This window comes from Lissotriton vulgaris, chromosome 1_1, assembly GCF_964263255.1.
Source record: "Lissotriton vulgaris chromosome 1_1, aLisVul1.2, whole genome shotgun sequence".
NCBI classification, from domain to species: Eukaryota; Metazoa; Chordata; class Amphibia; order Caudata; family Salamandridae; genus Lissotriton; species Lissotriton vulgaris.
The window spans coordinates 1,045,098,028-1,045,242,206 of NC_141685.1; positions in this window are offsets into that span (position 1 = coordinate 1,045,098,028).

Here is a 144,179-nt window from a genome sequence, read left to right on the forward strand (position 1 = left end):
TGTGATAGCATACGCTGCACTCGTCTCACCATTCGGAAGCTTAAAACACGAACTATCTACCCACAGCGTACCATCAACATCCGTAAGGGGAGTATCCCTTAGGTCAACTCTAGCTTTCATTTCTTCCTCTGTACGAAGAAAACAATCATGCTGTTCCTGAAGATCCGTCTCTGTAGAGATCGGTAAAAATGTAGCTGGATTCAGCACATTATATCTTTTAATGTGAACATGGCTAGCCAAAAGGGTCAACTCGTAACCTGACAAATGAGCACTAGTAAGGTGCTGTGTCTTGGTCCTATTCAATAAGGTATCCACTGCATGTGGGACCATCACAATCAATGTATTATCCAATACCAAACCGGCAGACTGTCGGATAGAAACAGCAGCGGCTGCTGTAGCTCTCAGACAACTTGGCAACGCTCTAGCTACCGGATCTAACGTCGATGAAAAATACGCACATGGACGCTGCTTATCACCAAATGGTTGTCTCAACACTGACAACGCACGACCTTCTATCTCGTGTACGTACAACGTGAAAGGCTTATTATAGTCTGGGGTACTCCACACAGGAGCCGAACACAGTGCATTGCGTAGTTCAGAAAAACTTTTCTGACATTCGTCAGACCAAGGAAGAGGATGCGGAGTATCTTTCAGAGTCAATGCTAACAAAGGTTTCGCCAACAGTGAAAAATTGGGAATCCACTGTCTACAATACGATGTAATACCTAAAAAGGCACGCACTTCTCTCTGTGTGGATGGCACACTCATTTGCGCAATCGCTTGAATTCGTTCTGGGGTCAATCTCCTTCCCTCCTTCGACAAGAGATGACCTAAGTAGGTCACTTCTTGGCGACAATATTGCAACTTTGAAGGTGACACTTTATGATGAAGGTCAGACAAATACCGCAACAAAGAAAGAGTAGCCTCTTTACAAATCTTTTCATTATCAGCAGTAATCAACAAATCATCGACGCACTGGATAAGAGTAGCACCTACAGGTAACACAAAACCGTCAAGCTGAGTTTTCAATGCTTGACTATAGATTGAGGGACTTTCACAATAACCTTGGGGAGCTCTCTTAAACCGGAAGCTTCGGCCTCCTAATGAGAAGCCAAAAATATCCCTGCTCTCCTCAGCAATAGGAATACTGAAGAAAGCATTCTTCAAATCGATGACAGAAAACCAAACTGCCGAAGCAGGAATCAGAGTCAACAAAGCAGTGATATCAGGTAACACAGGAAACTGTGGCACGACAATCTTGTTGACCTCTCGAAGGTCAATCACAAACCGGTACACAGGTGGTTGAGAAGCATCAGTACGTTTAAGGACAGGCAAAACAGGACTGTTACACACATTACCTCTCGTTTCCTCAACTACACCCTTCTCAACCAGATCATAGACAATCGCTAAAAGAGCTCTCTCACCATCGCTCGAGATCTTGTATTGTGGAATACGGGGCAGCCTAGCAGCAAGGTTGCATACAATCTTGTCAGCAAGTCCAAACCCAACAGATTCTCACCACAACCAGTCGTTAGAATAAGCGGAGCTTCCAATTCACAAGGGCCAATGGAAAGGGACAAAGGACTAGAAACCGGATTACGAACTGGGGCGCCTGAAAATCCTACTGAAACATTGGTCAAGCCAGACAAAGGTGCGCCAGGAAGTTTAAAGTGCATAATAGAACTCTTCGTTGCACCAGTATCCAAAAGAAAAGGTTCTACCACACCTGATGTAATTACTTCAACATAAGGTCCACTCTGGTGTACTGGAACTGACACTACTCCCTCACTTTGTCCTTGGCTGTCCTAGTTATCATTATAACCAGAACTCTCCCCTTCGACATAGTAATCCTCAACATAATACTGGGCAGACTGACCACTCTGAACATTCTGTCTGTCAAAATAATTCGCAGAATTCTGTAGGGAAGAGGAACGCTCATTTTGGGGGATCACACCACGTCCCCTACCCCTAGGAGCTTGCTGAAAACTACCACGACTTCTCTGACCAGGTGCACCATTCGCACGCTGTAGCAAAGCCGGGCAACTATTCTTGTAATGACCTTCCTCCCTGCAATAAGCATGCTGATTAGGGCCAGGAAAGAATCGCGGAGCATAGGGCTCAGGCTTCTGTAACAATCTCTGAAATTGTGGAGGTTGCTGAAACTGAGGCTGATTCTGACGAGGTGGATAAGCTTGCTGCAAAAGAACTTTCGTCTTTAGATCCTTCGTTTTCTTCTCTACTTTATCCTTCTCATCTTTATCCCTATTCTTGTAATATTGCGCAGTAGCCAATATCTGGGCCGACGAAGAAACAGCCCATGAACTCTCGGAGTCCTTTAACTTATTAGAAAGTTCGGGAAGCAAATTAAAGACAAATTTATCCACAAACAACCTTTGGCCACCTTCCGTACTCATATCCTGACCACTATGATCAATAAAAGTCTCTTCAAACCTAGTGAAGAAATCAGATACACTCTCGTCTTTCTTCTGCTTACATGCTGCTAACTTATCCCAATTCACTCGGTAAGCGGGCATCATCGTTCTCATCAAATTAATAATTCTACCTGAAAATTCTGAAACTAAAGGTTCAGGTTTAGCACCTCCCTCCTGTCTACCATCTGCAGCAACAATATTCGCCCAGGTATCACCTAATTCAGCAGCATGATTCTCATGACGAATCTTCGCCCATAAAGGTTGAGGGACTGCATTACCCATCAACATATCGATGTCCGCTAAATTCATAATACACACTTCAACTGTCTGGGACATCTCCTTGTAATAACCAGCCGGATTCTTACGAGGGTCAGGCAAGGTCTGCTTAAGAGCCAAGACCTCTGCTCTCTTCCAAGGGACATGTACCCATACTCTCTGAAAATGAGCCGGGCGGCAGCAATACCCTGATTTACATTAGCCTGAACTGCTTCTTTCCATACAGGAGGAACTTCTCTCATAGGGTACTGTTTCACTTTCCTCCTAACAGAGGAATCAGGTTCATACAATGTCTGAGGCGAAAGCCTAGATCTGAAAGCAAGTATCGTCTCTACGGCATCTGTAACATCAGATTCCACTATCATCCCTTTAGCAAACTCTGACTGAACATCGAGCACATCCTGCGGAATCGGACCCAACTCATTATCTTCCCATTCCTGACGCAGAAAAGTACACATTACATCAAAAACATACCTTTGCTTAGGCGGTTCCCACTGAAAGAAAACATCCATATCCGCTGGCAAATCATACCTCGGAGCATTTAAAATTCACTTACGAGCCAACAAATCCAACACTGTCCATTCCTCAGAACTAGGAAGCTGACTACGACTCTGTTTGCGTTCTGAAATAGGGGTCATATTCAGTGTCCCAAACAATGGTGACAACAGATTAACAACAGTCTCGTCATTCGTTTTCGAGCAGAAGGAGAAGAAGTAGACATAAGAACAGGAGAATAAGTATTCTGAGGCAAAGAAGGTGTAGGGACAAGAACAGTAGAAGTCAAAGATGCAGAAACAGAAGGCAAAGGAGTTTGAGGCAAAGCTGGTATCAAAGCTGGCGACCCTAGAATGGGTTGCGCAGGAGGAGGCAAAACCATCTGTGGAGCACCGGTTGGCTGAACAACAGCAGGAGGTTGAACAACAAAGGGTGGAACAACCGGGGTAATGGAGGTGCAGTAGCACCCTGCACATAGGGGGGGGGGGGTGGCAATCTCTGTAAATGAGAGCTCAAAGGATCTTTTTCAAGGTCTTCATTCACTTTTGGAGGAGAAGACGGCAAGGCCGGATAACATTTATTGATAGCCATGCAACGCTGTCTATCTAAGACTTCACTCACACGTTCTTCTCCATCTTCCTTAAACTGCCTAGCAGCTTGTAATACTGACATATTTGTATCTTTCCTATCTCTTTTTGCTTGTTTAATTTCTCTCTGTTTGGCTTCCTTTCGCCAAAGGCGGAAAGAGTCAAACATTGCCGGCCGGGCTTTCTTCTTGAACAGCACAACTTCTAGGTTATCTAAAATATTTGATTAGAAACTACCATGTTGGGGCCATCGTAAGACACCATCTTTCCTAGTATAGCGGATCCATACCTCATTATCGGTTATAGGACCCACTCCGTGTTTTGAATACAGCTCATAAGTTGGTGTTCCAACCGGAGGTATCGGACACGAGTCCTCCAATCGGGAATCCTTGTTGCAACCACAACTAAACCATTTCCTAATTTTGCTAAGACCAGGCATCTTATAGCTCACTAATCTAGCTTCAAACTATCCATACTCTCGCAAATATACGAGCCCCTCTGCTTCGATTACTGCAGTAGCCGAATCAAACCAAACCGAGAATCAAACCAAGAACCAAACAAAGAACCAAACAAAGTCGCGGGAGCGAGCCACTTATACTTAACCAAAATATCTGTCACGCTACCAGAAGACCGTCTATCGTCTCGCTCTACAAAGCATCTATCGAGGGTCCAAGACAGGGCGACAGTCAGGGCAGCAGTCCTTCGTTGCAGTCGGAAAGCGGGAAGCCTCGCAGAAAATACCTTCGGTCCACGTCGACATGCAGGGGTCGATGAAGTGGCGGCCTTCCTCCAGAATTTCCTCACGTGGCTCCTCACGATCCTCGGGCTTGGACCGGTACCGCTGAAGTCGCCCACGTTGGAAGGGCCAACTGTTGAACCGGGTTTTTAGAACCCAGCGGCGCCAGGGACACACCCAAAGTCTTCGGGTTCTCCTGTCTTGGCAAACAAAGACACTGAATACTTTTAGGTGGCGTCAGAGATCAAATTGATTAGCTGCAGCTAGTAGCAGTAATCCCAGCAACACAACACAGTGTACAACTCAAGAAACTGCTCAATTTTGTAGAGCAAGACATCAGTATTTATACACAATATTCACATTACAAATGGACACCCACTGCAGCAAATTCTGACCAATAGAAACACATTTCTGTACATTATCACATTCCAAAAAGGCTCACTTTACATTGTACCAACCCCACAAGTTAATTATTAGGATGTCCCAAATTCAATTTCCACAAGCCAGACAAACCCGTAATTGAAAGCACAATGCATGTATCGAAGGAACATAAAAAGGAAACAATGATAGATAACGAGCAAGATAAGGCATGTATAGAAAAGCTAAAAGTTGACGATGTACTGAACTTTGACTTGCAATCTCAGATAGCAATCAACCATGGAAATTGGCCTTGCAAAGGGTCAGTTTCAGATAAAGAGGTTAGTTCCTTACAATGCACCTTAGAGTCAAGAAAAGGCTTAGTTAATAAGTGCATGAACAACGAAGCCCATGCTACTTCGTTCGTCTAGGTACCTCCATGGGCCTACGTGATGGCAACACCAAAATGGAGGCACGAACAAAATGGAACCCATATTCGAGACAAAGTCTCTGAATACGTAATGAACTCGCTAGTTAACATGACGAATTCACTCCATATTAGCCGTACTTGCTAAATACGGTACAACATCACCAAAATCGTGACGGAACCATAACAAAACAGAACAAGGCAGATTTTACAGAACCTCAGGTATGCCCTTTGTGCCAGAGGGTACATGAAGCTTCAAGTGTTATTTCATTAAGCATGTGGAGGCATTTTATATTGATAACGCTTTTCCTGACGCTTCTGCTGCGATGTTTGAGTGGTTACTGGTATAATGTTAACAGATTAGGTCAATATTGTACAGTGATAACATTTGATAGTAGCTCAGGATGATTTTACTTGAGGACTAGCTCTTGTTATGAAAAGTTGGGAGACCCCTGCATTTCAAGGCTCCAGGAATTATTCTCTTGAGTAGACTGAGTGTAGCTGAGACCCAGAACTTATAGCTAGCCCTCCAGAAAGCAAAGGTAAAGGAAGAGGATAAGGCCCAGGGTTTAAGAGGGAAACGTTGAGATTAGCTCACCGGAGATGAGAGTAAAGGAGGTAGGCGAGACAGAAGTAGGGGGATCAAGATGAACTAAGAAGTTAAAGGGAGAAAAGAGAGAGGGAATTAAAGAGAGAGGATTTCTTTAGATAAGGAAACCCTCAGAATGGCAGCAGACCCAGCTACATCCGGTAGAAATGATCGTATCTCCAACCCTACAGGAGCGCCTGCTAAAGTTCCAAAAGAGCTGCTGCACATAAATGTGGAATGCAAGGGTATTTTAAAATAGTTTGAGAGTTTTGAGATCAATGGAAAAGTGTGGGCTTTGAATGCTGTGCCCAAAGTATCCTTTTCAATTAATTGCTTGCCCATAGAACATAAGATTGTTATTGGGAAAATGTCAGGGACTGGTCAAATCAACTATGAGTGGATGAAGGGCGCTCTGAACAGACAATTTGGACTTACGCCACCTAAGTACACTCAGAGGCTCAAGAGCAGCAAGTGAATTGATGGTGTTCTGATTGAGACCTGGATTTATGGTGGGTTGCATGTTTGGAATTGAGTGGGTGAGAGGAATGGATGTGAAGGATTTTAATGCCATTAACCATTTGATGTGACAGAATGACTCAAGGAGATGTTCTCTACCCACTTAATGCAATACCTACAGACTTGACAGAGAAGTATCCAGAGAAGATTGCTGTGTTGGCTAACAAGTGGTTAGCCTACTGGTTTAACTGGGGGCTGCAGTAGCATTGCTTTAAGGTAGAGAGGAATACTCAACAGACTGGTTTCAAACCAGAGGGTGTGGCAGGACAATTCACTGGTTCCATGTTAGAAACTCGAGGAGAAGGGGAGACAAGAATGTTCTTCCAAGCCCAAGTTGATTTCTTATTATAAGTGTCACTGAGAGAGGAGGGCACAACAAAAGAGACGGTCAGGTGAAAGGAAGTGTACCCGCTGCATCCATCATAGCAAGTGTGTTGGCTGTGGGTGTAGTAAAGCAAGAGTGCCTGTAGCACCCAACCTGGTGGCAGCAGATATATGGGAAAGGTACTTGAATGTCCTTAATCGCTACCATACAATACATTGGAGTTTATGTTGGAAGCTAGTATCCATGCCAGAGACGTACCTGCCCTGGGGAATACTGGTGTTTGCAGGACTATAGTTGAGAGGAAGTGTCTCAAACTTTCTCGTGGTACCAATTGCGCAGGCTTGATAGCTATTGCAGATTACATGGAGTACTTGATTGCCGAGCTGAGGTAGAAATCAATGGCAAGTTGGCCATGGTCAATGAGGGGCATGGCTAAGATGGCCACCAAGATGGATGTGTCTCGGTGAGGCTCTGTGACTGGGCTTTCACCTCACCTAGTCCCATGGAGTCTAGGTGGTGCTGGCCCATATCCAGCGGTTCCTGACAGCATCAGGCATCCAGTGCCAACGTCCACACCGCAGACTCGGCCTTGTAGGGGCTGAAATATGGATTTTGCAGCGAGGAAGTGGCGCCGAGCATAAGATGGCGCCCGCCTGACCAGTGGCTTCCCACCTCGACAGTTGACTCTCCATGGGCTTGAAGGTCCCCTGCTGTGCCATATCGGGCTCCTGATACCATAAAGAAGATGTGAATAGAGACAGCGCATCGGAAGAAATAATATCAGCCCTCCGACACTGAGGGCGCTGCTTTACTCCCTCCCGGGAGCGGCGGGAGCCCCAGCGGGGCTGCTCATAAACGCCAGCGCCCTACGTCTGACGCGTCCAACGAGCAGCAGAGGCCTCCCCCTGCCTGGGGCCCATCGTGGAGAAGTAGCAGCCCGCATGCAACAGCGGAAATCGGGAGGCGCGCGTTGCCAAGGAGCACCACCTGCACCAACCACGAGGGGCTCGTCTGCTGCTGGACTGAGGGGCCGAGCGGCGTGCCTTCGGTGACCTCGGACTGTCGCCGACCGCACCAGCCACGCGGGGCCCGTCTGCCACTGACCTGGGGAGCTGTGTGGCATGCCTTCAGGGACCCCGGACTGCCGCTGAAGCCCAGGTGAGCCCACGCAACGGTGACCTGGTGTGAGGCTTTGCACGCCTCGCAACTATAGCCCAAGGTCCCGGCCATAACGTGGCCTGCCTGACCCTAAAATGGCGGCCTATGGCGCCCCTGCCTAACAGCCTGCATTAACACACGGCGAGCCCTAGGGACTGCGCAGACCATCGCTGGGGGCCGGAGGCTCTGCCCTAATACAAGACCTTAAAACAGAGGCTCGCTCAGTCTCTCTGTGGGCTGGAGGGGGGTCGCGGTAGACAAACGGTGCGCCGACCCTGAAACCACCCCTCACTGCCGAGCACTGGAACGGGGCGGTCCCTGGGCCAAGATACTGCCAATCTGGGCAGAAGGACACAACGGGCCCCCTGGGAATGAGATAGTGGTGGGGCCCCCAACTTCAGGAGAGGCCGATTGTGCACCTGCGGCTGCAAGGCACCAGAAACCGCAATGCCAGATAAGCCACACAGTTTGCCGCAGTGGGTGCTTGGCTGATGGGTGTCTGCGCCACCTCAGCCCACGCGCGCAAATAGTATCACCTGCTGGGCGAAGAGATACCATCAACCCGAGGAACCTCCCCCACCACCTATTACCAGCAGCAGGCAGTGTCCAGGTAACGTGGTGACTAGCTAAGGGGCACTGCACACGCGCCAACCGATCAGGACAAGGAAGACCGTAGACTGACGCCAATTCCAGAAAGTTGTGTTGGGTGGGTCCGCGAGATTCCATCCCTTTCCGGTGGCCTGCGGCGAAGGTACCCCAACTGCCCAACGGACAACACTCACCTTCTGGGGCACTCGAAACCCACAATCAAATCTAAGTTCTGCCTCCCTCCGGAGCCATTTCCATTTGCATGGACCACTGCGTAACAGCTAGACACAACGCTAGGAGAACCGCCATCGGCTAAGACAGCACCTTACCCATGAAATAATACCCTCCACGCTCGCGCGGTCCCCAACAGACATGGATGGCAAACAACCTCCTGAAGGTTAACGCAGATAAAACTGTGGTGCTTGTTATCAGTACAAAAGACAGCCCTGGTGTGAGCTCTTCTGGCCCCCCAAATTAGGGTGTGCCAACTCTGGGAACAGTAGTGAAAAGCCTAGGACTAAAAATTGATGCAGATCTGTCCATGGCCCCCCAAGTTTCCGCGGTGATAGGCTCTTGTATAGGCCTACTTAGGCAACTCCGGAAACTTGTACCCATTCTGTCGGTTCCAACGCTGCAATCCATTGTGTCCGCTGCAGTCATCTTGCGGTTGGACTATGGTAATGCTCTTTATTTGGGTCTTCTGCGGAAGCTCCTTAGGAAACTACAGGTAGTGCAGAATGATGCGGCCAGGTTGATCTTCTCCCTACCGAGGAGAACTCCAGCGACGCCCCTTCTACGGAAGCTGCACTGGCTGCCCATTGAACATCGAGTGCAATTCAAGTGTCTTTGCATTGCCCATAAAGTCATCTATGGAGAAGCCCCCAAATACATTAAAGATCGTCTGAGAAAGTATATCCCGGGCAGAGCCTTGCGCTCCTCCGAAGCATGCAAACTAACTCCACCGAGATTTAATCTTAAATCAAAGGGTGGCAGAGCTTTGTCGGTCCTCCTTCCGCAAATCTGGAACGAGCTACCGGCAACCTTGCAAGGTGAGCCAGTGCTACTGTCCTTTAGAAAAGCGTTAAAGACCCACCTGTTTAAAAAGATTACATCTATACTTTAAACCGTTCTGTGGTCGCGGGCGGTCCATCGGTGGCAGTGTGTTGTGTTTCTTTCTTTGATAAGCGCTTAGAGACCAGTGGTGATTTGCGCTATACAAAACTATAGTAACATAACATAACAGACAACATGGGCAAGCCCAGAGCAATGGCACCGGCTCCAGGGGCTGCATCAGAAGCTTCTACCAATCATTCCAGTGGCACCCCCCAAAGCCATCAGCAGACAGCTCCCTATCGGCCAAGCTGGACAAGGTACTTGTGGCAATAGAGCAGTCCAGGCTCTCCATGGAACAATTGAGCACCCTCACAACGGATATTAGCCTCCTCCGTGATGACCACCGAAAATTATCAGACAAGGTCTCAGACAACGCGAGAGCAGTCACTGACAACCAACCCATGGTGTAGACACACCATGACTCGATATGAACTCTGATGGGCAGCGTGTCCACCATGGAAGAACGCAACGATGATCTGGAAGGGCAATCGCGGTGCTGCAATATCTGCGTTCTTGGCCTGCCGGAGGGAATTGAAGGATCTGACGCAGTGGAGTAAATGGAGACCTGGACCAAATCATTCACCCCCGGTACTGAATGGACAACGTTCTTCTCCATCGAAAGGGTGCACTGTGTTCCGGCGTTTCGTCCCCAGCCGGGAGCCCTGCCACACCCAATGCTGGCAAAATTCCTACACTTCAGAGACCGTGATGCGGTGCTCCGGGCAGCCCGACAGACGGGACCACTCCGAGTCGAGAACAAAACCATCATGATCTTTCCCGACTACTCCTGAGCGGTCCAGCACCAAAGGTCATCCTTTCTGGAAGTGAAGCAGCATCTACGGGCAGAAAAAATACAATACTACCTTCTTTTCCCCACCCGCCTTAGAGTCATACAGGATGGCCCTACTCACTTCTTCGTGACCCCGGAGGAGGCGCATGATTGGGCGGACCAGCACTGTACCACGGGCCATTGGGCAGAACGCATCAAGGAGCAACATGTGAGAGCAGCAGGCCCCAGAAGACAACGCTCACAGCGACTCAACGGACTGGGTGCATCCGCATCGTTAAGGCGCACCCTGGTGTCCCCGGATCTGGAACAAATAGTTCAGGAGAGATGTAAAGCCCTGAAGGCAGTGGCGGGCCTCTGTCCCGCCTCCCCTGCAACAGGCATTGACAGGCTCCCCATATATTTACATCGAAGGAGGAAGGGGACAGTGAAACAACGCAATCCAGAGTGGACTCTATGGCTCTGCCCTCGGTTACCCCGTGAACGGCAGACGACTTGATATGACTGGACCCTTGCAACATGCTGAGGATTTAGGACGAGGGGCGATGCCCTCTGCGTACTGATACAGATAGCCCTTGTAAAACACATGTGCCTTCCCGCCACCCTGAGCTTAATCTGTCCATATAGGCAGACCTGCTGACAGCTATATATTACGCGCATAGACCACATGTCGAGATCCCTCGCGGACACAGGCCGTCACCCCTACAATATGTTGATGTTCTTGCACCAATTGAGAGCTAGTTTGGATGTATCGCCCTTGACGATAGGTCCCCCGCTTTGGGGCGGGTTCCTTTTGCCCATCCTGCCCTATTCACCTTACGCATGCACCGATGGCACACACTGGCAGCATCACCATCCTTACACTGAATGTGCGCAGTATGCACAGGGCGCAAGAGATACTCAATATATGCTTACATCAAACGCCACCATGCACAAATTGCGTTCCTGCAGGAGACGCACCTTACAGCAGGAGAGGTGGCGAAACTGCGTAGGCGGTGGAGGGGTATCATATGTGATACTACATATTCGGCCTTCGCTCGGGGTGCCCTCATATGGGTACGTCCCGGTGTTCCATTTGAACAGCTGTCTCACACCATTGATCCAGCCGGCCGATATGTTCTGTTGCAGGGACGGTCAGGCAGTGCTGCTGGGGAGTATCTATGGACCTAATGTAGACCAAAATAAGTTATTGGACATGCTTTCCACCCCCTTAAGCACATACACACAAATTCCCTGGATCCTAGGTGGGGACAAAAACTGCGTGCAAAATATAACACTGGATAGATCCAATCCTCCCCATCCGGGTCCCCTATTGTAGTGCAGGCAAAACGATTTGTAGCATGGACACAACACTGGTCCCTTGCAGATGCCTGGAGAACCCGGAATCCCACTACCAGACTCTACTCGCTCCATTCGAGGCCTCATGACCTTAGGGTGCGCCTGGACTGTTTCCTCTGCTCCCCCTCTATCCCACCTAGTCTGCATCTGAAATAATATCTAGACAGAACCATATCAGATCACGACGCCCACACAATAATGGTTCGATGGCGCCCGCCGCACCCCCCTGTCCCTACTTGGTGCCTCCCTAGGGACTGTCATGACGATCCGGTTTTTAAACAAACTCAAGCGGACCACATATGCCATTACTTCCAAGAAAACACAAACACAGCCACTACACGCGTGCAGGAGTGGGATGCCTTTAAAGTTGTAATGCGTGGAAACTGCATTAGTCACATTACAGGAGTCCGACGGGTTCTGGAGCGTGATATCCAAAGTACAGAACGAGCGCTGGCCGACCTTACCAAAGAGGTCAACCTGGATAACGCCACTCCAGCCCAGATTGCTAGCGCCCAAACTGCCAATGAGTAGGCGCTGGCAAGTATGCGCTGATACAACTTTGCGGCGTATGCGGCTCGCGTCCATAAAGAGGGAGACAGGGCGGGCAAATTATTGGCATGGCTCGTTAAGCAGGACTTGACCCTTTCACCCATCACGGCCATCCGTAATACTCAAGACACTCTTTAATACTCGCAGGACTTGATCCTACAAGCCTTTCAAGAGCACTACACACTATTATATGCCAGTCCCATCCAGGCACTTGAGGAAACCCTTTCCTATTTTCTAGATCAATTCCAGCTACCCCACATAGACCGCAACGACCGCCAAGACCTCAACAGGCCCATCAAGGCGACGAAAATCAAACACGCAAAGAAGGCATTAGCTACCCGCAAGACCCCTGGTTTAGACGGCCTTCCACTAGAATTTTACCACGCCTTCGCGTCCCAATTGGTCCCCCAGCTGGAGTAGCAATTTTAGGCGGTCCTAGATGAGGGTGCTTTTCCCCAATCCATGTGCGAAGTAGTCATAGTGTCCCTTCTTAAGCCAGATAGGGCCCCCACCGACTGGGCTCCTATCGGCCCATAGCCTTACTGCCTGCGGACTATAAAATTTATGGAAAAATCCTGACGGATAGGTTCGCCACGGTCCTCCCGCTGCTGATCCACCCGGATCAGAATGGATTTGTTCCGGGCACAAATGCCTCGTATAACATGCGGCGGCTGTTTCACATGCAGGATCAGATATGTGATTGATTCCTCCGAGCAGCGTGTCTGCTGTTGATCTCGAAAAAGCTTTCGACACCCTCTCGTGGGCCTACTTATTTCAGGTCCTGCAGCGAATGGGCTTAGGACCCTGTTTACTAGCCTACACTAAGCTCATTTACTCCGCGCCCAGCTCCAGAGTGAGGCTAGTCCACCTTATTCCTGCCTCCTTTCCAGTCCGCCGGGGGACACCAGGCAAGGCTGTCCACTCTCCCCCCTACATTTTCACCATGGCAATGGAGCCCTTGGAAATCCACCTCGTGCCGCGGGCGAAGAGTGGGGCATCCCAATCGCCAATTCCACCCATGCAGTGTCACTATACGCTGATGATGTGCTCATTTATGTCCAGGATATTACAGCAGACCTATCCCCTATACTATGCATTTTCAAAGACTTCGAGGAAGTGGCAGGACTCAAAGTCAACTGGCCCAAATCCACTCTATATCCCATGGTACAGGCCCTGCCCCAATGTCAGTTACGACTGGGTAACGTGGACATCTCATGGAGCCCCCAAGCGGTTAGATACCTAGGAGATAGGCTATATCATACGCCCCAGGACATATATGAGGGCAACTACCGCAAACTGATGGCTGGCATTAGGTCCTCCATCTACTTTTGGAAAGATCTCCCACTGGCAGTCACAGGGAAGATAGCGGTCGCAAAAATTATTCTCGTTCTGCGACTGCTATATTTCTTCTCCAATCTCCCGGTGGTTCCCCCACGATCCCTTTTTCGCAAGCTCGACACCCTGCTGGGGGTTCTCATCTGGGGCTACGGCCGCCGGCGTATTGCCCTTGCAAAGCTGCAACTGCCCCTTGACCAAGGAGGGCTAGCGGCCCCATTCTTTGAGGCGTACTTCTTGGCTGCCCAGTTGCAATGGGTGTGCCGTTGGACGGCGGGCAGGGCGCAAAGGGAACTGATCAACACGACCTGGCACATTCATACCCCTACCATCCACCGCATGCTACTACCAGGGGCTGCGCCACCCTCGACTAAGCCGCTCCAGGTGATGACTGCGCGTGCCTGTCTAACACGCATTCACAGAATGCATCGGGCTGCACCTCCGTACTCTCCGCTTCTGCCACTAGTAGGGTTCCCCAAAGGCCGGGTACACTACACAGAGAGAATGCTACACATATGGATTGACTTTGCCCTGACAGACGTAGGGGCGCTGTATTTTAATGGACACTTACAGACATTCCAGGCGCTTTTGAACGACTTCGAAATCCACAGGGGACAGTTCCTATTGCATAGACAGCTCCTAGAAGACTTCTGCAAGCAGTGGCACACGATTGACGCGGAACCCCCCGACACATCCGGTAATTCATGCGATCCTGCAGATGGGTCCAGAGCGACACTTAGTCACCTGGATATATAAAGCCATACGAATCCTTAAACAACCCACACTTGCACCCCTCAGAGAAAAATGGGAAACCAACTTTCGCAGACCACTGCATGACAGGGAATGGACTAGGGCACTTAAACATACCAAAAAAGTATCCCGCTACTACTGATTCAAAAAAATACAATTGCACATTCTGCATAGGGCTTACCTCACTCCCGAAAAACGACAGAAGTATTTTCTAGGCAGCTCCTTCGCCTGCCCTAGATGCCTGGAGCCTAATGCCTCATTTTTACACATGTTATGGGATTGTCCATCACTTCACAGTTACTGACGCACGATCCACACTTCACTTCGAACGGTCACGGGGCTACGGGATCTAAACACATGGGAGGCTAACGCCCTGGGTATTCTTAAGCGACCCAAGCACATGAAAGTAGAGAGGCGGTTGGCCTCCTTGGTACTTGTTAGATTTGGGGGTCTCTAGTTGGCACAGGTAGGTACTTGTGACAAATAGGGACCCTCTCCTCCAGTTAGGGAAAGGGGATTACATACCTAAAATAACCCCTGCTCATCCTCTAGGTTGCATGGCGCGAGCAGTCAAGGCTTATTTCAGAGGCGTTGTAAGTTAAGCAGTTGTGACCACATACAGTAACCCAGTGACAACACTACAAATGGACACCACACAGGTTTTATATAAAAATAAGTAAACTTTATATAGTTACCACAAGACCATAAAAGACAAAAATACACACTGATTACTTTAAGATAGTAGATTAAGCTTAGTTCAGTTCTTAGATGCGACACTCTGCGTCAATGTACCTTAAGTTGCGTTGCGCTTCCACGACCAGCAATGTCGCAGCGATGAGAAATGCGGCAAAGTCAGGTGCAAAGAAATAAAGACGTGAAGATCTTCCAGATGCGGTACGCTTCTCGGGGATGCGAGAAACTCTCGGTTCGATACGTGGACTGCAGCGGCGACATCCTTACGATGCGCCGGCAACAGATCCAGCGGTGACGCTCTTCTCCATGATGCGTGAAGCTTCCGCTCGATGCGACAACTACAGCGGCGACATCCAAGATGCGACGGCAGCAGCTCCGACGGCGGCGAGCTTCTCGGGGATGCAAGGTGCTCTTGGTCGATACGGTGCAATGCGACAGTTCCAGCGGCGACACCCTCCTTCGGAGTTGCGACGGCAGGCACAGCGACGGTGACACGCTCCGACCTTGTTGCGAGATTCTTCTCCTGATGTGGTGCAGTGCGACGACCACAGTGGCGACACCCTCCTTCTTCGGAGTTGGGACGGCAGCAGCAGCGACGGCGACACGCTTCCTCTTCGTTGCGGCACGCTTCTCTCTGATGTGGTGCAGTGCGACAGTTCCAGCTGCGACACCCAGCTTTCTCTGGAGTTGCGACGGCAGGCCCAGCGACGGCGACACGCTTTTTCTCGTTGAGTCGCGCTTCCAGCTCCTTGTGACACGCAGTTCCTCAGAAGGCCCAAAACAGCAGCAGGCATTTCCAAAAGAACTCTGGGGAGCTGGGGGGTGAAGTCTGTTGTCCCTGAGACTTCAGCAGGAGGCAGCTCCTTTCCAAGCCATTGGAGATCCTTCACAAGTTGAAAGCAAAGTACACAAAGTTCCTTTCTCCTTCCTTTGGCAGTAAGGCAACCCCTGCAGGCCAATCCCCCAAGCAGCACTTCAGCTTGGGAATAGTCTCTCCTCAGTTTCTTCAGGTTCCTCTCCTCAGTAAAGGTTTCTTCTTGTACTCCAAAGTGATCTAATTTCATGGGAGCAGGGTCCCAATATTTATACCCAGAAATCCTTTGTTCTCTGAGGGGAGAGGGGCCCGTGCCTAGTCCAAACCAGTTCCTGAGTACTTTGCTTACCAGACTTCTCCTTCCCTTTCACAGTGCAGGGCAGAAACATCAGACGCCCCACAGGAGGTGGAGCCAGCATTGTGGAAGGCAAGTACAGTCCTGGAGCACTTTGTTGGCAGGACTCCTCTTCTTTCAGTGTGCAGGGCAGAGACATCAGCCGCTCCCCAGGGGGTGGAGCCAGCATTGTGAAAGGCAGGCACAGACCTATTCAAGGTTCAGGTGAACTCCTCCCTCCCATCTGGATGCAGATCTTTCTATTCACCACTTGGTGGCTCAGCCTGTCTCCTGGAATTCCCCAACCCTGTCACTCACAGAAACCAGACATAGGAATACACAAACTAGCAGAGGCAGGTTTGAATGGTTAGACAAGCAAATACCTACTTTCTAAAAGTGGTATTTGCAAACATAGAATATTAAAATAAACTTTACTAAAATATGTATTTTATTATTCTGAGTTCAGGTATATTAAAATCGAATTTCCACCATGTTTTCTGAGCCTGTTAGGATTATAAAATGTAACAATTCTAACAGCCCATTCTGGCCTATGGAGAACAGGTAGCCTTGCAATAGCGAAAAACGAAAATGGCTGTAATTCATTATTAGGACATGCCACACACACCAGGGCTTCTCCTAACTTATACTTACAATGCACCCTGCCCTTGGGCCTACCATAGGGGTGACTGATATGAAGAAAAGGGAAGGTTTAGGGACTGGGAAGTGGGTGCACTTGCCCAGTCAGCATGACAGTACCAGACTGCACGCAGGCTCTGCAATGGCAGACCTTAGACACATTTTACAAGGCTGCTTCTGTGGGTAGAACAACCAGTGCTGCCGGCCCACCAGCAGTATTTGGATTACACGCCCTGGCACACTCAGGGCACTAGACTAGGGTCTGACAAGTAAACCAAAGTAGCCAAACATGGAATCACTAATCCATACATCAATTGCAATAGGGAGGACTTGCACTGTGGCACTGAATAGCAGTGGCACAGTGCCCAAAGCATCTAACACATCAAATACACATGAGGCAACAGCAAAAAATGGAAGCGAGACCCACGCCAATGGTGCCAGGTCTAAATCAAATTCAAATCAAATTTCAAAGCTTTATTCGACATTTGTCATAAAAGCATTTCCACCCTAGTCACTATACAAATAAATACTACATCTAAAATGATCACATTAAAATACATATTAAACAGTTGACAGTCGAATACACTACACAGATAAAAATACTTGCTTAATTCATAAAATTTGTTAAAACGATATAGACATGATAACCGTATTTCCTTATGTTACATTAGCCAATAAAGTGCGAGTGCGAATCACCCATGCCCAGCCAAGAAATTTTGCTACAGCAATCGCAAAGAGTGGAGAACAATCTGATTCTAATATTCTAAGTGCAGTCGATTGACTGCGAGTGCCAATGTTTAGACAAACTGGTCGTAGCTATTTGCGCCGTGGACTAGCATATAAGGGGCAGCAAAACAACAAATGGGAAATATGCTCTGTTTGTTCTTTACAGTAATGACAGTGCTCATCCCGCGGTGGGAACCAATGTTTCTTAAAAGCATTTACTGGGAGTGTTCCAACTCGAAATTGAAAATATAACTTCCTGTCATGCGGGCTTTCAATTATGTCCCAATAAGCTTCACAAGATGGAACCATTTTAATGTCCAGAAAGCGGGCTGACAAATTGGCTATTTGCCCAGTACAATAGATTGTGGAATACACCATCTCCCAGTATATTTCTTTCAATTTTGCTTTTGTCGGAAAGCAAGCCACATCCCTGTTACCCCAAAGATGGTCCAGTTTTAACTTTACTAGTAGACCCCGCAGATCTTTCAGCCATACAATACAATGGAAGCGATCAAACTTAACAACATCTGACAATGCTGCAGCGTAGTGGGCCAACTCAGGGGTCACCATCAGGTGCCTCCAATACAACAATGGCCGCAGTCGAGCTATATCCTTGATGCTTTTTCTACCAAGATCCAGCTTCAATGGGATTATAGGTGTGCTTTGCGGGGCCATTACCAGCCCTCGCAAAAATCTATTTTCCGCTAAACCCAGATCTGCTAAATTTGAAAAACCCCAAAGTTCAGAACCGTACAAGCAGGCGCTCAAGACTTTCATATTGTAAATTTCAAAGGCGCAGTTTATGGGTTTTGTCAGCGAGGCTCTATGTTTGAGTGCAACTGCGCCTGCAAGCTGGCTAAACTTTAATACTGCCGTGTTGATATGTGATTTCCATTTCATATTGCCCTGTAAAATTATTCCTAGATAGGAAAAAGCCTCTACTTTCTCAAGGGGAGGACCCTTATACGTAATTACACCTTTAAATGTGGACTGTCGATTCAGACACATAAATTTTGTCTTGGTTGTGTTCAGCTCAAGGCCCCGGCTATCACAGAATTCGCCAAATGCATTGACAGCCTTTTGGAGACCGCTCGGTGTGCGTGAAAGTATAAGCGTGTCGTCCGCGAACATGAGGACGGGGACATGTGAGCCTGCTATAATTGGGGCATCACTTGGAGATTTTTTCAAATAGTCCACAATGCCATTAATATAGATGGAAAATAGTGTTGGGGCCAGGACACACCCTTGCCGCACCCCCCGCTCCACAGGAAAGTGCTCAGTCACTTCTCCCTGTGCCCCCCCACCTGATTTTGGCATAATTATTTTCATGCAGGCGCACAAGAAGAGTAAGAAGTTCTGGACTTATACCTGCTTCAGCCAGAGTTCTCCACAGCTTTTCTCTTGGCACTAGGTCCAAAGCCGCTTTTAAATCCACAAAGACGGCGTAAAGAGTGCCATTTTTCAATAATACATTTCGCCAGTAAATGGCAATAAAGTAGAAAACCTGGTCTATGGAACTAGTCAAGGGGCGGAACCCCGCTTGGTATGGCGACAAGATGTTATTTTCCTCTATCCATGTTTGCAGCTTATTCTGCACTAGCCGGCCCATCAGTTTCTGTGCTGTATCAATGAGACTGATGGGTCTATAGTTTTTGGGAAGGGATTTGCCGCCTTTTTTAAATACGGGGATAATTTCAGCTCCCTTCCAGGAGGGAGGCACTTCCCCTCCCATGGCCACTGCATTCGCCAGCCAAGAAAAATACATGCACCATGAATTCCGGTCGCTTAGGAACACATCTGCCGGAATGCCGTCCATACCCGGAGCTCTTCCCCCCGTTACACAGCCCAGAGCGATGCTGACATCGTTTTCGTTAAATACTTTGTGTGTGAAGTAAACAGTTGGAGGGGGAGTATCAGTGACTTGCGTTAGGCTACGGGCATATTGTGGCTTGAAGAACTCGATCCATTTATTTTTGGCAACATGGTTTTGTGGTTGGGCAGCTATCCCTCCCCTATCCCATTTTACCGTGGACCAAAATAGCTTGGAATCTGCTGCGCATGCATGTTTCAACTCGCACCAGCGTTCTTCATCCCACCGTCTCTTGGCTTGTTTTTGGGTTAGTCTGTATATATCCCTTGCCTTCCTAACTGCATCAGTGTTACCCCTTTTTAATTCACTACTCAAATTTTGTCGTGCCAATCTGCAGCTTTTGTCGTACCATCCCTGTTTTGGTAGAAGTTTTTTACCCTTGCTTTGGTCTACCGTTTTTAGGAAGAAGCCTTGCAGTCTGCAGAAGAATTTTATGTGGGCATCTGTCATGTGGTCTTGGAAATTTGGCTTCCCAATATGGGGTTTGATGTTATTTATTTCCTCTACCACTGCTCTCTTGAGGTCGTCTAACTTCCCTACGTCTTCTACCAGCCTTCTCCATTTCAGGTGGCGCTGGTTATTTGAGCAGACTGCATCCTGGTTCAGAAAAGGGGGTGGTGATGAACAGAGTGTCTGAATTAAGCAGACCACTCTTACCCAGTCCAAAAATCAGGGCTTGATCCATCACCGTTATTTATCTCACTGCACCATCCCAGCTCAGAACCTGGCTATATGCAAATCAGTCTGTCCCTGGCCCAGTGCATCATGGGAACAGGGCAGACTAAACTACCAAGCCAATTCTTCACCAGAAAGGAGACAAGCTACCGGGGACCGGTTTCTGGCATTTCAGCCTTCTTCGGCCCGGCTTGCTTGAATCCTGATGGTGCAGTGAGAAAGGGACTCATGTCTGAGTATACCCTGCCACACCTATAGTGGCCAAAAACGATTCAGAAAAGGGGGTGGTGATGAACAGAGTGTCTGAATTAAGCAGACCACTCTTACCCAGTCCAAAGATCAGGGCTTGATCCATCACCGTTATTTATCTCACTGCACCATCCCAGCTCAAAACCTGGCTATATGCAAATCAGTCTGTCCCTGGCCCAGTGCATCATGGGAACAGGGCAGACTAAACTACCAAGCCAATTCTTCACCAGAAAGGAGACAAGCTACCGGGGACCGGTTTCTGGCATTTCAGCCTTCTTCGGCCCGGCTTGCTTGAATCCTGATGGTGCAGTGAGAAAGGGACTCATGTCTGAGTATACCCTGCCACACCTATAGTGGCCAAAAACGATTCAGAAAAGGGGGTGGTGATGAACAGAGTGTCTGAATTAAGCAGACCACTCTTACCCAGTCCAAAGATCAGGGCTTGATCCATCACCGTTATTTATCTCACTGCACCATCCCAGCTCAGAACCTGGCTATATGCAAATCAGTCTGTCCCTGGCCCAGTGCATCGTGGGAACAGGGCAGACTAAACTACCAAGCCAATTCTTCACCAGAAAGGAGACAAGCTACCGGGGACCGGTTTCTGGCATTTCAGCCTTCTTCGGCCCGGCTTGCTTGAATCCTGATGGTGCAGTGAGAAAGGGACTCATGTCTGAGTATACCCTGCCACACCTATAGTGGCCAAAAACGATTCAGAAAAGGGGGTGGTGATGAACAGAGTGTCTGAATTAAGCAGACCACTCTTACCCAGTCCAAAGATCAGGGCTTGATCCATCACCGTTATTTATCTCACTGCACCATCCCAGCTCAGAACCTGGCTATATGCAAATCAGTCTGTCCCTGGCCCAGTGCATCATGGGAACAGGGCAGACTAAACTACCAAGCCAATTCTTCACCAGAAAGGAGACAAGCTACCGGGGACCGGTTTCTGGCATTTCAGCCTTCTTCGGCCCGGCTTGCTTGAATCCTGATGGTGCAGTGAGAAAGGGACTCATGTCTGAGTATACCCTGCCACACCTATAGTGGCCAAAAACGATTCAGAAAAGGGGGTGGTGATGAACAGAGTGTCTGAATTAAGCAGACCACTCTTACCCAGTCCAAAGATCAGGGCTTGATCCATCACCGTTATTTATCTCACTGCACCATCCCAGCTCAGAACCTGGCTATATGCAAATCAGTCTGTCCCTGGCCCAGCGCATCATGGGAACAGGGCAGACTAAACTACCAAGCCAATTCTTCACCAGAAAGGAGACAAGCTACCGGGGACCGGTTTCTGGCATTTCAGCCTTCTTCGGCCCGGCTTGCTTGAATCCTGATGGTGCAGTGAGAAAGGGACTCATGTCTGAGTATACCCTGCCACACCTATAGTGGCCAAAAACGATTCAGAAAAGGGTCTGGGTCACCCGCTCAACCTTGGTGCTATGCCCCACAATCCCCTGATATGGATGGAAAGCCATACACAAAGGGTTGTGATCACTTTCCGTTCTTATTTCCACAACCATATCTATCAATTTACTCCAGTCCCTCACATCTACTAAAAAATAGTCTATTCTGCTGGAAGCCCGACCGTTATCAAATGTGCTGTTCCCATTTCGGTCAGAGGACGTGCGCCCATTTGCCGCTCTTAAACCTCTTGCCAGGCAGAGACTCTTCACTTGAATGGCCACAGCACTCCATCTTTTGATGACAGGCACCTCAAGCTGGGGTATTCACCACTTGCCATCCTCCTCCTCAGACAGAATCCTATCCTCCTCACCCAAGGGTTCAAAGGTAGAGTTGGTGTCCCCCCCCCCACCCCACAATGATATGTAATTCCGGGGGTAGCAGCTCTAATTCCTGTTCTAGGGCAGATACTACTTCTGAGGATTTCCCACCCCCAACCCCCCTGGCATATATGTTAAAAAGAGCAAACTCTTGGCCATTGTCCCATCTAATATTAAGTGCTAAGATATCATTAGTTGGTAGGGATCTTTGTGGTATTGTGCAGTTCAGCGACTGACGTATCCATATCAGCAGGCCTCCAGAAGGACGGCCTGTTCGATTTTTTTATTGCTGGAATATGAAAGTTTATATACCCCTGCCGAAAGACTGGGCTTAGTGACCAAGTTTCTTGTAACAGAATGATATCATAGAGATCAATAAAATCGCACCATTCTGGGGTTACCATTTTGTTTGCTATACCCGAAATATTCCATGACATAAAAGTCAGGATAGGTTTACCCAAATTTGACCCTGCCTGGCCCGGCCCTGCATCATTATCTGCAGGCTCGGGTATTGGGGTTATTCTAGCCTCCGGAATTACTGCGGAAGTATCTATTGGGTCAGATAGATCCTGTTTAGTCAACCGACCATCGCGCTCCTTACATGTTCAGGATTAATATATCTATCGTATTAAACATTATCCACCCCCCTTACATTAAAATCTAGGGATTCCCTGCATCTTGCTACCTGTGTGTTAGTTTGTGTGCACTCCATATTGACAGCAGTTAGGTATGTTGGCGTCCCCTGTATGTTACCTGGCACATTTGTTGACCCTTTGAGTCAGTCGCACTCATTTAAATTAGACAGGGCAGAAAATCTATTTTCTATGCTTAACCCCCAGTCACAAGTTGGGCCACCCCTGGCCCTTCTGCTACCCACAACTGACCACTTGGTCCTTAGTACACTTGGGTTTGCTACCAGACCTCTTCTACTGTAGAAGAAGTCCAGCGTGAGTGGAATTATTTCTGCTGTTCTACGTTGGGGGGGTGGGGGGGGGGGGGGGAATAGGTTAGGTAGGATTTCAGGCAGTACTTCAGGGCCTTTGAAATTCAGTACCACACAGTCGCCCACAAATTTCTTAGGGCTATTCCCTATCCACTTCACTCTTCTCGCTGTTAACAGATCCTCTGACAACTTTTGTTTGCCCCAAGGAGAAATGTGCATGTTGTTACTCAACCAGAGCAGTGCTTTAATTAATAAAGATTGGGGAGATCCAATCTGGCCTGTTTTCAGGGGAGGAACATTGGCAAGAACCAGGATCAGAGGGGAGGCTTCTACAATTAGCTCCACCGGGCCTACTTCTAATCCTAAGCCAGATTCATCGATCGTCACTGGTCTTGCTGTGGGATCATCAACTAGAGGGATATTTGTGCGTAGTCCTGATTTTGGTGTGGGGGGATGAATTAGAACTGTTGACTCTACTCCCTCCCCTGGTGGATTTTCCGTAATTTGTTTTTGCTCAATCTTGATTACAACCAGATTGGGTATATCCCCCACATTATCATTGGTGCTTATCAGGAGGCTCTCAAGTTTGTTAACTTTATCAGTGAGGTGGTCAATTTTAGATAACAAAGGCTTGATAATCCGACTTAATTTTGAGTCCAACATACCCATGAGTTTTTTTATATTGGCATCATCCCACACCTTGCTACCATTGTCTACTCTCCCTGTGTCTTCTGTGACGCTTTTACTCGGAGGAGATGCTGGCCTTTTCCTGCTAGAACGCAGCCCTTCTCGTTTGGGTTGAATCTTGTTGGCCCCTCTGGTTACTCTCGGCGCTGGAACAGGCGCTGGTGGGGGGAAATCTTCCTCAACTAATTCTAGGTCTTGGTGTAGGTCATCTAGGTCATCTTCCACTATTATATCAAGGTTTGAGTTGGTAGAAACATTTAGCAGAGGCCTATCAGTGTTGGGTTGGGAAGATACTGTAGCTTCATTTGTTGCATCCAGATCCAATAAATTCACAGTTGAGGTCTCCATTTGAGTGACTATTGGTGAGGGACTAAGTCCCAAAGAGGACCTTCGCTCGTTATTTATTTTAGCCACCACCTGGACTAAATAATTGTCCATGGTGTTGGAAGGAGCGATAGTGATTTTTGCTTAGACATGGCCAAAAGCTAGACACAATAAGAGAGTATATTCAGTGCTAGTGACCCACTTCCAATAGCAGTACAATCTCACTTTTCGCAATGAACAGGCAATAACGAAGCTTGAGAGGTTTCAGCAGTGAATAGATACCTCGCAATGGAAAATTGACAAGGGTCCTGGTCCAGTTCAGTCGTGGCCAGTCTTGGACTGTCTTAGACTGTCCGCCCTTTGTCCGGGCTTCGTCTGGGCGTCCCGCTCGCGTCCCGCGTTGCGGGAGGACCCGGGCTTTTCAAACGCCTCCTGGCGCAAGGTGATGACGCGCAGTGCGTGCGCGGCAGCAGGGCCCCCTGGGGCACCGAGTCCGCTCTGCTGCCGCTGATGACTCAAGGTGCGGCGGCGGCGGTAACTCGGCGTGTGGCGAGCAGGCAGTGAGGGTCTCCAGTCACAGGTCGGGATAACAGCAGGAACACAGTCTGGTCGGGAGGACCCGGGCTTTTCAAACGCCTCCTGGCGCAAGGTGATGACGCGCAGTGCGTGCGCGGAAGCAGGGCCCCCTGGGGCACCGAGTCCGCTCTGCTGCCGCTGATGACTCAAGGTGCGGCGGTAACTCGGCGTGTGGCGAGCAGGCAGTTATGTTATGTTATGTTAAGGTAAGCTTATAAAGCGCTCTGTCACCGTGGGTTTCCTGGCGCTGATCAAGTGCTGGGGGCGGGCAGGGGGGAGTTAGCCAGATTGTGGAAAGAGCCATGTTTTCAGAGATCTACGGAATTGGAAGAGCGAATTGGAGAATTTAAGTGGGGGTGGGAGAGAATTCCAAAATTTAGGGGCCAAATGTGTGAATCTGCGACCTCCGATTCTGCAGAGTTTGAAATAGGGGACAACCAAGAGACGAAGGTGAGAGGATCTGAGGTTGCGTGAGGGACAATAGGGACTGATAAGGGATTTCAGGAAGGCAGGGCATGGTCCAGTTAGAGATTTAAAGGTAAGGCAGCCGATCTTGAAGGCTACCCTCGAAATGACAGGAAGCCAATGCTAGTTGGTAAGAAGAGGTTTAGCGGATTGCCATTTCGGGATCCTGAGGGCCAATCTCGCCGCTTGGTTCTGGACGATCTGTGGTCTAGAAAGGAGGACCTTGGGCAGACCGTGATAGAGAGAGTTCGAGAAATCCAAGCGGGAGAGGACAAGAGCCATGATGACTTGAATCAAAACTTCGGGAGTAAGGAGATAGGCTACCTTCTTAATCCTGCGCAGCTGATACATGCAGGAGGAAACCACCGCCCCTATCTGGGGCTTAAGGGATAGCTCGGAGTCAATAATGACCCCGAGACTCTTCACCGAGGCCACAGGGGTGGGAGGAGGGCCTAGCTCTGCCGGCCAGAAATGCGGGCCCCAGTGGATAGAGCTCTTACCAGGGAGAAGGAGCTCCGTCTTCCCGGGATTCAGTTAGAGTTGATTCTGGCTCATCCACTGAAGAGTGTGGGACATGACCGCCTGAAAGTTAATGATAGCAGAGGAAGAATTGAGAGAAAAGATGAGTTGCAGGTCGTCAGCGTAGTTAAAGACGGTGACGTCCCACTGCCTCAAAGAAAAGAGAAGGGGTCGAAGATACAGATTAAAGAGAAGGGGGGATAAAGAGGAGCCCTGGGGAACCCCGCAGTGAGAACGTTCCTTGGGAGCCCTGAGGGTACCCAGGCTAATTGTCTGAGACCTCCCAATCAAAAAGGATTCGACCCATGCCAACGCCAGGCCCTGGATGCCGGCCTGCTCGACACGATGGAGAAGGATGTTATGGTCCACCGTGTCGAAAGCGGCCGACAGATCTAAAAGAACCAGGGCCTGGGGGGGTACCCCTGTCGGCACCGTCTCTCAGAGCATCCAACAGTGAGGGTCTCCAGTCACAGGTCGGGATAACAGCAGGAACACAGTCTGGTCGGGAGGACCCGGGCTTTTCAAACGCCTCCTGGCGCAAGGTGATGACGCGCAGTGCGTGCGCGGAAGCAGGGCCCCCTGGGGCACCAAGTCCGCTCTGCTGCCGCTGATGACTCAAGGTGCGGCGGCGGTAACTCGGCGTGTGGGGAGCAGGCAGTGAGGGTCTCCAGTCACAGGTCGGGATAACAGCAGGAACACCAGGTCTAACAGTGCTCCTTCTGGCCAAACGGTGCATCACTATGCACTGGAAAGCACCGGAGGGTCCTCCCCTGGCGGCATGGGTGGGTGCGGTCAAAAAGTGGAGTACGGCGGAAGAAAGACTTCTCTGAGCGGAGGAAGTCCAGGGAATCAGCAAACATCCAATTTCCATGCCCTGTGCCATGTTACTTCATTCCTTTGCGCAAGAAACAATAACAGTGGCGGAGCCACGGAGGATCGGTTCCCCCAGGGCCCAGACACCCGACAGGTCGCAATTGCCAGCCACGACTGACTTATCATCACGCCCTCACGCAGGCAGCGATCAGTGATCCCATCTCCCCCCTGCACCGGCGTAGCTCCAGTATGATACGCCGCAATGGTACAGCTCTCTGGCGAATTACCACACATAACTATTGTATGCAACACAGTGCACCCCAGTTTTACATATCCCCAGTTTGTTCAAGGTTGACACCCCATAACCCCTATGATACTGTGCAAGGGGGGGAACAGACACCCCACAGCCCCAGCAAGGCGCGGCGACCACCCTGTAAGCTTGTTAGCTATACTTAGACACAGACCTCTTGGGACTGGCGCCGGCTAAAAGACTGAGTGAGGCCTTCATACTTTAGGACTTTACACTCTAATGTCAACATAGAGCATGATTGTGCGATCTTGCTTGTCAGTCAATATCAACTGCATTATCAGATGTGTTGTATGCACTATTAAATAAATGCCAATAAAAATGTTTTACAAAACAAAAAAGTTGGCCATGGTCGATGTAGGGGTTAGAAAGTGGCAAGGTTCTTGGGCAAGGGGGCGCTAGAGGGCGCACTGCGGAATGGCTAGCTAGTGTGTCAGCTCCGCCGGGCGGGCGCGTTCCTAGCGGCCTTTGACCCTTCGAAACCGCCGCTACTACCCTGGAAAAGCTAACGTCGGCCATCGGAATGCGGGACCGACCTATTCACGGCACCCCTATGTCATTATAGGAGCCATGGACGAACATAACGGCAAAAGTTAAAGCGGCGACAGCACAGACCCAAAATGGCCGCGCCCGTTGACCGGAGCAAGTGAGGAGGACTGCGGATCTGGGAGCGGTGCGGAAGACTTCCATTCTACATACAGGCAGCCTGAGGTGCGGTGAGCTGTGCGTGGATGTGTGGTGGCCGAGGACCGCTGCAGAGAGGGGGAACACGGCGGATCGAGATGCGTTCCAGCCGCCACAAGATGGAGGCGACGCTGGAACGCAAATGATCTGAAAAGGCGGCTGCCCGCGCATCGGATGACCGGAGCGATGAGTGCGGCGAGTTTGCATCAGCGAGGCAGACAGTGGGGACAAGCGACCTGGAGAGCACTGGCAAAGACGCTCGTCATAACGCCAAAACAGAGAGGGTTGGCTTCAGACCCCCGGCGCACTACAACTGTCACGCAGAGCGGCCGCAACGGGAGGCGAGATGCAACTAACGCAAGCCGCGGGGTGCGCCTGAACAGAGAGACAAGCTGATGGGCACGGATAGCCAGGATAGTGCTCAATTCTGTGTGTGCGCCAAGCAGTTCGCTTCAAGGTGGACATCGAGCAACCTATAAGGACTACATAGGAGCACTATGACTCATGTGTGCAGCATGGGGGGCCCCAGATGAACAAGACCGATAAAACAACTGGACACCTTGCAGACAACGCACGGGCCAACCAATACCAGCACACACACAATCCAGCGGATGAGTAGAAGTGCCTCACAGTGGGGAGCCAAAGCACCGGCGCGGCGCACCGCATCTACTACGGACACTCCAACGGCCATAAGCCCGAAGGCATCTGGGCACAGCCCGCCTCTGCAACCCAGAGACATGGGGAAGCCAGAAAAACAGCAGACAAAGCTCCCCTTCGAAACCAGGAAACAGGTCAAAAATAATGCTACCACTTCGGAGGTGGAAGGTGAGCGGGAAATGGCGGAGGGGTCGGGAATGGAGTAGGTACTACGTGCAATCCAGCAAAGTCTGCAGGAGATGAATGGCAAATTAGACAACGTAATGCTGAGGGTAGACAACATGGCGGCGAAGATAGAAAAGCATGACGAGCGGATTGTCGAAGCGGAGCAGCGGATTTCCAAGGTGGAGGATGAATGTCGGCCCACGACGAAAGTCTGCGGCGGCCTGGAAAAAACGGTGGAGAGCCTACGCGCCAAGGTGGAGGACCAGGAAGCCAGGTCTTGACGCAATAATATCCGCATTTCGGGCCTGCCGGAGACCACCAACACGGGCAAAATGGAAACCTACATCGAAACCTTGCTGAGGGAGATCTTTGGCGCTGACAAACTCTCATCGGTGTTCCTGGTGGAACGTGCGCACCGCTCCCTGGCGCCAGTGCCAAAACCCGGGGCTGCCCCGCGCATGATCATTGCCCGCGTCCTCAACTACAAGGATAGAGACACGATCCTCCGGCTTGCCAGGGAAATGGGCAAAATTGCATACCAGGGGAGCACCCTGGAATTCTATCCTGATCACACTATGGCGGTGCAACTAGCGCGAAAAGAATTCGCCCCAGTAAAAAAGAAACTGCGCGAGCTCGGATTGGAGTACGCCATGCTCTACCCGGCGAAACTCAAAATCACTAATGCAGGAAAACCAGTTATCCTACCGACAGTGCAAGCGGAACAGGAATATCTAAAGAAACTGGGGAAGCGGCGAAAGACTCAGGATCGAGAAGAACCGACGAGTGATGTAGACTGAACGGCCAGGTACATGGAAATTCCTGCCTACTGGCAGTCAGCGGGTCAGCGGGAATGAAACCGGCCTGATGTCAAGATGTACTGGCGAAGGAACTGCCGAAGGGTACAAGAACTATGCATGAAATGAACTAACACAAGATGGTGAGATCGAGAACGTAATGTGCACGCTGATATTAATGCTGATCTCTCACTGGATGGTATCTGACGCAGTGAGTAACCAGGGGACATGTTGTAGACAAATGATGCAGGACGGCCAAGGGAATGGGGTGCTGCCTCTAGGCAGACGTATCTGATACACTTGATGGGTCGGAATGTAGGGGGGCAACTGAAGCTGGATTGCCCGGACACGGTAAAGGCCCCTAAAAACTAAATTCTACCTGGACACCGCACATGGGTCAGATGAGTACGAGAAGGGATAATGCATTGCTGAGCTGTATGACTGAGCCGCTGTGGACTTAGATGGATACGTTTCTGGGACATGTCACAAGTGATTCGGGTGGGCGGCGGGGGGAAGGGAAAAGGATTATTATTGCAATGTTTATGATAACAGCACATGCGTCCGTCCACGTCCACTATGTGGATGGAGATGTGTGAACCTGGCGACACCCCCAGGTGGGTGCGCCCCAAAACAAGTTCTCTACTGAAGTTGAATGTTGTTGGGGGATGGCTTTGGCAATGTTTGGGTGCTGAAGTGGGTGGTGGGCAGGCAGGGGAACTGGGTTTTTTTGAGTTATTACCTCTGTGTCTGAGAAGCATGGCGATCTCCGCATTCATGTACTACCATGCAACAACTGATTGGTTACATCGCACACTATTGCTATTTACTTGTTTATTACACTGGCATGTAGACCTCTCATACCGGATGCTACAAATGCACCTCGCAAGAACTGACAAACTGAGCACTATCAACCATGTCGCAAGCTAGCCCTCTTAAACTTCTCACGTGGAATATACGAGGCCTAGGCAACCCGAAGAAAATTAGACAGCTGTTCACATACTTGAACAGATTACACATTGACATAGTTTTCCTGCAGGAAACACACCTAGCGAGCGATGGCACGTCCACCTTGGGCACTAAGTGGGCAGAAACTGTTACCAGCTCGAACTACTCGTCTTACTCTAGGTGGGTTAGTATTTTAGTACGGAAGGGGATACACTTTGAAATCACACACACGCACAGGGATACAGAGGGTAGAAGCGTTATTATAACCGGTACGGTGAGACAGCGGCGCATAATGTTGGTAAATACATATGGCCCTAACATTGATGATCCAGGGTTTTTTCGGAAGGTGTGGCAACACATAGCTGACAATCAGGCTGAACACATAATATGGGGTGGCGATTTTAATGTAACGTTGCGTGACAAGCTAGACAGGGCGAAACACACGTCGGAACAACATGATAATGCGAGGGCAATGCTCAGGGATGCCATGGATGACCTGCAGATGGTGGATATGTGAAGGGTTCGTCACCCGGGGGAGGAAGTAGCGACACACATTAATGCCGCAAACAATAGTTGGTCCAGACTGGACTACTGGCTGGGCACGCAGGAAATACTGACCTGGGTTACAAATATCAAACACCTGCCCAGAACGCTGTCCGACCACAATCCGGTGCTGCTGGAGGTTAACAACCCAAACTATGAGCCACCACCTTTCACTTGGCGTTTCAATGCAGCTGCGTTGCGAGACCCATTATATGTGGACACCATCCACAAAGCAATAGTAGATTATTTTGATATGAACGGCCCCACGACTGAAGACCCATGTCTACTTTGGGAGGCCTTTAAAGCCACGATACGGGGGGTATGTATCAGCACGACCGCAGGTATCCTAAAAGATATCAGACACCAGCTACACACAAGAGAGAGGGCCATACATGCACTGGAGCAGGTCTACACGCAGACAGGCGACACTAAGGTATTGGGAGACATTCAGACCCTGTTGGTGGAGCATAGACAGTTTGCCTCTGACGAGCTGAACTATGTAACCAAGCGAACAACTGCTCGGAGATACGGAGAGGGAGGCAGGCCGGGCAGGGCACTGGCCGAAAAAATTTGCTCGGGGAAAGTACCTCAAAATATAACATCCATATGTACTCCAGCAGGAGAAGTGGTTAGAGACATTAAGGGATAACAAAAGAATTCATGGCAACCTATAGCGCACTTTATGCAGCGCGTCCGTCTCCCTCACAGGAAGACCTACTAGCTTATATGGCAGACGTGGAAATTGCATGGCTGGCGGACGGCCACAGGGAATACTTGGCGCGCCCTATTACTGTAGAAGAGGTCAAGGATACAATTAAACGATTACCTAACAGCAAATCGCCGGGGCCTGATGGCTACGTAACGGAATTCTATAACGTGTACGCAGATATACTTGCTCCACACTTAGTGAGCCTGTACGGGGCAGCGCACGAGGCACAGACAATGCCAGGGACTATGAGGGAGGCATTGCTCATTGCGCTATTAAAGCCGGGCAAGGAAGGAGATAAATGTGACTCATATCGCCCCCTTTCATTATTAAATGTAGACACAAAGATAATTGCAAGCTTGCTAGCGGATAGGCTGAAACCGATTATGCCCCTGTTAATACGACCTGATCAATCTGGCTTTATTCCGGATAGGTCCACCACACATAACACGCGCATGCTGTTTGCTTTGGTGCACTATCTGGTTCCTGAAACGAAAGCTGTGGCAGTGTTACTAGATGCTGCCAAGGCATTCGATACCATCGGCTGGTCTTTTATACAAGCGGTTTTGATACGAATGGGATTTCCCCCTATCTTCATGGGATGGATCGCAATGTTGTACACCAACTTAACAGCGCGAATTAGAATAAACAAGTATATCTCAGAGCCCATTCCAATATGCCGAGGCACGAGGCAGGGTTGTCCACTCTCGCCGATGCTCTTTGCATTAATATTAGAACCGCTAGCTTGCAAAATCAGGCAGCACCATCATTACTCAGCCATACAAATGCCCACACGTCCCATACACATCTCACTATATGCGGACGACATGGTACTATATGTTAAGAACCCAGAACAACACTTAAATCCGCTCTTAAGGGAATACATAAAATTTGGTCAACAGTCCGGGTTACAAATCAACTGGGATAAATCCCTTATACTGTAGCTCACAGATAGCACACGCCCGACACCCCTGGACTATCCGCTGGAGTGGCAAGATGAACCGACAAAGTATTTAGGGGTATGGTTTCATAGAGATCCTGAATTGGTCATCCGCACTAATTATGGAAGAGCCATAGCGTCCCTCGAAGAAAAAATTAAAAGATGGAATAAACTACCCCTCTCTCTGGCAGACAGAGCAGCAATAGTGAAAATGGTACTTTTGCCTAAGTTCTTATATTTGTTCAACAACATCCCGATAAAACCCCCAGCTGCAGTATTTAGAAATATCAAAGCATTGGTGCTCAGTTTGCTCTGGGCGGGGAAACAGGCGAGGATGGACCTCCACACCATGACATTGCCATATGCTCAGGGGGGTTTCAAGGTCCCTGACTTCTATCTGTACTACTTATGCGCTCAGGCGCAGTTTGCGCATTACTGGTACCACGAAATACCCTTCTTGACACATGTGGCAGTGGAGGCGGGAGATACTGACCCGATTCCACTGGATAGCATACTACTGCATAAACGCCCTAGGCTACACGAACATGACATCAATCCCGTAAACACTACCACGGAGGCGTGGAGACTGATGGGGAAAGCGGTGGACTGCTTACCACTTTACGCACCTGCACTACCACTAGCTCACCACCCAGCACTTTCGGTCACACAAGAGCAGGTTGGCATGGATATGTTACGGTGGGCGGGAATAGACAGACTAGGAGACCTATATGTAAACGGTGTATTTCAGTCACTGGACAAGCTTAGGTACATTAGCAACCCATCCCTACTTTTCAATTTTAATTACTACAGGCTGCAGAGGGCAATTAGAGAACACTATCCTACATACCCGGCAGAGCCAAAGGCACTTGCACCTTTACAATTGATCCTCACCACACCAACGGCATCTCACCTGGTTTCAAAACTATATACAAGCATACAATGTGCAGTGGGCGGTAACACTGACAAGGCTAAAGACAAATGGAGTGCTGTACTAGAAACACCGCTGACTGATGATGAATGGGCTACTGCTTGTATGATCACTAACATGTTGACGCCGAACGGAAACTTAAGAATCATTCATTATAAGTACTTGCATCAGGTGTATTATACACCTCAGAGGCTATACAAATATGGCCTGAGGGAAGATTCAATGTGCAACAGGTGTAAACAAGAGAATGCAGACTTCATGCATCTGGCATGGCACTGTCGTAAGGTGGCGGGATACTGGGAGCAGGTGGTACAGGTACTAAATGAAATGCTTGGGGCCTCCATGATGTGTGATTCAAAGAGCTGTCTGTTGGGTATTGTCCCGCAACTGAGAGCTCGGAAGCGCAAATTCTGTGTTATTGCACTGTTGTTGGCCAAAAGGAGAGTGTCCCTACATTGGAATAGTAGGAAGGGCCCGGAGGTCAAACACTGGCTAGAAGACCTAACGTATTGTCGAGACACATTGAACACATATGAGGAAGAGTTGCCGGCTAGATCCCGGCCTAGAGACTACTGGCCCTTCTTGTGTAACTATTTGCTGGAACATGGCACAGCAGGACCGGAAGATGATTAATGGTGGGGTCTAAGGATGAATGCACGACATAAAGCACTAAACGGTAAAGTGGTGATGAGGAGGGAGGATGCTGTGACACAGAGTACTTGATGCTAGAGGTTATTTTTTCTTTAAGTTAGCAAATGTATGTTGTGTTATCTTCTGGAACAAAAAATGGAGAAAAAAAAGTAAGATCACCAACATGCATGTCAGCGAATATGGCACTGTTCTACTTTTCTTGAACTACCATCCGCAACGCCGCCGGTCCAATGGATGTCGGCTGATGGGCTGTGTACAACTGAAATGTATTTCGTAACATACAAAACCATGTAGCCGGCCTGTCGAGGTTGTAGGCGAGATAACGTGTACTATTTTCTATGGAAAAGTGCAATAAACTTCTTACACCAAAAAAAAAAAAAAAAAGGTTCTTGGGCAATTATTTGATTTGCCCTTGGTTTAGTATGAGGACCAGAAACCTACATGAGCAGAGTGGAGAGGCTCTGAGAAGGCACAGGCCGTGGCATCTAATGCCTCTCCTCCAGAGGCAAAGATGGATCAAACACTTGCAATGAACCTGGTATGGCAGTCTGGTTCACTGCTTGATCGACAAGAGTTGATAGCTGCTGAAACACCTAACTGGGTAGATTCTGCCAGGCATGAATTGAGTGCGCTATACTTGCAGGACTTTGGAAGGAAGACCATTAATAAGTCAGCAAGGGAGTGGTTGGATGACATTATGTTGTCTGGGAATATGGACTGCTGTATAGTGAGCCTGTGACTCCTGAGCCAGGTGGTAGCAAGAGGCTGGTGGGTCCACTTGTACATAGAAACGTTCAGCGGTCACAGGTCCATGTAGTACCCTGAGCAGGATAGTTGGACATAAGAATGGCCCAGGATAGTCTGGCATCTTTGTACAACTTGCCATAGATATGCAGAGACACAAGAGGTTCTGCAGAACTAATTCTAACTGCCAATTTATTGATGAGACCAAGGCACCACTAGTGTCCCTATCAATGGCAGGTTTTCTATTTGAGAGGGTGAGGATTGACATTCTTGGTATGTTTGACCTTTCCACTTGGCATCAGGCAACAATTATATCTTGGTGTGGTGTACCATTCCACCAGGTATCAGATTGTGTACTTTCGAGAAGCATGACTGCAAAGGTGGTAGTTAGGCTGTTTTTTCATGTGATCTTCAGTCACTCACTGTACCGGTCTTATTGCGGGTTTGAAAATAATTTTAAGCTGTTAGAATACCTATAAAGTTTAGTACAACTATTGTTTATTTAGAGTGGATTTTGGATCAATTGATCACTTGGGTAGACATTGAATGTTTGGTCCGTAGAAGATGGAATATCTGTTCTTTGAGAAATGACTACCAATGTGGGGATACAGAGCATAACGTTTCTTGATGAAAATAAATAGTGTATTAGATTTGAATGGAAGAACTCAATAATTACTAGGGACAGTACAAACCATTTGTTGCCTGGAATCCTTTTGAACACTTATGTGGATGATATGACTGACCATTTTGTAAATTAAATAGTGCTGCTTTTCTGACTAGTTGCCTTGAAAAAGCGATAGGTGTCTAAAACACGAGTTGGTTGTGTTTTTTATTTAATGGTCTATGTACAGTATTGTTTCTTTCTTACTCAAATTAATACATATAATTGTACTTAAAGTATATTAGAACATTGAAATGTTGGGAGCTCCATTGAAAACAATGGAGTGCTCTGGGCTTATAATGGCTGGTATAAGCCTGGAGATCCAACATTCCAATGTTTCTTTGTTCACAGCTCTGGCTGTGAACAAAGGCTTCAGGGAGCCTGAGGGGATTCCATTCCCCTCACCCTCCCAAAAGGCTTTGTTTTTTTTGTTAGAACATTCTGTCCTCTAGTGACAGAATGTTCTAATAGCTTTATAGCCCTTCGTAGATGGGCTATACCGCTATTAAACTCCCTCTCCCTTGTTAAAGGCCCTCGCCTTCGGCTCGGGCCTTTAACGCTGGAGAGGGCCTTTAATAGCCGGTATAGCCCTCTACGGCGGGCTATAAGGCTATAATGATAAATGGCATTCAGCTATCTATTACATGTTGATGATGAGACAAATAACGGTTTGGTAATGGTAGTCAAAAAATAATGATAAATGTGACGCAGATATTATTATACATTGATGATTACAGAAACAGTGGTTTGCTAATAATTAGATTGATATATTGCAACTTCTAAAATTTATTTTGAGAATATGGAATTGCATTCCAGTTTTCTTAGGTGCCTCTTATGGGATATTTATATTGTAGTAGTGAGGAAACTTTTTTTAAAGGGTCGGATTTACTAAGACAGTGTTTTCTGACCAAGAAACAAACGTTATTTCTGTATACCATAGGGAGATAAAAAAGCAAGCTGGGGTGGCCTATTACTTCTCTGCGGCATGCAACCCATAGACCTTAGGGTTGGTAGGAAAGTTTAACAAGTCAGGCAAAGGAAAACCCTCAAGCAAGCCAAGAGTTGATGAAAGAATGGTATGGCCAGAAAACAGTACTACCAAGGGGGGAAAATTGATGTGGGTGTTTCCTGACAAGGAAGATGGCAATAGCATTGTGGAATAACTCAGCTGAGCAATCTTCAGTCCTTTGTGATCCTGCTGACACAGTATCTACAGTGAGTTTAAAATGCAATTCACAGGATGCCCTTGGTGAGAGCGGCTGTAATTTCCTCTATTTGAGCCATGTCTGCAGGGTCGAATTGGGATCACAATTTGGCCCGGGCACTGCCGCAAAAAGTGGCCCACATTCAAGGTGAAGATGGTGTGAGTTCACGACATCACTTCGCCCCAGGGCGGCATTAGAAATGTTGGCGACCTGTGCGACAACCACTGTTGGTGCCCCCTCTACCCACACATTAAACTATGCATTTTTTCTCTTTGGTGCTGTCTGTGCTTTCATAGCTGTGTAGCCGCATAATTTCGATAGAATCACAATTTTACTTGGTCCATATTCTTTTGCCAGAGCTGTCAGCCGTGCAGTAGGCACGTGCTCCATGTGATCTCCCTAACACGGAGGGCAGTAGACATGGGATGGATGATGGAGTGGGGGATAAGGAGGGAACACACAGGAAGTGGGGTAACCACTGGCTCATATGTAACCAATTCTGTCTTTCTCTACTTGCAAAGAGGCAAATGAATAGATGATCATGTCATTTGGATAGTTTTCTGACCCAGTGACAAGCACTGACAAGATTATAAACTGGTTTCAGTCTCAGCTCTACAGCTCTAAATCATGTCCCATCCTCAACACCCATTCACACGTTAAAGTCGCATTTAACACGACTCCTATTACATGAAAACAAAAACTACAGAAACTCATCAGAGAAAAGGAAATACTACCACAGGTTAGGGGAGCATACCACGCAGCATGATCCAAAATGAGTGAAAGATAAAAGAGGACTGCACGGCTGTCTTGAATTACTTTAAGGGTTCTTACAGTCTTTGCCAATAACCAGATAAGAGGTTTTTATTTGCAAAGTTAAAGACTTTAATATAAGACAGCATAGAATGACATTTCAGTGGCAGGCTGTAATTACTTAAGGCGCTTACCACTGGCAGGGCCCTACCCTGCACACAGCACCGTCTGAAATATAAAAGTAAATACTATGGCTCTCCTGGTCATTTCTCTCGAGGCAAAACATACCTCCATGGTGATTGTGGAGGAGCCACAAGGGCCTCCTGCTCCCATGACAGGCCAATGACCTCTTTGGCCCGTTTCCACAGAATTTGACTGCCCTGCTGCACACCAAAAGAAAGACAAGCAAGCCGGTCGTCTTTTGAAATAACAAACTGCGGCTGCTGTCATAATCTTTCTTCTGGTGTGAGGAGTGGCATGAGCACTCCCACACAGCCTCTAAGCTCAAGGACAGCAAGATGGGCGAGCTGGCAAGCACCTTGCTAGCTCCAAACCTTGTTTGCTTTAAGCGCCCCAACCCAGCTTTGTCCCTGCCTGGTCCCCACAGCGAGATCCATTCTTCCTCGCCCACTATGCCCTGAATGAGAAGGGCTGTGGGCGAGGTGTCAAATGCAAACACTGTTTCTGGGCTGCCTAGGCCGTAGGGGGGCCGAGGTGAAAATGGCTCAATGACCTGAGCAACAGCTGGGCCCCAGGGAGGCCGATTCTGGCACACAATCTCCTGCTCCCCAGCCCACCATCAGCTTTAAGGCGTGGCAGGGGTCAAGGAGAGGCCACAGATTATAATTGCTGAACAGCCATAGCACATGGCTGCCCAGCGAGGCTGCTTTACTCTCCCTGTCCAGTGCCCTCTGTAGACTGGGAAAGAAGAAAAAATGTGGGCATTCGGGGCGCAGAAGAACAAGATCCCGGGAGTGGACTTGCAGCATGAGTCAGGCCTTGAGAGGGCCAAGGAGGACCCCATCATTCCTCGACCAACGACCCGACCTCTGGGGCTGTTCACCTGGCTGAGTGAGCGATCAAACAAGGCCTCCAATACATCTGCAGCTTCCTGTTTCGGCACGGAGACCAGGCACTGCCAGGGCCAGACTGGGAACCAATACCGGCCCTGACAAAGTGCTCGGCCGGCCCCCCCACCCGCCCCCCGGGCTCTTTGCCAGGGCCGGTTTTCGGACGATTTTGTTACAGGGCCGATTTTGCAGCTACGCTGCAAAAACGGCCCTATAACAAAACGGCCCCCCAGGGGCACAAAACCGACCCCCACCCATGCGGCGCACCTGGGGATTGCCCGTGCCCGCTATGGCCAGTCCGGCCCTGGGCACTGCTCATCACAGCCTGCGAGAGAAATGCTGCATGAGGCAGCTATCCAGCTACCAGATCTGACCTGTGTGACTTGCCTCTGGGACATGGAGCAGGGTGGAGTCCACAGGAGCTTGAGTGCGTCGGGATATGATGTAACACGTAGAGTACGTTGCTGGATTTCCAGATGGGGTGTAGCACCTTAGGGGAAGAGCAGAGCTGTGTGATTGAGGCAGGCGTAGCCCAGCCCCAGCTCATCGGATGCTGAATGGCTTACCCATTGGGGAAGCCTAAAGCCATCGAGGTGTTAGTGGTGGGGGAGGGGCCGCTGGAGCGCGTGCTGTAAGCGCTGCGGCCACAATAAACACTCAGGGCACCTGTGCTCTGTAACTGCGTAGTCCCCACTGATTGCCTTGGGACACACTCTCTTGATTTATAGCTGGCGCGTGACGACACGCACCAGCGCTAGCGTAACTTCTCCAACGCAGGTAAACTGCACCACTACCTCGCGTAGGAGATCGGAGAACACTACATTCCTTCTAACCTTTATTAAACAACAAACAATGATCAAATATATCTATTACCAGTCAATAGAATTCCAGTCCCAATTCGTCACACCATGAAGTTGGCCAGCCGGGAGGATGGAGCTGGGTTTCTTCGCAGGCCATACCTGGAGTGCTCTCCCGTGATGATGGCAGAGATGGGGTCCCCCCTTGCGAGGCTTGGCTCACCTGGGATCTTCCAGAACACCTCAGCGGACTCGCAACTGGTGTTCCCGGCAGGGAAGGTGCGCCCTGGTCTGACCGGGTCTCGTCTCCCGTGGTGGTTGACTCGTGACCACTGTCTGGGACCTCCTCCTCTGCCTGTTGACGTGGGCTGGTGTCCATGTTTTATGATGCTGGCAGGTCCGGAGTCCCGGCATCCACCTTTTTGAATAACGAGACGTTGCGGGTGACCTCCTATCATGGTGCCGGTCCTGCGGACAACTGTCCAAGGTCTATGTTTGAATGGAATCCGGAACTTGCTTCCTGGGTATCTTTCCTTGACGTAGACTCTGTCTCCCACTTGAATAACAGACATCCGGGCCCGTCGGCTGGCACTGGCCTGGTCATTGGAGCTGGTCCTGTTGGCTAGGGTCATTCCCGCGTCGATCGGAGACGGGGTCCAGCTCGAGTGATGTGTATGGGGTCCCGCACTACTCGGCCCATGCTTGCTGGTCCTGGAGCTGCCTCAGTTGTGAGATGGGGCGTCAGGCGGTATTCCCTCAGGAAGCTGTATATGGCCCTCTCGAGCGGTGATCCATCTGCATGCGCAATGCGTATCACTTTGTTGAGAGTACGCATGAACCTCTCTACTTCCCCATTTGCCTGAGGCCAGCGCGGGGTCACTTTCCAGTTTTGGATTCCCCAGGCCTTGAGATAGTCCGCAAACTCCTGTCCCTGGAAGGGTGGACCGTTGTCTGTCTTCACCACTTCGAATATTCCATGGGCAGGTATGGTCTTCTCAGTCTTAGTGATGACCTCCGTGGCTGTCTGACTTACCATGATCTCGACCTCAGGGTATTTTGTGTAATCGTCAATGATTACTAGAGCATAGCGTCTATCTGGGAGGTGTCCGAAGTCTACACTCACTCGCTCCCAGGGTCGTTGAGGGTTCTCTTCCGTGATGACTGGGTGAGGGCGATCTGGTTGGCCCGCTGCCTGGCACCATGCGCATGCCCTAACTGTTTGTTCAACCAGTGGGTCCATTCCCGGGAACCAACCTTGGCTCTCAGTCGGCTCTTGGTTTTTACCACGCCTTGGTGTCCCCTGTGTGGGAGGTCTACTGTCTATTGAGCCAGACTTGATGGTATCACTAGTCGCGGGCCTCGGAGCAGACACCCCTTTGCTATCGACCGAAAGTTCATCTTTGACTCGCACAATGGATTCCAGAATAGACTTAGCTTGTGGCATCCTTCGGGTCATGGTGGATTGAATGGGGCGCCAGTCATTCAATTGGACTGCGCTTACGGCCAGTTGCAGGCATTCATCACTCTGGGTAGCTTCTACAATGGTCTCGAGACTCATGGGCAGTGGTCGGGATCTTTCCAATACAAAACGAACATATTCTTCAGTGACTTCCGCATCCTCCTCTTCCGCTTTGGTGGCCGCCCTAGGGTGCCTCGAGAGGTAGTCCGCTGGATTGGACGAGCCCGGTTTGTACTCCACACGGTAGTCATATCCCTGCAGTTGAAGTATCCACTTTTCAATCCTCTGCGGAGGTTTGGACGCTGATCCTTGAAACCGGAGAATCAGGGGCTTGTGGTCTGTGGACACTGTGAATGGATGGCCATACAGGTAGACGTGGAAATGCCGACAAGCCCAGTGAATGGGGATTGCTTCTCATTCAATTTGCGAGTATCTCTGTTCTGTGTCCGTCAGGTACCGACTCGCATATGCTATTGGGGCCCACTCTCCGTTCCCTTGTAATTGAGTTACTACCGCTCCAAGCCCATGTGGGCTGGCGTCTACAGCGACGTTGGTGGATCGGGCCGGGTTGAAGTAGGACAGTGTTGTGTCTGCTGACAGAGCTGACTTAGTGTTGTAGTACAAAGCTTTATTTCGATATCTTAAAAGCACATGACAATAGGAATACAATTCATGTTATTAAAAAACACTTAAATAATTAAAAAGACAGTTTAAAACAGTATTAAACCATTTACAGCTTTGAATTTAAAAGAAACAAGGAACAAGGGATTGCCTAAGAAAAGGTTCGTCACATAGCTTTACATCTGATCACCCACGCGGAACTAAGGAATTTGGCTACCCCGCACGCCAATACTGCGTTAGGGTTAGATTGTAAAATTCTTAGTGCTGGGGCATAGCCTCTGGTCTCAAGAAGGCGACAGACTGGTTTTAGCCATTTGGATCTAGGCTTATTGTAGGCACTGCAGACAAAAAAGACATGTGGGATAGTTTCCAATTCAGTGCAGCAGTGCGGACAGGTGGCAAGCGTCTGATAGGGGGGTTTCCATTTAGAAGTGTGTTCACGGACTGGTAGGGATCCCATTCTAAACTGTACATATAATGCCCTATCTTTGGGTTTTCTAATAAAGTCCATGTAGGGCTCAAGTAAGGGTACAGTTTTGTGCAGTCGAAACTCGTCGGTGAGTCTGCCCAAGTTATCCGCTCTAGATTCTTGGGCGTCGACCCACTGCCAGTAAGCCCGCTTGACTTCCAGTTTGGACAATGAAGCACCGGACTCCCACGCCACCCAAAGGCCAATGGCCGTCAAAGGTTCCTTTATTTTAGAGAGCCAGACTATTTTGTGTGACCCCTGCAAGCTCATGATTTCTTTGAGGCCGTCTGCGTAGCTCTCTAGCTCTGGTGTACGCCACAGGCGAGCCCAATAAAGAAGCGGATGCAAAATTATAAGATCTTTAATAGATCTGCATCCAAGATCGTATTGAATGGGCTTGCTAGGGGAGCTCCTGGGGATGGACAACAGCTCCTTATAAAATTGTTTTTCAGCCATTACAAGGGGGTCAACATTATTAAAGCCCCAGAGCTCTGCCCCATACAGTGCACTGCCTACTGCTTTTGCTGAATAGATCTCTAAGGCAGGGGCTATGGGTCTTGAAACTGAGGATCTGTGCTCCCTGCTTATGGCGCCCACGACCCGTTTGTGGTTTAAAGCCATTTTTTCAATGTGGGGTTTCCACTTAAGTTGGTCGGATATCCTGATCCCAAGATAATCGAACGTTTTGACCTGCTCTAGCGGCTCTTCATTGAGAGTGAGCGTACGATTAGCTTTTCTACTGGGATTAAAATAAAGGAGCTTTGTTTTAGAAGTGTTGATAACCAAGCCCCTTAAGTTACAGAAGACACAAAATCGATCCAACAGTTTTTGAAGCCCCATGGGCGTTTTGGAAACTAGTAACATATCATCGGCAAAGAGCATGGCGGGGACCTTCACGCCAGCCAAACTAGGGGCGTCAGCATCAATGTCAGATAGAAAAGAAACCACCCCATTAACAAATAGGGAAAAGAGGGTCGGCGCCAGAACACATCCTTGGCGGACGCCTCAGTTCACCGGAATTTTTTCTGTTATCTGCTCCTTCATGCCCCACCGAATGCGTGCGTACGTTCCATCATGCATGCGGGCCAACAGGTGCAGAATGGGCAGAGGGAGCCCCATCTCATGAAGGACCGCCCACAGCCGCCCTCGGGGGACCAGATCAAACGCGGTCTTCAGATCGATGAAGGCCAGGTACAGACCACCCTTGCTAATCGAGACTGTCTTCCAATGCAGTAGTAACAGCCTGAAAGCCTGGTCTACAGGGCTTGTACAGGCCCTAAACCCCACCTGGAAGGGGGAGATAATATTGTTCTCCTCTGCCCAGGAGAGGATCCTTTCAAGGTGGACTCTGCCAACCACCTTCTGACCAGCATCGATCAAGCTGATCGGACGATAGTTGACAGGGTCACCCCTAGGCCCCTTCTTATATATAGGGATCACTTCTGCTCCCTTCCATGAGTTTGGGACTGGAGACCCAAGGAGGAGGGCATTGGTTAAAAAGGAGAAGAATTTGGACCATTGCTTAGGGCTGGCACGGAACAGATCGGCAGGGATGCCATCCTGACCCGGTGCCTTGCCTTGGACGATTTTACTAATTGCAGACTCTACCTCCCTCTGCCCTATTGGATCAATAGATGGGGGTATATCGTGATGGGGTGGTGTGCATTCAGCTGTCGCTTCGATGTTCTCAGGGACCCCTACCCCTGCATACAGTTTCCTAAAGTGGTCGAACCATTCCCCGTCCGTGATGTGGTTAGGTAGTGGTTCTGTTCCATCATCATTATTATTTCTTACTAGAGCCCAGAATCGTTCCCCGTTCCTATTCTGGCTGGCCAATTTCAACTCTTCCCAGTGGGAATCATCCCAAGCCCTCTTTGCCACTAATAGTGCACGCCTATACACGGCACGAGCTAGGCGAACCTCAATTGGATCTCGGGTTTTGATAGCACAGATCAAATTAGACTTAGCCACTCTGCATTAGTGGTTGTACCACCTGACAGCGGGCTTCCTACGCTTCAGCCGGCTTGTCCCACGTCCGTCAAGGAAGAGAGCGGCCATCCTATCTATTGTCTCCTCATAGACCATGTTGACCTGGGCAGCGCCGGGATCATCGGCACAGAGTGTAGAAAGCTTCTCCGTCTGATCTTTAACAATTTCCCCCAGGGCATTTATCTTTTGCTCATTAATGGCAAATTTGTGCCAGTTGATGAACCTTTTGCATTTCCAGGGTATTTTTTCTCTGGTCGCCATTGTTAATCTATTGCTAGACGGGGGGTTCCCCACATTTATCAGATTGCACAGGCTAAGGGATAGGGGGTTGTGGTCGCTATGGATAGATGGGATAACCACCATATCCAACACATGTTTCCACAGTCTCTTATCTACCAGAATGTAGTCAATTCTACTGGGGCAACTAACTCTATTATAGGTACACGCACCGGAGAAGTCAGACGGCGTGCGTCCGTTCACTGCTACCAGAGCATGTTCCAACACCAAGGCATTTATTTGGATAGTGATAGGTGTCCACTTTTTAATCGGCACAATCGTCAATTGCAGGATTCCCCATCTCGCATCTTCCTCCAATAGACCTGCCGCGCCTTCGGCAGCCAACGGCTCAAATGTGCAGTTGAAGTCGCCAGCAATTAACGGCAGTGTATCAGGGGAACAGTTACAAAGTGAATCTGCAAGTAAAGCTATGGTTGGAGATTTACCACCCCCAGGTATACCTCTAGCATAGATGTTAAAGACTTTCAGAGTCTCTGGGGCTTGGGGAATCCGAATCGTTAACCTCATCATGTCATGGGAGATGTTAGGGGAGTGGGAGATCTTACAGTTTAATTAAATTTTAACCCAGACAAGCAGGCCTCCAGACGGGCGACCCCTTCTAGAGGGAGTTGCAGGGACATGGAAAGTGGAATAGCCAGGCTTGTATACTGGTTCCAAGCACCATGTCTCTTGGAAGATACACAGGTCATACCTTCCTATCAGTTCGTTCAAATCAGGAAGAGCTGTTTTGTTCCCGAGACGGCGACATTCCAAGAAACAACGCTTAAGTCTCTAGTTTTACCATTGATGAATAGTGTGACAGGTTCAATCCCATGACCAACGGTGGAGATCGGAATGTTGGGACTGGCGGAAACTATGAGCTCCTTGATCCCAGCATTACCCATATCCTGCGGTGTAATATAATCTACCTCAATTCTTCTCTCACATAAGGTACGATTGTTGCCCTGTTCTTTGTGGTTATCATCCCCGGTTACCATAAAGGAGGGCATTGGGTTGCCACAATCTAGGTTTAGCCTCTGTGAATTGCTAGTTTGGTTTTCTGCAGTCTCGGTTAAAACTATAGGAGGGCAAGATGATCCAGGAGATTCCATAAGTCAATCGACAGCCTCCAGTGCACTGTACCGGTTGTAACAGGGGATGGGAGGTTGGGTGAACTGGCGGCCATACCATTCGTCGCTACGCATGCTACCTCCGTGGGTAGGCCACCCTCCTCTGCGCTGTGACAAATTCCATCCTTCTGCTACCCCGCCACCTGGGATGACGCTGTTCAAGTCCCTACGCACCTCATACCTCCTACCTCCCCGGGTATGGTTGGTATCCCTCAGCCAGCTCCAGCCATTATCCAGCTGCTCCCCGGGCATATAAAAGTAGGACAGCGGTCTAGCCGCAATCGCAGTACCATTGATTCCGGGTTTCCCCATGCAAATGTGCTCTACAGTGCGAGGGTCCTCAAAAGTCACTGCGACACAATCTCCCTGAAGTACTTTTCTGTTAGGACCCACCCAAGGGGCTCTCTCAACCATCAAGATGTTACTGTGGTTGTTGGGTGGTAGTGGGTGGATGTTTGCTAGCCAGTGGCATACCTTATTTTTAAGCGCCCATAAAGGCTCTAAAGATGTCGGGGCTAGTTCCGGTACACCTGTCAAAACGATTACAAAGCGACAGGCTTCAGGTGGTAAGTTGATATTTCGACGCTTCTGGCTCTTAGCGGGATGAGATGAATCCGATTTTAGAGTGGGGGCAGCGTGATTATTTGTTTTAGTTTGGTTAGTGTGCTCAGCTAATACGTTGGACCGGGCACCCCCTTTTTTGGACTCAGGGTTAGAGCAGGTCGGCAATGGAGTCTTGGGTATGTTATTTTTTGCTACCGCTGGCCATTTGTTGGCTGATTGGGGGTTACTAGCTTGGGCAGTGGCGTTAGTTGCCCTGTTGGCACGGAGTGGAACCTGGGGTCCTAGGTCCTTTTGTAATTCTTGGAGCAATTTTTCTATTCCGAGGAGCCTAGCCTCTAGGGGAGCTAGTAAGGTTTTAATGACATTGGTCAGGGCGTGGGCTAAGGGCTCATCCCCTCCAGCTGAACCTTCCAGTCTATCAGCTCCTGACTCATCAGCTATAGAGCTGTCTTCAAGGATGACAGCCATGGTGTTATCCAGGATGGTGTCATCAAGTATTCTCAATGGTAAGCATAGGGCCTCATTTTGGGGCTCTTCAATCCCCGTATGGTTCCCATTGGATACTCTATCGGGTTCCCTCTCCTCTTCTATGCTGTCTCTCTCGTTATTATAGAAACCAGTACTTCTGAGTTTTGTTCCGCTGGCTTTCTTGGTGTTGGGGATAATGGTCTTGGTCTTGGGTTGCCTACATTTCGGGATAGCCCCCTCCCACTTCCCCCTCTTGCGAATGGTTGGATTATCGTGTTTGGGGTCAGCCAAAATGGCTGATGGGCTAGAATCAGACTGGGTTTGGGACAGGGACTGCGCATCAGGAGGTGTAAGGTCTAATACTGCTGACTGGCTGTTGGTATCATTATGAATCTCAGCGTGAATCAGTACAGGGTTATTAGTGCTTATAGAGGTGTTAGGAGTACGCACAGAACCGATATGGCCCAGGGATGACCTTTTAGCCCCTACTAGTTCTTGGGAAACCCTTCTTTCCATCAATACAATTCCTTGGTCTATTAAAGAGTTGGTGCGGACGATAAAATCGTCGAGAGTTCCAGTAATTTTTTTCCTAGCGCCTGCCGCAGCCATGCTTCTAGTTTCCCGGATTTCCATAGGCTATAACAAATTCTGAAAGTGGTGAGTCTGAAAGCGGAAATATAAAGGAAAAGAGGTCCCACTTTCAAAACCCAACAAGGTATGTACTTAACCCCGATCAGGCCCTAACAGAAGACACCATAGGGGGATAGATATAACAAACGGGGGCTTACAGTTCTGTTGAATGTGGGTCGCTTTTCAGCCAGGGGCTCAGGCCCAGTCCAGTCTCTTCAGGCCTCTGAGGGCTACAAAGGGCCCGCCCTTTGCCCGGCGTCCCGCGAGGCGGGGCTGTCGCTGATATGTGCACCTCCTGGCACCTTTCCAGGTGTCGGCGCCCGCATGGGCTGCTGGGGAGTGTAGCCCCCCCACCACGCGCTCCACTCGGCGGCACCACTCGCGAGCTGGAAACAGCGAGTAGGCGGCGGGAGGCGGGCGGGATGTCCGGCAGCTGAATTCCTCCCAGGCGGTGAGTTCTTTCTCCCCTTTTGGAAATCGGCGTCACTGTGTGTTGTCAGTGCTGTGCTGCGCTAACGTTCGAAGGCTCCCCCCCCTTTGCAGGTGCTGTCGCTGCTTATGTGCGCCTCCTGGCGCCTTTCCAGGTGTCGGCGCCCGCATGGGCTGCTGGGGAGTGTAGTCCCCCCACCACGCGCTCCACTCGGCGGCACCACTCGCAAGCTGGAAACAGCGAGTGGGCGGCGGGAGGCGGGCGGGATGTCCGGCAGCTGAATTCCTCCCAGGCGGTGACTTCTTTCTCCCCTTTTGGAAATCGCCGTCACTGTGTGTTGTCAGTGCTGTGCTGCGCTAACGTTCGAAGGCTCTCCCCCTGACTTAGTGTCTTTAAAGGCTTGCTCCTCCTCGGGCCCCACTGCCATGTGGTAGAGGCTTTGGTCAGTTCCCTGAGGGGTTTTGTGAGATTTGACAAGTCTGGGACAAAACGCCCGCAAAAGTTCACCATGCCCAGGAAGCTTCTTATTTATGAGATGTTAGTTGGCGCCGGAGTTTCTTGTACATCTCGTACCTTGTCAGGGTCTGGGGCCACTCCTTGGTCTGAGAATGTGTAGCCAAAGAAGCTAATCTTGTTCTTTAGGAACTGGCACTTTTCTCGATGTAAAGTCAGTCCGGATTCTTTGATCCTCTGGAGAACCCCACGAAGTCTCCGATGGTGGTCTTCGATCAATGACGCATAGATGAGTTGGTCGTCACTTACGTTTAAGACTCCTGGGAACCCGCTGAGGACTTCGCGGATGGTTTTTTGAAACACCTCCGCAGCGCTCGAGATCCCGAAATTGAGGCGTCTGTATTTCCCGAGACCGACGTGCATAGAGAAGGTGGTGATGTATCGGGAGTCCGGGAGTAGTGGTAGTTGGTGATAGCCGGACCGGAGGTCCATCTTCGAGAACCACCTTGCGCCGTTAAGTTCTCCCAATATGTCATCAATGGTGGGGGTTAGGTGGCGTTCCCTCTTCACCACAGCGTTTGGGAGGCGCATATCCACACAGATGCGGACCTGCCCCGGTTGTTTCGGCTTCTGTGCCACTACGATCGGGGACACCCATGGTGTGGGCCCACTGACCTTTTTTGATAATACCTTGCCTCTCCAGCGCCTCTAGCTCTTCTTCCACCTTCTGTCTCGGGTGGAACGCAATGAGCCTGTGCCTCAGTGCCATCGGTTGGACTGACGGGTTGATATGGAGGGAGACCTCTTTTCCTTTCAGGCATCCAATACCTTTGAAGACGTCTGCTAACTCCTCCATGATGGCTACTAGTTCTTCCTCTTGCACTGCCATGGCAAACGATATTAGCTTTAGTTCTTCTCCTGATTGAACGTTTATCAGCATAACACTTCCTTCTTTGGTCACGTATACCGTGGTGGGGGTCTTGAGGTCCTTGTGTTGCAGTTCAGTCTTGAAACATCCCAGGAGTGGAATGAGTGTCTTCTGGCCGTATGCAAATACTCTGATCCTGGCCTCACGTAATGGCGGGCGTGGACTTAGTTGATTATATACATTGGCAGCCATCAGTTCGATCGATGCCCCTGTGTCAATCGTGGCTCTCACCTCCTGGTGGTGGATCTTAATTCTGCATCTTGGGGGTCGTTGTCTCTTCTTTTGTGGCTGATCAACTGCGAATATGTAGTGAACCGGGTAGTCTCCCTTGTCATCATCCATGTCGCTGTCTCGCTGTTCAGCTACCGCCTGCGCTGCCTCCTTCCTTGATTTCGCCGACCGGCATACTGCCGCGAAGTGGTTCATCCACCCGCATGCACTGTACTTTTTCCCTCTCACTGGGCAGTCTTGCATGCGATGGGGCGCGCCTCCGCAGTAGCCACACTCCCTCTTCCTGTCTTGCTGTCGTCACCCGGGGTTTTGGTGCACTTTGGGCCTCATCACATTCGCCTTTTCCACCACGTTGACTTGTTCCGTCTTGATGGGTCGGTGGAGGGCCGCTTCCATATGGGACTCTCGGGCTTGCGACAACTCTTTTGACTGCCGCAGGGTGAGGATGTCCGCCAGGGGCTTACCATCTTCCTGATGAATGTTCACTCTCAGTTTGGACGAATAGCATCCTTGTATTATCTGACCTCGGATCTCTTCCTGTTCGTTGCGGAATCCGCACGGGCTGGCCAGCTCTTTCAATCGCCAGTGGAACGCATCTAGTGATTCCTCCGCTTCTTGCTTGGCCGGATAAAAAATTAATCTTCCGTAGTCCCTTTTCGCCATCGGCTTGAAGTGCGCATTTAGGGCGTTGAGAAGCGTAACATACGTCTTGGGCGTGCTTCTACCAGGGTTTTGTAGATGCAGTGGATATCTTTGCCTCCAAGGTGGAGGAGCAGGGCCCTGTGCCTTTCCCGGGCTATGCCAGCCCCTTCAGAGTAGATCTGGAGGCGGTCAGTCCCGTCTTTCCATCGCGGGGCAAGGGATGAGGGTGCTCCATCCACCACAAAGGCTCAATGGCGGGAATTGACGCCATCTTGGCGCAGACGCAGTCACACCTCTCGGCACATGCACTGCTTACCTCCGAGGAACACCGGCAGTCGCTCGGCTGAGGGTGATGATGACGCCGTCAGGGTTCTCTCCCGTGGCTAGTATGACCTAGGCCTCACCTAAGTGTCCTCCTCTGTCCAGAGGCTGCGGCACACTCAAGTGAGGTCTTCACCGCGTGTGTAGGGGCCTCTGCCTCAGCGAAGCACATTCAGGAGCTGCAAGGCCTGCCTTGACTGCCACAGCCTCGCCTGAGGGCACACAGCAGACCAGGAACACTCGGGCTGATCACCGTGGGCCCAGGGCCGAGATCAAAGGCCTACTGATTGCCCTTAATCAGTCACTGAAGGTGCTAAATGCTCAGCACTACATGGGGTCGTTTCACGTGCTGTAAGCGCTGTGGCCGCAATAAACACCCGGGGCACCTGTGCTCTGTTACTGCGTACTCCCCACTGATTACCTTGGGACACGCCCCCTTTATTTATAGCTGGCGCGTGAGGACACGCGCCAACGCTAGCCTAACTTTTCCGATGCGGGTAGACTGCACCCCTACCTCACGGCGGAGATCGGAGAACACTACAGTGCTATCAACACAAGTCTAGGAATCCTGTGTGGGTCAGAATGGTACGATAAGCCTGCTTAGGACATCGCAATATTTCCAATACCAAACCCTGCTACATGCACTGTTTGATGGAGTAATTGGTGGGTTGATGATAGGGTACTGAGATATATATCACACATACGGAGGACTCGTTAAATAATGTGACTGTGGTGGTGCATGACTTAAGGAGGTGGTTGGCCATCTTGAGCACAGGATCGAGCATGCCAAGGGCAGATTACAGGAGCAACCTCCGATATGTGGGACAGTGGGAAGGGTCAAATCCAGAACATTTCTTGACTACCAAATGAGACACTGTCCGACAGTTTCGTAATCAAGCAAGCACATTGCTTGCTGGCATCACTACCTCCCCTCGCAACCCGACCCATAATTGCCCAATTCTAGAATTATCCTGACAGAGACACAGTGCTGCGGCATTCCCACTTCTCACATGTAAGCATGTACCCATATTACAGTTACAGGTTCAACAGATGGGGCGACCCTTTCTTGTGGTCAAACAGAAGCTGAAAGTAACGCAGCTAATATAAATCTCGTTTCTCCTGACAAAAAGGAAGATCATTCGCAATGCAAAAATAATGTATTCAATACCCTACAGGCAGGGCTTTAAGTGGGATGAAAAAAACTGGGGGTCTCTTAAAGGGGCGTGTCCTATGTAGTTAAGGGCATGGCTTAAAACACGTAAGCTAAAAATCTGCACTTAGCATAGTGTCCCGCCCAATTAATATTTTGCTGCTTCTGTGATTGAAGCCAGATATATGATACAACAAGTAAGATTACCTAAATCAAGCTAGGGATATTGGCCATGTCAATGGATGTTAGTTGCATACATTAAATAAGCAACAACTATGGCTTTGTTGCATAAAATATTAAAAATGGTTCAGTTCTGAAATGATTCGACTGTAAAAGTACTACAATGAGTCTCTTTGAAGTTACCTCAAAGGCAGTGAAGGGTGGTACTGCTGCAGAGTTAAGATTTGTTTTTGTCACCCTGATGGTGAGGTAAAAAATGGAGAGCCCAAAAGAGACCCAACTCAGCAACTGCTTTGTAGAACCGATGGTGATGAGCACCGGCAGGACCCGGCCCACTTAAAGCCCTGCCTACCGTCAATTTAGTACTGGCTGGAGTTGTGGCAAACTGGTGAGTGATGCCTCCACCACTCCCCTCCTCAGAGAAGACATAGCCCAGCACATGCAGATGTGGGCTTTGGTCTAGGGTCAGGGAGGCCTTGAACTGGGCTTAACGACTATCGAGTCAGGACATGGATGACCGTGGTAGTGAGAGATACTCGACTACTGAATCCACCTCTCAGATTAAATGTCTGGAATATCCTCCATCTGTTTGATTCTAGATATAACCCGGGACGGGAAGGAGAAGCCGGACCCGATGGGGGCCCGGGTCAAACACTGTCCGAAGGCGGGTGCCCCCCCCGCCCCCCATTTACATGCCAGCTAGGCAGGCGGGCCAGCATCGGTCCCCGGAAGCAAGTGCGGGCCCCCCACAATCAGGGGGCAAGTCAAGTAAGGCGGGGGGGGTTTAAACAAGTATTGGCATAGCCAATAGGTCTCGCCTTTGGGAACTTAGAAGTGTTTAGCTATGCAATAGTTGATGTTGTTGCACCAAAGATATTGTGCTGGATAACTAAACACTTATAAGGTCCCAAAGGCGAGACCTATTGGCTATGCCAAAGCTTGTTTTTCTAGAGGTGTTAGCCTAATGGCTTTCATTCAGCCATCATACATCAGTTGGGGGGTACTATGCCTTTGTGCTGCAATGCACCTGTGTTGTCTAAATGAAAAAAATTAAAATTATCCACTCACGCATGCAGGTTGTGAAGGCCATTCTGTAGCTGGCTGCAGTGGACTTCAGAAAACGAGGGATCACAATCCACATTGTGCAGAGAGAGCCATGCTCTGGTTATCGGCGTCCCTGCACCTCCCGGGTAGGCACTGGTGCACTCCAACCTCATGAAGAGCACTTCAAAGTGGGTGCAGTTCCGTCCCTCTGCGAGCCCATTCAGGGAGCAACAGAGGCTTGGGCAGCAGAGTCATGCAGACCCAATCCCTACACCATGCTGCTCAGTAGATGCAGCTTTGAGGCGAGTTCAGTGAGCAGTTCATTACAAACACCACAGCCCCCATCCCCCAGCTGCCACAATTGGAGGGCAGACTCAGGCTTTAAGGTGCATGGGCTTATTGACTCCCTTTAGGCAGTCCGTTGGGGTAAACCATTGTTCTCATGGAGCTCTTGCATGGATGGCAATCTTAGTCAGGTCCAAGCTCCGCCGTCCCCTTCAGGCTTTTTTAATGGTAAGTAAATCAGTGCAATGCTTTGCATTACTTATCATCACCCTTCACAATGAAAGTGCCCATGGAAAACATTAGCAGATCCCTCCTCCTTAGTTTTAAATTCTGTATGTCCACCGCAGCATACAACATGGAAACAATCAGTAAATGGTTAATTTGAATAATCACTCGTGTTCACCACATCCCTCAAATCATGCAGCATTCCACATTGTAACTTTCTATCCAGCCGGAGACCATCCAATGGAAATATTCAGAGTCCGAAGCATCTCTAAGGTCTTTCTTATCACAACGTCATTAACACTAAAATATAATACATTTATGTTGTTAGCCAAGTCCTTAAGTTTCCCATGGCCAGGAGTGAGTAGCTCATCCAGTCCAGGTTTATTCTTTGCATGCCAAGAACTGAGGACCTCAAATAATGTATAAAAGAGGTCTAAAAATCCCATAATGCAAAGGAATAATATGGTCTAGATGAGCTACTCAGGCATGGAGATGGGAATTTTGAGAGCTATGTATGGGTAAGAATAACACTTCACTCCACGTCTCAGTAGACAAAACGTATTTGTTTTCTATTCTCTTTTCCTTTCATTTTGGGGGTGCAGGTGATTGCTCCTCCTAAGCAGTGGGGCTAAATACACTTCCCTTATAGCCGAATAAGGCTTGCGAGTGTTGTTACCCCCTTTATTCTTGGGTATAAGCAGGATCATTAAAGAAAGCACTGGTGTGACCTGACCTCCATGTACTTCCTCTCTTTGAATACCTGTCTACAATCTTTCAACACAATGCATCCTTTGTAGCAAGGTTCATTGTTGGTAGCTTTTGTAGTGTAAATCCTTGGATATGGTCTTAATAACTAAATAATTAAGTTAACATTGGCTCAGGCTCCTTCCACAACCCAGAAAATGATCACACTTCCCCTCTGCTCCCCACTAGATTGCCCCGGGGCACACTGTGAAGATAGGGCATAATTGCAGCTAGCATTGCTTTACAAGTTCCCCACTCAACTGTTGGGCATCCATTGACAGGATGCTGTGTGCAAATTGCTCCATTGGCAGCTGAGTGCCAGGTTGTCATGTTATGAAGCCAGACACAACATTTTTTATGTTTCAGCTGTTTGCAGTCCGGATAAGAGTAATTGCATACCAGTTTTCGTACAGGAGAGCGTGACATAATTATCCCTGGCATCGGGTCCCTTAGCGCCACCGAAAACAGCGGCATTTAGAGAGAAGTAATTGCGCAAAATGTAGCATTTTTACAAAATGCTGTGAGAATAGGGAATGAGTCCCCTGATAAGCAATCTATTCTTGCAGCTAATAAAGAAACCTTCATAAAAGTATCTGCAGGGCCTCCGTTCCAACTCTGCCTGGCTGTAAAATAATTTGTGCCATTAAAGGGTGAGGAAAGCGGCCGCCTCCGTTCCAACTCTGCCTGGCTGTAAAATAATTTGTGCCATTAAAGGGTGAGGAAAGCGGCAGGAGACGTATCCTCGCCTGTCAAATATCCGCCAGGCCGAGGGTGCATCGCTTTGGTTGCACTGTATGACGGGAATTCAGTGACTCATTCACACACACTTGGGACAAATGATCGTCAATCACTAGTACCCACGCCAATAAAGAAAAATGTGTTTCACTCTCGGTGTAGCCCGCGAGTTAACTGACGCTCGGTAAACAAGTGGGAGGGGTGGGGGGAGTGCGACAGAGAGCACACACAGCGTTTCCCTTGCGGGAGCGAGCATGGGCACCATCTGTTTGCAAGATAATTACAAACAGATGTCGCCAAAGCTCGCTCCTGCAAGGGAAACCCCAAACGTGCACGCGTTGCAATTGAAAGCAATGCAAAGCGTGCACGTTTTTGGGCAAAAAAGCTGATCGATTCCAAGAGGTCCCCTCCTATCCAGCGCATGCGCACTGCGTAGGCGAGACCTAAAAAGGGCCAACGGCCGGAGAAAAGCAAAGAAATAAGAAGGATCGTTGCGGAAGAGGCAAGATTGACACACCTTTCGGGAGACTTCCTCATGAGGCCGGAGCTCCTGAAGACTGCAGCCTGAATCAGATCAGGACTGGAGAAGATCGCCTGCAACAGATCCTTTTTTCCAAGGGATTACCCAGACCAGTGCATCTGCCTCGCCAGATTACGGCTGGGACATGGCCGGCAGTGGGAAGACTAACAGCAACGTGAGCGGCAAACTTGCGCCCTTTTTTGTCTTTCGAGACCCGTAGGCACAGAGGGAAGATTGTGCCCGGGAAACGGTACAGAGCCTCCACCGCCCCCATTTGTGACCAGCACTTAACGAGCGGAAGCAGCGGCGGGCTCTAGTCAGCTTTGGCACCCATTCTTGGGTTGCGTGGAAGCGGGACTGAGCCGGCACCAGTGCCCCAGGAAGCAGCACACGGCGAGGATTTAAAGGGATACGCACGTTAAAAAAGCACCCGCTAGAGGAGCGGGCTCAAACCACCCCATACCGCCAAAGGGCCGGTAATTTATTTTGAATCTGAGCGCGGGGTTGAACAAATGCGCGAAAAGCGCGGGAACGTTGTTTTCCTTTCCCAGAGTGGCTGAGAAACAGCGGGAAAAATCCAGAGCCTTCACTGCAGCAAGGCTGCCGGCGACAACACAGAAAACTACAAAGGGGCACTAATACAGGACCATCTTTCACGGAGCCAAATCGGAAGGTGCATGTAAGGCGTGAAGAGCGTGGGAATTATGGTTCATTTTCCCTGAGTGTTGGTGAGAGACCGGGGAAGTCCGGAGCCCGGGAGGACTCACTGGACCTCAGTTCAGGAGAGATCTGAGGCTGTAGCAAAGCAGGAGGGAACGTACACTGCTGCAGGTGAGGCTCAGGGGTAATTTGACAACACTTTGGCAGAAGAACACAGTGCAAAAATTGGCAGGGATGGCCAGCAAATGGAGAGCGACCAGGAGAAAAGCGCAGCCCCAGCTCGCTTCAGGGAGAACTAGGCACGACCGGAGGGCGCAAAGAAAGGACAGAAGATATTGGCAGGAGACACGGGCACAAGCTGAGTGACGACCTGCAAGCCATGCAGGAACAGGCCAGGGCACTGGTAGCCCTAAAGAGTCACATCTGGGTGGACCAGCAAATCAAGGATGGGGCTCAAGGAAAGGAAAAGAGGCCACAGCAGGCATCCCCAAAGTGGTGCCCCCAAAGAAGGCGGGGATAAAGGGGCCTGCAGCCAAAACATCAGCCCCTGCATAAAGAAACAAGGGAAAGAACCCAGCCAAGAGCATGAGAAATGCATCACCAGAGCGGGCGACTAGCTCAGAATCAGAGGAGAGCAGTGATGAGGAGGGGTCTGTAGCCAGCAAGGCGGCCCCTCAGGGAACACGTGGGAGACAAATCGTCGCAGGCATCAGAGAGAGTAGTAAGCATGGCGCGCTAAACAACAAGCAAGGCTGCAGGAGTGGGCAGAGGGCGCAAGGAGGCCTAGGGCAAAATGTTAATATAGACACCCAACTGGGGGTGAGCATTGTAGCAATGCAAGGAGCGTGGCCCGTGCACCACCAGTTTCAAACAGGGTTAGGCCAAGGGCGACAAGAATTCCAAGGGGAGGCCTAGACCGCGGGGCAGCGCAATTGACAGCATGGATGCCATTGTGGCAATGGCCAGGAATGGGAGCTCCATTCCCTGGGAATACCTCATGGGGTGCAGGGGAGCAAGGGGGCAACCTGGCACCAGACCTAAGGGGAGACAAGGGAGGCCACGCAATAGGTGCTACAAACAAAGAAGCGGGCGTAGAGAGCCAGGTGCAGCAAAGCGAAAAGACAAGAACCGAGGAAGCCACGCAAGGGAGTACAGGGGCCTCAGGGGGGATAGCCCAAGTACAACCAAGACAGGAGAGGGGCAAGACATTCACGGGAAGCTAGCAAGCGATTACCTGCGCCGCTCCCCGAGCGACCCTCCCACAACCATCAAGATGATAGGGCTGGCCAACCTCATCCCACTTACAGTGAAGGAGAGGATTTGGAGAAAGGAGTTCATAGACATCTTTTCACTATTGGAAGTGCGCCAGACAGGTTTAGACCTAAAAACACAAGACAAAAAAAGACAAGGACAGGAGAGCCCCCCGGAAACCTAGAGTAGAAAGATCAATAGAAAATTATCTGAAGGCATTCAGAACACTTGCATGCGTGTTCATCGAAAAAGTCCCTCTAAGCGCAGCGGCACAGATCTTAAATGAGCAGAAGGTGCACGAGGCGAAGCAGCAGTATCCGGGTTATGCATGGCTACAATACGACAAGAGTTTTAGAGAGAATGTGCAATTATGGCCAGTAACGGGATGGGGCTGTCAAGACATGGAAGGTTTCCTGAAACACATGGTGGCGGCCAGGGAGGGAGTTGGCGCAAAAGAGAGCAATTTTCGTCCCCACAGGAGTAAGGGCAAGTTCAAGGGTCAAGGGACAGATTTGAAAGGGAAAAATCAGGCTGGTAGCCAATCAAACAAGCCATGTTGGAAATTTGACAAAGATGAATGTAAATGGGGAGCTTCATGCAGGTTTAAACACGCTTGTGGGTGATACGGGGGAAACCATCACACCATACGCTATAGACGGGCCGCAGGGCCAGGGGCCAACGAAGAAAAGACAGGCACAAAGAAGTGAAATACATACCCATCCAGGCAGGAGCAGTGGGGAAAGGAGAGAAGGACAGATGCTACAGACACCCATAAAGACAAGCAGGCTGCTGTATTTGTTAAAAGCGGTACAAAAGGGGGTGGTGATGGACGGAGCATCTAAATCAATCAAACACTCACACCCAGTCAAAAGATCTGGGTTGAATCCATCACCTTTCTTTAGCCCACTCTGCCACCCCAGTTCAGACATGGCTATATGCAAATCAGTCTGACCCTGTGCCTTATGGGAACAGTCCAGCCCGAACTGCCAAGCCATGTCTTCCCTGGACCGGAAACAAGCTTCCGAGGACCGGTTTCTGGCATTCCAGCCGTCTTCAGCCCGGCTTGCTTGAATCCAGTGGCAAAGTGAGCAAGGGACTCACGTCTGAGTATACCCGGCCACACTTATGGCGGCCAAAAGCGGTACAAAAGGGGGTGGTGATGGACCCCCTTTTGTACCGTATTTGTTAAGACTATCACAAAGTAACAGACAGACAGCTTTTAGCAGAAGGTTTCACACAGGGATTCCCAATCCTCTACAAAGGGCCCAAGGGCACCCGGAAAATCCGAAACCTAAAATCCATTAGAGACAACTCTGGGGTGGCAAAACAGAAGGTAGAGAAGGAAATACAACTATGGCAGGTGGCCAGCCCTTTCACTCCCCCGCTGAAAGACATGATGGTATCTCCGCTCGGCGTGGTGCCCAAAAAAGAGCCGGGAAAGTTCCTGCTGATTCATCACCTGTCCCAGCCTGAGGGGGAGTCCATTAATGAATGGTTAGAACAGGGAGCTTGCTCGGTGGCCTACGCATCGGTAGACGATGCAGTGCACTTGATTAGGTAAGAAGGGAAGGGCACCCGGATGGCAAAATCAGACATAGAATCAGCTTTCAGATTATTGCCAGTGCACCCAGACAGCTACTACCTGTTGGGCTTCAAACTAGAAGGACATTACTACTACGACAAATGCTTACCAATGGGGTGCTTGATATCATGTGAACACTTCGAGGCTTTCAGTAGTTTTCTTGAGTGGGAGCTGGGATCACGCATGCCAAAGGGCAGGCGGGTACACTACCTAGATGATTTCCTTTTTATTGGGAGAGCAGACTCAGAGGATTGCGACAACCTCCTAAACAATTTTATAAAGATGGCCTAGGAGTTAGGCATCCCAATGGTACAGGAAAAAACAGAGGGCCCAACCACTAAACTGTCTTTCCTTGGGATAGAGTTGGACTCAGTACCTGGGACATGCAGGTTGCTGCTGGAAAAGGTAGCTGAGCTACGTGACACCATAAGGAGATTGAGGCAGCAAAGAAAGGCGACACTGGGGGAGATACAGCGGCTGCTAGGGAAATTGAATTTTGCCACAAGAGTGATCCCTGCAGGGTGCGCCTTTGCAAGACGCTTAGCATGGTTGACTAGGGGCATGACACAAAAGCACCACACGGTCCGCATCACGCAAGGGATGAGGGAGGAGCCGGGGCAATGGGAGATTTTTCTGGCAGAATTCAATGGCACCCTGATATGGCGAGAGCCTTGGGTACAAGCAGGTGAATTGGAACTCTACACTGACTCTGCAGGGGGGCTTGGTTTTGGGGCAGTTCTAGGGACCGAATGGTCAGCAGGGGCCTGCCTGGCCAGCGGCCTGGCAGAGCGCGGGGCTAACTAGAATCATATCCTTACTGGAGTTGTTGCCCATAGTGGTGGCTTTCCACATTTGTGCCCAGAAGCTGGCGAATAGACAGATAACAATATGGTCCGACAACCACGCAGTGGTGCAGGCGATTAACACATGGTCAGCAAAATGCCCAGCAATGGCATCACTGCTGCAGAAACTGGTTGGCTACCAGTGGAAGGACAACATCTCGCTTAGGGCGAGACACATCCCTGGGATAGACAACTCCGTTGCGGATGCCATTTCTAATTTTTAGTGCAAATAATTCAGAGAGCTTGCCCCAGACAAAGGGATGACCCCAATGCCAGAGGATGCCTAGCTATGGGTGGACCTGGGTTGAAGACATTGCTGAACAATGCACTGGCCCCAAAGATGGACACCCATTACCGAAAGTGCTGGGAGACATTCAAGGCCATAACAGGTCTAGGAAGGGGCCGGTGGGCCATGCAGGAGGAAGTCCTAGAGTTCATCGAGTGGGCATTCATGTCAGGAAAAAAGAAGACCTGGGCCCAGGCACACTCAAACGCTGTGACATATTACACAAAAATGGCAGCGCAGGAGGACCCAACTAGGGCCTTCAGATGCAGAATGGTGATGAAGGGCTGGGGCAGGGTACAGCACACAAAGAAAGATGCAAGACACACCATTCACTTTAGCATGCTGCAAGGGATATTGGGGGCTCTAGCAGGAATATGCTTCTCGAGACATGAGGAAGCACTCTTTGGTGCAGCATTCGCGTTGGCATTCTTTGGGGCCTACAGGGTCAGCGAACTTGTAGCCCCATTTGTTAATTACCCAGGATCAGCATGCATCCACAGAAGGGATGTAGAAATAGGCAAAGGCTACATGGACATACTGCTGCGTCCGGTCCAAGACAGACCAGGCAGGCTGGGGAAAGTGGACCAGGATACACTGCATTAAAGACACAGCCTGTTGCCCGTTATCGCTACTGCAAGAATACCTGGGCCCTGGGGTAGGGAGCAATGGGCCGCTCTTCAAGCACAAGAACGGATCTTTCCTTAGCTGCTTTCAGTTCATAGCAGTAATGAGGAAGACCCTGGAAGCAATGGGTCTCCCTGCATACGAGTATGGCTCCCACTCTTTCAGAATAGGGCTGGCAACTACAGCAGTGGGGCTAGGTTTGGATAGCGAGCTTATCAAGGGGATAGGGCGCTGGGCATCCAGCACATTTAAGCGTTACATACGCCCGACGGTATACTTATTTATTTATTTATTAAAAGTTTTCTATAGCGCGAACAAGACCCTTAGGTATCAGAGCGCTTAACACACCAAGAAATACATAATTTACATATACGTCTTTCCATAAAGAACAGTACGATAGTATACAGTGATCTGAGGTAGGTTGTGGAGTATGTATAGATTACAGTATCAGTATAGGGTTGGTGAGTTCCTGTAAATTTCACAAAGTTAAATAATGTAGTATCATTTTAAGTCAAGAGGTGGATTGCCTTGTCTATAGTAGGAACTTACTCATGAGAAAGATCTTAGATTCTCTCTTGGATGTTGCAGTGTTAGTTATTTTTCTTATGTTCGGCAGGAGAGAGTTCCAGATTCTGGGGGCCGCTCCTGAGAACGCTCTATCGTATGTTTTTTTCTTCTTGAAGATTGGTGGTCTCAGTATCAGATCCTTGGCACTCCTGGAAGGTTTATTTCCTCCCGAAATTTAAATTTTCTGGGCAAGGTATCTAGGTGTGTTGTGATGAATAGCTTTGTGGGTAATACATGCCATTTTTAGTTGTATTCTAGCTTTGTAAGGTAGCCAATTTAACGCTTTCAGGTGGGGGGAGATACGGTCAAATTTCATCGTTCCAGTGATAAGTCTTGCTGCTGCAATAAGGCATGCTTTCAATGGTGCTATTGACATTTTTGGCAGACCTGCTTACGTTGTACACCCGTATTCGATCCTAGAAACGACCAGTGATTGTACTGCTAGTTTTAGATCTGACTCGGTCAAAAATTATTTCATTTTTCTTAAGTAACTCAGATGAAACCGGGCGTTTTTTGCCATTGCTTTGATGTTGGCTTTCATGTTTAGGTTCTCGTCCAGTGTGATTCCAAGTGATTTCGCTGAGTCCACAAGTGTGGGAGTGCAGTTTAACGCTGTGATCATTTTAGACCATTTCTTCACTTCTGCTTGGTTCTTTTGAGGCGATATAAGTAAGAATTCAGTTTTAAGTGCGTTTAGCTTCAGATGATTGATAGATAGCCATTTTAGCGTCATTTTGAGGGCCTCAGTCATTAGGATGATGTCTTCCAAGGACGCGATCTTGATGTATATCTGTGTGTCATCCGCATACATGTGGTAGGATATTTTGGAATTTCGCAGAATTTCTGTGAGGGGTTCGATGTACAAATTAAACAATGATGGAGATAATGTCGATCCTTGAGGTACTCCTATTGCATTTGGACAGGAAGGTGAAAGTGATTGGTTGACCAGGAATCTCTGACTTCTGTTGTGTAGGAAGGATTCGAACCATTTCAGCACTGTACCAGATATTCCCATCCTGTCCTGGACTCTGTTCAGTAATTTTTCATGGTTAACTGTATCAAATGCAGATGATAAGTCTAGGAGGATGAGTAGGCAGGATCTGTTTTGAACTAGTGCTTGTAGTGCATCATCGACAATGTGTAGGATTGCCGTTTCCGTGCTGTGACCGGTATACACCTGTTACAACGCATTTGTTACAACGCACTACTGTTACAACGCGACTTTTACAACGCATACCATTACAACGCATTGCGCTGGGGGGCGCTCTAGGATAGGGAATAAGTATAATTTACTATCCAACACCTTCCCTAGGGTCCACGGGGACTGGAGTTAGAATAGTAAATTATACTTACCACTATCCAGGACCTCAAAGCGCTATGCGTTGTAATGGTATGCGTTGTAATGGTCGCGTTGTAACAGTAGGTAGTTGTAATGGTATGCGTTGTAACATGGTACATCCGCTGTGACCTGTTCTAAATCCCGATTGGCAGTTATCTAATAGTGAGAAATTGTCGATGTGTTCGTTTAGCTGTTTCTGAACACATTTCTCTATTAATTTGGCAAGGAGTGGTATGTTGGTCACTGGGCGATAGTTATTTGGGTCAGCTGGGTCCACTGAAGGTTTTTTGATGATCGGTATTACTTGACCTGCTTTTAGGCATTCTGGAAGGATCCCCTGGGTGAGAGAGGCGTTTACTATTTCCGTCCATATAGGAATCAAGATATGCCTAACTTCTTTCATGTATTTTGATGGTAGTGGGTCGTTATAGTGGTTGTTAGTTTTGATGTCAGGTATGAATAATCTGCAGAAGTAGGTGTGGATCATGGGGCACTCCTACGTGACGCGAGCCCAACAATGGGCTGCGGCCAGACGCGAATTCGGCGGGATATGGCTGCAGGACACAGAAGTAGACTGGTGGGGGCGCTCGGGAATGAAATGGGACCAACTGCTACCCGCAGCGCCGGAAGCACTCAAGCAAGATGGCAAACCGGACACAGTAGTGGTCCACCTGGGAGAAAGTGCCTTGGCAGCATTGGGTAGGTGGGCGCTACTAGAAAAATACAGAAAATCCTCACGGCCTTAGCGTACCTGATCCGCCCTCAGAAGTAATTTTTAAAGAAATCATAATTAAGCCTAGGGGCGGTGGAAAAATCTAAATGGATTCTCAATGTCAACATGGCAAAGGTTTGTAAGACCAATGGATGGGGCGTCGTGAGACACGGTTTCATAAACTTGAGGTCTCTGGGCTATCACCTGAAAGATGGGGTATACCTCACTGGGGTGGGAATGGACATGTTCCTACTAAACATTGTGGGGGGAACAGGAACAAATGGGTTTCAACTAAAAGCGAAAAGGGGAGGCCGGGGGAGGGGGGAGCTACCTCTAATCGAGGAACCGTAGGTAGTGTGGCGGAACAAACACATGAAAGGTAGTAAAAAGAGAGAACTTACTAGAAGGTAGATGGAAGGAGCTCACAGTGTCCTTGGGATGCCTCACGGCAGTGGCACTAAGGGAACCAAGGGGTGGTGTGCCGCCATAGAAAGAGTAGATGTGATGCTCCCGCAGGACCCTTGGGATGTTTCACGGCAGGGGTACCGAGGGAGAAGATGGCAAGGACTCAGCCTCAGGAAAGATAGAGTAGATTCTCAAGTAAGGTTCTTGGGATGCCACACGGCAGGGACTCTTGGGAGAAGGGAGGGCCCACGAAAGGGTTACAGAGCGAGCGGGACGGCACTTGCAACGCGGGCAGGTCCAGACGGACACCCTCCAAGTCCGTAGCAAGTTGAAACCTAGACCTGTGAATCGGAAGCCCAGACAAGGGGCCCCTCCCCTCCCAGGAAAGTGAGGAGGCTGGGTCTATAATGCAAGACAAAGAGATTAATGACAAGAAAATGTAAATGGGTATCATGGACAATAAATGTTGATATGACTGTGAATGTTGGAAAATGTATAAACATGCTGTTGAATAAACTGCAACCTTTTCAGGCACCAAAGCACGTTGTCAGTGGTGATTCAAGGTAAAAGAGCGCAGTCGGGTTAAAACGGTTAAGGAGGGCGGGACAGGGGGACTCGCCGCCTGGAGGGGATTATATCCTTTTGAATGGCATGGTACCTTTGGTTCTAGGGTTTTGTTTCTATGGGAAGTGTATCAGGTATATACACTTCCGACTTCTCAAGCGCCGTCACGCTGAAGCGCTGGAAGTCGGCTCACTGAACAGTTATGACTCGATATTTGTGGATGGTTTGCGGCTCGGCCATTATTCATGCTCTACCGAACATCTCAAGGTGGCCGCCTTCTGAGAGCGCTTTCGCACTTGAGGAACTCTGGGACCGCATCAAATTTTACTTATTTGGATTATCCTCTATCTTCCTGTAACGACCAGATTTTCGGACCAGATGGAATCAGCTCCTAGGAGCCCCTCTAACCCAGTCGGAACGTACTCACCTCCCTCCTTAGAACGTATTTACAATGGGTATATATATATATATGTATGTACATTTCGTACCTAAGGATGGGGAAAATAGCAATAAACATGCATAGGTTTTCTACAATATCCTATTCATACCAACTAGTCTCGCGGCCACTTAGGCCCAGACTAATCTACCCTAGGGCAGGTCTGATTATGTACCATTACACACTGATCGCTCTCAGTGCTCACTCGACACGCAATCCGGCGTGTCTACACACGGGCCTGCAGTCCCAGTGCTCTCTCTCTCATCCGGTCTACAATCTGGCAGACCTATACACCGTATCCTCCCGGTGCTCTCATTTACTTCCAATACGATCCGCAATCCGGCGGATCTACACACCGTGTCCTCCCGGTGCTCTCATTAACGCCGCGTACCAACGACGATCACTTTCCTATGAACACCTATGGAAGAGATCTCTCATTGTCTACTCAGGATAATACTACAATAATAAAAATTAGTATGGTTTTCCGAATTGAAATATGTACCTTCTGCTCTTGGCATCAAACGTTCCCTCTCTCCCTCCTTACTCAGTCACTTCTTACCTGATCGGGATTCGCATCCGTTCATGCAAACAATGTCTGACTAGAAGACCAGGTTACCCTGATTGAACAAGAATACAAGGCACATGTCGGTTCACTAAGAACTGGGGTATTTTTATTACAACAATTATAAACACAATACTATATGATAGCATATATTCTGCAAAGAAAAGTAAAAGGTTAGAACGTGCACTCTATAAGGGAAAGGGCGGAGTTCACCTGGTTAACGTGAAGTCGGGGTTCGGCAGTCATCTAGGTTCCCTTCTCGTCTGTGTCTTGGCTCGTCTCGGAATCACACCTTAGCAGTCACGGGTACACGTCTGCACCGCTATGCTCGATCTCCTCTGCTTCCCTCCAAGTCACTGGAACCTCCCTCGTTATTAGCTGCTGTCTCTCTCTGTCTCTGATCGCTCTGCACTACCTCTCCTTCTCCTTCAGTCTTTCTCAGAGAGTCTCAGTTTCAGGATCTTTCTTGGACTTCAAAATGGCGACTGTCTGCCCGGAAATAATTAATGGCATAGATGCTAACGGCTAGCTGCCGCCTACGGACTGACTGACTCACTGCCTAACACTTTCGCTAATATGGAAGCTTGTCCTTTCATGGAAAGTTACGGCCAGTAACCTGCCGCCCACCAAATTCTTGTACCTCCCCGTACCAAGGACACGTTCCCAGCCGGCCGGCCTGAAGTTGTGTCTTCGGAGTGGAGAAAAATACAGTCTTTCGATAAGGGCCAGCCTGAGCCGGTTCTCTCCAAGCGAGCAACACTTCGAAACTAAAACATTACACTTGACCTAGAAAGCCTCTCAAGCTGCCGGGCAGAAAGCAAGATGGAGTTTCTCCCGTTTGAGGCCTACAAGGCCCGAAATAAGCATAACTCCATAGAAGGTATACTAACACTCTTGCAAAAAGACGGATCATCACTAATACTAATGAATCTATCCCCTAACTTAAGTTTATAAACCCTGATCTAAGGAAAAGGGTACGAAAATGCACTGCTGTGCCTTATGAATAGGTCCTGTTTATAGTTCTAATCCCTGTACTAAAAGGGTAATAGGCTGGAGTCATCTTCCATCAGTCTCCCTCCCAAGAGGGCCGAAAAAGTCGGTCATTACACTTCCCTTCAGCACATCAATAATACCACAGGATATACTTATTTAGATACTGCATGAGTCAGGTTAATTTGAGGCAACTGATGATATATAAATAACTTTATTTAAATAGTATTTTCGAGTTGAGGAGAGAAAGGAGAAAGAATACAGACTATACATTGGATTGCTTTATTATTTTTTGTGGCTTCCTGATGAAGGCTATATGACGCAACGCACGTAGAATGATGAATAATCATGCCACTATTTTGCAAGAATGATGAATAATTAGACATAACCAATGAGATTCTATCAATGTGGGGAGTGAATATTTTTTAGTTTTTTTAGACTGTAAAGACCTGTTTATTGGGGAAGTTAGGAAAACTCTCTTTGCAGGTGGCAAAAGGAGAGCACTATGTGCTTTTAAAATACCCCTCACACACTATGAATCCCATAGTGTCATGCTTCATCATAGGGGTCTTCCCGTCCCTCTACGGGGCGGGGCGTGCTACGACCTACGAACTACGCGGGTGCACTTTGTATGGTGACGATAGGCTATGTGTGGTGTGAGGATGGTGATGGGTGATAGGGGTGTAGGGACCTAGTTAAGTGTAGTGGTGAAAAAATCAAAAAATTAAAAATTCCCTGGCTAGTAGAAAAAATATATTTTATTAACTTCTCTGGCTGGGAACAGTAAAAAGGGGTGATGAAAGTAGAACTGAGTACGTTATCTACTTGGTCGACATGACATGTTTCGTAAGCAGACCCCTCCTGCCTACTCCTCAGGACCTCTGAAGGGTCGCTACTGACAATACTCAATTGTAACTAAATATAGTATGCCTAAAGTCCTAAACTTAGTAGCAAAAATAAGCTACTAAGTCGTGCTTGTGGGCTTGAGTGGGCCCTTGGTGAAGCGTGAGAAAAAGGTTGTCCTATTGTGGTCCAGTCGTTTCATATGTTGCGTGCCCCATGAGCCTGCATCTTGGGGTCTTAATCGGCGGTATAGTGACCGCTTCAAGTATTCAGCAGTAATCCTACCCCTCAGCCCATGGTTTGTGATGTGATTGTTTTCTTGTGGTAATCTTTTCTCCTTAGTTCTCACAGGCCTCTTTTTTCTATGTTTTCAGATGCAGAAGTTTGCAATCCGGAGCCCCACAGAAAAAAAACATTTAAGCACAGGTAAGTGTTCTGAATTGAAAGCATACCTATGATTGTATTTCCTTTTATTTCCCTGTTTCTTAATATCTACTGTCTTTATTATCCTCCTTCCTTTCTTCAGGAACCTTTTCACTATCTGTATTTCGTCCTGGGTTTTGTCCTTTTGAAATTAGTTCATACTGCTCTTGCCTTTCAATGATTGAGTGTTAGATGGATCTTTCCTGTTGAGTTAGTTATTCTATCTCATGCTGGGTAATGAAAAAAAACGAAAATCTCCAACCTTGTCAAAAAGAAACTCTAAAAGAAGTTTCTGGGAGCATTCATCTCATTTTGTTTACCCTTTTTACTTTTAACTCAATTCCTGTATGTGGTTTAAATCTATAAGCATTTCAGATCACACAAGGGGAGAGGTGAAGGTAATCCAACGCGCACCCTCCACGAAAACTCAAAATCAACACAAACAGGTGAAACAATGATTTAATATTGTGGTCTGTGCCAAGGTAATACCCCTATTTGGGTACTGGGGAATTCCCTTGCGAGACACCTGTCTTAATGGAAGAGGAAGCCTCGCCCACTATTTTTGGCATGATTTATCGTAGGCGACCTCTCTTCATCCTGGTTGGACGATACCACCATGGCAGACTCAACCGCAAAATAGAGGGAGATCTTAGATAAAATTCGACTGGACAGAAAGGAATCCAGATAACAAGCATTTGCAATGCAATAGGTCTCACATTAGGAAAGTTTGAGCTATTGGTATTGTAAATTACACATTTTTTATTTGTTTTGTTTTTGAAAATAGTGAAATTAATAGCTTTGTCATTTACAATGCCAATAGTTATAACTTTCGCAAATGTGACACTTATAGCATTTGTAATGCAATATGTGTCATATTTACGTGACTTACATGTATTGATATTACAAATAACAATGGCTTTTAATTTTTTTAATAATTAATACTTAAATAAAAGTTATTGTAATTTATAATGGCAATAGCTTAAACTTTTGTAAATAACTGTTGTGAAGATTATGTCCAGTGTATTTTATTGTTACGAAAATCCAAGAACAGAAGTAAAATATTAACATCTTTTTGTTGCATTTGTAATAAAGCTTGAAACATTGAGAAAACATATTTGAACCAGTTGTTTTTGAATGGTTGCACAGATTGATGCTGTGGTGGCGCTGAGTGATGTTGTGATGGCGAACGAGTGATGCTGTGGCCTTCAGTGATGCTATGGTAGCGCATCGTGATGTTGTGGTGCCCCTGAGTGATGCTGTGGTGGTGCTGGGTGATGCTGTATGCTATGCTATGTTTTGTTTTGCTATCCTATGCTTTGATTTGTTATGCTCTGCAGTTTTATGTTATGCTATGCTATGTTTTGTTATGCTATGTTTTGCTATGCTATGCTTTGTTATGATATGCTATGTTTTGCTATGATATGCTATGTTTTGTTGTGTTTTATTATGCTATGCTTTGTTTTGCTCTGCTATGTTTTGTTATGCTATGCTATGTTTTGTTGTGTTTGGTATGCTGTGCTCTGTTTTGCGATGCTACTATATGTTTTGTTTTTCTATGCTATATTTTGTTGTGTTTTGTTAAGCTATGCTATGTTTTGTTGTGTTTTGCTATGTTTTGTTATGCTATGTGTTGTGTTTTGTTATGCTATGGTTTGTTTTGCTATCCTATGCATTGTTATGCTATGCTATATTTAGTTTTTTTATCCTATGCTTTGTTTTGTTATGCTATGCTTTGTTGTGTATTGTTATGCTGTGCTATGTTTTATGTATTTTGCTATACTATGCTTTGTTATGCTATGCTATGTTTTGTTATCTTATGCTATGTTTTGTTCTGCTATGTTTTGTTTTGTTATGCTATGCTATGTTTTGTTATACTATGCTATGTTTTGTTTTGCTATGCTTTGTTATGCTATGCTTTGGTTTGTTATGCTATATTTTGTTATGGTATTCTATGTTTTGTTATGTTTTGGTATGCAACGCTATGCTTTGTTGTGTTTTGCTATGCTACGTTTTGTTTTGTTATGCTATGTTTTGTTTTGCTATCCTATGCCTTTTTTTGTTATGCTATGCTGTGTTTTGTTATGCTATGCTGTGTTTTGTTATGCTATGCTGTGTTTTGTTATGCTATGCTATGTTTTGTTATGCTATGCTGGTGAGGGTGTGTGAGTGTGAGTGAGGGTTTGTGAGGGTGTGTGAGGATGGGTGAGGGTGGGTGAGGATGGGTGAGGGTGGGTGAGGGTGGGTGAGGGGTGTGAGGGTGAGGGGATGTGAGGGGGAGGGGATGTGAGGGTGAGGGGATGTGAGGGTGAGGGGATGTGAGGGTGAGGGGATGTTAGGGTGAGGGGGTGATGTGAGTGAGGGGGTGTGAGGGTGAGGCGGTGTGAGGTTGAGAGGGTGAGGGGGTTTGAGGGTGTGTGAGGGTGGGGGTGCGTGAGGGTGAGAGGGTGAGTGAGGGTGGGTGAGGGTGAGGGGGGTGAGGGTGAGTGAGGTGAGTTTGGGTGAGAGGGTTGTGAGGGTTGCTCTGAATGTGGGACAGGGGATGTGCACATCCCCTGTCCAACATTCCTGGCAAGTCCACAACAATAGGTCTTTCGCTGGACGCAGCGCTTCGCGCTGCTAACACTAGCGAGACCTAAAAACTACCTAGAGGAAAACCCGGGCTATCACCTTTATTAACGGCAACCTCTGGTACAGTTAAAAACAATATTGGGATGGAGTGGAGGCTTAATGACACAGCCATCCATAATCTGCCAACATGTTTCTGCTCTATTCTTAGACAATACAGGTCATGGACATTCTTTAGGGCCAGGGGATCCCTAACAAACTAACATACCTAACGTCAGTAAGTGCAATACAATATAGTAGTGCCAAGATAAGTCCTAACTTGGCAGTAGAGTATGCTTTCTAAAATAAATGGTAATAAAAAAAGAACAAACATTTATTTATAATCAGTTTGGTTGGAGACACAGGGATGCATAGAGTGGCACTTGTAAACATCAATACATGCAGGAACATCATGCAAATAAGTGTAAAAAGTGACACTGCAAATCAAACATACACACACGCTGAGTGAATGAGTACATGTACATGGAGATATGTAACTAACGCAGGGGATACCAAACTTCCTGGTCTGAGAGGAGACAATACCCTTTGTAGTCACACATTAGTGGTAAAAGAAAGGTTCTGTTAGCTATGACACTCATATGAATCTGGAAGGATCCTTAAGCATCTACAGCTGCCATATGGGTCCTAAGGCACAGAACAGTGGTTAGTAAATTGTATATGTGGGGCTATGGCCACATAGTTACATAAGGAACCCAGAGAGAGTGACAACTTTTCACATTCAGGGATATGGCGCACCTTTGTTGTCTTTGGGCATTGTCAATGGCCCTTTTTAGGTCTCGCCTATTCTATCCCGTAGGGATTGAATAGGCGAGATTATAGTAAGCGGTTCAAAAAGTCTACCTAGCTGCAGATTGAGTAAGCCAGGCGCGTGCACATCATTGCCAGCCATATCACACATCACCATTTGTCTGTGCCTCGGCATCAGACTTCAAAGGCTGCCGCTCCCCCGCATCAGACTTGAAAGGAATGCACGCCCCGCCACAGCAATACCGAGAGCTTTTTTTTTTAGGTCGAGCTAAAACAGTGTAGGTCGAGCTAAAACAGTGTTTCTGCTTTTCCTGCATTCCTTTGTGGCCATCTGCTTTTCCTGCCTCTCACACCTGCCTCTCCCTCTCCCCCACCACAGAGCAGCCTCAGCTCAAAGTACGTTGCTCGCTGTGTTCGTACCCAGCAGACATTTTGTGTATTCCAGATAAACAGACACATGGTTTACTGGGCTGTTTTGCGAGACCCTTCTCCTGGCGACAGATTTCCTACTGGCTTTGTTTTCACCCTCTCACCTACCTTTAATCTATCCCTCTGCCTACGCGCATATTTTTTGATTCCTTGTTTCTCTCTTAAAACGCCACTATATCATTTTCACCCTCCTTTTGAAGCCCTGCTCCAGCGATACTGATTTTCCGTCTCCTTCCACTTTTTCCTCTCTTTCGTTGCCTCTTTTTCTGTCTCTTTTTCGCCCTGTCTCTTTTGTTCCCCTGCTCTCTCTCAGCCTTCTCATATGTGCACATTTTCTGACAGTGACTGCAAGGAGGCTGCATGTTCTTTCTAGTAGCCTGGGTTGTTTGTGCATCAGTAATGTTTGTCCTTTATGGCTCCTCGCTGTGAGAGTCAGTGATGCACATTATATGGGACGTCGTGGGCTCTGCATTGTCAATGCGTGTCCCGCCTGCCTCCATTGCTGTGCCTTGTAGATATGTATTTTCATCAGCCGCCTGAGGGTGGGTAGTATAGAAATGTGTTATTTGTTTCTGGCAGCGTGACCTTTGATGTGTGCGATCATTGGACGCCGGTTAAATCGCACACAGTATATCGGAGACCTATGATCTCCGGCAGCGCAAACTTGCACCAGAGATGGGTGCACTGCGCTGTAACAACAGATGGTGTGCAGTATTTTATTTGTATTCTCTTTAGCATGTCATGTGTACAGATGACACCTGTGCTCTCTACCAGCATCATGCAGGTTTTCTTCTGCCACAGTGGCCGTGTAATTCTCTGTCCATAGGGTCCCAACTCCTTGTGAGATCTGGTGGTGGTCGGGAGATGACATCACTCTTGACTTGAGCACCGCCAGAATATTGTTGTGTACTTCAAGCAGCCGCACATCGATTCTTTTTTACCATGCCGTCCCTGGTGCAGATTGCAGCTCACCCTCACACCCCCTCACCCTCACTCCCCCTCACCCTCACACACCTTCACCCTCACACACCCTCACCTCACACACCCCCTCACCCTCACACACCCCCTCACCCTCACACACCCCCTCACCCTCACACCCCCTCACCCTCACACCCCCTCACCCTCACTCCCCCTCACCCTCACACACCTTCACCCTCACACACCCTCACCTCACACACCCCCTCACCCTCACACACCCCCTCACCCTCACACACCTTCACACACCCTCACCCTCACACACCCCTCACCCTCACCCCCCCTCACCCTCACACCCCCTCACCCTCACACCCCCTCACCCTCACACACCCTCACCCTCACACACCCTCACCCTCACACACCCTCACACACCCTCAGCCTCACACACCCTCTCACACACCCTCTCACCCTTACACGCCCTCTCACCCTCACACACATTCTCACTCTCACACACATTCTCACTCTCACACACCCTCTCAACCTCACACACCCTCGCACACCCTCACACCCTCACCCTCACACCCCCTCACCCTCACACCCCCTCACCCTCACACCCCCTCACCCTCTCACCCTCACACTCTCTCACCCTCACACCCCCTCACCCTCACCCTCACACACCCCCTCACCCTCACCCTCACACACCCTCACCCTCGCACACCCTCAGCCTCACACACCCTCACACACCCTTCTCACCCTCACACACATTCTCACCCTCACACACCCTCTCACCCTCACAAACCCTCACCCTCACACCCCCTCACCCTCACACCCCCTCACCCTCACACCCCCTCATCCTCACACCCCCTCACCCTCACACACCCTGGCCCTCACACACCCTCACACCCTCACCCACCCTCACCCTCACACCCCCTCATCCTCACACCCCTCACCCCACACACTCTCATCCTCATCTCCGTCACCCTCACCCCTGTCTCCCTCACCCTCACACACCCTCACAACCCCTCACCCTCACACCCACTCACCCCTCCTCACCCTCCCACCCCCTCACCCTCACACCCCCTCACCCTCACACCCACTCACCCTCACACCTCCTCACCCTCTCACACCCCTCACCCTCTCACACCCCTCACCATCACACCCCCTCACCATCACACCCCCTCACCATCACACCCCCTCACCCTCACACACCCTCACTCACACACACCCTCACTCACCCTCACTCACCCTCACACACCCTCACTCACCCTCACTCACCCTCACCAGCATAGCATAACAAAACATAGCCTAGCATAACAAAGCACAGCATAGCAAAACACAACAAAACATAGCATAGCATAACAGAACACAACATAGCATTACATAAAAAGCATAGGATAGCAAAACAAAACATAGCATAACAAAACACAACATAGCATAACAAAACAAAGCATAGAATAGCAAAACAAAACATAGCAATACATAACAAAACATAGCATAACATAACAAAACATAGCATAACAAAACATAACAACACATAGCTTAACAAAACATAGCAAAACACAACAAAACATAGCATAGCTTAACAAAACACAACAAAACATAGCATAGCAAAACATAGCAAAACAAAGCATACCAAACACAACAAAACATAGCATAGCATAGCAAAACATAGCATAGCAAAACAAAGCATAGCCTAACAAAACACAACAAAAAATAGCATAACAAAACATAGCATAACATAACAAAACATAACATAGCAAAACATAGCATAGCATAATGAAACATAGCATAGCATAACAGAACATAGCATAGCATACAGCATCACTCAGCACCACCATACAGCATCACTCAGCACCACCATACAGCATCACTCAGCATCACTCAGCACCACCACAGCATCACTCAGGGGCACATAACATCACTATGCGCTACCACAGCATCACTGAACGCCACAGCATCACTCGTTCACCATCACAACATCACTCGTTCGCCATCACAACATCACTCAGCTCCACCACAGCATCAATCTGTGCAACCATTCAACAACACCTGGTTCAACTATGTTCTCTCAATGTTTCAAGCTTTATTACAAATGTAACAAAAAGATGGTAATGTTTCACTTCTGTTCTTGGATTTTCGTCACAATAAAATACACTGAACATAATCTTCACAAAAGTTATTTACAAAACTTTAACCTATTGCCATTATAAATTACAATAACTTTTATTTACGTATTAATTATTTAAAAAAATTAAAAGGCATTGTTTTTGTAATATCAATACATGTAAGTCACGTACATACAACACATATTGCATTACAAATGCTATAGGTGTCACATTTGCGAAAGTTATAACTATTGGCATTGTAAATGACAAAGCTATTAATTTCGCTATTTTCAAAAACAAAACATAAATAAAAAATGTGTCACTTACAAAATCAATAGCTCAAACTTTCCTAATGCGAGACCTATTGCATTGCAAATGCTTGTTCATAGTAGGGGTGTGCCTGTATGAGCCAGACACTCAGTTACATTGTGATATACCATTAACAGTAAATGTGCGTTATTCGAGCTTTACTGCCTGTGGTTATAATTCCGAAAAGGTTGCTATTCATTTTGGAATAGGTTGAAAGCTTTATTCGATATGCAAGGATATCTTACAAGCATAACATACATTAAAAAACGACATTTAGAAAAAAAAATACAAGTATTTGATATTATTAAAGTAGATATAGTGTCCTAAACAAACTCACCAAGGACCGATATGTTGGAATTAAACAAAGATTCTTAAGGTATCCATAAAGTTCCATAGGATCCCCAAGAAAAGAATAACAGTTGGGAATAGAAATATAATTTATGCTGCTTAACCTTCACATATCGCAATCATTGGTGGCAGTGGGTGCCCTCCAGGTTAGAAAAAGGGGTGGCGGCACGTAGAATCCGAACTGGTTACTTCCTGCGTCACAATCGTTGGTGGCCGATTGCGTTCGTGTCAAGCAGAAGACTACATTCTCTATGCCAGAAGGATTATATTAGTTTAGGGCAGGGGTCTCCAAACCGGTCCTGGAGGGCCGGATCCATGCCAGATTTTTAAAATTACTACATGTATCTCAATGGGGATATCCAAAAACTCTGGCATGGATCCGGCCCTCCAGGACCGGTTTGGAGACCCCTGGTTTAGGGTAATGCTATTTGGGCTTAAGAACGCCACTTTGGAGCACCTGGTGTACCACTTTTTCCTTGGGGCTGCAAGAGTTCTGCATGGCCTACCTTGACAATATTACTATCTTTAGCAATTCATGGGCGGGCCGCATGAGACACCTAGAACAGGTGTTGGTCAGGATACGAGTGTGAAACTGACCATCATGAACCAGGCGGGCAGTCCTCCCTAATCTGCCTCTTGCAACAGGTGGGTAATGGGTAGGTCCGCCCTTCCAGTTTGTGTTGCAGTGGGAGGTTAGAACCAAACAAGCATTTACAATGCAATGGTCTCGGCATTATTAACCCCTTCGCTGCTGGCCCATTTCCGCCGCTGTGCGGTAAACAAACGAACAGGGCGGGGCCGTGACGAACCCCAGCCGTCATCAGCACACGAGCGCCGTGGAGCGTGACGGCTGGGGTTCGTCACCAGCATACAAGGGGTTAAAGGTAGAGCTATTGGCATTGCTTATGGCTTTTTTTTTTTTAAAATCATAAATAAATAGCATTGTCATTTACAATGCCAATAGCTTAATCGCTCGCATATGCATCACCTATTGCATTTACACCCACACAGAGCCACACACACACACACACACACATACAGAGCCACCCACACAGTTATTCACATAGAGCCACCCACACACAGAGGCACCTACACAGAGCCACCCTCACACAGACAGTGCCACCCACACATAGAGCCACCTACAAAAAGAGTTATCTACACAGAGCCACACACATACCCCCAGAGCCATACATAGAAGGAGAACAACAGAATTCAATTTGGAGGGACGAACCCGAGGATAAAAGTGCACTAATTCACAAAAGGTTGATGAGAACATAACTTCCCAACTTCAGAATTCACTCTGTATGCTAACGGGTGAATGCTCACAGGGAACACTTATCCTTCCAACGTCAATAATATGAATTACATTTAATTTGCTACACCCCGTACAAGTAATATAAAAACATAACATATTATTATGATTCCAAAGACTGATCTATACAATTCTCCGACAATGGCAGAAGTGTACTGAACTGGGAGGGATTCATTCAAAGAATTTTGGGGCAAAATATAATAGGGCTTGTTGGGGAGGTCATGAACTCATGAATTGCAGTGCTTTCAGGGAGCGAGGGGTGGGGTCCCACTGAAAAGTATGCCGACACGGCCACTGGAATAATAAGATTCTGAAGCTGATGCGTTTTTCATAAATTATCGAATTACTGCATTTAACAAATAATCCATCATTTTACTAGTGGCATCGCAGTGTCATACCCTTTGCTGTGCAGTGGTAGGTCACCTTTCAGATGTTCATTGTTTTGTTCAAGTGTTAAACTGATAACGAGGTGAAGTCTCTCCCCAGTGTTACTCATGCATGAAATGGCAAAATAATGGCATAATACTGCTACAAGATGTGATGCCTTAGACCACATAGTTTGACTTTTCTTGACACACAATAGTCAACCCTGCCACACAATTTGGTACGCTGCTGACACATAATTCCTGTGCCCCTGGTTATAGGCAGAGCAGGGACATTATCTAAAAGTAGGCTTTGGATGCGGTTTAATCAGGGGAGGCCAATCCATGTTGGTATTAAGAGGTCCAAGAGAGTCAGTGAGGGGAAGTCACCCAATGGGAAGACCCGAAATGTTCTAAAACTATAGGTCGAGGCAATGTGGGTATATTCAAAAGTGGGGTACAGAGTTTTTCTTCCACTAAATGCCATTTGTGAGAACAGTTCCAATGCAAAGTACTGAGGCGTAGTTTGGCAATGTACACACCTTGAACCACATACGTTTTCCTAACCAGAAGTTTAGTAGTCAGCCTAAAGAGTTTACGGTGCTTTCAACCCATCCACCAAAAACGTTATCCCACACAAAATTACAATAGTATAACACCTGCCCTTGACGTGTACCTAATATGAAAAAAGTTAGGAATGGTTTGAAACGCGGTAGACTTATGAACTCATCGATCTCAAGGTTCGGTGCTATCTATGTTCTGGGTGCCACCCACTTTCCTTTTTACCTTGATATTGTTGAATAGAAGCAATAATTTCCAGATAATGGAGGGAGAAAATGCGAATGATTCCAAGAACACGTGATCTGACCTTGAGATCTTAATTAAAACTAAGCATCTTAGTTCATGGCCAGACACTGAAACATGTTTGGGTGAGTCAATCAGTCACTGAGGCGATGTGAAGAGGACAATAAAAAGGAATTTTGAGGGGGTCAAGGGAATATATTTAACGACCTGTCATTTCATTTCCCTTTATCACCCCCTCCAAAAGCCACATCTGGACCGGTGAAAAACTTAGGGGTTTGGTTCGGTAAGAACCTTAAGTTTGAGGACCACTTAAAGAAACTCACGGGGTCTGTTTTTCTACCCTAAAAACTTTACGTAGGTTCTTCCCTTTCCTACCGAAAGAAGCTAAAGAGACTGTCATTCGTGCCTTAGTACTCTCTAGGCTGGATTACGCGAATGGACTGTTCTGTGGTTTGCCGGCCTACCTGATTCACCGTCTTCAGGTCATTCAGAACGCCGCGGCCAGACTCCTGTTTAATGCCCCTAGGCGTTCCAGTGCTCGTCCTCTGCTATGTGCTCTCCACTGGCTTCCAGTTGCCCACAGGATTTTGTTTAAAATTCTAGTGCTTGCTTACCGAGCTATCCATCAAACTGGCCCGGTTTACCTGAGGAAAAGGTTTTGTTTGTATGTCCCTAATCGCCCCCTGCGATCGGCCAACTTGTGCCAAATGTCCGTTCCCAAATTCAAATATTGCAGACTTGGCGGCCAATCAATCTCAGTGAGAGCAGCAAAATCCTGGAATGCTCTTCCCCTTCACTTAAAAACTGCATCGACTCTTAGTGCTTTTAAGAAAGGACTAAAAACTCACCTTTTCAATATCATAGTCTAATTTTTTTCTATCTTTGCTTCCAGATATTTGTCCTCTCCCAAACTGCTCTGCCTTCAACGCGCCAGGATACTATTTTTTTAGTAATAGAGCGCGCTATAAAAGCCTTTAATAATAATAATAATAATTACACATAACTAAAGAAAAGACCGGTCCATTGTTTGTTGCTGTACTCGTAGCTGAGAAAACAGGACTCATGCAAACAGTGAAAGAGTTACAAATGGCTGAGATATTCCCATCAGACCACCCTTCTGGCGGAGTCTCATCATATGGGATGTTTGTTAATCCATCCAACCAGCTGCCCAAACCATCAAATGATGGTGCGGATATGGATGTGGAATAGAAACTCTAGTCAGAATGTTACTCAGAGGGTAGGGCTGAAGGTGTGAGGTGCAGTGCTGTGGTGAAGGAAACTTAAAATTAACTACTCAGACAAAAATATGTTTAATGGGAATTGTCTAAGTGTCAAGGTATAAAAACACGCCAGGTAGCCTAAATATGTAGCTACACTATGGCGCAGTGCAGGACGGTCAACATGTTTCAGCCTAATTGGAAGTCTATCCTGCTTTCATCAGGACCTAGGTGTTAAGCTACTGCAACATGAAAAAGTGAATGTGAAAATTAGTAACAAAAATATTTATAAATTATATAGGAATACTTATATCTACCAGGAACTTGGAGCCCCAATGTTCACAAGGAAGATGTAATTTGTGTCTTAATCCTGTTGAAAAAAGCACAACAAACAGACACATATTTACATGTAAATCCATATATTCACAAGAAACTGTACAGACAACACAATAGCATAAGTGATTTGCACTTAGCTACTTCTTGAGTATACTCACTCTGTTCACAGAGGAAATGACCTAACTGTGAATACTCACCGCGCTTTGCGTGGGAGATGACCTCACCTCACCCGGCAACCGCTCGGGAATATGAGGCCCCGCTCTAAGGTGTAAAAAGGAAAAAGGGCATAAATCCAAAGGTTATATGCCCCAGCTAATAGCTATTACATCCTAGTTCTAACTAACTGCTTATGGACAGAGTCAATGTAAACCACAGTCACAACCACACCGTTGTCGGCACAGGGAAGAGGAGACATACACTCCAGGCAATAAGAAAGGGAGAGAGAATTGCCAAAGACCCCCTTTCTATCACCGGTTTAGGTTGAAAACTGAAACCTGACTTAGTTACAGACTGTGTAGTTGTTATATAAAGGTAACTTGAGGTGCCAGTCAAAAATACCCAGAGGAGGAGACCTTACCTGTCCGTCGGTACCTCTCTCAGTCATCCGAGAGGAAGTGGAGGTACCGACAGGACCTGACTCCTCCCTTTTATACCGGGGCTGATTGAATTGTCGACTTGATTGGCCGCTATCACCCGCCAAAATCAGGATTAATTGGTAATTATCAAGCGTTTTTAGTCAATGCGCACTGGAGTTTATGTCTCCTCTTCCCTGTGCCGACAACGGTGTGGTTGTGACTGTGGTTTACATTGACTCTGTCCATAAGCAGTTAGTTAGAACTAGGATGTAATAGCTATTAGCTGGGGTATATAACCTTTGGATTTATGCCCTTTTTCCTTTTTACACCTTAGAGCGGGGCCTCATATTCCCGAGGGGTTGCCGGGTGAGGTGAGGTCATCTCCCACGCAAAGCGCGGTGAGTATTCACAGTTAGGTCATTTCCCCTGTGAACAGAGTGAGTATACTCAAGAATTAGCTAAGTGCAAATCACTTATGCTATTGTGTTGTCTGTACAGTTTCTTGTGATTATATGGATTTACATGTAAATATGTGTTTGTTTGTTGTGCTTTTTTCAACAGGATTAAGACACAAATTACATCTTCCTTGTGAACATTGGGGCTCCAAGTTCCTGGTAGATATAAGTATTCCTATATAATTTATAAATATTTTTTTAACTAATTTTCACATTCACTTTTTCATGTTGCAGTAGCTTAACACCTAGGTCCTGATGAAAGCCGGATAGACTTCCAATTAGGCTGAAACATGTTGACCGTCCTGCACTGCGCCATAGTGTAGCTACATATTTAGGCTACCTGGCGTGTTTTTATACCTTGACACTTAGACAATTCCCATTAAACATATTTTTTGTCTGAGTAGTTAATTTTAAGTTTCCTTCACAACAGCACTGCACCTCACACCTTCAGCACTACCCTCTGAGTAACATTCTGGCTAGAGTTTCTATTCCACATCCATATCCGCACCATCATTTGATGGTTTGGGCGCCTGGTTGGATGGATTAACAAACATCCCATATGATGAGACTCCGCCAGAAGGGTGGTCTGATGGGAATATCTCAGCCATTTGTAACTCTTTCACTGTTTGCATGAGTCCTGTTTTCTCAGCTACGAGTACAGCAACACACAATGGACCGGTATTTTCTTTAGTTATGTGTAATTGGCGATGTGAAGAGGGCCTATTACAAAAGCCCAAAACAGTAATAGGGGAGGGAGTACAAATAAAGCGGTTTGGTAACATGCTATTGAGGGGATGCTGTATGTATCGATAAATTAGGTCATGTGCACCAATGGGAAGGGGGTGAGTGTCGGGCATTGGGTACAGCGAAATCCCAATAACGTTTGGTGGTAGTTTGGGATTCACTATGTAGTGCAGCCTGCTCAGAAGGGACGGGTTCCGGCTGCTATCCCTGAAAAATGTCACTGGCACATCCACAGCATAGTGATAGGCCCCGACCAGCAGCAGGGTCAAAATGTCCAAGGCTGGACAAGTTGTACAGCGTACACATACCTTTAGCTCCGCAGTCGGCACATGTCCGATTTTCTTCCTCCTGTAATAGGGTGGTACCGCTCCACGTCCCGCACGCATTTTCCAGGGTCGGCAGACGTCACTGCCAGTGGGGCTCTCTACTGTCACGGACCTGTGAACGCTGGCGCCGGCACGAGCGTCTCACAGCTCCCCCTCTTTGTACCTGTGACAGAGCTGCTACCTCAGCCCCCCTCCACGCTTCCGGCCCACTGCTGTCGTATACCACTTCCCCCTTAAAGCAGAGAAAAACAGAGCTTGCTCTTAATTGCCGATGGAAACACTGTCATATTTACCACTAGCAGAGCTTGAAACAATTACCGAACGAAACAGTCATTATTTTTCCACAACATTTTGCAGAAATGCCAGGAAACAGATGCACTTGGCCTGAGCAATGGTCTTGTTTGCAAGCAAGGCAATGAAAAACGCGCATCATCACCCTGTTCGGAATTAAAACCCATTCACCGTGCCCGCCTCCTGCTTTCTTAGTCAGCGTTGACTCAACATCTCTCACCCGCTTTACATGCACCGGGGGAAAGCAGACGCTAGGTGAAGGGAGTGGTTACCTCCTAAACCAAAATGGCCCACATCGGTTGTTCGTAGGCCAGTCCAGCTTCAAAAACGGTTGTGCAGGCAGGGCCATCCAACCTGACACGCACACTGCTGGCAGCACCGCTCGAACTGGCAACAAGTGCCACCCTGTGGCCTGCGCTGTCCCTGGCCGGCGAGCACACTGCACAGGGCCACGAGCCGGCGCCCCGGGTTGCGTCTGCATCCTTCTAGGAAAGATTGCTTCCTGCTGCTAGCTCAGCTGTATCTTTCTTGGCCTGGATTCAGTGAAGCTCAAGTCTTCCTTTCCGGATACATTCACCAGTGGAGCTACAAAAAACACAAGTTCTAATCTCTTTTTTTCCCCGAACTACTAAAAAAATATATAAATACAGTTGCTGTGTTCTCCTGTCTCGCATGCCTTCGCTTCCGTTGAGGGATACCAGTGGACGTAGCCTATCAAACTGCACATTGTACGTTTTTTGGCAAAAACAAGTGGAACTGTACACCTCATAACTCCAAGTATGCAACCGCTGAAATTCTGCACAGCTTCAGTGCAGGACAGAGTAAGGCCATCTGGCGAAAGCTCGCACGAACCCGAGAATCCGCCTCACATCCAAACGTGCAGTCTCCAAACATTAGTTTACCGTGGAGTTTGGGGAGGTCGCCCGGCCTTGTAAACGACTGCTGAGGTGCAAGTAGACCTCACTCGAGCAAACTGGGAAACTTGGGGGCTGTTCCGGGCAACAACAACAAAAAAAAATGGCGGCCGCAACGCCGAAAATTTCGGAATCGGGGGCGTGTCTTGGCGTTCTGAGTGACGGATGACGTCACAGTCGGAAGAACACAAAAAAACACTCCCCCGAATCCGAAAGAGACGGGGCTTTACTGGAGTGACGCCTGTCTCCTCCAATGGCTGGCCTTAGTTTAGGAAGCGCAGCCTTCGGTCCTCGACCTAATAAAAACATTTGTAGGGCTCTGTACTGCAGGAACTTTTTGTTTGAGTATGGGACTACAGTTGCACCTTTGACAGCCGTTACATCCAAAAAACAGTCCAAGAAAGTGATTTGGATTACGAAATGTTAAAAGGCTTTTGAGGACCTAAATACAGCACTATGCAATGTAACTGTAAGGAAATGCTCTTATTGCATGATCTCCCCAAAGTTTTGGACTGATGCTGCTGTTTTTTCAACTCAGAGTGCACTAAGGCCTGCTAACAAGACCTCTGTGCCAGTGCTCGGACCCTCAAAAGTGTATGTTTAATTGGCTTATACCCAGTTGGCAAAAGGTAACTTACTTATAAACCCCTTAGTTTATAGTACCATGGGTACCCAGAGCCTGTATTTAAAGTGTCCCCCATGGGCTGCAGCGCTTATTGTGCCACCCTGAGTGTGACAAAGTAAAACACCTCTTCCAGGCTGGCACTGGAGACTAGTAAAACAGTTTTAAACTGCTATCTCAACTTTGCCAATTAAACCAATTCCAAGTCCAAACCTCCCTTTTTAAGTATATGAGTCACACCTAAGGTAGGCCTGTCGAGGCCTAAGGCAGGGTGCTGTATATTAAAAAGTTGCAAATGTAGTTGTCTATGTCCTACCTGTAAATCCCCCAAATTGTCATTTTTACTGTGTAAAGGCTACTGGTACCATTGGCGAGTACAGGGTTAAACGCTGACAGCTCAGCTGTGCTAACTCCTGTATGGGACTAATAAAAGTAGTACTTTAAGGTATAAAAAAATCATTACCCTAAATCCGACTTGATGCCCAAGTCACCTTTAATGTAACTTTTGAGTAAAAAGCAACTTTCGAAACTTGCTACTCTGTTGTCCAAGTTTTCCAGTGGCCATCCTCAGGTGCTGGCCACAAGTCAGCTTTCTGCCCTACTAAGAAGTGTGAACGACTCACAGGAAGTACACAATAGAGGCCTGCCATTGGAAAAGGTGTTACCTTTCCCTGGCTGGAAGTCACACGAGGCGTGAGCACAAAAGGTAAAATTCAAAGGAGAAATCTCCTTTGAAGGGTAAATGGTGGCACTCACAAGAGGGGCTGCTCTTTTGTTTTAGTAGAGAGGTTATCGTTGGGGACAGAGGGGAAAACACTTTTCAAACCAGTTTTCTGTAAACATGCAGCCCTCAGGTAGCGACACCTCTAGGTTTGGCTAGCAAAGCTCTACACACCAGATAAGGGGCCTGCCATCTTAGGAGTTGGTAGAACAAAGCAATCCTGGATAGCCAGGTGTCACACATTGCAGGAAGTCATCAGGCGGAGGAGACCTGGGAGCCCATTGGCTAGTAGTCACCCCATGTCCAGGGCAAGCTATGTGCATAAAAGTGACAACCCTGGCACCCAGACCTCAGATCATATCTGTACTAGAGAGGCAACTGAAGAAAGACTACCCTGCACTTTCCTGGACCTGGCAAAGAGAGGCTACACTAAGGAATGGCCTGCACCTGCTGCTTCTGGGCTGGCAAGGAGAAGGCTGTGCCTGTGGTACCCTGCTCAAGGGAAAGTCATCTCTTAAGCCAACACAGAAGAAGTGAACCCCAAGAGTCAGTTGGCTGACTTCCTGTTACAGCCCCAGGGCCACAACTGCTTGTTTGCCACTGCCCACCAAAGTGCAGCTGAGGAGACTGAACCCTGTTACTCAAAATTTGCACCCAAGTCTGTTGGACCTGGGAGAGTCGGCAAAGTGCAATTTGGGAATCCAAGACAGACACTAGCTGCCGGGAACTGCTGGTTTCACTGTGACCGGAGACCAGTAGACCAGTGGTAACTGTTCTGTGGTTGGACTTCACCTGGACTTTGAGGGACATTGCCCTCTGTGGCTAAAGTTGCCCCACTGTGTTCGTGGCCCAAGGGGTGGGCCCAGGAAGGCACCCCTTGAACTGGGTCAAGCATTCTGTATCCCTTGCATCAGGACCATTCCATTGATGTCTATGGCAGTTGGCCCATATAGCCTGGAAATGGACTGGAGACTGCACTAACTGCGAGGTACCTGACCTGCTATGCCTTACTGGCCTCCTTGACTTTCTCTCTGCCAGAGTTGGTCACCCAAAGGAGGCTGGAGTTGGTCATCCAAAGCAGGCCAGAGTGGCTGAACACAACTTTACCTAACTTTTCAAAAGTTCTTAAGTAACTGCTGACTGTGGTAGGGTTGCTTGTTTGCATTCTGAGTGAAAAGCAGTGATTTCTGATTTGCATAACAATTCATATCTTATGAAACCTCCAGCAAATGTTGTTAATGTTGGTGTCTAAAGAATTCATAAAAATAAGATCTATTTTTATAAATTGGTATTGGATGCCTCTTGTGCCACATTTCTTTCTTACTCAATTGTTTTGGTACTTTTACATGCTTTGCAATAGTTCCTTTGATAAGGCCTGACTACTCAGAGCTACAGCTTCCATAGCGAAGGCACCAGCCTGTTCGGCACTCCAACTGGCTTGGCGACTGCGCCGGTCTGATTGGGGCTTCAACTGCCATGGTAATTGCGCCAGCCCAGTCAGGACCTGAACCTAAGTCAGCCAATTACACAATTTGAGGCGAACTCTCAGCCTGTGGCTGGACGGAACTGTAAAGTGCTAGTGCTGCTGCTCTCCTCTGACTGCATGTATCAAGATGTAGGCGGAGTCTGGCCTCCTTGGCGGCCCCTGAGTCTGTTTTTATTTACTTCATTCCTCTGCCTGTGGCCACTAAATTCGCTTGGATGGAGCACGAGAGACTAAATGCATTGCCCACTACATCCCTGGCGTTAAGAATATAGAGGATGATGAACTGATTGCGCCTTTGACTTGGGGGATATAACTATTACTACTCCTGAACATGATTCATGCTACTGCCCTAACTGCTGTTGGGACAAGCTATTAAGGAATCATCGTGGTGTGATTAGCCTGAGGAAAAGCAGCAGATGTAGCACCACATTGGGGAGCCATAACCAGGATCACATCCGTGTATACTGGATTTTCCTGATAAGTATTTGGTATTGCTGTGTTATTAACTAGTACTTTCTTTTCTTAAAAAATACAAGCACTGGGTTGAAGTTATCTGATAGAGACATCTAAACGCAGATTCTCCAGAATTAGGGGTGTCTTTCATAGATTCACATGCTTGAATATTCCCCGTCGTCGAAGTGGGAGTCCCACGGTAAATAAAATAGCAATAATGCTAAATATAAATATAGAAATATATATATACATAATACCGGAAAAGATGGAAATACATAGAAAACCTCTAAAAACAAATCCTACATAGGAATGCAAGGTAGAGAGAAAAAAACATTTGTAACACCTTAGTGCCATTATGTTAGTCCAAACTGCGGCCAATCAGGCGCCAGCACCCTCTAGAACCTTCTCCTCAGAAGCTCAAGCCCTCAGATTTTCTACCGCACGTCGTGTGAAGGGAGTCTCTCTGAGCTCTGCTCAGTTTTCAGTACTCTATCTTCTAGTTTTCCAGAAATTCTACAATGTCAAGTAAGAAGTCTTTATTCAGACCATGTTCTTCTTGTGGGAAGCTTCGTCTTTTTGTAAAGGACCCCCACCAGAAATGTATTTATTGTTTATATCCGGATCATGAGGCTGGCAGCTGCAAGTTTTGTAGAACCTTCTCTACCAAGACTTTGAAGGACAGGGAAGGCCGTCTTCTTCTTTGGCTGCAGCGTCTTAAGGACAAGGACTCTTTAGTGTCCGACGCAGAGAGTTTACATTCTGGTTTTTCCTCAGCAGCCTCTAATAGGGGTAGTGTCCAGGAGGTTCCTTCTCCTTTCCTCAAGAAGCCAAAATTAGCCCGGTCTGTGGCTCCTGCAGTCTCTACTGCCATTCCTACCACCTCTACGCCCACGAGACCTGGCTCTCAGGCGTCTTTGCCTACCTCTCGAGGTGTCTTCACACCTCTTACAGCCCCGCCGTCGACAAGAGCGTGTACGAGCGCTCCGTCGACGAAAGCGGCTTTGCCTGCATCTTCGACGACTACGCTGACTACCACTTCAGCTTTCTCATCGTCGACGATGGTTTCGTCGACGGCCTTCACGTCGACGAGGGGTTCGTTGCCGTCTAAACCTGTTCCGAAGAAGAGAGAATCCTCGTCGACGAAAGATCCGGTCGACGTCGACGAAAGCCTCATCGATGAAGACACCGTCGACCAAGATCTCGTCGACGAAGATCTCGTCGACGAAGACAGGCCCGTCGACGAGGGCTCCGTCGACGGAGTCAGTACCAGCATTGACTGCGAACCCGTCGTCGACGACACGCCCGTCGACGACGAACCCGTCAACGACTGCTTCAACATTGGATCGCTCGTCGACGGTGACACCATCGACGACCTCGTCGACGACCACTCCGTCGATGCAGGTTTCTTCAAAATTACCGGCCACAACAGCTAACTCAGCCTAGTCGTCGGTAACGGCTCCGTCGACGACGGCATCAATTTCATTTGCATCTGCACCGTTAGTGCCCTTGAAGATTTCTAAATCTTCACATCCTCGCACTACAGTACCCTGCCAACAGATCTCAGAACCAGAGCTTCAACCACCTTCTCCAATGTTTGCAACTACATCAGACTCGGAGCATGAAGAAGACACGTTTAGGGCAGCTCATAGTCCCTCTGATTTAATAATTAAATGTCAGGACACTGACTCTGATGATGGCGGTGAGCCAGAATTTCAACAGGAGGAACAGTTCATTCAAGCCCCTGTGGCCATCATTCCTTTGACCTTAATTTCAAATCTCCAGCATATGCTGGACGATTACAACCTCCGTTTCCCGGCTAGTCCGTAAACTACACCTGCACAATCTCCCGCTCCTGTGGTGCTACCTCCACCTTCATTGCCGCCTGTTGTACCAACTACAACTTTGTCTCGGATTCATAGATCTATTAGCATCCATACCACTGTATATCCGCAGGATGCAGATGATGAAGCGAACGCAGAACGGGAGGTTGGTGAAGTTCCTGACGAGTCAGATGATGAAGCAGGCGACCAGGATATGGCCGAATGGGATGATTATCGGACTCAAACGCCTTCTCCTCAACCTGGTACTTCAAGTGACTCGCCACCGGTTGATATTGCCAGTTTCCATCTTTTAATGGACAAAGCGGCTCAACGTTTCAAACTTCCACGGTCACAACACGAGGATGATTGTTTTCTTTATGACTTTAAAGATAAACCTTATAAGTAGGTACACACTATTCCTATTATTGATTTCGTGTGGAAAGAGGGCATTAAACTAATGAAAGCTCCAAACTCCTTACCTGCTCAGATTCCACGCCTTGAGAAGAAGTACAAGGCCCCCACTGGTTCTCCAGCTTGCCTAACTTCTCATCCCAAACCGGATTCTGTCGTGACTCAGGCCGCACAGTGTAGAGCTCGGAATCCAGCATCCCAAATCACAGCTCCTCCGGATAGAGAGGGTCGACGCCTAGATGCTATTGGCCGCAAGTTCTCAACGATGGCTTCAACTTCTGTCCGAGCAGCCAATGCTTTAGCCATCTTGGGACGCTATGACCGGCAGATGTGGTCAGATATTGCAGATTTCATGGCACTCATTCCTGATGCATCCAAGACTGACGCACAACAGATTCTCCGCGATGGTCAAAGGGCAGCGGAAGAAATCATCGACTGTGCAGTCGATATCGCTAACACAGGTTTCCACCTCCTGGCAAGTGCGGCTGCACTCCGAAGACCGGGTTGGCTGAAGTCCACCTCCTTCCGGCAGGAAGTCCAAGGCAAAATATTGGATATGCCTTATGATGGGGAATCACTGTTCGGATCCCATATCGATGATGCCCTTGAGTCCATCAAGAAGGACACCGATACGGGGAAGTCCTTGGGCACGCTCCAATTTCGGAAACAGTCCTTTCGAGGTGCGCGAGGACGTGGCACTACTTCCAACTTTCGAGGAGGGCAACAATACCGCTCCTACACTCAGAGCGGCCAACGTTACACGTCCAACCAGCAGTCTCGTCAGCAACCCTCCAGACCTTACAGAGGAAAGTCGTCCTATCGTGGCACCACTCAGAAACGCCAATGACTTTTGCCATTCTCAAACTGTTGGAGGGCGAATCTGTTTTATTCCCAATGGTCCTCGATCACCTCGGACCGCTGGGTATTGGACATTGTCAAACGGGGTCACACCCTGGAATTTACAGAGATTCCTCCTTGCACTCCACCTCGTGGCCCACCTCCTCCACATCTCGAGGAGCTCTTCCATCAGGTCCGTCTTCTTGTGTTAAAGGGTGCAGTCAAAGTGGTCCCAATACATCAAAGAGGGAGAGGTTTTTACTCTCGATTCTTCCTCATACTCAAGAAGAACGGAGATTGGCGACCCATTCTGGATTTGAGGGCTCTCAACCAGTTCATGAAGTCTCAATCATTCCGTATGCTGACACTACTGGAAGTCCTGCGTCTTCTATCCAGCGAGGATTTTATGACCACCATAGATCTTCAAGACGCATACTTTCATGTTCCAATAATCAAACGACATCGCTAGTACCTGCGTTTCAAAGTGGGGCCAATACATTTTCAGTTCAAGGTGCTACCCTTCGGACTGCGTTCAGCTCCTTGTGTGTTCACGAAGGTACTGGCCCCGGTGGTGGCTCACTTGCGTCTACAAGGAGTTCAGATCTTTCCCTATTTAGACGATTGCCTTCTCAAGTCTCAATGCCACCATCAGCTGGTTCGGGACACGCACCTTTGCCAGCAAGTGTTTCGGTCTCTAGGGTTGACCATCAACAAAGAAAAGTCATAGTTTGCACCTCTGCGGATCAGATCTTTCCTGGGAGCAATCCTAGACACGCAGCTCTCAAAAGCGTTCGTCTCGGATGAACGACGTCTAAAGATTCTTCGTTTGGTCTCCCTTATTCGAAGAAAACCATCCGTTTCTGTTCGGACGTTAAAATCATTCTTGGGAATGGCTTCATCTTGTATCGCACTGATCCCAAATTGCAGGTTGCGCGCCCGTCCCATTCAGGAAGAACTGGACTTACAGTGGCGTCAGGTCTCCGGATCCTTCAACGACCTTGTTGCCGTCACAGCTCGCATGAAACAGAGCCTGCTTTGGTGGACGCAGCCCGCAAATCTGGGAATGGGTGTGTCTTTCCTCGATCATGCTCCAGACGTTACGTTGACGAAGGACGCCTCCTTAGAGGGGTGGGGTGCTCATCTTCAGGGCCTATCCATCAAGGGCAAGTGGTCGCCGATGCAACGCACGTGGCATATCAACAGGCTAGAATTGATGGCGATTTTTCTGGTGCTCAAGTCCTTCCTCCCAGTTGTTCACGGGGAGTCAGTGCTAATCCAAACGGATAATACCACCAGTATGCACTACGTGAACAAGCAGGGGGGGACCAGGTCTCCGCTTCTGTTCCGTTTGGCCCAATCAATCTGGGATTGAGCTCTTCGCCATCACATCACCCTGACAGCTGTCCACCTTCCGGGCGTGTCCAACTTCCTGGCCGACTCTCTAAGCAGGTCCACTTCCTCGACACACGAATGGGAACTGCACCAACCGACTTTGGATCGTGTGTTCCGCAAATGGGGTCACCCGGATCTGGATCTCTTTGCGACATCGGAGAACCGGAAAAGCCCGTCTTATGCAAGTTGGCATCCCCACCCAAAGTCCGGAGGGAATGCCCTTTTGATCAACTGGAGTGGTCTATTCGCTTACGCTTTTCCGCCGCTCCCATTGATACCGCGGGTACTGTGGAAGATGCGAAGGCAGCCCTGCCACATCCTGCTGATTGCTCCTCGTTGGCCCAGACAGGCATGGTTTTCGGAACTACTCCTAATGTCCCTGTGCGAGCCCATTCCTCTACGTCCTCGTCCGGACCTTCTGACCATGGACAAGGGCTTAGTGTGTCATCCAGATCCCTCAACGCTACAATTGTGGGCTTGGAACCTGAGCACCTTGAGTTTGCTGGTTTAAACATATCCCAGGAGTGCAGAGACATACTAGCTCATGCCAGGGCTCCGTCTACCATCAAGACTTACAAACTTAAATGGAAGCGATTCTGTCATTGGTGCGCTACGGCCAATATCCATCCCATCCATTCCACTCCTGAGCAGCTCCTTCCATTCTTTTTGAGCCTCGCTCAGTCAGGTCTCTCTCATGCTACACTGAGAGTTTTCTTAGCTCCTATATCTCGTTTCCGACATGATGGCTCTTCATCCCTCTGTTCATCACGAATTATACGTCAATTCTTCAAAGGGCTTTTCCACAAGTTTCCACCTGTGCGTCGCCCTCCTCCAGCTTGGCACTTCAATGTTGTACTATCTCAACTTATGAAATCACATTTTGAGCCTATCCACAGGGCGGATATCAAATTCATCACTTGGAAGGTTGCACTTCTGCTGGCTTTGACCTCCTCTCGTCGCGTGAGCGACCTTCATGCTTTTACTGTCAAACCACCTTATCTACAGTTCAAACCTGACGGGGTGGCACTTCGGACCAACCCCTCTTTCATGCCTAAAGTACCTACGGATTTTCATTTGAATGAGCCTGTATTCCTCAAGACTTTCTTTCCGGATCCAAAATCTCCGGCGGAGCAGCGCTTGCATTCTCTGGACATCAAACGATGTCCTAAATTTTACATTGCCAGAACTGCCCCTTTCCGCAAGTCCGACCAACTTTTCATTGCCTACGGACGACTGCGCAGGGGACATCCAATTTCTAAACCGACTATTGCCCGGTGGCTTTCCTCAGCCATTGCTTTCTGCCACCAACAAGCGGGCAAACCATTGCAATCTTCAGTGAGGGCTCATTCTACGAGGGCGATGTCTTCATCCACTGCCTTGTTTTGCTGGTGTGCCACTTCATCAGATCTGCCGTGCAGCGACATGGTCCAGCAGGCACACCTTCACCAAACATTACTGTTTGGATGCCATCAATGAAGCGGATACCGCAGTGGGACAGGCAGTGCTTCACCATCTTTTTCAGTAAGGCGAGCCTCTGTTCCCTCCTCCTTAGTATTTTCCTGTGATTGCTATGATGCCTTATATGACTGTATTATTATTCTAGTACTGTCTTGATTTTTTCTTCTATGCCTAGCAATCTCAGTTTAATCTAGGAGGTTACTGCTTACTATTCTATTCAAGCATGTGAATCTATGAAAGACACCCCTAATACTGGAGAAGAACAATTGTTACTTACCTGTAAACAGGTGGTTCTCCAGTATTGGTGTCTTTCATAGATTCACATGCGGCCCACCCTCCTCCCCTCAGAGGCTCTTTTCTCCTCATGCGCTCTTTATTACTTGTGCTACGGAAATCTGAGGGCTTGAGCTTCTGAGGAGAAGGTTCTAGAGGGTGCTGGCGCCTGATTAGCCGCAGTTTGGACTAACATAATGACACTAAGGTGTTACAAATGTTTTTTTCTCTCTACCTTGCATTCCTATGTAGGATTTGTTTTTAGAGGTTTTCTATGTACTTCCTTCTTTTCTGGTATTATGTATATATATATTTCTATATTTATATTTAGCATTATTGCTATTTTATTTACTGTGGGACTCCCACTTCGACGACGGGGAATATTCAAGCATGTGAATCTATGAAAGACACCAATACTGGAGAACCACCTGTTTACAGGTAAGTAACAATTGTTCTTCCTTACCTTTGAACTTACAGGTGTCAGGCTGGATCAGGAAGATTTTTCTTAGCAGTACCCCTGTAAGCTGGTAGGTCTCGTTGGTCGACTCCGCGTGATGGAGTCGGCGTCGTGTTCGCCGTCTTTGTGATGTCCGCGTTGTAAAAATAACCGCTGCTGCAGCGCACTGTTCTCAATTATTTTCTTTTTGAGCCAGCCAGCATACTGATCCATCAAAACAAGCTAACACCTGTAATTTTGAAACAGACTTTTTGTCTAGTCCTTTTGGTGTGTAGGATGTCTAGTAAAAAGACCTCGGGGTTCAAACTGCGGGGGGCCTGTCACCACGTAATGTCGGTCTCGGACCCCCTCTTAATGCTTCTCTGGTGTCTGGAGCGCTATCACTACACAAAGTCGTGCTCCGATTGTCAGGCCATTGCGACAAAGGATTTGAGGGAGCAGTCCCTAAAGCTGATCGCAGTCTGGTGTCTGGCACTACGGTGGTCTTCACTTCCTTACGGAGCAGAGCAGGGTGATCCTCCATCAGCAAATTATACACTGGAGGCACATATGGAGGGGTAGTCTTGAAGGGGAGAGGAGTCTCTACTAGGATAGGGCGGCCATATGGGGGAGGTGGAGATAAGAGGACACTGGTCTCTGGCAGAAACCAGGCTCCATATCTAGCTGTTGGAGCTTCGGGTGATCCGATTGGCACTGAAAGCCTTTTTACTGTCCTTAAAGGGAAGGCTAGTTCAGGTGTTGATGACAACAGTACGGCCATGCGGTATTGCAACAAACAAGGCGGAGTGGAGGTCATGGACTCATTGTCAAGAGGCCCTACGCCTCTGGACTTGGCAGGAACAACAGGGCATTTCCCTGATGGGTCACACCTGGCCGGTTCTCTGAATGCCAGAGCATATGAGCGCACCCAAAGGTCCCTTGCTGATTACGAGTGGAGTCTCCATCCGGAGTTGATACAAGGTCTCTTTCAGTGGTGGGGCGAGCCTTGGTTAGATCTTTTAATCTCCAAAGAGAATGCGCAATGTCAGCAGTTTTGCACGTTGGAGTGTCCAAGGCAGTTCTTGCTCGGCAACGCTTTTCGTCGCGAGTGGAGTTCAGGCCTCCCACACATCTTTCCGCCCATACCACTCCTGAACAGAGTGCTCAAGAAGATCAGGTGTGACCAGGCTCCTAGATCTGAGCATCGGTCCTCCGATCAGTCTGCCTCTTCAGAACGATCTTCTGTCGCAGCTGCAGGGGAGAGTCCTCCACCTGAACCTGCCCACACTCCACCTCCTTGCGTGGAGATTGAGCAGCAACAATTGACAGCTTTTGATCTTCCGACTGAAGTCTGCAAGGTTATTTTGGCAGCCAGGCATCCCTTCACAATATCGGAATATGCCTGCAGATGGAACTAATTTTGTAAATATTGTACAGTAAGGTCCTTGACCCCTTATCTGCCTTCCTAGCAGATATCTTCCTGTTTATCCTTTCCTTGGCCCAGCAGCACTCTGCCTTGGGCACTTTAAGGGATACCTTTCGGCCCTTTTGGCTTTTCTTTGGCTGCCAGATCAGCCTTCACTTTTTAAGTCGCATCTGGTGCAGAGATTTTTGAAGTGGTTAACCCCTTCCCTGCTGCGCACATTCCCCTGCTGTGCTGGGGGGCGGGGGGCGCGCACAGCGCCCCCATGCTCTTGACGTGCTCAGCTCGTCATGCAGTACAGTGCTCCTGTGCTCATGACGAGCTGAGCTCGTCACGGCCACACCCGTTTCTTTAGAACGTTCGCACAGCAGGGGAATTAGCCCAGCGTGCATGCGTTCTAAAGGCCATGACGAGCTCAGCTCGTCATGAGCACAGGAGCATTGTAGCTCATGACGAGCTGAGCTTGTCATGAGCATGCAAGAGGTTAACCTACTTGTTTCCCTCTTCTCCTTTTCTTATGCCACAATGGGATCTTAATTTGTTCCTCACTTTCTTGATGTGTGCACATTTGAGCTGATCCACAACTGTCCTCTATGGTTGCTCACCATCATAACAGCTTTTTTGGCAGCCATTACCTCTGCCAGGAGAGAGAGCGAATTACAGGCACTGTCATCATAGCCTCCTTACCGAACAGTTTTCCCAAACAAAGTGGTACTGAGAAGTAGGGCATCCTTTTTGCGCCAGATTGTAATTTCCTTTCATCTGGGGCTGTCCGTTACGCTGCCCACTTTCTATGCACCTTCACATCCTTCCAAGGAAGAGGAGTGTCTCCAACATCTGGACCTTCGAATTTGTCCCCTGACAAATTCCAATTATTTTTTTTTTACCCAGGATGGCGACATGGGCAGACGTACCCATGCCGCCATGCCGGCATGGGCAGACGTGCCCATGCCGCAGACCTGCCAGGAGCTCTGTCCCCGCCTGGCACTTTAGCACCTAGGAATGGCCTTTCCCCGCTCTACACTGTGCTTATCAGGGTGGACTGGCACTGGCAGGCACTCGGCACAGGTCAGTGACTTTGATTGGCGAGCTTTGATCGTTTTCTGGGGCTGAAAGTGCAAGCTGGTTGTGGAGGTCTCCGGCGCGGGACTGGAGTTTTGCATAGCGATCCTGCCGCCTGCATTGCGGTTGCCTACAGGGCATCTCTAGAGGCGTCGCCGGTGTGCTCCGATCCCTGCTGTTGCCCGTGAGCCCAGCATTGAGGGAGCGCCGTGCCGGGGCCTAGCAGTGGTGGACCGGACAGGGCTCAACATCGGTGGCTTCTTGAGAGGCCGCGATGATTTCGGGAGCACTAGACCTGAGGTGGGTGCAAGTTCCTGAGGCACCGCGACCCCGCAATCTGATACATCGGAGCTCTCGGCTCCCTGGGTCACATGATCTTACCCGGTGTACACTCCGGTCGGCCCAGTAACAGCAGCATTGGCGCAACGAGAGTCATTTTTACCCGTTTTGGCCCTGATTAGCTTTAAGCACAAATATTGTCAGTAATCTAACCAAGTATGGTTTGAGGAGGAGACAAAATGGCGGATTGCGAGAGACGACTTTACAGATATATTTAAAAGCCAACAAGGACTCTGTTTGCCCTTTCAGACACCCGATTCAGGAGGATTTGACCAAACACACCTTAAATTAAGGTATTTATACCGATCCAGCCAAGTTTGACACTTTGAGGTGTTTGTTTTGTTGTGATGCCTGACCCTAAAATGGCAGCTATGAATCCAATGCGAGAATCGGAGTTCCGACTTCGGATGTGATGTAAGGGACAGCTATGCGTGTTTCACTCGTGGTTGCAGCGCGAGTGTCTCATGTACAGCGCTTCATGGTGGGACCGAGTCCAGCTTCTTAGCGATTTCGATGTGGATAGTGTCTGACCCTAATATGGCGGCCTAATGAAGAAGAGGAGTGCATTATGTTTCCCGGTGGTGCCCAGGGATGCAGTAGTGGCGTCCCCGGGCATCGCCACAAGGAAGGTGTGTGTACTGCCATGAGGGGAGTGTGCAGATGCCAACACTGACCAGCGTTTCTGACTCTAGTAACCCGGTGAGTGAGACGCGCCAGATCCTTCTTTACTGACGCCCCAGAATAGCTGATGGACGGGGGCACATCTCTAATGAGGTGTTATCCTCGTGGACAGTAGTGGAGCTGATCTCCTTCCTGTGGGAGCTTGGATCTCTTGTTTAAAATCATTGGGAATGCCTGAACCCAAGATGGCTACCACAGTGTTCCCTACTACGTTGTGCTACTCCTCTGAGAAAACAACGGACTTCGTCCAGACCTCGAACACATCCCCCATCCGGCCTACCCTTCAGGATACCGAATCGGTGAACCTGCCTCTGATCGTGGAGACCTAGCTTTCTGGCTGCTGCCCAGTGGAGCTACTTGATAGCTATAGAGGAGATGGGCTGTGGACTACTCCCTTCGGCTGTAACCTACCCAGACACACTGGGCAGACCTTACTTCGTCTCTCCTTGGTACTCTCCTTCATACGTCTTTACTCCTCCCACTTCCTCCTTTATGATCTATTTTTCCCTCCTCTTTGCTCTCTAATTATTTTCTCATTGAGACCTAGCCACTTGACTGCTGCCCTGTGGAGCTACCTGATAGCTTTAGAGGAGATGGGCTGTGGACCTCCCCCTCGGCCGTCATCTACCCAGCTCGACTTTGGGCAAACTCTCCTTCATCTCACCATTCATCCTATCTCCATCCTTTCTCCCTCCTACACCTTACCTCACCCCCTTCCCCTTCTAAGCTCCATTTATTTCATCTTCCGACTCTCTTGAAATTTTTTCTTGTAACGGATGTAACTTGTAACTGTTGTATTTTTGTGGAACGTTATGTAAAGCACTCTGATACCTCTGGGTCTAGCCAGCGCTATATAAAACTCAAATAAAATAAAAAATAAAATAAATAAATAAAAACCTCAATTGCACAAAAGAGTCCAAGTGAATGACCAACTCTTTACATGATATGTGGGAGCAAAGAAGGGGTGTGCTGTCCAAAAGAGGACCATATCATGCTGGGTTGTCCTCTGCATTAAAATATGTTATGCCTTGGCAAAGAAGCATCCTCCTGAAGGCCATAAGGCCCATTCCACTTGGGCAAAAGCACCACCATGGCATTTCAGCGCGGTGTTCCTATTTCTGACATCTGTCAAACAGCCACGTGGGTATCTCTGCAAACGGTCGCCAGGCACTACTGCCTTGACACTCAGGTCCGCAGGGAGGGCCTGTTTGGCCACTCTGTCTTACAGGATTTCCTGGTTTGAAGTTTTTCCGCAGTCCCAGAAGGTATTACTTGGGTATTTGTTCTAAGGTAAGGAATCTGCGGCTAGATGTCTCTATCACCCTATTACCCTCACTAATGCCTTATCTGGTAGAGACATATTCTAGCTGCAGATTCCTTACCTACCCATCCATTCTCCCTACACTGTCAAGATGACGACAAACACAACACCAACATCACGCATAGTGGACCAACGCCATCTACCAGTGTGCAGGGGTACTGCAAAGAAGAGTCTTCTGGATCCAGCCTGCCGCCTGAAGTTCAAAAGTAAGGAATCTGCGGCTAGATCATGTCTCTGCCTGATAAGGTGTTACTGAAGGTAAGAAACTTGCCCATTGTGTCTATTGGTTGATTGTTGAGTTTTGAGATTCTGCACCCCCACACTACCTCTTTCCTAGTCTTGTTACTGCATGCTCTCGCTACCCTTACAGTCAAGTGTGGAAAAGGTTGTACTAGGCCCAGTTTGCAGAGTCATATTGGGACGGTCCCAAGAACACCAGTTACAAATAACATCAACCATCATGGCTAGGACCCAGTGGCCTTTGTCTGCCGTGTCGAGCCACGTACAAGGTCTGACACTCCCCACCTGCAGGCACTACTTAAAGTTCAAGTTTAAGTCCCAACACTTTAAGTTTGTGTTTTTATTTCAGAATGACTATAGCGCAAAATCACTTGAAGAGGGGTATTTCGGTCATGGTACCTTTGACTCCAAGAGTCAATATATTTCCATATGTTGGTAGTGATGCTAGTCCACAAACATCTGCAGCAGATGATTGCTCTTCTCCATGACCTGCACTTTACTGTAGGTCTTTCTCTTTTCCATCTCAGGGGGCACATCCGTATTCTGTATGACAACACCCCTATCATCTATTATATCAATAAACAGGTCAATGTGAAGTTGTAGACCTTATGTTGAGAGGTGATTGATTTTCCTGTGGACATGGGTGCAGTGACTGCGATTCTTCCCGGTACCACCCATTCATGCAGGCATACTCATTAAGAGACTAGACTCCCTTGCTTATCTCTCACTGGAAGGCTAGGAGTGGGAACTGCACCTTAGGACGATGGAAGTGATCTACTTCACATTGGGGTTTACTTTCATGGATCTTTTCCCCAAGGCCTGGGAAAAGAAGTGTCTTTAATGTTGTGCGGTACACTTTCCAATGGATGATTTGCTGTGGGAGGCCTTCAGGTTCAGCAGGTCTGAGGGCCTACTGCACGCTTTCTCGTATAGCCCACTTCTTCCACTTCAGTCTAGAGTATTGTGGAATGTACAGGAGGCTCCCCCACATCTAATTTTGATCACTTTCAGACTAGGCAAGGAGGATCTTGTACACCAATCTGTTTGGACTCGGTGTTCGGGCACCTCTTCCCCTCCCACCCAGAGTGGACCTGATTTTGCAGTATAGTGATCAAGTTCTCCATCCCAACCTCCAGACACTGCAACTGCACACATGAAGATTGAGCAGTGCCAGCTAAGATCCTTTTGTCGTCCTGATGAGGTTGCAGGTGGCATCTTGGTGACCAGGAAGCTCACCACTAAACCCTCATCTGCTGGTCGCCAGAAGAAGTGTGTGCATTGGTGTGAATCGGAAGGCATTAACCTATTTACCTCTTGCCTGGTGATGTTTTGACTGTTGCATTATTCAATTACACAGCATAGACTGGGGATGGTTACAGTTAATGTCCACATGCCATGTCTTTCTGCATTTATGTGTCTTCCTGACCAACCTTCTCTTTTTAAATTGCCACTAGTGGTGCGATTTTTTAAATGTTTGGTTTACTTTTTTTGCTTCACTCCATTGATTGTTTCGTAGATGTATATGAATCTTGTTTTGACTTTCTTGATGGCATCTACATTTTACCAAATGATATGTTGACTTCTTACTCTAAAAACAGTTCTCTTACCTCTCTCAGCATCCAACCAAGGGTGACTGACATCTGCATAGACTGGAATCCAGACATGCAATCTCATACTACATGAATCCTAGGTGACAGGACAGGGTTGAAGACCAGCTCATTGTGAGCTTAGTTGGAACTAGAAAGGGCAGGACAGTGATCAAAGGCAATGCTTCATGCTGGGCCATCCTCTGAATCAAGATCTGCAATGTCAAGACCAAAACAAATCCTCCAGCACGCATTCAAACTCATACCACAAGTGCCATGGCTGCTTTCGTTTCTCTTTCGAGAGATTTCACGGTTGTCGACATCTGCAGTACAGCTACATGGTCATCATTCCATACTTCTGCAAAGCACTACTGCCTCTCTTCTCGGGCATGAAGTAACGTGAACTTGGCCTAACCTTTTATGAATTATTTCCTTGGTTAAATTGTGCTGCTCAATCCCACCTCCCAGGTAAGTACTACGTTGAAACTCCACAGGAAAATGTATCCATTGTAGGAAGAAGTTACTTAGTTTCGGCAATTCTATTTCTGTGGATACATAATCTTCCCTCAGTTTTCTGTCGTGCCCCCCTCCTCCTCAATAAACATGTGGCGTGATTAATAAGATCCCACAGTATGCAAAACTGTTAGGTGCTGTATTTGTTGCCATTGTGACACTCTCAGTTGCACTCTGCATGCCTCCATTGGATGTGGTAAAACATCAGAAATTAGGCCGCAGCCCTTTTTGACAGTTCATATATTCCAATAAAGTCCCATCCGGAGGCAAAGTTGCGGCTGGAGCCAGGTGGGGCCGACAGGCAGTGCTGGAGAGTCTTGTTTGGGGAAAAGGTTTTCTAGACCAGTATGAATCCTGAAAGTAGTATTCTTAAGGGGAAAAATCTGGGGAAAGATTATGAATCCACCAGAAATATTTTTACCAAATGTAAATAACGTTTACTTCTGACACAAACTAAGTAGATTTACATTTTTGTAAACCATTTTTCTGGTTAGGGCATGTTAAAATACAATGTAACTGAGCTTATAAAGCGCCTGGTTACACTAGCCAGTGTGTCCCCGCGCTGTACCTCTGAAGAACCCATCCTGGCCTGTTCCTGTGAGGCGCCCATTCTTGGGCATCCCAAGGTGAAGCCAGGCATCCTTTGCGATTAGGGCCGGTGTGGAGATTAAGCAAGCTATTGCCCAGAGTTGCAGAGTGGGACTCATGATTAGAGTAGGCACCGTGGCGAGAATTATCGGGTCCCTGGACATTGAGCCCCAGACCCTGCCGCGACGGGAATTGAACCCTGGTCCCCGGTCAGATCTCTGCATCAGGGTGTGCCGCTCTAACCAGTGAGCCATACGTCCCCACAGTCATTTATCCACTGCTTTTACACCTTGCGCTTTCTAAATCTGGAGTTACATGCAAATCAAAGGAGAGAAAGTCAGCCAGGCTGATCCATTCTGACCCACCCGTTTCCATCCATACTCTTGGCTCCCTGGACTGTCTGGGCTCCAGCTTTACTGGAGGTCCCCATTCCTGTCTCTGGACATCTTTGACATTCTCACAGAGATCTCCGATGTAGATGCAAAAAGTTTGAATGAAGAGGGGGCTTCCATGTTCATCACTTTTTCTATAAGGCTTGCAGAAATATCCACTCCTGCCAGTCATCGTTACATCATTATATGACCCTGTACAGACATATTTGCACCCTCTGGTGTTTCCAGTTTCAGAGATGCTTGTAGTGTCTAGCAAACTGGTAGCTCCTCTGCCTAGGAGAGATATTCTGCTGCCTTCAACTTAGCCTGCAAGCATTACTTCCTTCCTGTGGGCCCATCAACATTGTCTGATGCGGGCCCTGCCATTTAGAGCCTCCCGCAAATATCCAGTGGTGGTTCCTTCACCACAGAATAGAACAAGGAAAAATACACCTTCTCTTATACACCCCAGGCAAACAGATAAGGACACTGACATCCACTTGAGATACACCGATGTCTAACCCGGGTCCCCTTCCAGGGTATTGTGCATTAAGGACATTATCGCCTTCAGACACTAGATATTAGAAAAGTTTTGTTAAACCTATTTTGACAGGACTAAAGACATTATAGAAAGCAGCCAACTGTTTGTTAACTATGGCCCTTATAAGTGAGGCTTGCCTATGTGTAAACAGTCCATTTTTGAGTTAAGCTAACTATACCGGAAGACAGTAGATAAACTCCAGGAAGGAAGAAATCATCACAGCCATAGCCAAACTATTCCCCTCGAGGGTACTGGGTTGGATGAGGTCACAACTGCCTTTTATAAGTGCCTTGCCCTTACTCTTTAAATTCCGCTGGGAGGTAATTCAGGAAGGCAGGGTAATTCCCACAATGGCTACATTTCCCATATTCCGGATCTCCAAACCTATGAAGGACCCCAGAGAATGTGGATTGTATCGCCCCATGTCTCTTCTCAAAATTGATGCCAACATTTTTATTAAAATAACTACCCTACAGCAAGTGGCACATGTCAGATGGCATGTGTGGGCTCTACAGTGGGACCTGAAGTTCCAGTGGGCACAGCATCAGGGGAATCTCTACGACATGGTCCATATCTTGGAAGGAACTGCAAGGGACCTGCAATGGTGGCTAACTAACCACAATTGGGTCAGAGGCAGACTCCTCTCCCTTCACTAACCAGCTCTCACAGTAGTGAGAAATGCTTCACTCCTGGAATGGGGCAGCCATCTGGGAGAGGTGAAGATCAGAGGACTATAGTCTCAAGCCGAATACGGACTCCGCATCAACATGCTGGAGATCCAGGTGATCCGACTGGCATTGAACGTTTTTCTGCCCTCCATCAAGGGAATTTAATAAACACAGTTGATGGACAGAATGCAGAACAATGTCTTACATTCACCCCAGTACAAAGATCTGGGCCTAAATCCATTGTTTTTTGCACTCCACACCACCCTAGGTCAGACAATGGCTATATGCAAATCAGCCTTGACCCTGTGCCTCATGGGAACAGTCCAGCCCAAACTACCAAGCCATGTCTTTCCTAGACCGGAATCAAGCATCCAAGGACCGGTTTCTGGCTATCAGCCTTCTTCAGCCTGGATAGCTTGACTCCAGTGATGTGGAGAGCCTGGGACTCACGTCTGAGCATACCCAGCCCACTCGGGGTGAAAATTGCAAAAAACACAGTTGATGGACAGAATGCAGAACAATGTCTTACATTCACCCCAGTACAAGGATCTGGGCCTAAATCCATCGTTTTTTGCACTCCACACCACCCTAGGTCAGACAATGGCTATATGCAAACCACCCCCTTTTGTACCGCTCCATCAAGGGGAGGCTGGTACAAGTGTTCCCAGATAATACCACCAACATGTGGTACTGCAACAAACCGGGTGGAGTAGGGTCGCTGATCCTTTGTCAAGAGGCCCCTTGTCTCTAGACATGACTGGAACAGCAGGGCATTTTCATTGTGGTTCAACTCCTGGCAGGTTCCCTGAATGGCAGGGCAAACAAACTCAGCCGTTGATGCCTCATGAATGGCATCTCCACCCAGAGGTGGCACAAAGTATCTATCAAAGGGAGGGGGAGTTTTGGTTAGATCTGTTTGCCTCCGCCAAGAATGCGCAATGTCAGCAGTTTTGCGTGTTGAGTTTCCAAGGCAGCTCTCGCCCAAATACACACTTTATCTCAAGTGGAGCTCAGGCCTCCTGTATGCCTTTCCACCAAATTCACTCCTGCCCAGAGTTCACAAGAAGATCAGGAAAGACCGGACCCAAATCATTCTTGTGGCTCCAGACTGGGCATGGATAGCCTGCTATCCCAAGCTTCTGAACAGGAGCATTGATTCTTCGATCAGGCTGCCCCTTCCAGAGGATAGGATCTTCTGTCACAGCAGAAGGGGAAGGTCCTTTGCCCAAACCTGTCAACTCTTCGCCTTCTAATGTGAAGATTGAGCGGTGGCAGTTGATAGCTTTCAAACTCCCTCCTGAAGTCTGTAATGTTATTTTGGAACCCAGGAGTCCCTCTGCTAAGACGGTATACACTTGCCGATGAAAATGCTTTGTATCAAATTGTACAGAAAAGTCTATTGACCCTCCTTCTGTTTCCTTTTCTGATATTTCACTTTTAATTTTGACCCTTTGTTAGCAGGCTTTACACTGGGCTTCTCTAAAAGGGTACATTTCGGCCCTGTCTGCCTTCTTGTGGCTTCCAGACCAACCCTCATTATTTAAGTCTCCCATTGTAAATATATTTCTCAAAGGTCTTGTCCCTGCACACATTTACCAAGCACTACTACCTGGACAGTCAGGCCTGCAGGGATGGACACTTCCCCCGTTCGGTCCTGCAGGACTTACTAGTTTAAATTTCCCTACAAACCCTCCACCGGGGGTTAGAATTGCTTGCGTATCTATTCAATGGTAAGGAATCTGCAGCTAGAAGTCTGTAACAGTTGACCAAGTTACTTACCTTCAGTAATACCTTATTTAGTACAGACAATAACTAGCTGCAGATTGCTTACTGTCCCACCCATCCTACGCGCTCTGCAGACAGATCTCTAGGGTCAGACCTGATCCCGTTAGGGCCCTAGTTTGGACACACCAGGGTCATTGCACATCATGGCTCCGCCCTTCTGGCATGGAAAGTCGTGAAAAGTAACTGACGTCAGCATCCCAATGTGGCGCCTATATAAGTGATGCGTACTTCAGTTCCAGCGCAGACGATGCTGACGATGCCACACGGAACCGACCTACGCCACTCACCAGCACACAGGGGTACTGCTCACAAAAACTCTTCCTGATCCAGTCTGACCCCTGGGGAAATTCAGAGGTCAGGAATCTGCAGCTAGATATTGTCTCTACCAGATAAAGCGACACTGAAGGTAAGTAACTTAATCATCAACTGTGTGTCTGTGAATAATAAGCCAAGTGAAGTGCTATGCAGATGCACAATAAAGGTGATGCATGTGACATCACCCTATGGATCCGTCTTGCAGCATGTATCGTTTGGCCGTTTCCATGATGCGGATTCAGGCATGTTAAAATAGAATCAAAATATAAAATCTAGTAAACTTGTGAACTTTTAACTAAGCCACGCCCAGCCTGTATTTTCAATGACTATTTGTCCCACACTATTTGCATAGTATGACGGTCAGAGTGGAGGTTCATGGGAACGCAGTGGCTTAGTCAAGGGAGCATGGTGTGTAAAGCAGATGCATGCAACAGCATGGTCGCAGAGGCATGTAAACTTTAGGTGGGGTAGTCACTATGAGTTATCTGGTGGTAGAGCGGCTATTTGGAAGTCTGCTAGTATGGGGTATTTATGTTAACCCAGTGTGTCTTCTCTGTGAAGGACTCCCATGCCAGGAGTGTGGGGATGTCATGCTTCGCCTTTCAGATATGACAGAGTTCTACAAAAACCACTCCCACACGTTGGCTCAAACACGGCGAAGCAGGAGACATAAAACACAACACCTAGAAAGGGGTTTCACTTTACAAAATAAAAAGACTCTTTTTTTTTTTTTAGAATAAGGCTTGGGGTTTTATTTATGCAATGCTCTCTTACAGAAAGGCTTTTCCAGATGTTAAATGAATAACATTCAAATATAAACAGATATATATATATATGTATATTTATATGCAAGCAAGAATAGCACACTTGGTAAATGCAACAGTTAAATTCATGGATAATAATATGAAATACAAGTAGCAAATAATATGAGCTAAAACTCAAGAAAATATATTTGACGTCCTGCAAGAGATCAGAAATATATATATGCACTAAATAAATCAAATGATTACTTTGGATGTGCACTCTGACTCACTCACACATCACAAAGAAAACACCTCAAATGACCACAGGCACTGAAACCACGCATCACAATGGCACTAGTCAGAAACAAATCACCTCACCTGATCGTTCACTCGATATCCTTGCCAACTCAAGCTGGAGGAGCACGTAACAGCCAGGTAATGGACTCACGATCAGGACTCAAATCCAGATTCTTGTGGCAGTACGTTTACTCCACAACTGAACTCCCAAGCTGGCTGTCAACAACCCTCAGCTTTATAGTCTCAAAACACACTAGAAGGTTTGAGAGTCTTCCACTCTGCTCCAAGGAAACTTACTGCAACTGGCCAGTTTCCAGGCAAGCATTCCACGGCAGAAGGAGTTCCCACTTTCCCTCTATATTCTCGTATGTTCCTACCTTTATCTTAACAAAGCTTACGAAAGCCTTCCAGGGTACATTAAACAATCTCTCACAAAAAAAACCTTGACCGTGATTAACCAAAGCAACTTGCAAGCACTCTGTGTGCGCAGAAAAGCTCAAGCAAGGTAGACTCAGAATTCAGGATGACATGAGGCCATGTCAAAGCCAATAGTAAGAGCTTCATAATACTTCCCAATGTACAACACAATGCCCATTTGTGCACCACTGCACATGCTTCATCTCTCAATGTACAACACAGTGCACATTTGTGCACCACTGCTCATAACACTGCACTTGGAGACCAAAAAGTACATTCCACACCTCTCTCTCTCTCTCTCTCTCTCTCTCTCTCTCTCTCTCTCTCTCTCTCTCTCTCTCTCTCTCTCTCATTATTTCAAATGTGCATCCCACACGTTCTGTTCTTGGCAAGGCTGTTCTACTGTGGCAGCTCCCACTTCTATGAGAAGATATCTTTAAGAGAAACCAGGCATATGCAGGATGTTGTACATTCATACTAGGGTAAAGTAAAACACCAAAGTCAATTAAAATGATGGAAGTCAAAGGTCATCAGGTGGTGTCAGACCATAAGAGTGCCTCTAGCACTACAGCGGGTGTGAGGGAGATTTCCACTTCTACATATTTAGACTCTTGGTTAGTAAATTACCTAGGTCAAGAAACCAGTCTGTGACTCCGTGTATTTTGTCGTATTGGCGCAGTTCCAATATGTACATTTCCCAGGTGTGCAGCACTTGGGTGCTCCATACATTGTGTTAGATAGGCTGGCCAAAAAAGTGTTTGATAGGGTTGATTCGGACTTCATGCTGATGTTTTGTGGGTAGTAGGGATGGGTGAAGCTTTCATACCCTGGCTTTTGGCAGGCTTCCAAGCCCCACAAGCCAGAATCTGAGTTAACAGACTTTTTTTGTGATTGGGTGGAAATCAATTAGAGAACGAGATAAGGGTGCTCCTCTCTCCTACTTTTTCCCCTTATACTAGAACCCCTGGTACAGTACATCCGAGCTAACCCCCGGATTAAAAGAATTCGAGTCAGTCTACATTAGCTGAAAATGACTATATTCGCTGACTACATCCTCTTGTCACTGACAGACCCTGCTGGCTCCCTTCCTGAGGGGCTGAAGGAACTTCAACTCTATCAAACTGTTTTGGGGTTCAAAATCAATACTGCTAAATCCGAAAATCTAAAAGTGCCTGTAGGAAGGTGGATATCGGACTATGGTTACCCCCAACTTTTTGCCTAGTGTTTTGCTGGTTTTCGACTTAGTTGGCCTGGGATCCTGCTATTCAGGACCCCAGGCTTCCTGCTCTCTCTGTTAAAATGGACTCCATGTACCTTAGGTACATATCTAATTGGATATTGGGTCACTATTGTACGTCCTTGTACAGTGTACCTTAGGTACCCAGGGCATAAGTGCACCCAAGGCCTACCAGGGGCTGCAGCATGTATTATTCCACCCCTGGCTGGCCATCCAAATCTGACACAACTGGCTGATCAATCAGCTGGGGCAAGGTGGTGTAATCACCCTTTGCTTTAGATATAGTATACCTATATCTAAACCTAAAATGGACACATCTACTCCTATAAGTCACTCCTATGGCAGGCCTTAACAATCCTGGAGGCAGAGTGCTTGGAATTATGTGAGATGGTGCTCTAGCATGAGCTGAGCCTTTCTGCAGCTTTCGGAACCAAGTCCTTTAGCTGTTTCCATGATAACGCTATATCATATACTCTTAAGTCCATTAAAATCCTCGCGGTTATTGCTAACTTTGGCATAGCATTATCAAAACATGTCGAGGAAGGTGTCATACGAATTGGAATACTACCCCCTCGCCAATTCTGGCGACGGGGGTAGCATTCCACCCCTCTAGAGGGACACAACATGTACCTAACTGTGAACCCCGGTTAAAGTTAACTCGAGCCTCAGCATCACAAAATGGATGCTGCCACAAGACACAAGTCTGACCTCCTGCTGCTGGGAGTCCTTCCAGGGAGGGAGGCTTGGACAAAGGGTTTCCTGCCTTGGGAGGTGCTAGCACCACCCCAGACAGGATTTTGTGGATTAGGTAGGACAGGCCTGAAAGGAATGAGACATGCCTCGGGCACACAAGGTGCCCTGTGCATACACCGGCTCAAACCAGTTGCTGGGGCACTCCAGCCCCAGCCCTGGCACGAAACCGGACAAAGGATGGAGGGGGGTAACCACCCCCCTTCCTGGTCCCACCCATAGGAGGGACCTAGTGATAGTACAGCCCCCTTTAGCAGGATAAAGGTAGGAGCTGGTCCCATTCCAAATGAGAATAATCCTGACTTGAACTTTACAAGAAGAAACTCTGGACTTCGACATTCTGTTACAGAAGACTGAAGAAATCTCCCTTGTGGCCAAGGAGTGACCACCCTGCACAATCAGGCACCATCAAGCGTCCAGCGGCTTCACTTTGTCGTCTTCCCTTGAGGATCCAGACTTCAGAGCCCGACGAGACCCGGATTCCCAGACCTCTCCGACCTCTACCTACATCTGCAGCACAGCTGAGATCCGTGGGTGCGATGAGACACGTGGGACCGGCCATCTTGAAGAAACTGCACTTTGCTTCCAGCGCGACTTCTGAGGTATCCCCGACCAAGTGTTTGGGGGATTGAGAAGCCCCAGCCCCGAGCAGCTCCTGCACAGAAGATCAGCCCTCCAGCATCCTGCACTTTGATTCATGGTGATAACTGTTTATAAATTGGCACTATTTTGGGTTGATTAATTTGTTTATAGGTCCTTTTGTAATGTGGTTTCGCACTTGGGTTCATGGTGACAGAGGTATATAATTTGACACTTGAGTTGTATGTTGTTTTTGCTCTTCCCTTTGGGTGATTAGACAATACCTAGTAGGCAAGGATTATGAGGTTTAATTTCTGTATCTATTTTTAGATATATATGTGCAACTAGTCCTGATGATGGTCCTATGGATTTGTCTTAACCAACGAGGGACCGAAACGTCGACGCACGACACCACTTCATTTGTATCATTGTTTGAATACTTGTCACAATGAATGAATTATGTTATAACTGCATCCTTTTCACATGGTAGTGTGTTTCCCCATGTAACAAAATATAAGGTGTCCAATACTACAAGAAAAAGTGTATATATTGTGTAGTATTTTTTGTTGCCATAAAAAACTTTTGATAAAGACATAATAAAATGACAGTTTCATACTGTAATCTCCTTGCTGCTTTATAAGTATATGATCATTATGATGACTGACATGTATTGAAGAATATTGTGAAATAATTCCTACGGGGACAAATTGTTATTGTGTTATTGATTATACCCAGTCCTTGTGGGATTATTGGGTGGCTCTGTCCTATTAGATATTCATAAAAAAGGCCCAAAATCTGAACCCGCCAACTACCGCATGATTGCCTTGTTGGATATTGAGGGAAAAGCCTATGCTAGCGCCAACTTGAGGGACCTCGAAGACTGGTCAAGTGCAGCAGGCATCCTTCCATTCTGCCAAACTGGATTCAGACCTGGGTCAGCCACATTCGATAACATCATCGCTCTTTCTTTCCTGGCGCACCGCGCACGGACAGGCAAAAGTCTTCCCCTCTTCGCCTGCTTTATTGACTACTAGGCGGCGTTTGATGGGGTCGACCACGCAATTCTGTGGCACAAGCTGGTCCAATGGAACATCAACCCGGGGCTGCTAAGAGCGATACAGTCCTTGTATCAAAAAACTTGGGTGCGCATCAAACTCTCAAAGGACCATGCTTCTGCTAAGATCAACACAGATAGAGGCCTAAAACAAGGGTGTGTGCTAGCCCCATTATTATTCAACTTATACACAGCGGATATGGAGAGGGCCTTGACTGGGGCTGCCCTGGCCACCCCAAAGAGGGGCGGGCGCAAAATGCATTTTATGCAATATGCTGATGACTTGGTCCTCTTGGACCACACGAGAATGGGGCTGCAAAAGGTGCTGACGGCACTTGCCGTATACAACGACAAAAACAGGCTTGTAGCCAATCGAACTAAATCAAAGGTAATTATATTTGGGCATTACCCAAGGAAAAAATCTTTGAAATGGAGGCTAGGCAATCTTTTGTTGGAAAGTACAAAGCGGTATATCTACTTGGGCATCTGTTTTCAGGAATCAGGGCTCTCAAGTGCCCATCTTAAGTCAATCCAGGCCAAAGGTAAATCCATCACCTATGCCATTTGCAAGCTGCAAGCCTCCTTATACAGCCCGTCTACCACGGCCATCAATAGAGTACTTAAAGCCAAGCTTATGCTGGCACTCAACTATGCTCTCCAGGCATTCCCGGGCAAACTGAGCAATGAATTAGAAAACATTAATTGCAGGGCATACAAGAGACTTTTCCACCTCCCAAACTGCACCAGAAACACCCTCGTTCGCCTGGAGTTCTCACTCAACCAGCAAAATCTGGTAGAGCTGGCCGCCTTCAGTAAATATTATTTTTTAACAACGGCGGCACAAGAGAACACACTGAAGGCAGTCTTGAAATGTATCTTCAGAGAGCCAGGGAACCCCTTGTCGGCCACCCTCGAAGCGGCTAAGGTCCATCTCAACCTTGCCATGGACTCCTGAATCAGGGGCGGTGGGTGGCATTTGAAAGTGGTGGGGCGCAATGTGATTTGCATACAGCAACCCCCCCAAGAAAATTTTGAAAAAAAAGAAGAAAAATCGCGCATTTTCAAGCAAATTTGAGAAAGCAGGAAGGTTAATAAAGCAATTGTGGAAGTGCAGTTATTACATTAATAGATGGCATAACATAGGTAGCTGCTTATTCAGTATAACCACAGAGCTTCATACATTCTGTCCTATTCCGCTCAGGTGCTGAATTCAGACTATAAGACTTTCATGAAAATTTCAGATCAACAATATTCACACCTAAGGTGGGAGCAAACGAGGCACTCCACACTTTTCTAGCAAAAAAACACATTTTTAATTACTGTAGGACTGGTATATACATCTGGCGAAACTCCACAAATATTACCCTAGTGCTAGTGCGCCTCGCTGCGCTGGCGAGATTGTGATAAGTTAACATTGGTGATCTACCTCATAGATCGTGGCCTTGTCCCAAAAATACGGCCCCCTCGTTGTGCTTGCTTTCCTGCCCCCTGTTCCCTCGTTGTGCTTGCTTTCCTGCCCCCTGTTCCCTCGTTGTGCTTGCTTTCCTGCCCCCTGTTCCCTGTGTGTGGCTCTCTGTGTGTGTGAGGCTCTGTGTGTGTGGGTGGCTTGTGGTTGTGTGGGTGGCTCTGTGTGTGTGTAGGTGGCTCTGTGTGTGTGTAGGTGGCTCTGTGTATGGGTGGGTGGCTGTATGTGGGTGGCCGCTATGTGCAGAAAAACACTTGCGAGTGCAAAATGAGGGTACAGTGTCTGCCCTTAAACCCCAGTGAGCTCTGCACCGTCTTTCAATCAACACACCCTACCCAACAGCGGTCAATGAACCAATCCAGAGAAGAGTGGGAGCACGGAGGACCACACAAGACACGATGAAAGGCTGACCCAACAGCTGCCGATGGACCACACCAAAGAAGAGTGGGAGCACGGAGGACCACACAAGACACGATCAAAGGCTGACCCAACAGCTGCCGATGGACCACACCAGAGAAAAGAGGGGGGAAAGAGGGCGGTATAAGACTATCAAAAGCCAACCCAACAGTGAACGAGAAGAAACCCCAATGAAGTAATGCGATATGATTAAAAGCCAACTCAGTGACTGCTGATATACAGTGTGGCAGAAAGGAACAAAGATGGCTTTACAGAAGTCTGATAATGACATTCAACTCAATTTTAAAGGGAGTGCTGATAGAGAGAAGGTAGGGGTGAGAGTGAAATGATGTTAATGAAGACAGCTCAGCATCTATCAACATTTCTGGATAATAGAGAGAAGTCAGGGCGACAAAGAGCTGCACTATGTTTCAAACCAACCTTAACTAAATGTGTAAATGTGCGGTCTGACACCAATCTGATAAGACTGGGCTGATTGTTAAAACAATACCACGACGATCATGCCCATGCCAAGCTCCCTTTATGTGCCCGCACACAGCCACACACTATGGCAGTAAGCACAAGCACAGCACACTCTTTAATGTAGGTAGACAAACTCTGCACGTGCACACTGACTTTTATTGCATATAGGCACCCACGCTTAATATATGCACAGACTCACTTTTCCTTGTACAAACACACTCGCTGTATGCACTCAGTCACTACCCTTGAATGAACACATGCTTCGTGTGAGGCCACACTAGACCATGCTTCCCGCAGGGACGTGCAGGCCACGCCTGTCTGCCCGCATCTACACTCTCCTCTATACAGATATACGATGCCCTAGTGTGTCCTCACCCACACTGTTCATGTTCACACTTTCCCTGCTGCCCAGGGTTGGACTGGCCTAAAGGGCCATCGGGCAGTGCCCGAGGGGCTAATCTGACAAGTCAGAGTGTGAGAAAGTTTTTGGCTTGTTTTATTACCTGCTGGGAGGGTTTTTATTGTGTATTTTCCCTGATATTGTCACACACGTTGCCTGCAGCTAGCAAAAATGCATGCAGTCTCCCTTTACCTTTATTCTCCCATCTCTCACGCACACACACACACAAACCACTTATATTGACATTCGCACTATGCCTTTGTGCTCGCTCCACACACACTACCCCTGTTCTACACATTATGGGATGCACACACGCACACACACTGAACTCTAATCACACACAAACACGCAGACCCACCTGCTTTCCTTCTTTAAGTGTGTGGGTTTAGGTTTAGTTGAAATGATTTATGGTTAGGAGTTTAGATTTGGGCTGAAGGGGTTGGGCGGGAGGTATTTATGTGTTAAGATGTAAGTACATGGGTTTAGGATCAGACTTGAAGAAAGATGTGGATGTAGCTATAAGATTTGGAGGGGGGTTAGAGGTGAAGTCTCTTCCCCTTGGTTCGAGTTAGGCCTTGGTTTGGGAAGGTTTAGCAGAGATGATAGTCCAGATCGGATTACTTCAAGTGTACAACTCATATTTCCCAAGGTGTACACACAGAACCCTTTCTCTCAATGGCTGCTCACCATCTCTCTCTCTCTCTCTCCGCACCCTCCTCCCCCAGCTCTGTAGACAGCCACAGTATGCCACCGGGGACTCAAGTGTACCTGCAGCACACACTGACCCCGAATGCCCCCTTATCTACCCTCAACCAGACCCTACAAAGACATGCCCACTTAACAGCATACATGGAGGGAGTCTTCCAATGGCTATGCCAGCGTGCCAACACGGGCATCCCATTTGTGCTCCACGCACCAGTGTATGCCCACATGCAGCATGCAAATGTCCTGTCTGGTCCAAAACAAGCATGCATTGGATGCTACGAACCTCTTTCATGAACGTCTACTCCTAAAATGTCGCCAACACTCTAAACAAAAATATATGGCTGCATTTTCAAAAGTATATATACTTATTTTGCACTAGACTACGTGGCCTTGAATTGGTGCAGGCTGGCCACCTGTTCGCAGAGGCAGTGTCGGTCGCAGAGAGAAAGAAAGGCTCTCTCAGACTTCTAATGATCAAGGCGGCAAAACCTCAAAATAGCAGGGGTGAAAACACTCGCCCTCGGAGTGGTTTCGACTAGGAGCTGGCCTGGGCTCTGATGTCATCTTCCTGGTCCAGCGGCACGTGCAGCGTTCATTCACTAAGGACTACGATTCACTTTAGATAATTAGCGCAGCAAACTATTACTAACCGTCGAACAACAATAGTCAGGTCAGAGACGACCTATAAGTCTTGGGGACAGAGGGCAAGTGTCCAGGGCTCCAGGCTTTACAGGTGACCCCCTAGGAAGGCAATCTGTGTCTATGTAGCAGCCTCTGTCTATTGCTCTCCTTCCTTTCTTTCACCCTTTCTACAGAATTCATAAGAGGTTTTGGGGTCCTCAGGCATAACCTATATGAGCTGTTTTTGTGTCATACAGTTTTTGACAGTTTAATATAGTTTTTACTATTGTTGGGCATTACACTAGCTTCAGGTAGCACACAATAGTAAATAAGCGTCATAATTATTCCTAACAGGGCCCCAACTGTACCTTTCCAAGGGCTACAAAAATCCTTAAAACAACAAACGTCACGTGACACACTACCAACAATCCATTCTGCACCCGTCACGCCAACCAGCTCCTCAGCAAGTAGAAAGAAACTGCCTCCAAACCGCACGTGCCCCTCACCAGTGGTTCAAAACGTGACACAAGCCCGGCCTCTGACGCAACAGTACTCTATTGCCGCCTATTTGATTGTCCCTTAATTGCATTAGGTTTTGAATTGATAAAATACTTGATGAGAAATACATTAAAATGGGCCACATTTCTTTTACGTATGAATTTTCTTGGAAACACCTCCTCCGTTACGTATTTTATGAGACCGTTTCAGTAATGAAGGCATGATATAATTCTGCTTTGCATTCTCTCGCCGCAAAGCATTGCTTGCATCTGTGGCATTACACTGCCTTTGTTGTAATTGATTCTCAACATATGATCCATTTTCCCTACTGGTGACGTGAGCACAGCATCATATCTTCGGAATAATCAGAATAATAATTGTAAGCGCCAATAGATTTCTGGTCTACTTGAATAACAAAACGCAGCATCACTACCTAAATAACAAAACACTATGTATCTTCCTTGGCTTTCCTGGGTTCCCTGTCATAGGCCCACACCCGTCAGATTAATTCACGCTTCAGACCAGAGTGCAGTTACTTCAAAGACATACCCAAGCACCCCTTCACAGGCTTTCCTTGGTTCCCTGTCATAGGCTCACACCCGTCAGATTAATTCACGCTTCAGACCAGAGTGCAGTTACTACAAAGACATACCCAAGCACCCCTTCACTCCCCTCCCGCTGATACAAGAATCCAGCGCAATACTCAAGGGACAGACTACTCAGTACTCACCCAGACAGGCAGCGACGGAGAACACACCAGGACTGGAACTGCACTGACACTCCACGACACTGGGGCCTGCTTGCTAGTTGCTTCTCCTCCTGGCTCCTGCCCGGGGTCGCACCACTCTGCCCCCGCCCACCCACGCGCGGCATCCAATAATGGATTTTGCACAGTGGGCCAGCCAATCCTGGCGCTGCATGCAGCGCCAGGATTGGCTAGGGTGGCACATGGACTGCTCGCCCTGGGCAGCCATTCAAACCCGGCCCGGCTGAAGCCGTACCTCCAGCCCCTTCTCTATGCCTAAGGGCATCGGCTCATGCGCGGGCAAGTCTCAGCCTGGGGGTATCATGCGCACAGTGCTGGCCTGCTGCAGCTGCTGTCACTCAAGCAGCTGCAGCAGACCAGCAGCCCCGCCCCCACCCCCTCCGAGTCCGACCGCACCATACCATTGAGGCATTGACGTCACGTCACATGATCCCGCGCTGTTGAAGAGAATAATATTATATTACGAGAATATTACTAGTGTAGTGTACGCACGGTGCGTCCAGGGCGTGTCCAGGGCTTAGTGGGGCTACGCCCCAATGGACGCAACGCGCCTGTCCTGAATATGTTACATACCCTGCTATCAAAAACGTGATTAAAAAACAAGTGCGTGCGCGGTCACGGGAACTGGATCTGGAGTCCCTGAGGAGAAGAAAAGACTTGCATGAGACCCTGTGTTTCCCGCACACCCTGCACACTCCTAAACAGCATCTCACGCAGGCAGTGGGCAGTGCAGCCCTTCATAAGATCTTGGCTTACAGATTACACCCATTGCCCCTCAAAGAATTTTACCAGTGCGGCAAGGCCAGCCCAGGAGCACAGGAATGCAGGCTCTGCAGCTACAAACGGGAGTCATTGGCCCATCTTCTCTTCTGCTGCCCGGCCCTGCGTTTGCCCCGCAGTCTTTACCTTAGGCCACTACTAAGACATACAGGGTTACGCTCTGCAAAGGATTGGATCTTTCATCTTTATACCCTGTCCACGGTAAAGCACATGGCCGCCTTTGGGAAGTTTATCTTTCAAGCACGGACAATGCTGATGACTTCTACTGGTCGGATCATAGTCTTCTGCCGGCCCATGAACCTTTTCTTGGCATTTCTGTACTCTCAGAGCAACTAGATAACTTGATCTGTTTGAAATTCTCTTGATTTTAACTTTTGTAATGTTGTGACTTTTGTATCTTTGGTTTTATGTAATGGTTTTCAGTAACCAACAATAAAATATCATTCATTTATTCATTCATTCATTCATTCATTCATTCCATCAACATCTCCCTCAGATCAGGCATCTTCCCAGACGACTGGAAACGGGTGGAGGTAAAACCCCTCCTCAAGAAACCATCGGCCAACCCAACGGACCTGAAAAACTACTGCCCCATCTCTCTCCTCCCGTTTGCAGCAAACGTGATAGAGAAACTCGTAAACGCACAGCTGACCGCCTTCATAGAAGAGAACTCCATCCTGGACGCCTCCTAGTCTGGATTCTACAGCAACCACAGCACCGAGACAGCCCTCCTCGCCGCCACCGACGACATCTGCATGCTACTTGACCAGGGACACACCACGGCCATTATCCTTCTAGACCTCTCCGCAGCCTTCAACACCGTTTCACATCGTACTCTCGAAGCCAGACTGCACGACGCGGGAGTACAAGGAGCCGCCCTCGCCTGGATCCATTCCTTCCTCTCCGACAGAACACAGAGGATCTGACTCCCTCCCTTCCTCTCCAAACTCACGGAAATCAACTGCGGAGTCCCCCAGGGATCATTACTCAGCCCCCGCTCTTCAACATCTAAATAGCCCCCCTCGCAGCCATCATCAGACAGCATGGGCTCATTATCGTATCCTACGCTGACGACGCCCAGCCCATCCTCTCGTGCATGAAGAATCCCGTAGAAACCAGACTCTGTTTCTAGGAAGGTATGAAGAACGTGGCAGCCTGGATAAAGGACAGCTGCCTAAAGCTAAACTCAGAGAAGACCGAGGTCCTCATCCTCGGCCCCTGCAACTCCGCCTGGGACAACACCTGGTGGCCCTCTGCCCTCGGGAGCCCACCCACCCCTACAGACCACGCTCGGAACCTCGGCATCCTCCTTTACTCCTCCCTCTCCATGAACCCTCAGATCAATGCCGTTGCCTCCACCAGTTTCAACTGCCTTCGCATCCTCCGTGAGACTTTCAAGTGGATCCCGTCAACTGCAGAAGGACCGTCACCCACGCACTCATTACCAGCAGACTGGATTACGGCAATGCCCTCTTCGCCGGAATCAACAAAACTCTTCTACACAGATTCCAGACCATCCAGAATGCCGCAGCCAGACATGTCCTTGGTGCACCACGCCATGAGCACATGACCATCACCTATGAAGCCTCCACTGGCTCCCCGTCGAGAAGAGGGTTACCTTCAAACTCCTCACCCATGCCTACAAATCCCTCCACAACATCGGACCCAAATACCTCAGTGAGAGAGTATCCTTTCACGTACCCAAGAGGAACCTCCTCTTCACCGACCTCGCCTTTGTAGAGGTCCCCCGCATCCACAGGAACAGAATCAGCGGAAGATCTTTTTCCCACATCGCGGCCAAAACCTGTAACGAGCTCCTGGTAAACATCAGATGCTCTCCGACCCTGCACTCGTTCAGGAAGGACCTCAAGACTAAGTATGGGTGGAAAATTTGTTCCGCTAACGGAATTTGCGGATTCCCCCCGATTTCGCGAATCGCGCAAAATCGCTGCAAAATCCGCTAATTCGCATGCGGGACGAATTTTGCTCTGGAAGCACTTACAGGGTTACAGCAGGTGCCCAAGTTGAAGCTAATTTCTTTGTAACCATTTACAAAATGGTTACAAAGAAATTAACTTCAACTTAGGCACCTGCTGTAACCCTGTAAGTGCTTCCTGAGCGGCGCCTCGTTACCTTCTTGCAACTATTCTCTGACCCTGCTCTGACCCTCGAAGCAGGGTCAGAGAATAGTTACAAGTAGACAACAAGGCTCCGTGAACAGGAAGCACTTACAGATATAGATAAAGCAGGTGCCCGAGTTGAAGGTCAAATTCAGTAACTCCTTAATGAGCCCCAACAAATTGTGCGCTTTGTCGAGGCTGGGCAGGTGTGCTTTCTCCCCATATCTACAGTCGAAAATTGGCTATGATGCTTGATGGAGGCCTTTGCATCCTTGACTTTCACGAGTGCAATCCCCGTGTAGTTCCTGTAACCGGTAGCTTCTTTCTCCTCATCTGCTGCTCTGATCTGTGCCTGACCTTTTATATACACAAGAGGCATGTGAACTCGCAAAGAAGCCCCCCCCCCACACACTAGCGGTGTGCACAGTCTTCCCGCCCTTTACCCACTATGATGCACAGTTCACTCGAGGGACCTTCGGCGCGATGGCAAAGTTGATCAACCCCAAAAAATCGTGCGCTTTGTCGGGGCTGGGCAGGTGTGCTTTCTCCCCATATCTACCGTCAAAAATTAGCTATGATGCTTGATGGAGGCCTTTCCATCCTTGACTTTCACGAGTGCAATCCCTGTGCAGTTCCTGTAACCAGTAGCTTCTTTCTCCTCATCTGCTGCTCTGATCTGTGCCTGACCTTTTATACACACAAGAGGCATGTGAACTCTCAAAGAAGTCCCCCCCCGTTTGCCCCCCCACACACTAGCGGTGTGCACCGTCTTCCCGCCCTTTACACACTATGATGGACAGCTCACTCGAGGGACCCCGGCGCCCTTCGGTGCGATGGCAAAGTTACACACACATGGTCACTGGAGGCAACTCTTCTGGCCCTACGCAGCTGTAGTGCAGGAAAAGCACTATACATTTACCCAACGAGGTAGCACTTACTGATTAGCCAGTAGAAAGTACTCCAGTTAAGTATGGTGCAAAATCGCAAAAAATCTGTGATTTTGTGTGGAAATTCACGGATTTCTTTGCGGTTTCGCGTGAATTCGCGAACCGCTGATTCGCAAAATTCGCCCATACTTACTCAAGACCTGGCTCTGTCGAGTGAATCGGAGCTGCCCCCCCATAGCGCCTTAAGACCCTCAAGGGTGAGTAGCGCACTATATAAACTCCTGATTGATTTATTGAGGATGCACAGATAATGTAGAGTCCAAGAACGAACAGTTTAAAATGATGATGTCTCTGATGACTTGTCAGACAGTTCTCAATCGTTTGATAGGCTTGAGAAATCAATCATCACAGTACAGCACCTGCAAGTCAAACAGATAAAAACAGTAAATAGACACCTCAAAAACATGTCACTTTAAATGCTGCAATTTCAGATAAGTCAAGAGTGTTGGATTGGTGCCATGGAAAATGAGCAACGTATGCAAAATCACAAGGACAAGCAGCACATGGCACGCTGTGATGTATTTACAAAATCAATAAATCAATTGGCTGGAGCCACAACATTCTTGCCAGGAGAACTGTAAACATTCAAAATGACATGGGGCACTGCTGCCAAGATGTAGCAAGAGGGCTGGTTCAAGTTACCACAGCTCTGGAGAATATTCAGACACATAACTGTCTGTCCCCAACATATTACCACCACCTGAAAGTGAAGATGGTTCTAGCCTTAGTGGCATATCTGTGCCAGATGGATGCTATAGAAGGCGAACACGCCGACACACATCGCACAGGTATAGCCCCAACTTCACAGCCAAATCATGCTGAGAAGGGGACCAACACCATAGGTTATAAAAGGTAACTTTTATTTGCACTCAAATGTATGATACCAGATGTGCCTTCTCAAAATATGTTGGTTTGTTTAAACAACAACATCCTATAAGGACACAGTTGATGATAGACAATTATAATACATTGTTTCAACCTGAATAAAACGTTGTCTTTCATTGACGGAAAAGCATTACCATCATGTGTGTTGGCTATTTCTTGGATGTGATCATTATTCTTACCTTAAAAATAGTTGTTTGTTACCTTTATGTTGACATTGTGAAGACCCTTCATCATGGCTATGTTTTGAAGAATAGCAAATGTGGCAATGATTTTGCAACAGGTGTCTGGTCTTTAGAGTAGTGCTCCATCAGTCTTATGTAGGCATCTAAAATGTGATTTCAGTATTGCAAAAGTCTGTTCAATTATTGATAATGATGTTTTATGTGCCGTGTTGTACTGCCTTCCACTTCTTGGATTCAAGTATGGTGTCAGTATCCAAGGGCACAAGGCATATGCACTATTTTTACTCTCTTTAGAATTTAGTGTTATATGCCTTCAAGAAACCTGGTGTATAGAGAATTTTCCTACAGGAAGGAACTATTTTGTTCTGGAGGGCAAAGCAAGCCCCTCTAGGAGAGGCCATGCTAGAGGGGGAATAGCATGTCTCTTGTCCTCCAAGATACAATGGAATTTTCCCCATTTTTTTAGACCCTAGTAACCTGTTTCGAGTAGTTACGTTATTTAGCTCTGCTAATTCCAAAAATAATCCTACTATTCTAATAAATGTTTATATTCCTCCTGACGTCTGCCATAACGAGATCTTAACTAGGGTTTTCTCTTATATTAAAGCACTTTTGGTAAATGATGCCTCTCCCCATATAATATTAGTAGGTGACTTTAATTGTAAAGTATCCAACTCTAGTTTAGAGATCTTTCGTAACGTTCATAAAGAGGATTCTTTACAGATACCTCAAAGTCTTTTTCCCGGGAATATTAAAACAACAAAGAGATTGAAAATATTTCTTGAAGAGCTCCATGAAATAGATTGAATCATAGTGAATGGTAGGCTTCCTTCTGATACTCCTGCAAACTTCACGCACATGTCCACCACTGGTGAATCTATTTTAGACTACGTGGTCATAGACATGCCAACTTTTGCCCTTCTTAAGGACATCACGGTTACTCATACTCCTCTTAGTGACCATAAAATAATACCCATCCTATTAGATTTAAATCCCCCTCTTACAGATCATTGGTCCTTTGATGGTAATTTGGTTAACTTTGGAGTCCATAGTGGGAGATGCTTCTGGAATTTTAAAGCAATCAAGGGCGTTAAGAGCCTCTTAGATAGTGCAGTAAATGACGTGATCAATTGGAAGGGTTCCGAATTAATTTGCTTCGCTAACTGCCTGAATAAGGTGTTATCGGTCCCAAAAAAAACACCAAAGAAAGACCATATTAAAAAGCTTCCTATTTCTCAGAAGTTGCTTAATGTAGAAATTAATAAACTTATAAGAGAACAATATCTGAGGTATTGCCCATTAAGACATCATAGACTGGCTTTGCTAAAAAGAAGGAGGACCAGGCTAAAAACTAAGCTAAAAAAGGAAAGAGAGGACTCGGTATGGATCAAACTGCGGGAGGCTGTCTTTAATGGCAAACCTAGGCTATTCTGGTCTCTGATCGGGGAAGGATATGGTCTTAGATCTAGATCCATACCTGTCCCGATTGAAGAAAAAAAATGGGTAGAATATATCTTCAACTTGTACGCTGGAAATGGAAGGGTAGTTGTCCCAAATAGGAAAAAAGAGAACAATTCCAGCCTTGTTGCACCCTCCGAAAAAACTATTGAATTAGCCATCAAGGGTATGCGTTCGTCTGGAGCAATGGGCCCGGACGAGCTCCCCATTTCTGTATTAAAACAGAATAGTGACATCTGGAGTAAGATTCTTTTCCCGGTGTTTAAATTTTGCTTTTTGCATACCACTATCCTTCCTTCCTGGAAGGGTAGCATCTTGGTCCTCCTGTATAAGAAGGGTGACAGAAATGAACCCCAAAACTATCGACAGATTGCCCTCCTCGATGCTGTTGGCAAAGTTTTTTCTAAATGTCTTTTGAAACTAATCAATGATTGGGTAGCCGAGAATAATATTTTGCCTCTTGAGCAGACGGGGTTCCGGAAAAAGCATGGCACCATGGATAACCTGACCGCTCTACAAGTTTTATCGGAGAAATACATCACGCTCCGGGGAGGGAGAATATATGCAGCATTCATAGATTTCTCCACAGCCTTTGATAAGGTGGATCGCCTTCTGCTGTGGAGAAAGTTATTGGATCTAGGCATGCCCCCCGAGCTTTTAAACTTGGTTCGGGAGCTTCACTCCGATACATGGTGCAGAGTGCTCTTGGGAGGGGAAAGAGGTCTCTCTCAAGCTATTCCGTCTGCCAACGGGCTAAAACAAGGATGCCTTTTGGCCCCACTATTGTTTTCGTTATACCTGTCGGATCTTCCGCAAATCTTATCGTCAAGTAATGGTATTGCCCCGACTCTGGGGGGGCAAACCGATAGTATGTCTGTTATATGCAGATGTTATACTATTCTTGGATTTGACCCCCACTGGATTGAATAATCGGTTGCACGCGCTTCATGGATTTGCAGAATCGCACCATTTAAGGATAAATATATCCAAGAGTAAAGTCATGTGCACATTAGGAAGGAAAAAGCAAAAATATGGGAACTTTTTTTGGAATATAGGGGGCCTTGGTTTGGAAGTTGTCCATTCCTATACTTTCTTGGGGAAAATAGTATCTAGTACATTAAGCAATAAGGCCCATATAGCTAACAATATCCAGAAGGCAATGTCCCATGAGAGGGGACTAAATACCCTCTATAGATCTACAGGACAGAGGCATTTTGCCTACCTATTGGAGGTTTTTAGAGCTAAAGTCCCATCTACCTTACTATATGGCATAGAATTACTCGAAGTGGTAAGATGGTGTTTTTTGAATACTAATGAGGGAAAAATCCTACGGAAATTGTGTATGGTTAATACTGTGTGTAATATAGCAGCCTTTAGGTTGGAATTTGGTATACGAAGCACTTGGGCCTGTTGCGTGTTTATCTAGGTTCCTGATCGATACTGTGACCTTATGCCCCTATTCGGCTATAAATCCATTTATTCCCTATATTGGCATAACCGTTCAAGTGCGATTTTCTGAAAAGTCATCTCTGGCCTCACACGAACAGAGCCACATTCCAGCATAGTTCTCTTTGCCACTTCCTTTGCGACCAATTAGTGCAATGACAGAGCAGTAGTCACTATCTGATATTCCTAGATAACACTCCGAGTTCTTCAACAAGATAAAAACTCAGCAAACCTGGAAATCCCCGCTTGCTATGTTTTGATTAGTAATGGAACTCTAATGAGCAACTGATAACTATCACTTCCTAGTGACATCTTTAATTGACGTCTTATGTCCAGCAAACTTGCGTCAAACCCGGCACCTGTCAGGTATAAATATTACCAACGTTGCCTTAAGCAATGTGAGCTGCAAGCTACTGTTGCTGATGCTGGCTGCCTGCAAGACCCCGTGTTGGTAAATCTAGCACTCTGTCGCTGCAGCCTGCTATCCTGTGGTGGTGAAGCTGCTGATACCATTATCGCCGCTAAAGCGCGAACTATGGTGCAGTACGCTTAGGAGTTGAACAGCCGTCCTCTGCGAAGACATCCAGCAGATTCCAGCTGCCCGCGGACGCTGTCCCCCCTCCTTCCTCGACGCGCTGAAGAAAAGCCGCTGCCTTTCTCGTGCAGAGAAATCCAGCCCCGGCGTTTCCGGTTTACCCTCGCGGGTGACTGGGATATCGAGAGAGACCCCTGAAGGAGATACCAATCCTCCATCATTCTATTCAGAGGTATGGTGTTGACTAAACCCTTAGACGAGAATTCTTGAAACAAACCTTGGCAAAACCAACTTAACTTAAAGCTACTTACTTACTCCCCTTTCACGTGTTAGGCTTAGGTCAGGCACACTGGGGTAGGCTTAGTTAGAAGCACCAGTTGAGTATGTTAGCCTAATGTATATATGACTGTATATATGTTTTATTACTTTGAAACCATTGTATGGCTAAGAAACCATATCAATGCTTTTACAGTTCTATTTCGCAATACTTATCTTACTGTACGTACTTTTTATAATAACAATTATTGCAATTGTGGCAATACATTTCTCTTGTACGAGAAGAAAGACTGTTCAATAAATGTTAACCCTTTATTGACAAACGCCCGTCTCTCTATTCTCTACATCTCGTGAAAGTAAACTGCACTAGACTGACTGAGTGAAATACATGTCTATTGTTTCACACGACCCTAGAGATTGACTCTTGATCTGAGGAGCAAAGTTGTCATGTTGCACGGTTGTTGGAAAGCTGAATCCCTTCTTGTCTGTGCCAAGGAAGCTGATCACTTCCTATGCAGAGAAGAAAGTTTCCAGTGACCTCTGAGCTAGTTGGTAACACAACCCAATTAAGTTTAGCATAGTCAGTGGAGGCCTGGAATATCCGCAGTTCCACGTCGATACTACTGTTTATGTTATTCCAATGTGCAGGGCCTAGTGGGAAACTAGGAACTACACTACATGGCGCCCAACGTTTGGTAAGGCGATAAACTAACGCAAGACTTTTAGAGTAACTCAGTCGTGCATATTTCACACCCCTTTCTCCCGTAAATACTCCAATAGACGTCTGGAGTGGGTGAAAGGTTAAAATCCGCCCGAACTCAGTAGGAAGAGATTCCTATGTAAAGCTCTGGTTTATTCAACGTTGAAGGATACAGTGTTCCAAAATATTGTGCACCTAATCTTTGTCTCCTTGGAGACCTACTCTGCAAACCTCGCATTTTTACAATGCCAGAAAACGGAACCTCTGGGGCCGCAGCAGATGCGACTCAGCAAGGTCCCGAACACACAGACCCGGATGCTATCGACATCCCGGTCCACTTAAGAAGATCTATAACTTTAAAACTTATAGAAAACGGACTGACACCTCAAGGTGGTACAGTAATTTTCGTGATAGAGGCTCACGAGTATCGGCAGACAGAGGTATTCTATTCATGGATAAACTTTCCAGCGGTAAACGCTAGAACAAAAGAGTTTCACTATTACAAAATAGAGAAACCTCCGGAAGAGTACGCTCCTTTCGAGGAGATTGAAATTCCACTTAAATTTCAAGAGCACCTGCTCTGGTTTAATGGCGCCCTAAAACATAATGATCACATTACCAGGCTCGGTCCACTAGGTAGACCAGGAGCCACGTGGCCGGTTCTAGCCAGCTACACACCACATCCTGACATTGTAAAAATGTCTAGAGAAGAGCTGTTAGTACAGCTAAACACATTAATTAAAATACATAGGCAATTAGTCCAATATGTAATGCGGACTGCAACAGTCCAGCCAGCTGTTAATATACCACAGCTGACCCCTCATCAGGGGAACACAAATAAAATTACACCACAGAACATACAGTCATGTCTTGGTAAAACACCCGTAAAACGGGAACAAATTCCTTTCTGGTTAGCCCAGAAAATCACTCAAATAGAGGCAGTATTTCCTGATACTACCCCTATTGAGAAACACAGAATCTTGACCATCTGCCTTCCTATGGGAATCGCACCACACATGGAGGACTGTGACACTTGGGGTACAGTCTTTGCTTCCATTTACACAAAAACACACGGTGTTCCGTCTATGGCGGTAATACCAGAAGTGCTAAAACAGATTCAAAATGAATTCGGTCCAGAGCCCGCTTTAAATCTAGGTATGAAATTACTGAAAGACTTCAAGCAGGTCTCGGCTATATTATTAGCCAATATAAGAGGAGAAGCAGCATCTGTGGCGATCCGCCAGAAGTTGAAGGAAACAGATATAAAAGATCCTGTTGAGCTTGCAAAAATCATAGAAAAATGCTATGAAGAATTAGGTAGAGACAGCTTGGGTGGGAAACCAGTAAAGCCCCAACTGCTCGAAAATCCTGAAAAATTATTTATTAAAAATAATTCAAATACTCCTAAAAAGAGCTGGGATGGAAATAAACAATCCACTCCCAAGGAAAAAGTTTTCCAGTCCAGAGGAAGGTCTCCTCGACGGAGGGAAAGAACTCCGACTCGAGAACGCCAGTCTCCCCAGAGGGAGCCCTCTGAGAAAAGATATAACCTTAGAAATAGGGATAATCTGAAAAAACCTGATAGATATCAAAGTATTGATACACGTCCCTCTCGATCTCTTCCACAGAATTCGGAAAGAAGAGGACGGTTAGACCCAGGAGAGCACACCAAGTCCAAAGACAAGGAACCTGCTCAGAGTAAAAAATCTCAATTTCAGAAAAAGAAGGTAGCCAGTATTAGAGTAATCAACCATGCCGAGAATACTGAGGACACAGTTGAAAAACGGGGAGTGGGCATTGACAATGTTGGACAGTGCAGCAGAAATCAGTATAGCGCGCAAGATCTTGATGAGTCATCTGGAGACAGTGGACACGAATGAATTCATTCAGGTTGAAACTGCCGACGCCAGACTTAGCGAGCCCCATAAAATATACGAAATAACATTGCGTATAGAGGGTGATAAGACTAGGAAAATTAAGGGTCTATTTTGGGATAAGCTCTCAAAAGGCTATGATATTCTGTTAGCTGAAAAAGATTGGCCCCCAGAGTTTGTCAGGGAGTGCCCTCGTGGCGAAGAAGTGATTATGCCTGCCTTCTCGAATCACATTCCGATTCACAAAAAATATACATATGCAAGGAAATGGGCAGTGGCCCAGGCACCTGCATTGTATAAAAATCATGTAGGATGGGATGAGGATTCACCTCCTCACAAAATCCAATTAAAAAGTGAACCAACTGCCCAACGGCAGTATCCCATAAAGCAAGAAGCTAAAAAACAAGTCAGAGAGATCTTAGATCAACTTGAGTACCAGGGGGTGATTGAAACATGCACCTCTCAAATGAACAATCCTTTGTTTCCTGTCTCCAAGCCAGACAATTCATATTGTCTAGTTTTGGACTACAGACACCTTAATACATGTTGCAAAACTTTTGCAGTACAAAACTCGCATAGTGCAGCCCTAATGAATAACATAGTTAGGAAAAAATATAAAACGACATTAGACATTTCTAATGGTTTCTTTTGTCAAAACATTGCACCAGAAAGCAGATATTTGACCGCTTTCTCTGCATTTGGGTCGCAGAAAAAATTCTGTCGACTCCCACAGGGGTTCAAGAACAGCCCAGGACTATTCTCAGCTAGGGTAACAGAGTTACTACAAATCTATGATGATGAAGCATTATCTTACGTAGATGATATCTATCTCACAGACGACGACTTGGATACTCACTTGAAAAGAGTGAACACCATTATACTTGGGTTTGCAGCAGAGGGTTACAAATTCAACTTTAAAAAGTCTCGAATTGCCCATCTGACGGTACTGTTTTTAGGGTACGAATTATCAAGTGAAGGGAAAAGCCTAGCGGACAACTTCTTAGAGAAGTGCGCTGTACTCCAAGCTCCAAAAACGCTGAAGAATTTACAATCCATACTAGGTTTTCTGAATTTCGGAAGAACTTACATACTAAATTACGCAGAGAGGGTTAAACCTCTCTACGAACTAATTAAACCTGATTTTAAACAAATCAATTGGACTCAAAAACACACAGAAATTTTGAGATCACTGCAAACAGACATGTTAGCAAAAACTAAATTAGATACATGTGACAACACACGTGATCTTGTAATCCGAGTCATCCCAGGAAGATGCGGATTCACGTACCTAACCTCTAATGAGGGAGAAAAGGTACCAATTTCAATTAAATCTCACTTGTACACACAAGCAGAAAAAACATTGTCACACAGAAAGAACTGTGAAAGCAGTGCAAATCGCATTAGCAAATGAACGAGAACTAGCACATGGCAAACGGATTAATATCCTTACAGCGGAATCCGCCTTCGAGGCGCTATTCAGCCCAGTAAACTTGCCTACAGTGTCACTGGATCCAAAATGGATACAGTGTATAGATTCTCTAGGAGCGGAAGACGTGAAATACTATTTCGCCCCGCAATTCGAAGAACTGAATGATTTAGAATATGAAGAAGAATATCCTCTGCCAATCGAAATTCTGCCTCTCCCACAATATGCCTGTATAATCTATACAGATAGCTTTGTACAGCATTTCAACGTAGAGAGAAAATCCTACGATGCAGCATGTGCGATTATAAAAGGTCGTTGGCTGTGCGGTAAATTCAGACCGAAAGTAACAAAAACGGAATCTGTAAGAAACTGTTCGGTTCAGAGAACTGAAATCAGATCTTTAAAGATGGCGCTCGAAAATGCAGAACGTGATTTCCCGACACTTATAGTGTGCGATTCTCATTTTTGCGTCAACTCTTACAACAATAAACTGCAGAGTTGGATCGAAAACGACTACAAAGATGACACAGGTGCCACAATAAAGCATAAATTGCTCTGGAACGAGGTAGCTCTTTTACACAAAGAACTACAAAAGACTCACGTGATTAACGCACAGAGTCTTCGACGTGATGGCGTTCACGTTGCAGGGAATTCATTGGCTAATACAGCCAAAGCGGAAGCAACTAAACCGGCTTCCGTAGCCACAAAAAAGCGTACAGATAAATACATAGACGGGGAAACCATGCTGGCAGTAAAAACGACCGTAAAAGGCGACTGTGCAGCACTACCCGTAAACTATCCACTCAATTATGCATACATAATCGATGCAAACTCCGTTCCTTTTGCTCGAATCCCTGGAGTGGGGGACAGAGTAATTCCAAACAGGAACAGGAGGGGCTTCCTCTTACTGGAAGCACACATGGGGTTGGGTCTGAGACACCAAACAATCAAAGCCTCTCTGAAAGAATTACAATCAGAGTACTGGTGGCCAGGAATGAGTATAGATATTCAATGTTTTGCTCAAAATTGTGAAAACTGCAACCGAGATCGCAGAAATGAACAGGCCAGTGTAGTTTCAGGATCCCTTCTAGACAGCATAAGGCGGTCTATCTGCGCAATCAAAGAAGAGAAGCGCGTCCCAGTGTACACCATTAAGACGAAAAGCACTTAAAAAATGAGGCCTCCAGCGCTCGGCTGACGCTAGAACGGTTATAAAAGATTTGCGAGTCAATATCGGCACATATGCAATTACCACGTTCCATTCTGATCAGGGTCCTGCTTTCAGCTCTCGAGCCTATAAGGAGGCCATGGCCAGCATGGGAATTGGGTTGCGGTATTCTTGTCCGTCATACCCCGGAAGGGAACAGTGTGGTAGAAAGAAAAAACCGTGACATAAAGCAATCTATAACAGCGAAGGTATTAGGTTCAGGCGCTGGGTGGGTCAAACATTTAATAAGTGTCCAGACTAGTCTTAACAACATGCCAAGAAATTCTCTAAAAGGTTTCAGCCCATACGAACTATTGTTCGGAATTAGAATGCGAGTTCAGGACCTCGATAGTCAGATGTCAGTGGTACAAGAAAAAACAACACACTTTGATGTAAAATATCGTTTGGCTGTTTTACAGGAACTGAATGAAACAAGAAAATCATTAAGCAACATAAAGTTAAAGCAGCAGCCAAGTACCACTGACGAGGCACCACCCGCAACAGCCCCAGCAAGGCCTGTCTGGATTCCAAAGATTGGGGATCTAGTCAGAGAAAAGATCGCGGTGAAGAAGGAATTTGGGCCTTCTTACAGAAAAGCAGTACCTGTCTTGGCAGTCACCGGAACAAGATCAGTTGTGCTACCGCCCCTTGCTGGTAAAAAGGAGAACAGAGTCGTGTCTATCGATCTGGTAAAACCACAAGCATGTGGCCTATAATCAACAGTAGGCCCAGTGGACTCCCAAGAAACAACAGAATACCCAAACTTGCAACAATCCAAGAGGTTCAAACTGAAAGACTAATCACATTCGATCAGCCTGCAGTGCACAATGAAGGACTATGCAATAATGCCATGGAACTCGTGCCTCTTGAAACACAGATTGAAACAGTTCGTCAAGAAACAACACCAGTCTACAATGATGTGGCATCAGAAAGTGCTACCGAGAGACAGATTGAAAGAACAATCCCATCAATTGACAGAACTGCCTCTGGTTATTTCATCAACTTCGACAACTTCTCTGAAGATTTAAACGACCCCGAAGTGATGCCAGAAACTAAAAAGACTTTTAAAGAAAAAGCAACGGAACTCTTTCATCAACTGAAGGAAATCTACCTAATTTCCCCTTGGCTAGAGTTCTGGTTCGGTCTAGGTGTATTTTTCCTCCTGCTTTGGCTCATCATGGTACTGTGTTTGGGAAAATTCATTGAATGAAAATATATTACAATGGACACAGCAAGTCAGAACATCAACCTAGTCCTGAAACCACACAGATCATTCCACGTGAAGAAAAGAGAACTGTCAACAGTAAATGTCACAGCAATTCCAATACCTGGTGGGGTAGTATGGGAGAAAACAGACTATGAGATCTATGGTCCGGTCGAAATCCTGAAGTATCCTCATCAACTAAAGGTTTCCTTAAGTGACTTTGTGACACCAAGTACATTCTCTGATGATTGGGACTTTAACAGTATTAATGACATGATGTCTGATTTAGTAATGTCAGCTAGATTCACAGATCATGATTATTTACAAGGTTCATCTAGTTATGAGCAGTTATTCTGTTACACCCACTATGGGGATCATTACTTGCATAAATCTGCACAGCCTAGAAATGTTTTTATGTATAATCAATGGGAACATTGTTCTACACCACCTAAAAGCAGTTCTAAAGCATTTTTTGAGAAATTCAAATACTTCTCAGGGTTTAACACCAGTAATGCAGAAACGTTTTATTATAAGCTGTTAGATAAAACAGGAATGAAAACAATGCTGACAAATTCTAAATTGATATATTCAGAAGCATTTTATGACAAAATGATGACATTTGGTTTTGATTATTGGAAAAATAATATTGAAACGAAAACAATTTGGGGTACAAAAGATTGGCAGGTGCAAGGCATTGAAGCACTATTTAGAACCTGCATGATACCAGAACAAATGTTATTTTTAAATGACACAATACATCAAACATCTTGTCTTGGCCTAGCTAAGATCAAAGACCTTAAAACACCGTCTATACCAAAGCCAATACCAGAAAATGCAACCGCTGATATTGAGTTAGACGTGTCACACATTTTACATTTCAACAGAACACATCCTGATTGGAAAAAGTGGTTAATCTGGCCTACAGACACAAATAGCTGTCAAGATAGATTCCTGAATAAAACACAGGGGTTAAAAATGACCAGATTAGACCCTAGATACTCCCAGAGACAACATCCAGGGATTATAACAACATACAGTGTAGGGAAACTCTGCCTTGAATGGCTAACTTCGTCCACACTGGCTGAAATTAAGCAACACTTGTCTTTACTAAAAGATGGTGCTGATTTGCGCGATTTCATTCTTGGACCACGCAAACAGCGTCAAAAGCGTTTCATAGCGACCAGTATCTATGCTGCTTACAACGAGGCTTGGAAAGTAAAGCAAATTGAAACTGCTGAAAAAATACGAGAAATTGATCGTATTAATTTGGAGAAATCACTTTCTGTAGTAGACAATGGGTTAACGACTCTGTCTTCCAGAATATATTCTTTGGACAATATTGTATCCTCTGCCTTTGATGTGATAGACAGAGATTTGCTAATGTTACAACATGGCCAGTCTCAATTACGCTCTATTATAGAATTAGGCTGGACGCTGCAAAATCTTCGTTCAGGCTATGTGCCTTGGCGTTTAATCAACACAACGTCATTATTTTCCAGTTTTAACCTTACTGATAAACAGATCAGTTTGGCACAGAAAGGAGCAGACTATACAATCCTGAGCATCGAAAAACTTGAGAGATTATCATTGACAATGTCAGAGAGTCCTGCATTGAATGGATAATACACGGAATTATCACAATTCCGATAACAACTTTCCGATTTAAAAAGTGCCTTGAGTACATACCTGCTGGCCAGTATGAACAATTGGGTAAAGGATATGTAAAAACTGAATGGAAATTACCATACACTCATTCTTGCTATAGTGACAGCGACAAAAATGTATTTCTTAGTGGTGAAAACTGTAAACATACACTAAGCGGTATACTTTTGTGTCAGGGTATTAATTTACACGGAGCATGTGATGGAAATTCAAACAACCTTTCATGCCACCAGCTAGTCACACCTGCAACTCAGATAGAGCCTTTCTTTATGCAACTCGCGAACGGGAGTTACATTCTTAGAACGGATCACAGATGTTGTGGCCTCGTGCCAGGGAAAAGTTATCTAGTAGAAGTAACATCCATGGTCAAATGCTGTATGCAAGCATTGTTTCCGAGTGGGCCTCCAGACATAGTGACTCCCATCTGGCCTCGTCTGAATCTCTATTCTATACGAATTGATACATTAAGCAAAATGAAATCTGTACTTTTACAGACAACAGTGCCTATAACGTCATCTAAAGAGACGTATGATCTTCTAGTTGCAAGGACAGCTACTGAAGTTCATGACCTTTTATCAACAAATTGCCCCGTGCATTTCGTAGAAATGTTCAGCCAACTCCTTAACATGTCTAGTGCAACAAGCATCCCAGGCATATTTAAGACAGTCTTTACGGGACTGCTAACACCCTTCCAGGCAATTTTGGGAATCTTTCCTAATTTTGTGCACTCCATTTTTGGCGGCATACCATTATTTTTGGGACTCGTCGCAGGGATTCTATTTTTGACCCTCCTGCTTCGTTATGGCAAGCCTCGGCTCAGACATAGCTCCCATGGGAATGGAAGAGACAATCCTAGCAATGCGCTACCGGGACAGGATGACTAACGTCCTTGGATTGGCCAGGCTGAGAGATCTAAACATGACCTGGTTCCTTTCATTCAGACCGATATGGCAAAATTGCATTTTACCTGTGCTACGGTGTATGCTTTGCGGCGATGAATGCGTGTTGGACATCTGTCTTTCACTTCCATCAGCAGTACCAATGGACGTCGATACTTTGCTCAGTCCAATAACGGCTCACGCATTGTGTTGTCCCCAGCGGCTACCAATCCTGATGACGGCATTCGTGGAGACTCCTGTGCTACAACCAAGTGGTAACAGTGGAGCGAGTGACAAAAGCAACATCATCCAGGTACAACGTTCTGTGAGCATTGCTGGTCCTGCTTTCGATGACAGCAATCATTCTCACACCTGCCAAGTTACAGCGCTATCTAATTTGGTTGAACTATCACCTGAATTTGTAGACCAATTCTTTGAGAGCCTGTCTGATACGATGTTCTCACCCGTACAGAAACAATAACTTTTGAGAAGCTTTCCGACACTCAGCGTTCCCATGAACTCTGAATTCGGCCTTCAGTTTTGATCAACAAAAACTGCCAAGAGCTTTGGAAATCTATTTTCTTTGAATTGGACAATTTTTTTTTTTTTTAATATTGACCCTCTTTTTTTGGCACAAACAATTCTTTGCTTAACGTAAAAACTATTCTTAGAGAACAGAAGCTTCACACTTCTATTTCTAAACACATCTAGAGACATAACAATATTACACCAGCCTCTAGCACACATGTTATTACAATGCATTTTTATGTGATGATTTATCTCGCCTTTCTTCTGTCAGAGATACTTCATGTGTAATTCCTTTTGCATAATCGTTCATTGATTTCATATGCAATAATTTTTTGAATGATTACTATGCTTTAAAAAACGTACAGTACCTAAATTCATGTATTACCAGTACGCCTATTTCGAATGCATTTATGTATTTTGGGGTGGGCAATGTTACACATGCATCTAATTGCTTTAGTTTTAGTAATTTTGATGGACATTAACCCGTGGAGTGGGTGTTGCGTGTTTATCTAGGTTCCTGATCGATACTGTGACCTTATGCCCCTATTCGGCTATAAATCCATTTATTCCCTATATTGGCATAACCGTTCAAGTGCGATTTTCTGAAAAGTCATCTCTGGCCTCACACAAACAGAGCCACATTCCAGCATAGTTCTCTTTGCCACTTCCTTTGCGACCAATTAGTGCAATGACAGAGCAGTAGTCACTATCTGATATTCCTAGATAACACTCCGAGTTCTTCAACAAGATAAAAACTCAGCAAACCTGGAAATCCCCGCTTGCTATGTTTTGATTAGTAATGGAACTCTAATGAGCAACTGATAACTATCACTTCCTAGTGACATCTTTAATTGACGTCTTATGTCCAGCAAACTTGCGTCAAACCCGGCACCTGTCAGGTATAAATATTACCAACGTTGCCTTAAGCAATGTGAGCTGCAAGCTACTGTTGCTGATGCTGGCTGCCTGCAAGACCCCGTGTTGGTAAATCTAGCACTCTGTCGCTGCAGCCTGCTATCCTGTGGTGGTGAAGCTGCTGATACCATTATCGCCGCTAAAGCGCGAACTATGGTGCAGTACGCTTAGGAGTTGAACAGCCGTCCTCTGCGAAGACATCCAGCAGATTCCAGCTGCCCGCGGACGCTGTCCCCCCTCCTTCCTCGACGCGCTGAAGAAAAGCCGCTGCCTTTCTCGTGCAGAGAAATCCAGCCCCGGCGTTTCCGGTTTACCCTCGCGGGTGACTGGGATATCGAGAGAGACCCCTGAAGGAGATACCAATCCTCCATCATTCTATTCAGAGGTATGGTGTTGACTAAACCCTTAGACGAGAATTCTTGAAACAAACCTTGGCAAAACCAACTTAACTTAAAGCTACTTACTTACTCCCCTTTCACGTGTTAGGCTTAGGTCAGGCACACTGGGGTAGGCTTAGTTAGAAGCACCAGTTGAGTATGTTAGCCTAATGTATATATGACTGTATATATGTTTTATTACTTTGAAACCATTGTATGGCTAAGAAACCATATCAATGCTTTTACAGTTCTATTTCGCAATACTTATCTTACTGTACGTACTTTTTATAATAACAATTATTGCAATTGTGGCAATACATTTCTCTTGTACGAGAAGAAAGACTGTTCAATAAATGTTAACCCTTTATTGACAAACGCCCGTCTCTCTATTCTCTACATCTCGTGAAAGTAAACTGCACTAGACTGACTGAGTGAAATACATGTCTATTGTTTCACACGACCCTAGAGATTGACTCTTGATCTGAGGAGCAAAGTTGTCATGTTGCACGGTTGTTGGAAAGCTGAATCCCTTCTTGTCTGTGCCAAGGAAGCTGATCACTTCCTATGCAGAGAAGAAAGTTTCCAGTGACCTCTGAGCTAGTTGGTAACACAACCCAATTAAGTTTAGCATAGTCAGTGGAGGCCTGGAATATCCGCAGTTCCACGTCGATACTACTGTTTATGTTATTCCAATGTGCAGGGCCTAGTGGGAAACTAGGAACTACACTACATGGCGCCCAACGTTTGGTAAGGCGATAAACTAACGCAAGACTTTTAGAGTAACTCAGTCGTGCATATTTCACACCCCTTTCTCCCGTAAATACTCCAATAGACGTCTGGAGTGGGTGAAAGGTTAAAATCCGCCCGAACTCAGTAGGAAGAGATTCCTATGTAAAGCTCTGGTTTATTCAACGTTGAAGGATACAGTGTTCCAAAATATTGTGCACCTAATCTTTGTCTCCTTGGAGACCTACTCTGCAAACCTCGCATTTTTACAATGCCAGAAAACGGAACCTCTGGGGCCGCAGCAGATGCGACTCAGCAAGGTCCCGAACACACAGACCCGGATGCTATCGACATCCCGGTCCACTTAAGAAGATCTATAACTTTAAAACTTATAGAAAACGGACTGACACCTCAAGGTGGTACAGTAATTTTCGTGATAGAGGCTCACGAGTATCGGCAGACAGAGGTATTCTATTCATGGATAAACTTTCCAGCGGTAAACGCTAGAACAAAAGAGTTTCACTATTACAAAATAGAGAAACCTCCGGAAGAGTACGCTCCTTTCGAGGAGATTGAAATTCCACTTAAATTTCAAGAGCACCTGCTCTGGTTTAATGGCGCCCTAAAACATAATGATCACATTACCAGGCTCGGTCCACTAGGTAGACCAGGAGCCACGTGGCCGGTTCTAGCCAGCTACACACCACATCCTGACATTGTAAAAATGTCTAGAGAAGAGCTGTTAGTACAGCTAAACACATTAATTAAAATACATAGGCAATTAGTCCAATATGTAATGCGGACTGCAACAGTCCAGCCAGCTGTTAATATACCACAGCTGACCCCTCATCAGGGGAACACAAATAAAATTACACCACAGAACATACAGTCATGTCTTGGTAAAACACCCGTAAAACGGGAACAAATTCCTTTCTGGTTAGCCCAGAAAATCACTCAAATAGAGGCAGTATTTCCTGATACTACCCCTATTGAGAAACACAGAATCTTGACCATCTGCCTTCCTATGGGAATCGCACCACACATGGAGGACTGTGACACTTGGGGTACAGTCTTTGCTTCCATTTACACAAAAACACACGGTGTTCCGTCTATGGCGGTAATACCAGAAGTGCTAAAACAGATTCAAAATGAATTCGGTCCAGAGCCCGCTTTAAATCTAGGTATGAAATTACTGAAAGACTTCAAGCAGGTCTCGGCTATATTATTAGCCAATATAAGAGGAGAAGCAGCATCTGTGGCGATCCGCCAGAAGTTGAAGGAAACAGATATAAAAGATCCTGTTGAGCTTGCAAAAATCATAGAAAAATGCTATGAAGAATTAGGTAGAGACAGCTTGGGTGGGAAACCAGTAAAGCCCCAACTGCTCGAAAATCCTGAAAAATTATTTATTAAAAATAATTCAAATACTCCTAAAAAGAGCTGGGATGGAAATAAACAATCCACTCCCAAGGAAAAAGTTTTCCAGTCCAGAGGAAGGTCTCCTCGACGGAGGGAAAGAACTCCGACTCGAGAACGCCAGTCTCCCCAGAGGGAGCCCTCTGAGAAAAGATATAACCTTAGAAATAGGGATAATCTGAAAAAACCTGATAGATATCAAAGTATTGATACACGTCCCTCTCGATCTCTTCCACAGAATTCGGAAAGAAGAGGACGGTTAGACCCAGGAGAGCACACCAAGTCCAAAGACAAGGAACCTGCTCAGAGTAAAAAATCTCAATTTCAGAAAAAGAAGGTAGCCAGTATTAGAGTAATCAACCATGCCGAGAATACTGAGGACACAGTTGAAAAACGGGGAGTGGGCATTGACAATGTTGGACAGTGCAGCAGAAATCAGTATAGCGCGCAAGATCTTGATGAGTCATCTGGAGACAGTGGACACGAATGAATTCATTCAGGTTGAAACTGCCGACGCCAGACTTAGCGAGCCCCATAAAATATACGAAATAACATTGCGTATAGAGGGTGATAAGACTAGGAAAATTAAGGGTCTATTTTGGGATAAGCTCTCAAAAGGCTATGATATTCTGTTAGCTGAAAAAGATTGGCCCCCAGAGTTTGTCAGGGAGTGCCCTCGTGGCGAAGAAGTGATTATGCCTGCCTTCTCGAATCACATTCCGATTCACAAAAAATATACATATGCAAGGAAATGGGCAGTGGCCCAGGCACCTGCATTGTATAAAAATCATGTAGGATGGGATGAGGATTCACCTCCTCACAAAATCCAATTAAAAAGTGAACCAACTGCCCAACGGCAGTATCCCATAAAGCAAGAAGCTAAAAAACAAGTCAGAGAGATCTTAGATCAACTTGAGTACCAGGGGGTGATTGAAACATGCACCTCTCAAATGAACAATCCTTTGTTTCCTGTCTCCAAGCCAGACAATTCATATTGTCTAGTTTTGGACTACAGACACCTTAATACATGTTGCAAAACTTTTGCAGTACAAAACTCGCATAGTGCAGCCCTAATGAATAACATAGTTAGGAAAAAATATAAAACGACATTAGACATTTCTAATGGTTTCTTTTGTCAAAACATTGCACCAGAAAGCAGATATTTGACCGCTTTCTCTGCATTTGGGTCGCAGAAAAAATTCTGTCGACTCCCACAGGGGTTCAAGAACAGCCCAGGACTATTCTCAGCTAGGGTAACAGAGTTACTACAAATCTATGATGATGAAGCATTATCTTACGTAGATGATATCTATCTCACAGACGACGACTTGGATACTCACTTGAAAAGAGTGAACACCATTATACTTGGGTTTGCAGCAGAGGGTTACAAATTCAACTTTAAAAAGTCTCGAATTGCCCATCTGACGGTACTGTTTTTAGGGTACGAATTATCAAGTGAAGGGAAAAGCCTAGCGGACAACTTCTTAGAGAAGTGCGCTGTACTCCAAGCTCCAAAAACGCTGAAGAATTTACAATCCATACTAGGTTTTCTGAATTTCGGAAGAACTTACATACTAAATTACGCAGAGAGGGTTAAACCTCTCTACGAACTAATTAAACCTGATTTTAAACAAATCAATTGGACTCAAAAACACACAGAAATTTTGAGATCACTGCAAACAGACATGTTAGCAAAAACTAAATTAGATACATGTGACAACACACGTGATCTTGTAATCCGAGTCATCCCAGGAAGATGCGGATTCACGTACCTAACCTCTAATGAGGGAGAAAAGGTACCAATTTCAATTAAATCTCACTTGTACACACAAGCAGAAAAAACATTCAGTCACACAGAAAGAACTGTGAAAGCAGTGCAAATCGCATTAGCAAATGAACGAGAACTAGCACATGGCAAACGGATTAATATCCTTACAGCGGAATCCGCCTTCGAGGCGCTATTCAGCCCAGTAAACTTGCCTACAGTGTCACTGGATCCAAAATGGATACAGTGTATAGATTCTCTAGGAGCGGAAGACGTGAAATACTATTTCGCCCCGCAATTCGAAGAACTGAATGATTTAGAATATGAAGAAGAATATCCTCTGCCAATCGAAATTCTGCCTCTCCCACAATATGCCTGTATAATCTATACAGATAGCTTTGTACAGCATTTCAACGTAGAGAGAAAATCCTACGATGCAGCATGTGCGATTATAAAAGGTCGTTGGCTGTGCGGTAAATTCAGACCGAAAGTAACAAAAACTGAATCTGTAAGAAACTGTTCGGTTCAGAGAACTGAAATCAGATCTTTAAAGATGGCGCTCGAAAATGCAGAACGTGATTTCCCGACACTTATAGTGTGCGATTCTCATTTTTGCGTCAACTCTTACAACAATAAACTGCAGAGTTGGATCGAAAACGACTACAAAGATGACACAGGTGCCACAATAAAGCATAAATTGCTCTGGAACGAGGTAGCTCTTTTACACAAAGAACTACAAAAGACTCACGTGATTCACGCACAGAGTCTTCGACGTGATGGCGTTCACGTTGCAGGGAATTCATTGGCTAATACAGCCAAAGCGGAAGCAACTAAACCGGCTTCCGTAGCCACAAAAAAGCGTACAGATAAATACATAGACGGGGAAACCATGCTGGCAGTAAAAACGACCGTAAAAGGCGACTGTGCAGCACTACCCGTAAACTATCCACTCAATTATGCATACATAATCGATGCAAACTCCGTTCCTTTTGCTCGAATCCCTGGAGTGGGGGACAGAGTAATTCCAAACAGGAACAGGAGGGGCTTCCTCTTACTGGAAGCACACATGGGGTTGGGTCTGAGACACCAAACAATCAAAGCCTCTCTGAAAGAATTACAATCAGAGTACTGGTGGCCAGGAATGAGTATAGATATTCAATGTTTTGCTCAAAATTGTGAAAACTGCAACCGAGATCGCAGAAATGAACAGGCCAGTGTAGTTTCAGGATCCCTTCTAGACAGCATAAGGCGGTCTATCTGCGCAATCAAAGAAGAGAAGCGCGTCCCAGTGTACACCATTAAGACGAAAAGCACTTAAAAAATGAGGCCTCCAGCGCTCGGCTGACGCTAGAACGGTTATAAAAGATTTGCGAGTCAATATCGGCACATATGCAATTACCACGTTCCATTCTGATCAGGGTCCTGCTTTCAGCTCTCGAGCCTATAAGGAGGCCATGGCCAGCATGGGAATTGGGTTGCGGTATTCTTGTCCGTCATACCCCGGAAGGGAACAGTGTGGTAGAAAGAAAAAACCGTGACATAAAGCAATCTATAACAGCGAAGGTATTAGGTTCAGGCGCTGGGTGGGTCAAACATTTAATAAGTGTCCAGACTAGTCTTAACAACATGCCAAGAAATTCTCTAAAAGGTTTCAGCCCATACGAACTATTGTTCGGAATTAGAATGCGAGTTCAGGACCTCGATAGTCAGATGTCAGTGGTACAAGAAAAAACAACACACTTTGATGTAAAATATCGTTTGGCTGTTTTACAGGAACTGAATGAAACAAGAAAATCATTAAGCAACATAAAGTTAAAGCAGCAGCCAAGTACCACTGACGAGGCACCACCCGCAACAGCCCCAGCAAGGCCTGTCTGGATTCCAAAGATTGGGGATCTAGTCAGAGAAAAGATCGCGGTGAAGAAGGAATTTGGGCCTTCTTACAGAAAAGCAGTACCTGTCTTGGCAGTCACCGGAACAAGATCAGTTGTGCTACCGCCCCTTGCTGGTAAAAAGGAGAACAGAGTCGTGTCTATCGATCTGGTAAAACCACAAGCATGTGGCCTATAATCAACAGTAGGCCCAGTGGACTCCCAAGAAACAACAGAATACCCAAACTTGCAACAATCCAAGAGGTTCAAACTGAAAGACTAATCACATTCGATCAGCCTGCAGTGCACAATGAAGGACTATGCAATAATGCCATGGAACTCGTGCCTCTTGAAACACAGATTGAAACAGTTCGTCAAGAAACAACACCAGTCTACAATGATGTGGCATCAGAAAGTGCTACCGAGAGACAGATTGAAAGAACAATCCCATCAATTGACAGAACTGCCTCTGGTTATTTCATCAACTTCGACAACTTCTCTGAAGATTTAAACGACCCCGAAGTGATGCCAGAAACTAAAAAGACTTTTAAAGAAAAAGCAACGGAACTCTTTCATCAACTGAAGGAAATCTACCTAATTTCCCCTTGGCTAGAGTTCTGGTTCGGTCTAGGTGTATTTTTCCTCCTGCTTTGGCTCATCATGGTACTGTGTTTGGGAAAATTCATTGAATGAAAATATATTACAATGGACACAGCAAGTCAGAACATCAACCTAGTCCTGAAACCACACAGATCATCCCACGTGAAGAAAAGAGAACTGTCAACAGTAAATGTCACAGCAATTCCAATACCTGGTGGGGTAGTATGGGAGAAAACAGACTATGAGATCTATGGTCCGGTCGAAATCCTGAAGTATCCTCATCAACTAAAGGTTTCCTTAAGTGACTTTGTGACACCAAGTACATTCTCTGATGATTGGGACTTTAACAGTATTAATGACATGATGTCTGATTTAGTAATGTCAGCTAGATTCACAGATCATGATTATTTACAAGGTTCATCTAGTTATGAGCAGTTATTCTGTTACACCCACTATGGGGATCATTACTTGCATAAATCTGCACAGCCTAGAAATGTTTTTATGTATAATCAATGGGAACATTGTTCTACACCACCTAAAAGCAGTTCTAAAGCATTTTTTGAGAAATTCAAATACTTCTCAGGGTTTAACACCAGTAATGCAGAAACGTTTTATTATAAGCTGTTAGATAAAACAGGAATGAAAACAATGCTGACAAATTCTAAATTGATATATTCAGAAGCATTTTATGACAAAATGATGATATTTGGTTTTGATTATTGGAAAAATAATATTGAAACGAAAACAATTTGGGGTACAAAAGATTGGCAGGTGCAAGGCATTGAAGCACTATTTAGAACCTGCATGATACCAGAACAAATGATATTTTTAAATGACACAATACATCAAACATCTTGTCTTGGCCTAGCTAAGATCAAAGACCTTAAAACACCGTCTATACCAAAGCCAATACCAGAAAATGCAACCGCTGATATTGAGTTAGACGTGTCACACATTTTACATTTCAACAGAACACATCCTGATTGGAAAAAGTGGTTAATCTGGCCTACAGACACAAATAGCTGTCAAGATAGATTCCTGAATAAAACACAGGGGTTAAAAATGACCAGATTAGACCCTAGATACTCCCAGAGACAACATCCAGGGATTATAACAACATACAGTGTAGGGAAACTCTGCCTTGAATGGCTAACTTCGTCCACACTGGCTGAAATTAAGCAACACTTGTCTTTACTAAAAGATGGTGCTGATTTGCGCGATTTCATTCTTGGACCACGCAAACAGCGTCAAAAGCGTTTCATAGCGACCAGTATCTATGCTGCTTACAACGAGGCTTGGAAAGTAAAGCAAATTGAAACTGCTGAAAAAATACGAGAAATTGATCGTATTAATTTGGAGAAATCACTTTCTGTAGTAGACAATGGGTTAACGACTCTGTCTTCCAGAATATATTCTTTGGACAATATTGTATCCTCTGCCTTTGATGTGATAGACAGAGATTTGCTAATGTTACAACATGGCCAGTCTCAATTACGCTCTATTATAGAATTAGGCTGGACGCTGCAAAATCTTCGTTCAGGCTATGTGCCTTGGCGTTTAATCAACACAACGTCATTATTTTCCAGTTTTAACCTTACTGATAAACAGATCAGTTTGGCACAGAAAGGAGCAGACTATACAATCCTGAGCATCGAAAAACTTGAGAGATTATCATTGACAATGTCAGAGAGTCCTGCATTGAATGGATAATACACGGAATTATCACAATTCCGATAACAACTTTCCGATTTAAAAAGTGCCTTGAGTACATACCTGCTGGCCAGTATGAACAATTGGGTAAAGGATATGTAAAAACTGAATGGAAATTACCATACACTCATTCTTGCTATAGTGACAGCGACAAAAATGTATTTCTTAGTGGTGAAAACTGTAAACATACACTAAGCGGTATACTTTTGTGTCAGGGTATTAATTTACACGGAGCATGTGATGGAAATTCAAACAACCTTTCATGCCACCAGCTAGTCACACCTGCAACTCAGATAGAGCCTTTCTTTATGCAACTCGCGAACGGGAGTTACATTCTTAGAACGGATCACAGATGTTGTGGCCTCGTGCCAGGGAAAAGTTATCTAGTAGAAGTAACATCCATGGTCAAATGCTGTATGCAAGCATTGTTTCCGAGTGGGCCTCCAGACATAGTGACTCCCATCTGGCCTCGTCTGAATCTCTATTCTATACGAATTGATACATTAAGCAAAATGAAATCTGTACTTTTACAGACAACAGTGCCTATAACGTCATCTAAAGAGACGTATGATCTTCTAGTTGCAAGGACAGCTACTGAAGTTCATGACCTTTTATCAACAAATTGCCCCGTGCATTTCGTAGAAATGTTCAGCCAACTCCTTAACATGTCTAGTGCAACAAGCATCCCAGGCATATTTAAGACAGTCTTTACGGGACTGCTAACACCCTTCCAGGCAATTTTGGGAATCTTTCCTAATTTTGTGCACTCCATTTTTGGCGGCATACCATTATTTTTGGGACTCGTCGCAGGGATTCTATTTTTGACCCTCCTGCTTCGTTATGGCAAGCCTCGGCTCAGACATAGCTCCCATGGGAATGGAAGAGACAATCCTAGCAATGCGCTACCGGGACAGGATGACTAACGTCCTTGGATTGGCCAGGCTGAGAGATCTAAACATGACCTGGTTCCTTTCATTCAGACCGATATGGCAAAATTGCATTTTACCTGTGCTACGGTGTATGCTTTGCGGCGATGAATGCGTGTTGGACATCTGTCTTTCACTTCCATCAGCAGTACCAATGGACGTCGATACTTTGCTCAGTCCAATAACGGCTCACGCATTGTGTTGTCCCCAGCGGCTACCAATCCTGATGACGGCATTCGTGGAGACTCCTGTGCTACAACCAAGTGGTAACAGTGGAGCGAGTGACAAAAGCAACATCATCCAGGTACAACGTTCTGTGAGCATTGCTGGTCCTGCTTTCGATGACAGCAATCATTCTCACACCTGCCAAGTTACAGCGCTATCTAATTTGGTTGAACTATCACCTGAATTTGTAGACCAATTCTTTGAGAGCCTGTCTGATACGATGTTCTCACCCGTACAGAAACAATAACTTTTGAGAAGCTTTCCGACACTCAGCGTTCCCATGAACTCTGAATTCGGCCTTCAGTTTTGATCAACAAAAACTGCCAAGAGCTTTGGAAATCTATTTTCTTTGAATTGGACAATTTTTTTTTTTTTTAATATTGACCCTCTTTTTTTGGCACAAACAATTCTTTGCTTAACGTAAAAACTATTCTTAGAGAACAGAAGCTTCACACTTCTATTTCTAAACACATCTAGAGACATAACAATATTACACCAGCCTCTAGCACACATGTTATTACAATGCATTTTTATGTGATGATTTATCTCGCCTTTCTTCTGTCAGAGATACTTCATGTGTAATTCCTTTTGCATAATCGTTCATTGATTTCATATGCAATAATTTTTTGAATGATTACTATGCTTTAAAAAACGTACAGTACCTAAATTCATGTATTACCAGTACGCCTATTTCGAATGCATTTATGTATTTTGGGGTGGGCAATGTTACACATGCATCTAATTGCTTTAGTTTTAGTAATTTTGATGGACATTAACCCGTGGAGTGGGTGTTGCGTGTTTATCTAGGTTCCTGATCGATACTGTGACCTTATGCCCCTATTCGGCTATAAATCCATTTATTCCCTATATTGGCATAACCGTTCAAGTGCGATTTTCTGAAAAGTCATCTCTGGCCTCACACAAACAGAGCCACATTCCAGCATAGTTCTCTTTGCCACTTCCTTTGCGACCAATTAGTGCAATGACAGAGCAGTAGTCACTATCTGATATTCCTAGATAACACTCCGAGTTCTTCAACAAGATAAAAACTCAGCAAACCTGGAAATCCCCGCTTGCTATGTTTTGATTAGTAATGGAACTCTAATGAGCAACTGATAACTATCACTTCCTAGTGACATCTTTAATTGACGTCTTATGTCCAGCAAACTTGCGTCAAACCCGGCACCTGTCAGGTATAAATATTACCAACGTTGCCTTAAGCAATGTGAGCTGCAAGCTACTGTTGCTGATGCTGGCTGCCTGCAAGACCCCGTGTTGGTAAATCTAGCACTCTGTCGCTGCAGCCTGCTATCCTGTGGTGGTGAAGCTGCTGATACCATTATCGCCGCTAAAGCGCGAACTATGGTGCAGTACGCTTAGGAGTTGAACAGCCGTCCTCTGCGAAGACATCCAGCAGATTCCAGCTGCCCGCGGACGCTGTCCCCCCTCCTTCCTCGACGCGCTGAAGAAAAGCCGCTGCCTTTCTCGTGCAGAGAAATCCAGCCCCGGCGTTTCCGGTTTACCCTCGCGGGTGACTGGGATATCGAGAGAGACCCCTGAAGGAGATACCAATCCTCCATCATTCTATTCAGAGGTATGGTGTTGACTAAACCCTTAGACGAGAATTCTTGAAACAAACCTTGGCAAAACCAACTTAACTTAAAGCTACTTACTTACTCCCCTTTCACGTGTTAGGCTTAGGTCAGGCACACTGGGGTAGGCTTAGTTAGAAGCACCAGTTGAGTATGTTAGCCTAATGTATATATGACTGTATATATGTTTTATTACTTTGAAACCATTGTATGGCTAAGAAACCATATCAATGCTTTTACAGTTCTATTTCGCAATACTTATCTTACTGTACGTACTTTTTATAATAACAATTATTGCAATTGTGGCAATACATTTCTCTTGTACGAGAAGAAAGACTGTTCAATAAATGTTAACCCTTTATTGACAAACGCCCGTCTCTCTATTCTCTACATCTCGTGAAAGTAAACTGCACTAGACTGACTGAGTGAAATACATGTCTATTGTTTCACACGACCCTAGAGATTGACTCTTGATCTGAGGAGCAAAGTTGTCATGTTGCACGGTTGTTGGAAAGCTGAATCCCTTCTTGTCTGTGCCAAGGAAGCTGATCACTTCCTATGCAGAGAAGAAAGTTTCCAGTGACCTCTGAGCTAGTTGGTAACACAACCCGATTAAGTTTAGCATAGTCAGTGGAGGCCTGGAATATCCGCAGTTCCACGTCGATACTACTGTTTATGTTATTCCAATGCGCAGGGCCTAGTGGGAAACTAGGAACTACACTACAGGCCCAGGGTCTTGCTGGGGTAGTACGGTGGGTCTCCAGCTTGGCGAATGGTGAACCTGGTAC